Genomic DNA, 144111 nt, shown 5'->3' with positions numbered 1-144111 from the left:
CCCAAACCCCTCTAGGGGAGGACACTCGGAAACCGGGAGCTTCCTTCGAGGTAGGAGGATAGATACCCTTTCGAGTTGGGGGTATTGGACTTCACAACACTGTTCAAATAGAACAGTCTCAAATTCTTTTCTCAAATGCATCTTTTTTCAAACAAAAATAATTGCTTGAAAATGAGCTCATGCACAATAATGTTTTCTTAGCATGTGAAAGACATAATCGGAGATTATTAAAAAGACCCTTCTTATCGCAAATACATATCCTGTTTCAAGAACCCCACTAAGCTGATTAAAATTCAGACTATAGCGATGGGAATAATTTGATAAGAGCCCGGATGTGCGTGACTGTTTAGTACAAAATATACGATAGTTTGAGAAACAGTTAATAGATATTTTTTGTTTTTAAAAGGAATATGGGAATTATTGCATTTGAATATGTCTTGGTTAGAACTTACGAGGTAATTTGTTTTTTTTATAGAAATGCGTGATAGTTTTATAAGCTTTCCTTTATATATCACTAATTTGGTTAATGAAAGAAAATGAAATAGTTTTTAGAAACAAATTTTAAGTTTTTACTCATCAAAAGCTATGCGCCTGAGAAAGTTTACCTTATTTTTGAAAATAGGGATAGAAAACATTATGTATATACTTACAAATTCCGACTGGGTTTCTACATCTGAACTCCTTGGCAATACATGAGTGGGGTCAAGCTCAGGATCTTCTGTAGGCTGAGCTGAGGTATTATATGAAGAAGTCCATCCCCTTCTCATCTTCCTTCCAACTGACATGGATTTAACACTGGGGTCAGAGGACCCCGTCATTAAGAGACTTGTAGCCCGTGATTGTTCCAAGTCATGTGTAATTCTACCAGCAAATTTGATAATTGAGGGTCTTGTGGCTTGCATTCATATACCTTCGCTATATCTTGCTTTCTTTTCAGAAGGGGGTTTATTAAAGATATCTTCTTCCTTTAAAAAAAGACAAAAATTTAGCATGAAAAAAAAATACATTTTGGGTTATTGGAAAATAATTCAGTTTATGTTATGCATTTAAAGTAGTGTAAAACATTTTTTTTTTCAATTAAATAAATATTTATATTTTCCTTTATTATCAAAATAAAATACTCATTGTTACAAATTTAGATTTTTTAGATTGATTTTCAGCTCTTAAACTAAGGTAAGCAGCATAGATTCTAAATTGTTTTGGTTCTTCTTCTAAAGACTATAAGCATCATTAGGCAAGCCCTACTCCCTATCTATGTGCACCATCCGTCCTGTCTGAATATCTTGTAAAAGAAAACTTAAACCGAGCATTTTTTGAATTAAAAACAAAAAATGACAATTAGAATTTTTATCCACGCACTTATCGAAGACGAAAGAAGTCGTAATAGATTCAAAATTGTTTTGGTTCTTCTTCTTCTAAAGACTAAAAGCATAAGTAGGCTACTATGATCTAAAAATATCACTGAAATACATTTTTCAGCAGTACATGGTAGCAAACTATAAGTAAGTAACAAACCGAAACTCTAAAAGGGAAGATTTTGTAACAATTAATACATTAAAAGAATTAACATTTTATTCTAACCCCCAAAGTAGTAATTGAGGCCTAATAACTTTTTCAAAAAAAGACATTAGAATGCTAGTTTATAATGATAAAAATAACCTCGTAAAGGCAGGCTAGCCTGTAAGTAATTCAAAAAGCACCACTAAAAAAAAAGGCTATTGAAACTTTAAGTAATGACGCTTTTGAAAAAATTAATAAATAAAAATAATCAAAATTTTATTCTAACACTAAATTACCGATCGAAAGCTAAGCACTTTTTTCAAAAACATCTCTAAAAAGGCACACTGATCTTGATAAAAATCGCACCGTAAATTTCAGTCTATAAGAGAATTATTTAGAGGTTTTAGCTCCTGAACAATAGGTTTCTAAGTGCATACGTAACCTTAGTTACAGTGTCTGTCTCAAGTAGTCAAAACTTTTTAAAAGAGGTAACCACACAGTGTAAGGAAAGAATTTCTTCCTTAACTTAATGACAAGACAATTTCTTTTTTATTATAATAATGAGAAAATTTTTACTCACCAGAAATTGCTTAGAATTATCCATTTTCTATGTAAATGTTTACAAAAAATGTCTGTACTGTTAAGTTCAATAAACTATTCAGAACTGTTGAACAATCTATTTTGAAACCTGAATATATACAAAAAATAATTGCATAACAACGAAACAAGACATGCTGGTTTTGGTTTATCACTAAAAAAAGACATTGAACTTTAAAATTGCGTAAATCTCCTGACAAAGAAAAGTGTAATGACCAGTAGAAGTAGAATTACCTACCAGAAAAACCAGAAGGAACGTAAAGGCCGCAAATAAAACAGGATGGAGCATAAAGTGGGCAAAGTATAATGTACTACTCTACTTAAAGTCCTTTCTCCTTTCTTTAAACATAAAGCTTTTTCACTAATATTCTTAGCTGCAGTTCTAGTTTTCTTCCCTAATACACCTTCAGCAACTTCACAAATTATTTTTCTAAAACTATTCCAACCATATTCCACATTATCAAATTTTAAACTCTCAACTTTAGTATTTAACTGTTCCTGGAAAGTTTCTCTCAAATTCTCATCCTGGAGTCTACCAACATCATAACTTTCCGGGAGGTAGTTACCCTTCCGATTTTTCAGCTTTAAATTAACCCTTGACAATACTAGATGGTGATCTTTACTTTTAACATCAATAACAGCACTCCTATATACTCTAGTATCTTCTATTGATCCTGTTAGTCTTCGGTTTACAATAACATAATCGACAATGTTTGCTGTCTTACCATCAAGTGAATACCATGTTAGCTAATGAGCAATTTTATGACCAAACACCCTATTGGTTATAACTAGATTGTTATACCTACAAAATTGCAAAAGTCTGTATCCATTACTGTTTTCTTTTCCTACACCAAATTTACCTAGGCTAGCATATCATCTATCCCTATTTCTACCGACCTGGGCGTTAAAATGTCCCAGTAATAACATCATATTTCTACCTGGGACCCTGTCTATTTGCTCCTGTAACTGTAAGTGAAATTCATCTGAGTCACTAGTATCTCCGGCAGTCGGTTCTACAGGGGCATTTACTACTATAACTAATACCATGAACTTTTTTAGTCATAAAATGAGCAATTATTATTCTATTATTAATACTTTCTCACCCTAAACGAGATTTAGCAGCTTCCTTATTCATCATGAGCCCTACTCCCTGTCTATGTACCCCATACTTCCTGCCTGAGTAAACAAATTCTATATTGCCTATTTTCATGCTTCCTACCCCTGGGATTCACGCTGAATTTCACGCTGAATGGCTTGGGGGAGGCCAGGAACATAAAAATGAAATAGTAAAAATTAATTAGTAAAAATTAATTGTTCAGAACACACTCAAGTTCTTGATCCTATGGCAAGATCCAAGAAAGCCAGCCCCACAGCGACAAAGAAAAGTACTCACTGGACCTTGAGAATGACACCCCCGCCCATCCCTCAGGGCAAGTTGTTATGCCCTGTCAAGTTGTAAGTTATACCCTGGGGGCATATAAGGTTTTTACTGAAAGTGTTGTCGTAGAAACTCCAAAAGGGCTCATTTGATTGGAAATTGAAATGGCTAGTGCCATTTTTAGTAGTTGAAAGTGATTGGAGAGTGACTGACGCCCCTCTCACGCCCACCATTTCCCCAAACACATCCAATCAAAATTTTGAGATAGCCATTTTGTTCAACGTAGTTAAAAGCTCTGGAAATAAGGTCTTTTCGGATGATAACCCCCTCAGAGCCCTCAGTGCAACGGTTGTAAGTAGATGCCCTGTGGGCATATAAGGTTTATATAGAAATTTGTTGTAGAAATTTCAAAAAAGGGCTCATTTGATTGGAAATTGAAATTGCCCTTTTTAATAGTTGAAAGTGGGTGGAGACTAATTAACCCCTCTCTCACGCCCACCATTTCCCCCAAAACTTTCAATCAAATCTTAGATATAACCATTGAAATTGCTATTTATAATAGTCGAAAGTGATTGGAAGGCAACTAACACCCCTTCCACACCCACCATTTCCCCAAACACATCCAGTATATTTTTCATTTTACTTTAGTTAAGGGAGTAGTGGAATTAGTATCCAAGTACATAAAAAATAGTCGAAGTATTTTATGAGAGGGATAGAAAAAAAATAGTGTTGAAATATTAATGGCAGATGATAAGGGAAATATAGCCCAATATGTCTTCAAATGAAGATAATGTTGGTTTCACTTGGTCATTGCGTTTTAGTAACTTTGATGTTATAGAATAAGCATAAATGTTATCAAAAATGTTAAAGCAATAATCATAAATCAAGGAGTGACTAAAAAAATCACGGTGTACCTTCTACCAAATACATCGGTTAATACATTATCTTTTAGAGCTAATTAATTTCAGAAAAGTTAAGACAAGCTTTTCAGAGAAAAATGAAGAGCTCCTTAAATCTAAACTGAGCAGAAAAAAGGTCAAATAATCTTCAAAGAGTAAAAATACCACAAATCACCTTCAATAAATAAATGAAACTCAAAACGAACACAATTCCAACAAATAACAGACCAAAATTGTAAAAAAAAGATACAAGATTTTCTAATATTCAAAAAAATTGATCCTTTTATAGAAAAGGTTTTTCAACCTTTTCACCATTGATAGATTTGTTATAGTTTAGCCCTCTACAGGGCTAACCAAAGGCTACAGTTTGGGCTTTGGCTTTAGGTTAGGTGTGGCTTAGCTTTTGGTTACATGTTAGCCAAAAATTTGAAGAGTTTTAAGGTCAAATTTGGGTGAACTTGGGTGAATTTGGACAATTGAATGATGCAGAGATGCCTATACCCGAAATATGCAACTTCGTAACAGGAGAATGTTCTCACCAGTATATTTGAAATTTTGCATAAAAATTTAGTTGTTTCATGAAAATGAAAAAGAATTAACATATTCATTATAAAAATTCATTTTTTTTATTTTACGCCATTTTAAGGAGGCTGAGAGATGGAGCATACATGAGAGGGTTTGTCAACCTTTGGCTAAGGGTTTTTGACCACGTTTAACTCGACAGTACCCTTGTTATACTTCCTGGCCTTTCCACTCTAACAGATGACACCAAAAAGTGCCGTTTTTGGCATTATTTGATACTTTACAATAGAGTTATTAAGAAAATTTTATAAGAGTCACATAGACCCATGAGCAGTAGCTTTGAAACAAGTCATTAAACATCTCTCTATGATCTTGCGGTAGCTTGCTTGCCCCGGCAAAAAAAAGACTAGAAATAAACAATGAGATGAATGCAAACCTTGAAAAGCCATTTTACTCGTTTTCAAGATTTGGCACTAAAAGCCTCAAAATATTCCAATATTCCACGGCAACTGGCCCAATATGATCACCCCTAGGGAGAAAAACACGAGGAAGGAGGCATTAGTGCTACACATGAAAAAAAAATGTGTTTCCTTCTTTTTCAAGGTTGAGGCCTATAAGCCTTCAATTTATAATTTTCGCAAAGGTGCTTGTAATGGTCAATTTTTAATTTCGATTCCCCGCCGTTTTTGAGGAGTTTCAAGTTCTTTTTCAAAATCTTCAAAGCTTGTTTTCGCAACAAACTTTCCGAATTAAGACTCATTTAATAGTTATCAGTCTAATTTGATATATTTTTTCTTTTTGTAATACAATTAGTTTTTCCCGAGAATTTTTTTTTCTCCAGTAAAATCATGGAAATTGGCGATGCATCCATTCATTTTGGGTGCAGTGATATGTATAAGACGTATCACTACTTATAACAAGTGCCAATCTTACTACAAAGGAAGTCATGATCTTATCAGACAAAGAATCCTTTAACAAACAAAGCAGATTAAACTAAAGGAAACCTTAGAAATTCCTAATAAACAGTTTTAAATTTTCACCATTTAGATAAAATCTGTCTTTAGCCTCTAAATCGAACTTCTGCTAATTTTAAAGAAGCAAAAAAAAGTCGAAAAAGTTAAATCAGATAAGGGAGTTACTCTTTTTTGGGGAAAGTACGGTTTCTGTGTTGCAGGGTTTCATTTCTTTTTGACGATGTTTTGGTGTAACACGAATGTAATCTCAATCTCATATCTTCATATTTCGAAACCCTTTCCAGCATTGAAGCCTAGTCAATAGAAGCTTCATCGACATATTAATTATTATTATTATTATTTTTTTTTTTTTGAAAATGGAGAAGGCTTAGAATCCTGCTTGGGGAAATTTACAGCAAAATTGTTATTGATTTTCTTTTTCATTCACGTTCATTGATTAAATAAATATAAAAAAACTTCTTTTTCAACTGAAAGTAAGGACTAAGATTAGAACTTAAAGCGAACACAAATTATTCGGCACATGAAGGGTGCTGGCCCTTCCTCAACTCTCACTTATTTCGCTGAAAAGTCTTGAAGTTCTTTAAAAACACTTCTCATTTAAATTCAACAGCCCTTGCGTTTTAGCAGTCTTTCTTAAATAATTGTAACAAAACGTCAAATTTTAGGGAAAATGGCGAGGATGGAGGAAGGAGCAGCCCCCTTATATAAAAAATAAATTCTGTTCATTTTAAGTTCTAATATTGCTCATTACTTTCAATTGAAAAAACTTGTTGTTTTTATTTGATTTCTGATTGTTTGCAAATCATTCCGAAATAACCTCCGCTCCCCTCCGTAGACAATCCCCCCAGAAGATTTCCTCCCAATGAACTTTTTTATTCTTAGAAATCCCCCCGTAAAAAAATCACCCTCCCCCCTCTGAAAAAATGCCATGTATTTTCCAATAACGAATACACTGTGTAAACAATAAATAAATTGCATAACTTGCAGACCTCCCCCATGCAAAGGGCAAGTTATCCCCCATGCAAAGTGCAAGTTATGTTCTGGCCTTGAGAAGGCTTGGCTTGCAGCTCTGCTCGTGTTAATTTTTTATCGTTTTTAAATCGACTCGGTACACGAGGTGACTGTAAGTCTTTAGACCAGTAGTAACCAAGGTACTATTTTGCTTGCTGCCATAGCAATTTCTATGTTATTCTGGACCTTGTATACACCTTTTCAAAAGGTCAGTCACCTATTACTACGAACGGTACATGCCTTACCAGACGGGTTTCTAAGGCAACACCCACGTTTTGGAACTAGGAGCGAGATTGTGTGATGCAATCTGACTGGTTTCGTTTCACAGGTTCATTAATAGAATGACTAATGTTTTTGAAAAGGGTAATTACTTCTAAGTTCAATAACCAAATTAAACTTCCGTTGGTTAAGAAAGCGTAACGGGTAATTAAAGAATGAGGGATGGGATGTTATAATTAGAAGGGTTTTAAGTTGAAAATTGTGACGTAAAAATGACTCTGTTTGCGAATTTTTTTGCGAAAAGGTATTTGCCTAAAGGTCTTACGATGGTTAAGAATGTGTAACGGGTAATTAAAGTATGAGGAATGGGATTTTATAATTATAATGGTTTAAAGTTGAAAATTGTGATGTAAAAATAACTCTATTTGCGAATTTTTTGCGAAAAGGTATTTTCCTAAAGGTATTGCGCTGGTTAACAAAGCCTCAGGGGTAATTAAAGAATGAGGAATGGGATGCTTGCATCAACAGTACAAAGAATATGCTCAGCTACTTAATAGATTTGACGCCTACAAGAGACATTGGTAAAAGGTATTCAATAGCTTAATTGAAAAGTAACGATAGAATGACATTGTGACTTGACCTAGCTTTACCTCTCCGTGGGGGTCTGTATAATACACAAGTAACGTTTTAAAAGTATTGTCAATTTAAAATAGTATCTACCGTTCCCTTCGTGCCCCCATTTCTGAGGGGCTGGGGAGGGTTGGAGTGGGGGAGGGGGAGTCAATTTTGGAGGTAACACATTCTAAATGAGAAATTGTAAAATACCCGAGACAATGAACAAGTCTCAATATGGCAAGTATTTAGTTAATATAATGCTTGGAAGAGAAATTAAGTTTTGAGGGGGGTGTAAAAATGGTACTTATTTGATATCCCGATAAACATACGACTAGAAATGCCTCAGGAGAAATAGACTATTGCTTCTTTCTGAACTAATCAATATTCCTTGACAAATATTTTTTTATTTTTACTGTAGTGCTATTATTCAAAACATTGCATTGTCTATGCCACATCAAACTAGCGAATAATTATCGTGGCTTTTTAGGTGTTCAATTTTTTTTTTCAGTGTAATTAATAACATAAAGAAATGATTAAATTTAGAATTAGCTAAGATCTATTTTGACTACTCTATTTGAAGTAAGGGGGTGGGAGCAAGTATTTAGTTAAATAAAGCTAGGAGGGGGAAATTAAGTTTTGAGGGAGGTGTAAAAATGCAACTTATTAAATACCCCGGTAAACATCTGACTTGAAATGCTTCAGAAGAAATAGACTATTGCTTCTTTCTGAACTGTCTGGGGAGTGGGCGGGGGCAATTATTTAGTGAAAATAATGCTCAAAAGGGGGAAATGAAGTCTTGAGGGGGGTGTAAAAATGGTACTTATTTAGTATCCCGGTAAACATATGACTAGAAATGCTTCAGGAGAAATAGACTATTGCTTCTTTCTGAACTAATCAATATTCCTTGACAAATATTTTTTTTATTTTTACTGTATTGCTATTATTCAAAACATTGCATTGTCTATGCCACATCAAACTAGCAAATAATTATCGTAGCTTTTTAGGTGTTCAATTTTTTTTCAGTGTAATTAATAACATAAAAAAAATGATGAAATTTATAATTGGACAATATCTTTTTTGATTACTTTATGTGAAGTGATAGCGATTGGGGCAATTATTCACTCAATATAAATCTATTAAGGGGGAACTTAAGTTTTGAGGTGGTAGTAATAATTCTAACTATTTAATAACCCGGTAAACATTTGACTTGAAATGCTTACCAAAGAGTATTTATATTCTTGTCACTTTTCGTTCCCCCAATTTTTCAAAGCGGGTGTTTACAACTAAGGGGGAAACTGGCCCGACCAAAGAGTATTTATATTCTTGTCACTTTTCGTTCCCCCAATTTTTCAAAGCGGGTGTTTACAACTAAGGTGAAACTGGCACAACCAAAGAGTATTTATATTCTTGTCACTTTTCGTTCCCCCAATTTTTCAAAGTGGGTGTTTACAACTAAGAGGAATGGCAGAAGGATGTATTAGCAAAGTTATAGTGGAGGGCGAGTTACTAGCGAAAAACCCGTGTGGATGAGTTGAAATAAAAAAATTTTTTAACAAGAAATTGCTGAAAAGTGTTTTGGGGGAGATGGGTTGATTGGCAGAAGGATGTATTAGCGAAGTTATAGTGGAGAGCTAGTTCCTAGGGAAAAATCTAAGCTAATAAGGTTTTTTGACCGTATACTCTAGTTTTTTTGTAAGAAAATTATGGAAAATACAATTCGTTCGTTCATAGGTGAAACTTAAGTCCAGGTATGGATCGAAAAATAAACTATTTCTGTAGAATCTGAGCTAATAAGGGTTTTTGACCATAAACTCTAGTTTCCTGTAATAAAATTATGGAAAATACAATTTTGTAGTTCATATGTGAAACTGAGGTACATTCTCAGGTTCAAATGTGAAACTTAAGTCCAGTTTTGGAGATTCATAATTAATGAGGACTTATGATTCTAATTCCATATTTTTTTTTCATAAAAACAAACAATTTTTTTTAAACTTCGAAATTATTCAACTTTTTTTTTGTGCGTATCTTAAGATGACAAAATATGCTTACGGCTTTAACAATTGTACTCTGTAATTGGTCAGAGACACAATGTGGTTTACCCACTGGTATTCTATGTCCGGATATCGACACTACCTAGTCTATTGTATGTATTCAATCAGTATTTTTTACGCAGTGGAACTATAAACACATAAGTCATATCTTTTAAAAAAGTGAAGATGGAGCATTTTAATAAAGTGTGTTCACATGTCAATGTTATTGTAGCATTGAATGCTGACAGGGAGAAGTATTTAAACTATGAAACAAGTAAAAATGGTAGCACTATTGGAAATGTATGTGTGCATTGTCATGACAGTAAGGAATTTAATTTCTTTGGAGTACCAAAAAATTCAACTCTTCTTATGGTGGATATGCAAGAGTGAGATATCCAGAGATGATAGCACTCAAAGAAAATGCCAACATAAAAATAATAGTTGATGAAGAGGGACATCTTCTTGCCAGTGCTTGTGGTAACATGCTACCTCTTGTTGCCCCCCATCGTCAACTTTCGGGTATTAGCATTCAACGGAAGATCAAAAGAAGACATGCATACTCTTCTAGTAATATCATAAACCATATCTTGTCGACGTGCCGAAACTGTTACCTTTGTAAAAATAATGTTTTAATAGACAGTGAAATTGCCGGAAAAATAAAAAGGGCATTGGCAGAAAATATCACTAAGGAATATAAAGATGAATCTATGAAAAACAAAGTGCCAGCAAACGTCACTACCATTAATCAAACAATTAATGAACCAAATAGTAGCAAAGATGAAGTGCATATTGAACATGTGGATGACCCCCCATTAGAAATGTGTTCACATGCTAGTGTTATTGTAGCATTGAATGCTGACAAGGAGAAGTATTTGAACTATGAAACAAGAACAAGTGTTAGCACTATCGGAAACGTATGCGTGCGTTGTCATGACACTAAGGAATGAAATTTCTTTGGAGTGCCAAAAAAATTCAATTATACAAATGGTGGATGTGCGATAGTATCATTTCTAGAAAGTTAGTGCTCAAAAAGAATGCCAACATAAAAATAATTGTTGATGAAGAGGGTTATCTTCTTGCTAGTGCTATAGGTAACATGCTACCTATTGATAGAACCTTTCGTCGGCTTTCAGGTATTAGCATTCAAATGAAAGCAAAGAGGAAAAGAAAGGCCTACTCTGCTACTAATATCGTAAACCATATCTTGTCTACGTGCCGAAACTGTTACCTGTGTAAAAATAATGTGATAATAGACAGTGAAATTGCCAGACAAATAAAAAGGGTATTGTCAGAAAATATCACTATGGAATATAAAGATGAAACGATGAAAAACAAAGCACCAGCAAACGTTACTGGCATTGATCAAACAGTCAATGAATCAAATAATACCAAAGACGAAAAGCATATTGAGTCTGTTCATGAGACACCAGTAAAAATTGTGTATGATTCAAAATGGAATAATGATTATTCTACTGATTACGAACTAAGAGAAGACAATAACTACAATATCAAGACAGAACATGGTGAACTATTTTAAGGAACAGATTCAAAATGTCCAAAGTTAATCATTGATATTAATAATGTATCATAATATATTTTTGTATTAATATTCTATATAACATTATTTCATTAAAAATATTACATTGTTATGTGTTCATTATTTTTTAGAGTAAGCTAGCATATCAAGCCTTTAGAATGTCTATTAAAATATCGACGATGTGAGAAAAGGAATTTGTGTACATCTATTGTCAGACACATGGGATAACATTGTTAAAATCTAAGTATCAGAACGAAAAAATTGTAAGTAAGTATGTAAGCAAGTAAGTAAGCAAGTAACGAAGTAAGTAAGTAAGTAACAATCCTTTTCTTTAACTCACCTCTTGTATACACAATACCGAAATTTACAATCACACAGAAACAACCCACACACACACACACACACACACACAGAAAGACGACACACATAACGAAGACACACGCACAGAGACGACACACACAGAGACGACAACACACAGAGAGAAGACACACACACAGAGACGACACGCACACAGAGACACACACACACACACACACACACACAGACGACACACACATAGTGATGACACACTCACAGAGACGACACACACACAGAGAGAAGACACACACACAGAGACGACACACACAGACACAGAGACGATACACACACAGAGATGACACACAGAGAGAGAGAGACTAGACACACACATACACACACAGAAACGACAAACACACATAGAGACGACACACACACACAAAGAGATGACACACACACACACAGATACGAAGAACACAAAGAGACGATAAACGCACAGAGACTACACATACACAAAGACAACAAGCACAGAAACAGACACTCACACAGATAAAACACACACACACACAGACGACACACACATAGCGACGACAAACGCACAGAGACGACACACACACAGAGAAGACACACGCACAGAGACGACACACACACACACACACATAGAGACGACACACACACAGAGAGATGAGACACACACACACACACACATATAAACGACAAACTCACATAGAGACGACACACACACACAAATAGAATACACTCACACACACAGATACGAAACAAACATAGAGACGATACACGCACAGAGAGGACACACACACAAAGACAACAAGCACAGAGACACCACGCACACCGAGACCACACAAACACAAAAACGACACACACAAAGTGACGACACACGCACAGAGACGACACACACAGACAGACTACAACACACAGAGAGAAGACACATGCACAGAGACGACACACACACACAGAGACGACACACACACAGAGATGACACACACACAGAGAGACGAAACACACATAGAGACGACACACGCACAGAGGAGACGACACGCACATAGTGACGACACACGCACAGAGACGACGCACACACACACACACACACACACAGAGACGACACACGCACAGACACGACACACACACACAGACAACACACACAGAGAGACGACACACACACATAGCGATGACACACGCACAGAGACGACACACACACAGAGACGTCACACACACACACAGAAGACACACACACATAGAGGAAACACCCATAGAGACGTGACACGCACAGAGACGATACACACACAGAGACAACACACACACCCCAGAGAGACGAGAAACACACACACAAATGATAAACAAACATAGAGACGACACAGACACAAAGAGACGAGACACACACACAGATACGTAACACACATAGAGACGACACACGCATAGAGACAACACACACACACACACACAGAGAGACAACACCCACACAGAGACGACACACACACACAGAGACGACACACACACACAGAGACGACAAACACACGCACAGACACTACACACACACAGACACCACACACACAGAGACGACACACACACATAGCGATGACACACGCACGGAGACGACACACACACAGAAGACACACCCATAGAGGAAACACACATAGAGACGACACACGCACAGAGACGATACACACACACAGAGACAACACACAAACACACAGAGACGAGACACGCACACAGAAATGATAAACACATATAGAGACGACACACACACAAAGAGACGAGACACACTCACAGATAAGGAGAACACAGACAGACGACAGACTCATAGATACAACACACACACACACACAGAGAGAGACCACACACAAACAGAGACGACACACACACACACACACAGAGACAACACACACACACAGAGACGACAAACTCAAAGTGAGGACTTACACATAGAGACGACACACGCACAGAGATGACAAACACACAGAGACGAGACACATAGAGAGAGAGACGACACACACATACAGAGAGAGACGACAAACACACAGACACAACACACACAAAGAGATCACACATACACACACATACACAGATACGAAACACACAAAGAGACGACACACGCACAGAGACGACAAACATACAGAGAAGACACAAAAACAGAGACGACACACCCCCAGAGATGACACAAACATAGAGAAGAGACACGCACAGACACGATACACAAACAGAGTCATAGTGAGAGAGATATCCAAAAAGTTGGGTTGATCTAGGTTCACTTAGAGTGGCGCGCCACTCTAAGTGAACCTAGATCAACCCAACTTTTTGGATATCTCTCTCACTATGACTCTGTTTGTGTGTCGTGTCTTTGCGTGTCTCGTCTCTATGTGTGTGTCATATCTGTGGGGTGTGTCGTCTCTGTTTTTGTGTCTTCTCTGTATGTTTGTCGTCTCTGTGCGTGTGTCGTCTCTTTGTGTGTTTCGTATCTGTGTATGTGTGTGTATGTGTGATCTCTTTGTGTGTGTTGTCTCTGTGTGTTTGTTGTCTCTGTGTGTGTGTGTGTCGTCTCTCTCTCTATGTGTCTCGTCTCTGTGTGTTTGTCATCTCTGTGCGTGTGTCGTCTCTATGTGTAAGTCCTCACTTTGTGCTTGTCGTCTCTTTGTGTGTGTGTCGTCTCTGTGTGTGTGTGGTTGGTGTGTGTGTGGGTGTGGTCTCTGTCTGTGTGTGTGTGTGTGTGTTGTCTCTATGCGTGTGTCGTCTCTATGTGTGTTTCGTATCTGTGTGTGTGTCTCGTCTCTTTGTGTCTGTGTCGTCTCTATGTGTGTTTATCATTTCTGTGTGTGTGTCTCGTCTCTCTGGGTGTGTGTCTCGTCTCTGTGTGTGTGTGGTCTCAGTGCGTGTGTCATCGCTATGTGTGTGTGTCGTCTCTGTGTGTGTGTTGTCTGTGTGTGTGTCGTGTCTGTGCGTGAGTGTGTCACGTCTGTGTGTGTGTGTGGTGTCTGTGTGTGTGTGTGTCGCCTCAGTTTGTGTGGTGTCTCTCTGTCTGTGTGTGCGTGTGTGTGTGTTGTCTATATTAGTATGTAGTTTCTATGTGTGTTCGGTATCTGTGTGTGTATCTAGTCTCTTTGTGTGTGTGTCATCTCTATGTGTGTTTATCATTTATGTGTGTGTGTCTCGTCCCTCTGGGTGTGTGTATTGTCTCTGTGTGTGTGTATAGTCTCTGTGTGTGTTCCTTCTCTTTGTGTGTTTCCTCTATGTGTGTGTGTCTTCTGTGTGTGTGTGTGTGTGACGTCTCTGTGTTTGTAACGTCTCCGTGCGTGTGTCATCGCTATGTGTGTGTGTCGTCTCTGTGTGTGTGTTGTCTGTGTGTGTGTCGTGTCTGTGCATGTGTCTTCTCTGTGTGTGTGTGTGCGTCGTCTCTGTGCGTGTGTCGTCGCTATGTGTGTGTCGTCTCCTCTGTGCGTGTGTCGTCTCTATGTTTGTGTCGTCTGTGGGTGTGTGTGTTATCTCTGTGTGTGTGTCGTCTGTGTGTGTTTGTCGTCTCTGTGCATGTGTCGTCTCTCGGTGTGTTGTCGTCTCTGTGTGTGTGTCGTCTCTGTGCGTGTGTCGTCACTATGTGTGTGTCGTTTTTGTGTGTGTGTTGTCTTGGTGTGCGTGGTGCCTCTGTGCTTGTTGTCTTTGTGTGTGTGTCCTCTCTGTGCGTGTATTGTCTCTATGTGTGTTTCGTATCTGTGTGTGTGCGTGTCGTCTCTTTGTGTGTGTGTGTCGTCTCTATGTGTGTTTGTCGTTTCTATGTGTGTGTGTCTGTGTCTCGTCTCTCTCTGTTTGTCTCTTCTCTGTGTGTGTTTCGTGTCTATGTGTGTGTGTGTGTGTGTCATCTCTGTGCGTGTGTATTCTCTGTGTGTGTGTCGTTTCTGTGCGTTTGTCGTCGCTATGTGTGTGTCTTTTGTGTGTGTGTGTTGTGTCTCTGTGTGCTTGTCGGTCTATTTGCTTGTTGTCTTTGTGTGTGTGTCCTCTCTGTGCGCGTATCGTCTCTTTGTGTGTTTCGTATATGTGTGTATGTGTGTCTTCTCTTTGTGTGTTGTCGTCTCTATGTGTGTTTGTCGTCTCTGTGTGTGTGTGTGTGTGTGTCTCTACTCTCTCTCTGTGTGTGTCATCTCTGTGTGTGTGTCGTCCCTGTGTGTGTGTCGTCTCTGTGTGTGTGTCTTCTCTCTGTGTGTGTGTTGTCTCTGTGTGCGTGTCGTCTCTGTGCGTGTGTCTTCTCTCTGTGTGTTGTCGTCTCTGTGTGTGTGTGTCGTCTCTGTGAGTGTGTCATTGCTGTGTGTGTCCTCTCTGTTTGTGTGTGTGTGTGTGTGTGTGTGGGTTGTCTCTGTGTGCATGTAAATTTTTTTATTGTGTATCCAAGAGGTGAATTCAAGAAAGAGTTTGTTACTTACTTACTTACTTACTTCCTTACTTACTTACTTACTTGCTTACTTACTTACCTACAATTTTTCATTCTGATACCTAGATTTTGACAATGTTATCCCATGTGTCTGACAATAGATTTACGCAAATTCCTTTTCTTACATCGTTGATGTTTTAATAGACATTCTAAACGCTTGATATGCTAGCTTACTCTAAAAAATAATGAACACATAACAATGTAATATTTTTAATGTAATAATGTTATGTAGAATATTAATACAAAAATATATTATGATACATTATTAATATCAATGATTAACTTTGGACGTTTTGAATCTGTTCCATAAAATAGTTCACCATGTTCTCTCTTGATATTGTAGTTATTGTCTTCTCTTAGTTTGTAATCAGTAGAATAATCATTATTCCATTTTGAATCATACACAATTTTTACTGGTGTCTCATGAACAGGCTCAATATGCTTTTCGCCTTTGGTATTATTTGATTCATTGACTGTTTGATCAATGCCAGTAACGTTTGCTGGTGCTTTGTTTTTCATCGTTTCATCTTTATATTCCATAGTGATATTTTCTGACAATACCCTTTTTATTTTTCTGGCAATTTCACCGTCTATTATCACATTATTTTTACACAGGTAACAGTTTCGGCACGTAGACAAGATATGGTTTACGATATTAGTAGCAGAGTAGGCCTTTCTTTTCCTTTTTGCTTTCATTTGAATGCTAATACCTGAAAGCCGAAAAAATGTTATAGCAATGGGTAAAATGTTTACTACTCCACTAGCTGGCAGATACCAATTTGGATCAATTATTATTTTTATGCAGACATTTTTTTTGAGTCCTACGATATCTGGAAATGATACTTTCGTATAACCACAAGTAGTGTAATTGAATTGTTTTGGTACTCCAAATAAATTTAATTCCATAGTGTCATGACAACGCACGCATACGTTTCCGATAGTGCTACCACTTGTGCTTGTTTTACAGTTCAAATACTTTTCCTTGTCAGCATTCAATGCTACAATAACACTAGCATGTGAACACATTTCTAATGGGGGGTTATCCACATGTTCAATATGCACTTCATCTTTGCTCTTATTTGGTTCATTAATTGTTTGATTAATGGCAGTGACGTTTGCTGGCACTTTGTTTTTCATCGATTCATCGTTATATTCCTTAGTGATATTTTCTGCCAATGCCCTTTTTATTTTTCCGGAAATTTCACTGTCTATTAAAACATTATTTTTACAAAGGTAACAGTTTCGGCACGTTGACAAGATATGGTTTATGATATTACTAGAAGAGTATGCATGTCTTCTTTTGATCTTCCGTTGAATGCTAATACCCGAAAGTTGACGATGGGGGGCAACAAGAGGTAGCATGTTACCACAAGCACTGGCAAGAAGATGTCCCTCTTCATCAACTATTATTTTTATGTTGGCATTCTCTTTTAGTGCTATCATCTCTGGATATCACACTCTTGCATATCCACCCTAACAAGAGTTGAATTTTTTTGATACTTCAAAGAACTTAAATTCCTTACTGTCATGACAATGTACACATATATTTCCAATAGTGCTACCATTTTTACTTGTTTCGTAGTTTAAATACGTCTCCTTGTCAGCATTCTATGCTACAATAACATTGACATGTGAACACACTTTATTAAAATGCTCCATCTTCACTTTTTTAAAAGATATGACTTATTTGTTTATCGTTCTACTGAGTAAAAAATACTGATTTAATACATGCAATAGACTAGGTAGTGTCGATATCCGGACGTAGAATGCCAGTGGGAAAGTCACATTGTGTCGCTGACCAATCACAGAGTACAATTTTTAGAGCCGTAAGCATATTTTGTCATTTTAAGATACATACAAAAAAAAAATAAAGTTGAATAATTTCTAAGTTTAAAAAAGAAAAAATAGTTTGTTTTTATGAAAAACAAATATTGAATTAGAACCATTAGTCCTCATCATTATGAGCATCCAAAACTGGACTTAAGTTTCATATTTAAACCAGAGAATGGACCTAAGTTTCACATTTGAACGAGAGAATTGTATTTTCGATAATTTTCTTACAGGAAACTAGATTTTATGGTCAAAAACCCTTATTAGCTTAGATTCTACAGAAATAATTGATTATTCGATCCATACCTGGACTTAAGTTTCACCTATGAACCAACAAATTGTATTTTCCATAATTTTCTTACAAAAAAACTAGAGTTTACGGTCAAAAACCTTTATTAGCTTAGATTTTATGCTAGCAACTTGCCCTCCACTATAACTTCGCTAATACATCCCTCTGCCAATCAACCCATCTCCCCCAAAACACTTTTCAGCCATTTCTTGTTAAAATTTTTTATTTCAACTTATTCACACGGGTTTATCGCTAGCAACTCGGCCTCCACTATAACTTCGCTAATACATCCTTCTGCCATTCCTCTTAGTTGTAAACACCCACTTTGAAAAATTGGGGGAACGAAAAGTGACAAGAATATAAATACTCTTTGATTGGACCAGTTTTCCCTTAGTTGTAAACAACCGCTTTTAAAAATTGGGGGAACGAAAAGTGACAAGAATATAAATACTCTTTGGTCGGGCCAGTTTCCCCATAGTTTTAAACACCCTCTTTGAAAAATTGGGGGAACGAAAAGTGACAAGAATATAAATACTCTTTGGTAAGCATTTCAAGTCAAATGTTTACCGGGGTATTAAATAAGTAGCATTTTTACACCTCCCTCAAAACTTAATTTGCCCCTTCCTAGCTTTATTTTAACTGTATACTTGCCCCCCCTCCCCCTCACGTCATATAAAGTAGTCAAAATAGAGCTTAGCCAAATATAAATTTCATCAATTTTTTTATGTTATTAATTACACTTAAAAAAAAAATTGAACACCTAAGAAGCTACGATAATTATTCGCTAGTTTGATGTGGCATACACAATGCAATGTTTTGAATAATAGCAAAACAGTAAAAATAAAAAAAAATATTTGTCAAGGAATACTGATTAGTTCAGAAAGAAGCAATAGTATATTTCTCCTGAAGCATTTCTAGTCATATGTTTACCGGGATACTAAATAAGTACCATTTTTACACCCCCCTCAAAACTTAATTTCCCCCTTTTTAGCATTATTTTCAATAAAAAATTGCCCCCACCCCCTCCCCAGACAGTTCAGAAAGAAGCAATAGTATATTTCTCCTGAAGTATTTCAAGTCAGATGTTTACCTGGGTATTAAATAAGTAGCATTTTTACACCTCCCTCAAAACTTAATTTCCCCCTTCCTAGCTTTATTTTCACTGAATACTTGCCCCCACCCCCTCACTTCATATAAAGCAGTCAAAATAGAGCTTAGTCAAATCTAAATTTCATCATTTTTTTATGTTATTAATTACACTGAAAAAAAAAATTGAACACCTAAAAAGCCACGATAATTATTCGCTAGTTTGATGTGGCATAGACAATGCAATGTTTTGAATAATAGCAGTACAGTAAAAATAAAAAAATATTTGTCAAGGAATATTGATTAGTTCAGAAAGAAGCAATAGTCTATTTCTCCTGAAGCATTTCTAGTCGTATGTTTACCGGGATATTAAATAAGTACCATTTTTACACCCCCCTCGAAACTTAATTTCTCTTCCAAGCAATATATTAACTAAATACTTGCCATATTGAGACTTGTTCATTGTCTCGGGTATTTTACGATTTCTCATTTAGAATGTGTTATCTCCAAAATTGACTCCCCCTTCCCCTCTCCTACCCTCCCCTGCCCTTCAGAAATGGGGGAACGAAGGGAAAGTTAGATCCTATTTTAAATTGACAATACTTTTCAAACGTTACTTGTTTATTATACAGACCACATCGGAGAGGTAAAGCTAGGTCAAGTCACAATGTCATTCTATCGTTACTTTTCAATTAAGCTATTGAATACCTTTTACCAACGTCTCTTGTAGGCGTCAAATCTATTAAGTACCTGAGCATATTCTTTGTATTGTTGATGCAAGCATCCCATTCCTCGTTCTTTAATTACCCATGAGGCATTCTTAACCAACGCAATACCTTTATGCAAATACCTTTTCCCAAAAAAAATTCGCAAATAGAGTTATTTTTACGTTACAATTTTCAACTTAAAACCACTCTAATTATAGAATCTCATACCTCATACTTTAATTACCCGTTACGCTTTCTTAAAAAACGCAATACCTTTTCGCAAAAAATTCGCAAATAGAGTTATTTTTACGTCACAATTTTCAACTTAAAACCATTATAATTATAGTATCCCATTCCTCATACTTTAATTACCCGTTACGCTTTCTTAACCATCGGAAGTTTAATTTGGTTATTGAACTTAGAAGTAATTACCCTTTTCAAAAACATTAGTCGTTCTATTAATGAACCCGTGAAATGAAACCAGTCAGATTGCATCACACAATCTCGCTCCTAGTTCCAAAACGTGGGTGTTGCCTTAGAAACCCGTCTGGTAAGGCATGTACCGTTCGTAGTAATAGGTGACTGACCCTTTGAAAAGGTGTATACAAGGTCCAGAATAACATAGAAATTGCTATGGCAGCAAGCAAAATAGTACCTTGGTTACTACTTATACCTTCAGTAAATGTCTGGAGATTTTAAAAGACAAAGTTTTTCTTACGGAAGTAAAGAGCGAAGTTGAAACTTGAAAAAAAAATTATTATTTTGCTGATTACGCAATATGTATCTGCAAACTACCTCAAATAAACTGACTCTTGATGTTTTTTGATATTTGTAGAATACAAAAAAATGCGCTTTACTGAAAACTGAGCTTGCTTGAGTCCTTAGAGAATAATAATTGCGCACTAGAAGTTATCGATATCATGGTAGGTGATATCATGACAGACTATTGAAATTTGAAAGCCTTATAAATTGATCTGGTTTGTTTTGTTTTTTCTGCAGGCTATATATCGAATTTTCAGCTCCTTAGAGAGCATCCTCTTTTTGGAATTGGTTTGGCGTTTTCAATTTTTTTTTTTACTTCCATGCGAAAAACTTTGTTTTTAAATTAATTTGTTAGAAAAGAATGAAGTACATAAATTAAGTCCAGGCTCTTGTAATGAGAAACCAAAATATTTAGAACAAAATAAAATTTTTAAGCCAGAATATGATCACTTCTGTGTTTGAAAGGTCGGAAGACCAAATACAAATCTTATTAGCCTAGTAGATTGTAAAGGTAAAGAAAAACAGGTAATGAATCTGGTACTGGACTTTATAGTAGGCCTACCTACCAGCGGTGCGGATCTCTGTTTGATGGCCCTTCAGCCAGGAAATGGAATGGGAGCTGGGGACCAACCATCCTGTGCTTTCACTCAGCCTTTTTGTTTACCTTCCTCAGATTTCTCCATGTACCCATTTGGAGCTGGTTCGACTCTAGCTATGCTTGCAGATTTGAACCACTGCAAAGGAAGTAAAGTAAGTAAGTATGACGGCACTAGACCCTTAAGGTCCAAACCGGTGGTGCTGATCTCCGATTCGTGGCCCTACAGCCAGGACGTGCAATGGGGGGCTAGGGGCCAGACATCCGATTTGGACCACTGACCCTAGTTCCAAACCAAATAACCGGCGGCACCAGCACAGGACTCGAACCCCTGTCCTCGCGGACAAAGAATTTCAAGTCAAGTGTGCTAACCACTCAACCATTACTGTTCGTAAAACAGGTTGCCAAACAGAGGGTCGTTGGATAGTAGACGGTAAAACAGGGTGAATGTTCAGAATTAGTTTCATGACCAACATTCGTTTCACAAAACCTATTATTTTTTGTTTACCAAGTACCTATAGAGCGTTCATTAGCTGTGCATGCATGAATAAATGGAGAGAACATTAGCTTTCACTTGCTATGTCAATGTATCATCTAGCTCTACTTGGTCACTCGAAACTGTTACTTATACTCAGCTGAAGGATTTTCTCGTTTCATATTTCTATAAGCCGAGCTTGCATGTGTTCTAATGTATTGAGCGCAAGATGTCATCATTTTTCATTTATTGAGACGAGCACAGTCACTGAACGTTATGTAGTTATATGATAAACTAGAAAAAAAAAATTGAATGTCTTTCTACGCGAAAGGAATGTGTCACGATACCAATACCAAAAATTCACCCAACACACATAATGTCAAAAATAAGACCCTAGCGATGATGGGTGTTTTAAAATCGGGCTCATGTGAGTAGTGGCACCGACTAAAAAAAAAACTTTTCTCCTCCCTAGAAAATGAACCAGATAGAAGGCTTAAGATTAAATCTGCAGTACTTGACTACTTGTATGTGAAGCTGTTCATTTGAAGCTCGGCTATTTGCTATGAACTTTAGTCGGGTATGTTGCAAGTTTTTAAAGGTGTATCATCACAATTTAATATTCATCTAGGCTATTGTTATTTTAATAAGCCAATAAACCGATAATCACCATACGAATTTTAATTACAGGCTATAAGAAATAGGTACACACCATGATAACTTGTAGTCACAAGACATAATAATAGCAGGCACTATGAGGTTAGCTAAATGTTTGCTAACTTCTAAATACCTATTGTTTGCGACGATGAGCCGAAATAATGTCAAACATGGTTACACAAGGGAGTGTAGCAAAACTTAAAATTCCATGCCATAAACTTGTATTTATAGTCGGACGTTTACAGACGTTTCCCGCCCGAACATAATCAGAGTCTTGTGAAAAAGCTGACAAGTTACGTCAACATTTAACAAAAGAAATAAGATTAGATGAGGGATTCGAGTAGGATTAGACGATGAGTATATCTTCTTCTTTTTTAGCAGAGGTTAAGCATTTAGAAGCCAACACAGCAGATGTGTTGAATGAATTAAAACGGTACTATTGCATTATGCGGGCCTCTCGGGTTAACTACTATAGAGTAGGCAATGATAAAACCTGTTTTTGACATGTTTACCGCTATAGACTAGGCAATGATAGCATGGTTTTCATCGCGTATACGATATTAAACTGTGATTTTGGGGGGTTTAGGGGTGAGGGGGAGGGTACCTACGTTAGGTTAGGTTATGTATTTGATATATGCTATGGTTTAACCCCACCTCCCCCCTAATGTGCAAATATATAGTCCAAATTTATTTCTAAACTATTATATATTCATCCTATTTTATTTTATTTCATTAGTATTAACCAAACTTGATTTTTTAGAAAGGCCCGCATAATGCAAGAGTACCATTAAAACTGACTAGACTGTTCTACTTCCTTTAAGTTTGGATTTTTTCGAAAAAACGGTAAAGCCAAAATGACTTTAGGCACTTCCTTGTTAGCTAGTACACACTCAAGAATTGAAGTTCGGTTAATCACGATGAAATATACAAAAATATGATGAAAATAAAATAGTTCAGTCACAAAATTATGGAAACTACAACAAAGAATTATGGAGGGGGCCGCCCAGACCGCGTTATATTAAATACGGAACCTATAGTAACCTAAACAAAATACCAATTAAATAATTAATTAAAATATAGCTACAATGTAGTTTTCCACCGAGCCAAAGCTAATTGTCTGGTATACAGACCGTGAAAACCGGTTATTGTTTGATCTTCGCGATACAAATTTCTTGTGTGTCTACTAGCCAACAAGGAAGTACCGGACTTTCTATCAGTAAACTGGAAATCTGGACTTATTCTTCCCGATTGATCATACATTGCTAAGAAAATTGGAGGTCAAAAGTCACCACCAAAAAACGGTGTGTACTTGAAAACTGGGAATTTTAGTTTACCTCTCCCTCTTAAAAAAGAGAAAAATCCAGCTGAGAAACCTTGGATAATGTGTTTTGTTTCTGATAGTGAAGGAATTTGCAGTGCTAAAAAGAGCACCATTATAAACATTAAATTACAACCCTGATTTCATTCTTAAGATACTTATCGACTTCCTACATGAAGGCCTTTAATTTAATTTAATTGCGGAAGGTATTTCGCTGGCGGTCAAATATCACTAATTTACTGGAAAATTTTAGTGAAGATTTCTGTTCAGATTTCATAGGTGAAGATTCCTGCAGCAATTGCTGCAAACTAATAAAAAGTGAATCACGGCCAGTAGTAACCAAAATTTTTAAATGTGTCAAAAAAAAAACAGCCCTCGAAAAAAATTGCTATTGAAGCCAGTTGAGGAGTAGTAACTAATATTTAGGCTAATCCTAATACTATCCTATCCTATCACCTAATCCTATCAGCCAAAAGTTTTTTAGTACTTTAAAAAGGCTTCTTATTCCAATTAACTGGTTCTTGTGTTGAAGGAGTCGTTCTTAAAGAATTGGGAAGCTTTAGTGTAAAGAGTGATATACTGAGGAGGGGCCAGCTCCCTTTGTGTGTAATACTTTATATTCTTTTAAATTTATAATGTCGCTCCTTACTTTCAGTTGAAAAATACTTGTTTTATTATTTTATATCAGATCGTTTCTCAAATAATACCGGGATATTTGTCTCCCTCCTCCAGAGTAAATTCCACCCCCACCCCCACTCAAAATTCCTCCATGTAAGATTCCTCCTGAGTAAAATCCCCCCGGCACAATGCCATCCTTGCTGAAAATTCCGCTTGAAAAATTCTCTTTACTTTCATTTGAAAAAAAAACTTTTTTATTTAATTTCTTATGGTTTTTCTAATCATACGGAAAATCTCCTCTCCGTGTAAAAATTTTCCTTGACCCCCCCCCTCCCGCTAACGAAAATTTTGTCCCTCGGAAAATTCTCCATGAAGAATTTCTGCCACGGAGCCCCCCGGAATAATCTCCCAAAACAATTCCCACCCCACTGAAAATTTCCCCTCGACAACTCAACCGGAACATATCCACATGTAAAATTAAGTCATCAAAGAGAAAGTAAGACAAAAAAGAGAATTTCACCTAGGAGTTCTGGAAAGTTTCCCCCTTTTAAAAATTCACCCCAAAAACATTCCTCTCCACGAAAAATTCTCCCCGTAGTAAATCCCCTCCCACCACAGAAAATTCCCCCGCGAAAAATGTCTGCATACTTCCCAATAACGAATACTATAAGTAAACCATGGACAAATTTCATAACTGACAGCTTTTTTCTCTCTCCAGGTGATGTGAGGGGACATGTCATCCACAGAGGCATAGTTAGTGGGCTCTTTAGCTATGATGAACAAAATGGCTATCTTAAAATTTTGGTCGGATTACTTTGGCGGAAAAAGAATAGTTGCCCTTCGATCTTTTTGGTCACTTAAAAAGAGTACTAGAACTTTTCCGTTGGAAGGAGCTCCCCAAGAGCTGTTCACCAAGAGCTGTTTGAAAAATTTATTGTAACATAAACTTTGACTTTCAAACTTATAAACAAAATTTACAAATTAAATCTACTTTAAATTAAATTTTAGTAAAATTAAATTTACTTATAAACAAATTTATTAGCATTTTGAACAAGAGCTTGAGACGTCTCGAAATAGTGAAAACTGCACAGTTGGAATCAATATGGTCGTACACTCAATACTGGAAAATTGCAGCTCCCCACCTTAAAAAACAAGGAACTTCACTCTTTTGCTTAGGTAGTACTGATGTCTCTTTTTTCTCACTGATAGTCACATCGAACACGTGGAATCGCAACATCTTTTGAACGCAATATTCGTTTGTTTGAACGAAAATCGCAATATCTAGTGCTCTTTTCAAGTGACAAAAGGGATCAGGGCCGCGGCAAATTGGTATTTTCTGTCATTTTGTGACCCGATGAGGGTCAAATTAACAAGAATTTCAAACTCTAAGATAGCCAATTAATTTTTATCGACTAGAAGCATAAACAGAAATTGATACCCCGCATCTTGAAAATGGCTGTAGACCCTACAGCCATTTTTTAAGATATACAATATTCCGTGAATGTCGCAGAACTTATCGTGTTATTCATAAATTGCCAACTGAAAAAGTGGACACAGGGCTTATTTGAATGGAAGTCACAATATTTAATACCCAATACCCCAGTTCTTACCCAGAAAGGCTCGAAATGCTGGGAAATACAATTTTTAAAAGCACCATCAAAGCCTCTGTTTGTAAAAAAGAAACGTTATTTGATGTCACTACTATACCTCTTTTGGTGGATATTGTTGCAATTGTGGAATGAAAGAACCTTATTCCAAAGTTTTAACCAGCTACTGTAGATTTCATCGAAGGACTTTATCAAACCCTCTACTCTTTAAAGCTAAAAAAATGGCTTTGGTGAGGACACTCACAATTTAGAAGTGCTATTCAAAACGATCAATCGATTATTCAAGGTATAAAACCCTATACAGGATGTTTCGAGTCCTTCAACTGGAAAAAGATGGGGTTTCCCAGAGGTTTCTACCAATAGCGTTTTCCTGGGGTTTCTATCAATGGTGTTTTCTTTTCTACGGTATGATGGCAATGTTGCAGTGACTTCCGTGTTCTTCTGGTCTTTCTTTTTTGATTACTTTGATACGCTAATGCATAATCTCTAATTCTGAACCGTGTAGCAGCTGAGATTGAACCCCTGGTCCATATTACCTACCGGTGTAGGACACTTCTTTGATCTCTAAAGACCATTGCCAAGATTTTAAGACCAGTTGTAGATCTAGGGGAGGCACTGGATCACGTGCCCTATCAGAAGGTGGCACTAACTTTAGTGGTGGAGGAGCAGAAACCCCAATGGGGGAGTTTCATTTTCTTTTGTGGGCGCCCTAAAAAAAAATATACCTTTTGAATCTGCTCTTGCCCTAGACCACATGACTCCCAGGGCCTAGTTTTGGAAAACTGATTGTGCAGACCATAGTCTAAAAAAGATCTTGAGCACAACAAGACAAAACACCATTCTACTAACTAAAGACACTCTACTAACAAATTCTACTCTACTAAAGACAAAACACCATTAAAGTTTTATAAAAACTTTAAAAAGTATAATTTCAATAACTTGTTGCCTTTGCCTAGAAGGCCTTCGAATTGCGATCTTCAAAATCAAAAATACATTGATAAAATTGCAATTTTTGTCCTTTTTTGTATTTAGCGACTTCAAAACCCTTAGATACCAATTTTGAAGGAAATCAAATATTAAATTTAAAAAATGTGTACTTACCGTATTCAGTTTCGAATGGCCCTCTGAGCAATTAGGACAACCTTTTGAATGGTTACTGGACGGTCACTAGTCGAAAGAGGTTTCACATGTAAGCAAATCATAAGGCAAACCAAAATTTTTGCATGATCTTGATTTCAACAAAGCGCAACATTTCTACTAATATTTGTTTACAAAGCGTCATTTTTTAAAATGGGCTAATTGAATAATTTGGGGGTGTATGTGTTTAAAAGAGGCGTTCTTACTGTGCCTCCAATTATTAGGATTGAAAATCATGTCTCACAATTTTCACCAGGTGCTCATTTTGTTGTGTAGGAGACAAGTCGTCGTAAAGGTTTGTGGGTTTCTCTTGTCAGTTTCGCAACTTAAAAAGGGTACTAGATCTCAGAACTTGTGACCGACTGAATTCTTCTCCAGCTTTCTAGGATCACCTATTCTACATGATGTGGTGAGAAAAACAATTACATGGCAGGTGTCACTGCTCTACAAATTAGTGCTTTTGCGCTGATTATGACAAGGATTATAGTGCACTTAGCATTGGTTCTAGGCTACCCCAGCGGGTATGATACTTCTCATCGAGGCTATAAGAAAACCAAGAAAAATGGTGTCATTTGGCTCTCTATTGCTCAACAGCTTTCAGAGGAGGGTTACACTGATGTATTTATTTGAAAACTTAGCCTTAAAACGTAGCGTTTTCTGGGCCATCGTTCGAAAAATTACGGGCTGATTTCCGCAATGTATAAATGAAACATTAATTGCGAACCAAAAAAAAAATTCCTTTCTTTGAAGAGTGTGGATAATTTTGAAAACTGATGTTCGAAAATTGTGAACAACTAGAAATATAAAGAAAAATGTTTTTTTAACTAATTGGAATTATCCTTATTTTCATTAAAATAATTAACTCCCTTAAGATCCTTCAGGCAGCTACGCAGCCCCTCCTCCTTTCGGACGGGTTCTCATGATAAACAAAGCTTTTCTCATCATTAATTATTTCTCCATAAATTTTATATTCGTCTTATCTATTGAAAAATCCGTTAGTTTGCTATTTGTTTTCATTCCTGGGGAAAGGGTGGAAGACTACTCTTACTATTCAGCCTTTGAATCCCTGGTTATTTTTCCATACTCTTCTTCTTTCACAAATTTATCGTAATATCTCTGGTTTAGGACAATGTAGTGGTGACGCAACTCACTGTAGTAACTCAAAATATTATAAAACCCATTAAAAACGAGTGAAAAATTGCTTTTAATTTTTTCTTTTAAAGCTAATAGTTTGCAGTTGGCTAACAAAAAGTTGTTTTTCACTGTCTTTTTAACTATTACTTCTACCATCCCTGGAGTTCCCTTGATTACTCAGAATTTTTCCGGACCAAAATCTGGCTCTCCGAAATCCCCTCAAAACTTGACGTTAATAAAAATTAATGATCTGTCTTTTTTGTATTTAGGAACGTTAATTTTGGAGCAGACTTTAAAGAGCCAAATTTGCTCTTTTCTTCGCGTGCTGACTCTGAAGGAATGGCTCTCGAGGATCTTTATCCTTTATCCTTTTAATTTGCTCTAGGCGAAATCCAAGGAAACTCCAAAAAAATCGGGTGATAGCGGAAGCAGTGATTGATGCACATCTACAAACAAATTTTTGATATGAGCATATTTACATTTTATTTGTGTGAATGAACTATGAAGCGCTATTCTATTTGGCGTTTTACAGACAAAAATGCAGACATTTACGTTGATGTAATCAGGTGACGATATGCAGTTCATACTCCATTTGCCAAAAGATATGATTTGTGTAGCCTAATAGAATTGTATGAGAAAATTAGTAAAAATAAATGCTTCTAGAATCAAATGAAATATACTCACTGGTATAATAGGTATACTTACAGATTGAGTATATTTGTTATAGAGTGGTCGGGTATAAGTTTCATATTAAGTTCCACTTCATATAGTGAGATTAGTTATTTCAAAGGCCTTGGATTCATATCATATTCAAACTTCAAATTATATTTAGGTAAACAAAAAGGTTAATGATATTCGTGTCCTTCAATTGTCTTAATTATTAAATTTAATACGGTTTTCTTATGATTTGATTAGATTTATGGACCTGTGGCATTGCTGCCTTAGAAATTACTTTATGGGGCTTAAGTGAGTAAACTGGTGCTGTATGGCTTAATTGCTTATGCAGCGGTGTGAAGGACATTTTTTTTTCTTAAATAAGCAATGGAACAAGAAACTGCAAAAAAACCTGGGCACAATACTTTTTTTCTAATTATAAATAGGTTTCAATTTCAAGGTGCTTAGATTGAAGCCTGCCTGAAAGGTGCTCCAAACATAGTTTGTTTCTCTAATTTTTTTTTTTTTTTTTAACCTTAAGCATGACGAAGAACAAAATAAAAAGTAAATTAACTGTTGTATTTTTGAACTCTGGAGTCTAGGTACTATCATAGTGTCTCTGGTTGTTAACAATGAATGAATTATACTTTATTTAGAAACGAACTTTCACAGCATTAAACTGCCGAATTCGTCTTTTTCTTGTTAATCTAAACGTTAAATCTAAACGTTATTTTTCTTAGGAGCCTTAAAGGGAAATTTCACTGAGGGCATTTTGCATCTATCATAGCAAGATGTTGTCTGATGCTGCATCCATGCATCTATCTCTTAAAATTTTGACAACTAAAAAATTAGAAAGTAATTGAGCTTTTGGGCAAAACATATTTCACCTAGGGTCATGTTGTTTTTTTTTTAAGTGACCAGATTCAAGATATGATAATTTGAAAGCAGAAAAATTATGTATGATTCAAAACTATACCTTAAATTATCTTAAATCGCACTTGCCAGCGATAAGGAAAAGTCCTGTGAACGCCGGTCACTAATGATGACTACTTCTTCGAGTAGTTTCCCAATTGCTGAGGTAATACTAATGGGTCGAAAGTTGTTAGCTTCATTTCTATTGCCCCCTTTGTGTACAAGTGTGATGTAAGCATTCTTCCAATCTTGCGGAATATATTTAGTACTAAGAGAGTTTTGGAAAAGTAGAGTGAAAGGATGCGACAACCTTGCATACGTCTCGTGTAGTAGCCGGAGGGGTACTCCACCTGGTCCTGTAGATTTATTTGGGCTAATCTTCTTCAATCGGGTTTCTACTTCAGATTTGGTTATATTAATGGACGCCTTGCCATTTGAAATTTCATACCTTGGGGGATCTGGAATTGGAGTATTATCAGGGACAGCAACTACCAAAATGAAGTTCTTAATATAGTTTTACCACCTAACAATTTACTTCAACAAATCTAGTGTACATAAATATGTTCATATAGCAATACCACATAAAACAGTGTACCATGGTAAACGCTATTGATCCGCTAATGAATTCACAGGAAAATGTTCTTGTCCATTTTGTATGGAGTAGGTATGCCAGTATAAATGCGACCACCAGTTCAAGATCTCTAAAAGTTGAGAGAACCTTTTTTCTCTTTTTTACTCGGTATTACAATAGGAAGAATGCACTACCAGTCAAACATTTTCTTTGGGTTGGTATCCAAAATCAGTGGCGGCAATTGGGTCGATAGAACAGGTCAGGAACTGCCTCTAAATTCCATCCCCCCCGCCCCCGAACGCTAGATGTTGTAAAATACCTTCCTGGGGTAGAATAACAGTTTACCTTGTTTGTCTCCCTGAAATTTCTTCATTTATATTCTTCCTTTTCAGTCTCTACCTCAGTTGATAATTATGACACAACACACTTTAAAAACTAGCATTTAAGTTTCCGAATTCTAAAAACCAGGGGTATTTTTCAGAAAAGTTTTGTATACAAGCAAGTCATTTACGTCTTCTTTTTTATAAGAAAAATACAATTATTGTTTTGGACCTAAAATACTCTCCATGAAAATTTTTTTTCTTTATTTTACGTTGGAAACCTTTTGAACTCCAGCCACTTTGAAGAAGTCGTTTTTGTATCTTACATTTTAAGCTTAAAACTTCTTTTATGATATCAATGAAAGAAACCTCGCTCGCGACACATGTAGAAATTAGCAAAATATAAAATGAAGATAGATGACACTGATGTAGCATGTTAAAATGAGTTCTACAAAAATCAAAGTCATTTTGTAAAGCGAAATAAGTCAAAAGAAAAAAAAAAGAGTATAAGCAGAAACCTTTTATTGAAAAGAAACCATCGATAGTCTTCTGTTTTAAAATAAAACCTGGCATAACTATTTAAAATTTTTTAAGAAGACTTGACTTAAGACAAGACGAAGAGTCCAAAAATGTAAACGTTAGTTGCATTATTTGGCATCAGCATCTTTAGGATAGTTGACTCGTAATACACTTCTTCATTTGAGATATTGGTATAAATGTATGACCACGCCAGGTCACAAGGAGACATGCTAAGAAAACAATTCTTACTTCATAATATGCAAAATTTTCTTAACATGTCTCCTTATGACCTGGTGTGGTCATACATTTATATCGAGATATCTTTGTCTCGTTTTAAGTTTTAATGGTACTCATAACTATTCGCTGAAAAGCCGTGTTTTGCAACCAAAACCGTGTCTTAAAAAAGAACAAACAAAAATGAAACACTAGCAACGTTTTCACTGATAAATTTTGCAGTGTTTTCAAATAAAGATGCTTCGCTGATCAAAAATGTGTCACTAAGTCCGAAAACAGGATATATTTTTTTGAAAGTCTTTAAGAAATTTTCCTAACGAACTTTACGTTACTAACGAATGTTTACGATGTGTTTACTTCGTATTTAAATATGTCGAAGCTCAATCACCAGTTTTGGAGCTGGCATCTCAAAACTAGGGAAAAAATTTGAAATGATAGATAATAATCTTTTATCGATTCACTTTTATCTTAATATCGATATATTAAGATATCTAATATAGTTTATATAGATAATATATAATCTAATATATATATATAAGATATCTAAGATATCTAATCTTTTATCGATAAATCACCCCAAAACGGTGGTATAATATTCTGTAAAATTGCTCTTGTTTGTGACACGTTTGAGAACCCAAGAATATTTTTTTGAGAACTTGCAGCTGTAGTTGGTATTGCTTTTTTTTAAGGTCAGAGTGAACCAACATGATAGAATATAGGAAAAGACTCTTATGAACAAAAATATGAGCCGTGGTGCATTCTCTAAGTAACAAATGAGATGATATTTCCGCAAGGTGATTTTTTCGGCTTTTTTGTGCCATGAAATAGAAATGTTGTCCCGAAGAGGGAAAATTACTACCAAGCAAACATAAACAATCTGCTTTTTCAGTTTGGTGTGCCACAAACCGAGAATTCTCCTTTGCATAATTTTTCAGTATGTAAAAAAATAAAACATATCAGCCATAGTACACACTACAAAAGAGCAGAATAAATACATTTGAAACAATAAAATATACTAGCACCAATGTCTTTTGTTTTTCTGTTTCGTATTACATTCTTCTTTTTTTTTACTACTCATACTTTTTTTTCCTGAATATAAAAGTCATTTGCCTGAAGATGATATTCCTTCTTTTCGGAAAAAAAAAACAACAAACAATTATAAAATATTTATAGACTTGGGTAAAAAAGGAGTGTTTTCTCTTATTCGTTACGTAAATTATATGATATTTAAGAGAAATTTTATATTTATGAAGGATTGGACCCAGGGGAGCATTTTTTTAACTTTAGTAAGGATGGTTGATCTGAACGTCCTTTCGAATGCGTGCCTGAATTCGTGACCTATTTTTTTTTTCTTTTTAGGGATTACAGAGGTTGTAATGAAACATCAAACAGTTCGTGGTAACGAACTGTAAGTAAGGAGCGACCCGGCTCAATGGTAACCGAAACTCTAAAAAACCGGAATTTTGGTACCAATAGATACATCAAAATAATCATATTTTAATTTTGATTTAAAATATATAAATTTCATCAAGTTTGATCTTACACATCAGAAGTTACGCGCCTGAGAAAATTGGGCTGGTTTTTGAAAAAAGGGGAAAGACCCCCTAAAAATTATAGAACCTTAATAAAACTCACACCATCATATTCAGCGTATCAGAAAACTCTACTGTAGAGGTTTCAAGCTCCTATCTACAAAAATGTGGAATTTTGCATTTTTTGCCAGAAGAAAGATCACGGGTGCGTTTTTATTTTTTTGTTTGTTTGTTTGTTTTGTTTTTTTTTTACCAGGGGTAATCGTATTGACCCAGTGGTCCTAGAATATCTTAGGAGGGCTCATTGGAACGGAAATTAAAAATTCTAGTGCCCTTTTTAAGTGACCAAAAAAAATGGAGGGCAACTAGGCCCCCTCCCACGCTCATTTTTTTCTCAAAGTCACCCAATTAAAATTTTGAGATAGCCATTTTGTTCAGCATAGTCCAAAATCCATTAAATATGTTTTTTACGATGACTTAATCCCCCACAGTTCCCAGGGGAAGGGCTGCAAGTTATGAACTTTGCCCATTGCTTACATATTGTATTGGTTATTGGGAAGTATACAGACATTTTCAGGAAGAATTTTTTTCTGGTGGGGGGGGGGGGACTGGAGGAGGGGGTTTCGGGAAAATCTTTCCGTGGAGGATGTTTCTTTGGGGTAAGGGACATTTCTATGAAGGGGGAGCCGGATTTCCAAGCATTATTTAAAAAACGATGAGAAATAAAATTAAAAAAAACAAGTTTTTTCAACTAAAAGTAAGAAGCAACATTATAACTTAAAACGAACATAAATTATTACGTATATAAGGGGGTTCTCCCCCAAGTCAATACCTCGCTCTTTACGCTACATTTTTTTTTAGTGCTTTCAAAAGAACTATCTATTCTAATTAAACGGCCTTTGTGATTCAGGGGTTTGTGAATTTTTTTTTTTTTTTTACTTTTATCGTAAAGAGGGTGGTATTGACTAAGGGAAGAACCCCATCATATACGTAATAACAAATACGTAAGAAAAAAAAAACAATAAAAAAAACAAGCGATACGGCTCAATAGTAATCGAAACTTTTAAAAACGGAACTTTGATGTCAATAAGTGTGGTTTTGTCAACCATTGTTGATGTCAACAATGGGCTTATAATGCTGATTCTAAATATATGAATTTTATTAAGTTTAGTATTACTCATCAAAGGCTACGAGCCTGAGAAAATTTACCTGATTTTTTAAAGAGGGGGGAAATATCACCTAAAAGTGAAAGAATTTTAATGAAAATCACACCGTCAGATTCAGCGTTATCATTCATAATTTAGAGCTTAATTTTACAAGTATACGACCAGCCAAGCATTCTATGCCCTTTTAAAATTCTAAAAAACAAACTTTCTTCGAGATTGATGCCCAATAGTTTTTTTTTGTTTTGTTTATAGCCTACCGTTAATGATAATTGCTGTGGTTGAACAAAAGAACAAGTAGTGCTACTCAGCACGGTGAATAAATATGCAAATATACGTACTTCCAAACAAATCTCAGCTAATCAAGTTTGGTGTTGGGAACAGCGAAGTCTCAATGAGATGCACATGTACTCCGTCAATTTCATCTACAATAAATCTGCTCTAAACTCAAAGGCTGGATTTCACAGTGCTGTTGTTGACAGGACGGAAATTGCTACCTTACATAGGGAGGAACCATTTTATGACATTTTTGAACTGCTGAATTATCCGACTTACCTAAAAGGGGCGGCTTTGATAACTACTTATCAAAAATTGATTTGTTGTTGATCTACGTTCTCTGCCCTATTTTGTATCTATTTGGGCTATATACGTTTTTTGCTGGCTATTGTACATAAGCGGCGATCTAGAAGCTAATAATGGACTATTTTTTGGAACACTGAATCCATAATACAATATACCCTTGTGAAATCTAGCTCGTTATAATGTGTAAACTAATAAGGAATAGTGCTCATCTATCATATTCCGAGGAACGGTAAGTGTCCTTGGGGCTTTAACAACAATTTCGAAGAATATATTTGTGGAAAAAAAGAAAACAAGTATACACTCCACTATGAATTATATTTTTTAATTCAATCATCAACTGCGTAAATGAAATGCATCCAGAAGCACAAATATCTTGAGGAGGAACAGAGAGCTGTTTTCTCTTGGTATATATTGAAATTAACCCAAATTATGCCAAAAGGCCCAATAATACTAGTTTTATGCGCTCAATAACTCCGATTAAATATTAATGTTTACACAGACGTGATTGCACTAGCTTTTCTTAAAGTATTTTGCCGCTTTCATGAACAGAATAATTGAAGATATTTCGAGTACTTACCACCATTCCCCTTCCCAAATCTCAAAATATTGCTATTTCCCCATATTTCCTATACATTGCGCATAATTTGCTTGTTTTTGTGTTTTCCCCCTCGAAATGTTTTATCTCGATGATTCCGCGTCCAAAGATGCTTTAAGGAGTTTGCATGACCGTGTTGTTAAACACTTCCTTTATTGCTGGTTTAAGCTCATTGAACTCTACCAAGTTTGCTAATGTTAGAAAACACAGAAACTAATTGAATGATGTTAACTCTTGTTAGCTTCGGTTAAAATTTACAGACGTCTGTTTATGGTAAGAACCTGGCACAATCTTATATAGGACTAAATTTCCAACTGAACTAAACTTGAAGGTAAAATCTAAAGACTCCTGATACAAGTAAAGTAACCACTTTAAAGTGACCATATTTAAAAGGAAGTGAAATGGCTCCCGAGGTTCAATGAATTGATGTCCGACCTTATGTAAAGATTTATACAGACTTATATTAAATTTAAATTAAAAAAAAACTTTTTTTTTCAACTGAAAGTAAGGAGTAATATTAAAACTTAAAACGAACAGAAATTATTGAGTATAAAAGGGAGGATGCACCTCCTCAGAACCTCGCTCTTTACGCTAAAGTTTTTCGGCTCTTTTAAAAAAGATACTTATTGTTCTAATGAAACGTCCCTTGTGTTTTATGAGTCGATTTTAAAGAACTGGGACAAAAATTAATCTTTAGCGTAAATACTGAGGTATTGAGGAGGGACAACCCCCTCATATACTTGATAATTTCTGTTTGTATTAATTTTTAATGTTACTCTTTACTTTCAGTTGAAAAAACTTTTTTTTTATTTAATTTCTGATCGTTTTTTAAATAAGCCCAGGAAATCTAGCTCCGCCTCCACGAAAAGATCCCCTCCCCGCAGAAATATCCTCTGGATAACTCAATCCTGGTAAAAATTTACCCCGGACGATTATCCTTAACATATCCACGTGTAAAATGGAGTCGGTAAAGAGAAAGTAAGACATATAAAGAAAATACGTAAAGGAATTCTGGCAAATTCCCCCAGTATAAAGTTTTCCCTGAAAAGTTCACCCCTTGGAAGCCCCCTCTCCATGGAAAGTTCTCCCCGTGCAAAATCCCACAGCAGGAAATTTTCCCTCCCCTCCCCACCTTAAAAATGTGTAAATACTTTCCAATAACAATTCCTATACGTTAAGAATGGGCAAATTTTATAAGTTAAAGACCTTTCCCCAGGGGCATTGGGGGGCCATGTTATCTCCAAAAACATAGTTATTGGGCCTTTTAGCTATGCTGAACAAAATAGCTATCTTAAAACTTTGATCTGACAATTTTGGGAAAAAAGTGGCGTGGGAGGGAGCCTAGTTGCCCTCCAATTTTGTTGGTCACTTAAAAGGGCACTAGAACTTTTAATTTCTGTTAGAATGAGTCCTCTCCTGACGTTCTGGGCCCATCGGGTCGATACGATCACCCCTGAAAAAAAACAAAAAAAAACAGATAAACAAGCATCCGTGATCTTTCTTCTGGCAAAAAAAAATACAAAATTCCACATTTTTGCTGATAGGAGCTTGAAACCTCTACAGTAAGGTTTTATCCCGGACATAATTTGAGAATGTGATCCTCTTGGAGGTCATTTCCCATTTAAGGGGTGTTTCCCTCTTTTTCGAAAATCAGGCAAATTCTCTCAGGCTCGTAACCTTTGATGAGTAAGATTAAACTTAATGAAACTTATATATTTGAAATCAGCATAAAAATATGATTCTGTTGATATATCTATTGGTATCAAAATTCAGTTTTTTAGAGTTTCGGTTACTACTGAGCCAGGTCGCTCCTTAGTTACATTTCGTTACCGCGAACTGTTTGATGAAGATGTACAGAAACGTAGGTAGTTGAACAATTCACTTGTGTGTACTGTTCTAAGCTTTACTCTCTCTGTCCTTATCTCTCTCTTTCGTTCTTTCTTTCTCTCTCTCTCTACCTCCCCCCCCCTCTCTCTCTCTCTCTCTCTCTCTCTCCCTCTCCCTCTCTCTCTTTCTCTCACATATATAAAAAAATATGTGATCGTAAATTGCGTTCTTTATTATACACAGTATCTAAGGTTGTTCTGCTAATCCTAACAAGAAGATAAAACAGTAAAAGTAAAATGACAATATCTATTTCATTAATATGGTGGTTAATATTTGTAAGAAACACTTTCTTTTGTTGAAGTTCATGTGAAAGTTTTGAACATCTCAGCTTCTTTGTATTTACTGCAGTTTCATAAGATCTGCTTTAAAATATGCTTTACTTGAGTAGGCTCCACATGGGTGTAATTTCAGATTTTCGATTGGGGGAGGGGGCAAGAGGGAGTCTACATCCAAGGGATTCGTGGGTATGGAATACTCTTTAGGGAGAGGGCGGATTTTTTTTTTTTTGGGGGGGGGGTATTTCCAAGAAACTTTGTGAAAGATACAAGCCAAAAACAAATACCAAATGATGAAAATGTAAAGGTGGAGTGGGGCTGACCTAAGTCTTCAATAGCATATTTTTCTTCAAGCAGTAACAAAGAAAAGTTACTATTTAGTAAAGATGCTATTCGATTACTTTCAAAAACATTACAAAATGTTTTACATATTTACTGTACACTTGCACATCAAACAAACATAAAATTAAGTTGGCAGTTCGGCCTCCATGTCCGTCCGGTGGTTGAGGCTCACCGGCCACGGATTTTCAGCAAGCGGCGTGCATGGTGTGTATTTATTCTTGTACACTTACTTTACCTTATCAATCTTGAAACAAAACTATAGCTATCTTAGTTTTTTTCCTATCGACGTCAATTTTTTAAAAAGTTAATTTAAAATGGCCCTCATAACCTAGTCCAATTTTGTGTTTAAAAAAAAGAAGAAAATTGGCGACACATCAACCAGTTTTTCACCATTTATCTCTCCTAGGTTTACTTAATAAATTAAGACATTTCCAAATTATTAGGGGGAATTTCTCCCCTCCCCCCCCACCACCCGAAATGGCGCCAATGAGCCTCCAATTTACATAACTAGCTACTGGTCAGTGTAACAGGCTAGAAAAGATTCAGAAAAGGCTCTAATCAATATACTCGTCACCTTGATACATAACGCTGATTTTCTTTGTATATAGTAAAATGGAATTACTGAAGCAAAGAAGGTAGAAGAAGAGCGCATGATTCGGGAAACAGTGTTTGACTAATTTTAAACATTGTAATATTCTGCGTTTAATTTTGAGCCAATTTGAAATAGTTCGCTATAATAATTATAATAGTAATGTTAATAGTAACAGTTTTAATTGTTAGAACTAATTTTAAATAGTAATATTAATAGTAATAACAGTTAGAATATATTTTTTCTTCCATTTTTCGTGACTTTTGTCTGTTTGTTTCTTTAGTTATTGTATCTGGCCATCAGCCGAACTTTCTCGCTGCCCGGGATGTTATTTGGATGCTAGTTTGAAAATCAAAGAGTTTTACATGCAAAAATAAATATAGTTTGGTAGGTACCAAGGACTAGGTTGTTTTCTTTTTTTGTGCATTTTTTTCCTATTATTTTTTCAAAGAATATACCAAAAAATATATTTTCAATGAAAATAATTTTTTTTTCAAACTCCAAAGGAAATTTTGGCTTCAATTGGTACATCTGTGTCAAAGTCGCCCCTGCACGCGTGCCTGAGTGTAAAGTAGTTTCAATAAGCTAATATAAGACCATTTTCATACTTAGGTTGCGAGTGTTGTTCCTAATGGTTTCACCTGGGAAGCATAGAAAGTAGCTATTATTCCCTTAAGACTACATCTTTATTACCAGAAGAGGGAAATTTGAATCTTACCTCGTCTGAATAAGAAAATCTCTGAGCTCCTGTTTTGGATTCGTATAAAGCAAAAGACGAACGCAGATACAGTGAAAGTAACATAGATCAAACAGTTCGTGGTTACGAATTGTAAGTAAGGAGCGACCCAGCTCAATAGCAACCGAAAGTCTAAAAAACGGAATTTGGATACCAATAGATAAATCAAAAGAATCATTTTTATGCTGATTTCAAATATACAAGTTTCATCAAGTTTAGTCTTACCCATTAAAAAATTAGGTGCCTGAGAAAAATTGCCCTATTTTCAAAAAGGAGGAAACATCACCTAAAAGTCATAGAACCTTAATGAAAATCACACCATCAGATTCAGCGTATCGAAAAACCCTACTGTAAATGTTTCAAGCTTTTATCTGCAAAAATGTAGAATTTTGTATTTTTTGCAAGAAGAAAGATCACGGATGCATCTTTATTTGTTTGTTTGTTTGTTTTGTTTTTTTTTCCCCAGGGGTGGTTGTATCGACCCAGTGGTCCTATAATATCGCGGGGGGGGGGGGCTCATTCGAAGGGCAAGTAAAAGTTATAGTGCCGTTTTGAAGTGACCAAAAAACAGAGGGCAACTAGGCCCCCTTCAACGCTCATTTTTTCCCAAAGCCACCCGATCAAAATTTTGAGATGGCTATTTTTTTTCACCATGGCCGAAAATATATAATAGCTATGTCTTTGAGGATGAGCTAATCCCCCACAGTCCCCGTGGGAAGGGCTGCAAGTTATGAACTTTGCCCAATGTTTACATATAGTATTGGTTATTGGGAAGTATACAGACGTTTTCAGGGGGGATTTTTTTCTGGTAGTGGGGGGGGGGGATTCAGGGGCTATATGGAAGGATCTTTCCATGGAGAAGTTTTCATGGGGGGAGGGACATTGATATGAAGGAAGCGCCGGATTTTCAAGCATTATTTAAAAAAACGATCAGAAATTAAATAAGAAAAACTATTTTTTCAACTGAAAGTAAGGAGCAACATCTAAACTTAAAACAAACAGAAACTATTGCGTATATGAGGGGGTTCACCCCCCTAGTCAATATCACGCTCTTTAAGCTAAAGTTATTTTTAGTACTTTCATAAGAGCTATTTATTCTAATTAAACAGCCTTTGTGATTAAGGGGTAATTCTTAAAGAATTGGAACAAATTCGATCTTTAGCGTAAAGAGTGAAGTATTGACTAGGGGGCGAACCCTCTAATATACGTAATAAAAATATACGAATATTGAAGTTTGTTACGTAAGTTAATACATAAGATACGTATATTTATTACTAATAAAACGTTCGTAAATAAATCTAAAAGTTCTAGTGCCCTTTTTAAGTAACCGAAAATTATACGGCAGCTAGGCCCCCTCCCCTGCCCCTTTTTTCTCAAAATCATCCGATCAAAAATTCGAGAAATCCATTTAGCCAAGAAATAGTAAAATTAAAATGCAAATTAGTTTAATTATGTATGTACGATGAGCCAAAATCAAAACCTGCATTTATTCGAAAACATTCAGAAATTAAATTTAAAAAAGAAGTTTTTTTTAACTGAAAGTAAGAAGCGACATTAAAACTTAAAACGAAGAGAAATTATTCCGTATGTGAAAGGGGCTGTCCCCTCCCCAAGGCCTCGCTCTTTGCGATAAAGTTTGACTCTTTCTCACAACTCTATTTTTTAAAACAACAAAAAAAAATAGTGTAAAGAGTGAGGTGTTGAGGAAGGGACAGCCCCTTTCATATGCAGAATAATTTCTGTTCGTTTCAAGTTTAATGTCGCTCTTTACTTTCAGTTACAAAAAACTTTTTTTTTTTATTTAATTTGACACTAAAGACTTATGGAAAAAATTGTTACCAAGCATTTAAGAATTAGTAGTTTTCCAAGATTTCAGTTTGTACTGTAGAATGTTTTAACGAATTCACCCCAAAATAGTGTTTGCCATTATGCTCTGATGGCACGGGCCTTAGTAGCAATGCTTGAAGCCCAATATTATACCTTGATGGGTAAGCTCACCTTCTTTCTCTAAGACCGCTTCTGAGTGACCCTGGAAAATTTTCTAGGCGAGCCTCAAGACATGAGCTTCCAGGGATATCCTGTAATCCATTTTGCTGAAGTATTTCAACAGAGTTTGCAATCGTTCTTCATAGTCTTCGGACTTTTAGTTGTTCTAGCCTTTAGCCACCAAACCACTATTTCTAGCTGATTTTTCTTTCTTACTGAGCTTTTTTAGAAATCCTTGGTCCCTCTTGAGATCCTTTAGCTGTAGACCCACAAAACATTGGGCGCAGATGTTTGCCTCTGACAGCATAGGGTGCAGTTTCAAAGGTAGAAGAAAAAAAAATTATAGAAGGAGACATTCTGAAATTTTGTCTGAAGCCTTGACAAATTGCTTAGTGAGTCAAAATTAATATATAACAAGTAAGTAAGTATAGTATGATGGTAATAGACCCTCAAGGTCTAAACTGGCGGTGCTGATCTCTGTTTCGTGGCCTTTCAGCCTGGAAGTGCAATGGGGGGCTAGGGGTCAGCCATTATGTGCTTTCACACACCCTTCCTGCTTACCTTCACCAGATTTCTCTAGGTACCCATTTAGACCCGGGTTGACTCTAGTTGAGCTTACCGAGTCACGCCACTGACCCAGGCCAAGCCAGGAATCGAACCCGGGCCCATCGAACGAAGGATTTCGAAACCAGCATGTTGTAAAGGCATTAAAATCTATTGGGTGTCTACCATTAGTCTCTACTTGATATTATATCATTCCATTGACAACTTGATCCCCCGGGGCTAGTTTTTTAGTGCACTCTTGTGTCACATCTGTCCCTCAAGATAACAAGGAAACTGGGTAAATACCCCTTGAGATATATTAGAAATCCTATCAATCTCAAGTCTCTGATGACTTTCTTTCCATTCTCAATGTACTTCTGTAAACCTAGCAATGGATGCCGTAGCCAAACTTTTTGATGTAAACTAAATGAGCTATTGGAGGAGATCTAGCTTTATTATGAAGAAGCACTGCTTTTAGTCTTCTGGATAAACTGTCACTGTCAATGAGGAGGCATCCCCCATTCAGACCAATGGCGGTTTAACTTATGAAAATACTTCGTAACACCTCCTCTGGTCTAACATCTACACACTTTCATCTAATATATTCTACTGCTTAGACTTAAACATTAAGAGTTCAGGAATGTGCTTACCAGCTGTTACTAACCAATTGTTGTGTTTACACTTTTTTTAGATTTCGAGCTAAAACAGAAAAAAAAATCATATAAAAGCTACAATCTAATCCTCTTTCATTGAGTGATAAGAATAGATGGTACTGGTGCATTACACGGGACCACCGCTATAGTATCAAGGAAACCAGTCACGAAACCCGTCAACCGGGCTATTTGCAAGAGACCGCTATAGATAAATGATTGCAAAGCCGTGGTTTCTCAATGATTTACAATATTTAAACGATTGTTTTTTGGGGTTTAGGGGGGAAAAGGTTCCCTAAGTTAGGTTGGGTTACGTATTTAATATATGCTATGCTTTACACCCCCACCCCACCCCCTAATGTGCAAATATGTAGCCCAAATTTGTTTCTAACCTATTATATATTCATCCTATTTTATTTCATTAGTATTAACCAAACATGACTTCTTCGCAGTGCCTGCCTAATGCACGAGTACCAAATAGATATGACTTGTTTTGAAAAAACAAAGGAAAAAAAACAAAACAAAAAGGAAACTTTTAAATGTCTTGAGAATGAAACTACACACAGGAAAAAGAATTAGAGGACGTCAAACGTGCTAACTTAACGCGAACCGGATAAACCTAAACCTACAAAATCATTGTCTCGTTTACAAAAACAAAGGGCTGGAGGGATAGAATTGATTATTTATACTTTGCAAGGCCGTATCCAGGGGGGGGGGGTGGTTACCCGGTTTGAACCACCCCCCCCCCGAAATTTTTGACCGACTCGAAAATAAGTCAAAAATTAGTAAAACCTAGGTAAAACTCAGTAAAATTAGTCCAAAACTGAGTCAAAAATTAGCAAAACCCCCCCTGAACAAAAATCCTGGATACGGTCCTGATACTTTGGACCCATAAAAATTCGAAAATAAAAATTATTACCAAGAAACTGAAAAACATGTCCTTTTTACATAGTATTATTGTTCTATTACTAATGCCCATGAGCCCCATGTGCCTAAAACAAGCCCTAGAATAAACATAAAAAAAGTAATAAGAATATACTTGGGAATTATTTCTGAAAAATTGAAATATTTTCCTACTATTTATAGAAATATAAAACAGAAATAGAACATAGAAATTGATGATGCCACCCCTTTAAATACGGTGACCTAGACAGCTACTTATTCCATCTATGTATTGCCGCTGGTGAAACCGCTGGTCTTTCTCTGTTCAAAGTCCATCCCCAAGAAAATTCTTGGAAAAATACGATAACTCATACAAAGCAAGAATAACTTAACCTGAAAATATTTTTGGTACTTGTCTGTTAAACTGTAAGATCTAACAATAACCGGTTTCCCTTCTTTGGATTGGTATGGTTTGCTTATTATGAGTGAGAAAACAGCGATGTATGTAAATTTGTATAAAATATTTAATTTATTGCGGTGGTTAGGGGTTAGGTTGGGTCAGGTATTTAATATAATGCGTTCTGTGCGGCCTGCTTTCCACAATTCTTTGTCGTAGCTTCCATAATTTTTTTTTTAAAGTATTATTTTATCATCATATTTTAGTAGATTTCATTAGGATTTACCTAACTTCATTTATTGAGTGCGTTCCGTTCAACAGACAAGTACAATACCTTTTTTTCTGCCTTGTCCATATAACATTTTTTTATTCATTTGATCCTTCTATGCTGTTCTAGTAACGGCACACAATCTTCATTTTCAAGCTATTATATCACTATTTTTTAGCAAAAATATGGTGTTGAGCCTCAAAACTGAAATGCCAATAGGGGATTTAGCACGATTTCAATAGTTACAAATTGATTAAAACCAACAAACTGGAGATCTAAATTTGAATTACAACCGCATCTTTGGTGAGGCATAATAAATATGACTGGACTACTTAATGCACAAACGTTTATCAAAGACATTCATCAATACTCTGGTCTACTAAAAAGTAGGAATATTGATTATGAGAATAGCCATTCTTTTTATTAACGTTTTTTATTTTGGCAAATCCTTTTCCTGTTGTTTTGGTGTCTTATTTTTACTCTTGTTCTCGGGATGGTCATTAGAACTTTACATTTGAGTCAGAATAGGCGGTCCCACAATTGTTCCCGACTAGCCTAAAGGGAGGAAAAATCTCTAGGCTCAAGAAGTTGATTATTATTCGGTAGTAGCCTCTTAAACTCTGAGTAGAGATGGTGAATTTATTTGGATATGTGTTGGTGTGTGCTATTGGCATGGTGGCTAGCATGAGTATTAACGGTCAACATGACCTGGGATCACCTTTGAGAGTAGCTCAATGTAGAGCACATTGTTTAGCAAAGGTAAAGTTTTAAATAGAAATTTCTGGTTGCTTTGAAAACATTTTCGCATCCAAGGGGAGGGAAGAATTCTGGGGCTGGCTAGGCTATATATATATATTTTAAGAAAAGATGGGCATGGGTCTAGGAAGAGAAGATTGTCAACCTTAGATTCCTAATAGATATAAATATCTGATCCCTCAGACCCCTTTAGTCCTCAGTTTTGTAGATTATGAATAGCCTAGACATTTGCTTCAGAAATAAAAAAAAGCTTTATTGAAGGTCCTATCCTTATGTTGCACACCAGATAAGTACATTGGAGCCCTGGAGGGATTAGTGGTATGTTAGAGAATAATATTGCTGCGGTTAAGGTCGGAACTGAGGTTAGTAGTTGGATCAGTGTAGTACCAGAAAGCAGGGTTGCGTTCTATTCCTCTTGCAGGTTATGTTGACGAAGTTTGTCGTAAGGAACAAGGTAAAGACAGTGGCGGTTGTAGGCCTGGGCAGGGCAGCTACCCCCCTTGTTTTTCTGACATTATATTTATTTTATACTTTTACACTCCTATGATACACCTTGCCCCCCCCCTCCCATATGAGGAGGCCAAAAACTACTGCTGAGTAAAGGCTATAAGAGAATTGGCTATGACGTCAAATGAAAAGCTTAAACTCCTAAAAGTGGATTATACAGATGACTCGGGTGTTCAAGATAAAGATTTTAGTGAAAGGAAGGAACTCTGGAGGTTATTGTGAGTTCAAATATGATAATGTATTTTAAAATTAAGATTAAAAAACTGTCACTTAGGCTAGGAATAAATGAGGGCTAAGAGGTGATGTCAGGTAACGAGAAAATTGATCAAGCGTTTAGGGTTACTTATCTTCGTAGCATTCTTAGTAAAGATGACGGCTTCAGTCAGGGTCGTATCCAGGATTTTTTTTTTTTGGGGGGGGGCATAAAAAAGCTTTAAAAAAATGCATAATTTTTTTTTTATATTAATTTTGTTACGTTTTTACGTGTCGGACAAACATTTCAGAGGGGGGGGGGTTCAACCCCCTAACCCCCCTGGATACGGCCTTAGCTGCAGTGAAGATGTAAGAAGTAGAATAGCAAAGGTCCAGGGGGTCTTTTCGCAGTTGAAGAAAGTTCGGAAAAATAGGAAGATAATTCTGTGAACTTAGTTTAAAATATGGGTAGTTAGGGTAATGACAGTGGTCAAATATGGCTGTTAAACGTGGGTGCTTCTAAGGTAGAGGAAGAGGAAGATTTATTTAATATTTCCCAGCGAAATGATCTATGGATAAATTTAGGTAGGCTACTCGTTTGAGTTATCGTATATTAAACAATGAGCTCTACGAAAAATACGGTTCTTTCCCACTTTCTAGGGCTATAATGAAAAGACTGAGATGGCTAGGCCAAGTCTTGCGGATCAAGGATGACAAATTGTCCTTTCTGACCATCCTTCCGGGCCCAAAGGAAATGCAGGACGTCCTTGAATGGGATAGGAAGAATTCTTATGAATGCATTTAAAGAAAACAGGAACCTTTATAGGATGGGATAAAAAGTGAAGCTTTGTTTTGATAGAGGTGGTAGAACTCGTAGAAGATTTCGCACAGCACTGTTAATCTTAAGCGGCTTGGTGCTGCGGTAAGTTATAATAGTAATATTCTCGGTGTGTTACAATACAATATATACTACAGTGCGTAAACAGGATAGTGAGTAAGAAGCCTTGCTGTAACCAGGGGTGTCGTTTGGGACGGGTAAGGGGGGGAGTTGCCCCCCCAGTAATGCGGAGAAAAAATTATTATATAGATCATGCTCCTTGAATATTTGAAAGTAGACCCCTCTTGCCCCCCCCCCAATAAAAATGTTGTAGATTCTCCCCTGGCTGCAACGATTTTACAAACAACTATACGAAAAATCTCAAGGTTTTGATAGTGAACTTTGATATTAATTTATACAGAAGTGGGTAATCTTGGTCCAAGAGTTCTTTTCTGAACCTAACACTTTAATAACAAAGCAGTAATACTATTCAATTCCCCCACTAACCATAGTAGTAACTACCGTGGTAATGCCCACCCATCCCCCCTCTAGCTCTAGACTAAATACAAAAAGTTGCTGATCTATTGTTTTTTTTTTTTTGGAATTGGCATTACAAATTGGCTGTTCATGAAAAATAAGTGCAAAAAATATTGTTAAAGACGAAACTTTGCTGGAAACTGTCTTTTATTTGATATGGTATTTAAAAGGAACGTATGTTAAATTACAATACGGTTTATCGCTTAATGATTTCGCTTGATTTGGGTATATAGTACGTAAAATTTTGTTTGGTACTGGTGTACTAAATGGTTCACACGAAAAAAGTCAAATTTGGTTAATGCTAATAAAAAAAAATAAAATAGGATGCATTTATAATAGTTTAGAAACAAATTTGGGCTATATATTTGCACATTAGGGGGTGGGTGTGTGTGTAAAGCATAGCATATATTAAATGCATAACTTAACCTAACCTCGGTACCTTTCCCCCTAACCCCCCCCCCCCCCCAAAAAAAAGCAACTGTTTAAATATTGTAAATTCAATGAGAAACCACGCTTTGCGATCAATCTATATAGCAATTATCCGCTTTACGGGTCTCCATGTCTGCATTCCTTGGACAGTCTATAGCGCTGTGTACAAATTAGTGCAACATTACATTTTGTTTGGTAGCCGTTTGTGTTGTGGTCTACAACTCAAACGGCAACCAAACACAGCTTACTTAGGAAAAATGTGAAATATGTCGTTTTGCGTGCGCATGAGGTTACATCAGTGCTCATTTAGTAATTATCGTACTAGACAAATATCAGATATTCACCCAACCAAAAGGCCACCAGAACTCCAATTTTCCAGTGCTTCCTGTCTCCATAAATCATTCGTACCGTAGCTTCTTCCTCAATAATGCCAATTCAATAAAATCTTCAGGATAGATATGTCTTTAATTTCAAAAATGAAGATGCTAGAAGAGCCATGTTCTTTGAGGAAAGAATTGATTTCCGGGGGTGAATGGTCAATTGCTTTTCCAATTAACGGCAGTGGTACGTAAATAGAAGGGATTCTGAAGCTTCGATTTGATCCTATTCCTATGTCCATTTTGGAAGATGAATATACTACACGAAGATGTGGGTGGTATTTGGGGTGGTTTGCTTTGTATTGTGTTTTACTTAGTAGGGAAATTGTTGGTGGAAAGGCTGCAAGGGTTGAGAGCTTAGAAGAAGTGAATATTTATAGAGATGGTATTTTGGTTGGGTTAAGTTATCTTAGGTATTTAATATATTGCGTTCTCTGCGGCCCCCCCCCTGCCATAATTCTTTGATGTTCTTTCCAGTTTTTTGTTTCTGAAGTAATGTATTTTCATCAAATTTTGGTATATTTCATTAGGATTAACCTAACTTCTCGGGTGCGTGCTGAATAATTCACAAGTTCCAATTGTAATATTCGAATATTAGTTGCTACTTGATCTAAAAAGCATGAAAGGTAAAAAAAAACATCCTGTGCACATTAAAGAAATTGGTCAAGGGAATGTCTTTCGATTTAAGACCTTCGAGTATCCTACAAGATACAAGCATGTCGATTACAACGTTTTCTTTTTTTCTAAATATCAGCACTTGGGATTTCCCTTCCATCATCGGCAGTAATCGTCTTCTTCTTCTGTATCGTAGGGTTGGCGGCAGAGAATTGACAAAGCTGGTCAAAAGTTCATTGTTTCTTGTGTCGTCATTTCAAACTGCTGTTTTGAACATTTTTCAAAATATTGCTATAAAATAGCTCAAATTTAAGACCGTAATTGAACTTAATTCTATTAGGGTACTTTCATTTATTTGTTGGTCTGAAAAAATAATTACTTGGTTAAATTCAAAATAATCAAACAGCCTGCAGCAGAGATAATTTTCTGCGGGAAGCGCATGGAAACGAGCACTTCCCTCTTGATTTGATTAAGTTTAATTAGCGAAAATCCTCGCAGACGATTGTAACAGAATTTGCAACCTAGGCCCGAAGACAGGTTTCAGAAGAAATTTATACCATTGCTGGACAGAAACATAGTTCTGCAACCAGTCAGTTTTCCTCTAAATTATGTCTCAAAAAGATATTTTGGGCGAAGGTGCTACATAAGTGAGATTAAAATGCACTTCAATTGGATAGTAATAGCCTACTTAGGTTATGTCTTCTCCGACCCTAGGAGCTGGTGTATATTAGTAGAGCGGCTAAGTTCAGTTGTAGTAGGTTAATGCCATTGTAGCTCTTGGTATTGCCGCATTTAGCCTCTGTCAATCGACATTAGCCTCTGCTCAGACTTTGAAATTTGAAGTCCTCGATTGGAAACCGAGAGGTTCCCTCGGCGAAAATCTTCGTATTAATTTTTTAGGTGGGAGAGCCCTTCGTGAAGATATACCCATAAAAGTAAAACAACTCTCGATATAGACATTTCTGAAAAGGGATTCATTTGTTATTTCGATTCTTTAATGATGTCATAGCATTCTTTTATGTTCACCAGTTTCCACTCTGCTGGTTCTGTTTCCTTATCAATATCTATCGCAGAATTTATGTGGCTTTTAGGGTTTGATGAAAGCGATACTTGAATGATCTTGCTGAATGGTATCATGAGGGGTTGTTGAGATGGGCTCCGCCGATTGCAAACATTGGGGTTTAGGATTTATTTTGTCTTAGTACTGTCGAGACAGTGTACCTTTAGATTATTGTCTAAGGATCACCGTCTGTCTAAAGAACATGCAAACTTAGGGTGATTAAGGATCATATGAATACCTCCTAGTCAAAAACTTGTAGGTAGATCTGATTCGGGAAAGTCAGTTATATTTTCTGATCGGTAATAAGGTATCAACTGGTATGCATGTAGTAATTTATTTAGAAATGCCATTATTTAGAGGGACAGGTGCCAAATTTGAAGAAAAACATATAGGCCTACATAAAGGGGAATATTTTAAGTTTTTTAGTGACCCCTTTTACGTTTTTAGAGTATGATGCCGGAAGTAGTTTGCTGTTTGGCTCGAATATATATGTGTCTTTGCATTTCCATGTACTTTAACATAAACTGCGGCACCAATTTCTACCAGTCTTGGGTGGGGGGGGCATCCTCTCTGTGAACTGGTATCATGCCTAACATGATTCTTTAGCCTTCATAATTCCAGTGAAAGTTTTCTTGCCAGATTCTAGTGGTAAGAATTCCAAAGAGTAATATTTCAGTGGTTCTAAGAATGCCGCTAAAGGATGGCTTCATTCTGTAATTTCCGTTTACATCTTCTTATTCCCTAGTAATGAGTAAGGTCAGAGAGATTGTTGGTGTCAGTCATGCGAAACGATTAAAGGGGTGACATTTATAATAAGACTGAAATTCATATAGATCATTTGAATGAAATATTAATGCAGTTCCTTGGAAAGATCTGTCATTAGGAAAGGATATACGCATGGAAGTAATGACATCTGCTACAGCTGCAGGGGCTGATAAACTGAAATAGAAGTATTTGGACAATATAGTCTTTGAAATTTCAAGAAGAAACGTTATCATCCTGAATTTTCGGAAGATTTTTCCGTAAATCACTTAAAAATTAATAATTAATCAAATTTTTCTAAGGTGTCGTACTATCAAGCTAAATTTGACGGTTGAAATGTTTAACTATATTAGTTCAGTGTTAATTCAATCAGGCGTGTCAGACTATCAAAAATCGAAATAAAGCCCCTGCAATATTTGTTTTTAAACTTTGTACCATCTTGCGTTAATTACAAATAATGTATCGATTTATTAAATTTCAAGATGTCTCCTTTTTTTGTTTATCAGTATCAGAAATACAATATTTACCATTTTTCCCTTTGCTAATGTGAAAAAGTAACTTGCTAAAATTACAAAAGTTTTTTTTTTTTTTAAGAGGAGACATAGTTTGATTTTCGGCATCCAACCTGCACATAAATTTATTCCGGGCCGGGCCGAACTGGAGAGACCACTGCACAAGGCCTATAGTCTCCCTAGAATTACTGAATTATGTCACACAGTTTTCCTGATCTAATAAAAAAAGGTCAGGCAGAAGAAGACACTGGCGGATCCAGGAGGGACCCCGGCCCCTAAGATTTTTTCTGGCGCCCTCTTATCCTGTTTTTTTCTTTTTTTAACGCTTTTTAAGAATAAATATGTCAATTTGTTCAATTATTGGCACCTTTCTCACATTGGCCCCCCCCCCCTAAGGTTTTGCTCATTGGCGCCCTTGTCACATTGGGCCTTCCCCAAGATTTTGCACTAGATCCGCCTCTGGAAGAAGAAGCAATAACAATCGCTCTTTGTGTACAACAAAAAAGACCTATAAAATCTGCAATTTAAGAAATTGATTGCGTAATAATATATGTATTTTATAAATGACCATTAGATGTTTCGCTCATCTATTTCAACCTACAAATTTACGAATTCGCGCAGATGACGGCAAGATTGCAATATTCCTTCAAGCATTTCCCTATGTGAAAGAGAGGGGGGTTGCAAACCTTGGTATGCCTGCCATGCATGTATAAGTTTTGTGATCTCTTGATAGGACTATTGTATGATCAGGCAAAAGTAGACACGATAACGATCGCTATTTGTGTTCGGCAATAAAAACTGCTGTAAAATTTATAATTCATAGCCCAACCCACTGCTATTGGAATCCATATTGTTTGTTGTCAAAATAGATTTTCCGCTTTTAGCCTGAAAAGGTTGTATTCACCTCACTTGTTTGTAAAATATGCTTAGTTGGGGTCACAGCATTTTCTTGTTTTATTGGTCTATGGTTGATACTGCATGTCTGCCATTAATAAATAAATAAATATATATATATATATATATATATATATATATATATATATATATATATATATATATATATATATATATATATATATATATATATATATATATATATATATAATGTTTTAGAGGTAATTACTTGGCCAGAAAAAAAAGAAAAAAAGAGAGATAGAGAAGAAGAAGAAGAAAAAGACTGTCATGCTAATGCAGCAATTGAGAGAAATGTTCAATTGAACGAGGTTTTGACCTTTCTCATCTATCCAACTACGCAGGACCAAACAGTATAACCGAACCATCGACCAAATCAAAATGTCCAAATCCATGCAAAATCGTCATCAATAAATGTAAGTCGCTAAATATATATATATATATATATATATATATATATATATATATATATATATATATATATATATATATATATATATATATATATATATAATATATATATATATATATATATATATATATATATATATATATATATATATATATATATATAAAGTATTTGGACAGCGTGAAGTTAGAAAACAATTTTTACTTCGTAATATGTAGAAGGATTGTAATTATCATGTTTTGCGTGCAGATCCGCTTTACTTTACCCTCACCCCCCTAATGTGCAAATATATAGCCCAAATTATAAGTCCAATGCATTCTGTCATTCGTCCCTTGTCTTTGTGACAAGTCCCTTGTCACTCTGTAAGATACACTCTGTCACCCGTCCCTTGTCTTTGTGGCTATAAAACGGGTTTTCTCAAATCTTAGAGTGTAATTCTTGAGTGTGCTCCGTTTAATTAATAAGTACCTATATATATATATATATATATATATATATATATATATATATATATATATATATATATATATATATATATATATATATATATATATATATATATATATATATATATATATATATATATATATATATATATATATATATATATATATATATATATATATATATATAGGTACTTGTTAATTAAATTTGCGTGTCGTAATACGGGATTGCTGGAATATTTGAAGCGAAAAAAGGTGTTATTGCCATTAAGAAAATAATGGGATAACCTATCGGGCCATTTTTACGAATTTTTGGTCCTTTACTATTATACGTAGTTCATTTATCCTAATTCAAACGACTATTTATTTTCTTTGTATTTAATACAAGATTGAAATTTATTGGGTAAATGTTACTAACCTGCGACTAAATAAGATTTTAGCTACTGGTTCTTCCTACTAATGTATCTTGCTCCATTGTTCCTTACCACTACATTACAGCGACTAATGTTGATTTACTGCAGAGGCTGTTCAGAAAGTAACTGCAATTTGGTAATTTAACAGCACAAATATAATGACCAATGAGAGATGATCTGATCAATTTTGTTAAAAAAATATTACCATGACCAAGGCCGTACCCAGGATTTTTTTTCGGAAGGGGTTTTACTCAAAGATTTTTTTTCGGGGGGGGGGGGGTTACAAAAAAAAACAAAAACGCATACAAAATTTGTTTATATTCATTTTTGTTACGTTTTACTAGTCAAAAAACATTTCGGGGGGTAACATTTCGTACCCCTCTGGGTACGGCCTTGACCATGACATTCTTTCTTTTCTTAATACCACTCACCTTTCGAAATATTATTAAACATGAAAAAAAGTGATTCTAACCTTTTCAGTAGCACACTATAACAACTTTTCAGTTCCTGTGTGTGCCATAATCGTCATGCTATTCACACAGTCTTTCTCGCTGCACTATTCAGCTAGTGTCAAACCCACTCACAATTGTTTTTACTTTATTTTCAAATTTTATGGCAAATTTACAGGTTTGTTAAGCGAATAAACAGGGTAGCTACGATCGCTGCAGAGACAAATGTAGGTCTGTTGGAACTTATATAAACAACCCTGTCAAAATATAAATATCGCCACCTTATTAATTTTGACAGAAGGATGTATCAAAATAAATACAATTACCATAGGTAACGAGGTCTTAATTCAAGACTCTCATATACTGTATTATAATGAAATAGAATTTACTGTTTATGAAGCTTTAGAAAATAAGGCCTGGAAAGTCAGACTATCTCGAGCCTTTAGTTTAATTTTAATTTCATATCTTTCTCCCTATCAGAAAAATATAAGTTGATAATGAAATTCTCTACTAAAAAAAGTTGTTTAAAAAACAACAAAGGCGCATCCAGGATTTTTCTTCGGGGATCAGGGGTTACTAAAAAAATTTCTAAATTATTAAACATTTTTTTATATGCAATTTTGTTACGTTTTCACAGACGGGACAAAAATTTCAGGAGGGGGGATTCAACCCCGTAAACCCTTCGTCCTGGATGCAGGCTTGAAAAACAATCAACTACCAGCTGTTCTCCCGTCACATTTTTAATAGTACCGTGACGCTCATTTTTTGTATTTTCTTTTGTTTTTAATTCTTTAATTTGACACTGGTATCTCAGTCCGGTTGTAAGACAGAGTCGCGTAATCCCGGTCTTAAAGAATCATGACTCGGCAATATATTTTTATCACAGAGGGATGACAGTTTTACAGAAAAAGCTATGAGTAATAACGGTTATTATTGTAATTGTAATTGCAAAGACCTTGATATGTAAAGGTTCTTTACATTTCTGAAGTCACTACTGAGAGGCTCGCTCTGTCACCGTTTTATAAATATAGTATTGTATACAACACAGGTAAGGCCGTATCCTGGGGAAATACGGCTCAAACCCCCCTCCAAAATTTTTGTCCGGCTCGTACAATGTTATAAAACGCATATAATTTTTCTTGCCGTTTTATTTTTTTTACCCCCCCCCCCTCCCCGAAAAAATCCTAGATAAAGCATTGAAAACAAGACAATTAACCGATACCCTGTGGTATTCACAAATTTATTCCAAGGTGAAAATACTGGCTTTGTGTATTTACAAAAAACATACTAATTTTGGAAAACCATACTGGCTCAGTGCTATCCTATGAAGAAAAATGGAAATTGTGAAGGCTCTAAGTTAAACGGAGGGTTCGCCGGTTCGCCGTTCTAGTTTTTTTGATGGTTTTCTTTTAATGGTGAAAAAGACACTTATCTTAAATACATGCATTACAGAAAGTTTGAATTTATTACCTAAAAGAAATGTATATTCTAAATACTATTCGGTGGGTCCCCCTTCTCAGTGATATTTTCAAATGTGCATCGTTTTTAACTCGTAACTATTTTGATTTCTATTTAATTAATACAAGTTTTACATAGAATACCACCAGAAAAAATACTTTTTTCTTACCAATCTCACTAGCTAAAGAAAGAACATTGACTGATTAATGCAGTCTGAAAATCGATTTTTTTTTAACCAAGGGTTTAGAATCATGTTTGGGGTACTGGAGAAAGGTAATTGCACAGCCTTAACCCCCCCCCCCCCCCAACAAAAAACAACAAGATTTTGACTATTGTCCCCATACTTTCTTTATTGTTCATATAATTTTCTTTATTGATGTTTTTTTTAAATCTGCCCACCTCCCACTGAAGTAAATATTATATTGATACGAAAAAAAGGTGTCTGGGGCACTTCTTACCTAGATTATGGAATAGAATTTGTTTCCTTTTTTAAAATTGGCTCAAGGAAAAATTTTGCTTACGTGCATACTAACAAAGCATGTCAATGGAGAACACAGAGAATACCACTTGGCTGAAAGTATTAGGAATGTGCCAAATAGGTTTAAGTCATGCAGGCCCTGAGCAAGGACCAAGAGATCTTACCATGAAGGTCTGAGCAAAGTGGGCTTGTAGGCCTAGATATCCGCAAAACCCTATCCGTTTGATATATTCTTCCCAAATTCTAAAGGAAAGGAGGTTTTTTATACCGACCTTAGGGGTGTACTTACCTCTGTATGTGCAAATATTTACCCACAAAAAAAAATCTTTTTAATTATTGCCTTTTTTGATTTGTACTGTCAATTTTTATAAACGCATTTTCAAAACATATTTTTGGTAGAGAAATGCTTTAACATACACCAAAATCAGCACTGAGCACTGTGGCTTGTCCACAGTAGCCTTTGAAATAACGCATTGCCAGCAGCCTGTAGTCATTAGTTTGATTTCTTAAGCCAGTTTCCACGATTTAAATTAAATACTGCAGTCAAGTTTGACTACTAAATCAAACCGAATGTCTTTGAAATAGAACATTAAAAACACTAATGATCCTTATACTTCCATTTCTCTAATTAAGGAAATAATTATCGGGCACGTCAACCACAAATAGTTAAATACAGTAAAATGCCCACCCATGAAGTCAACCAGCCCAATAATTTATCCATAGATGACTCTAATATCGGCTTATCTCCTCCGGAGCTGGAGTGCTATTTTATTTTTACTCAAAATCCAATTTACTTAGATTAGGTTCATTTTTTTCGTGAGGAAGAAAAGAAATGGTTTAGTTTATCTCGACCTCCATGTGTGGAACTTACGTGGCGGAATTGGTTGAATCAAACGGCTCATTAAAGAGAAGGTGTACTTTTAAAAGATTTTAGTTAAGGAAGAAAGATCTTTTTAGTGGTGCGGATGCGGGTGAACCTGAAAGATTCCGAGATAAATTCTGTTAAGAATTAAGCCAATATATATTTTTTTGCCTTTGGTTTGGCCACCAATCTGTTAAATCTGTGGTCAAATTATTCGTACCAAACGTCTTATTAAAGAGAATGTCAAGTATTTCTTTAAGATAAAGCGATGAGCATGAATCCGCAAACACCTCAGACAAAAAAATAAATAAAAAATATAAACCTAAGTTTTACTTATTTTACTGCCGTATTTAGATTAGCTCGATACTACCAAAGTCCTGGGGATTTCAGTCCTGAGCTTGGGATCTTGCAAAAAGTATGTGTATTAAACATGACCATATAAAATATATCAATGGAACCCATTATTATTATTTAACGTATCAGATTTTTTACGAATATTGGCATTGTTCCCAAGTGAATTGTGTGATGTTTTTAATTCATAGCCAGCACTGGGTACAACTATTAATGATAACTCCAATAAGATAATTAACTTTAATAAGCAACTACCTTAAGCTTTTAAATCCCTTTTGATAATCGACCCTGTTATGTTGATTGGCGATGTCTCTAAGTCGCTAGAGCTCACCTTCCTGGTTTGTTTTTACTAAAAAGCACGCCATTAGCTATCATATGCTATTAAACCGTGTAAAATTGTGGTTCTTCAAAACTCATTTGTAGTAAGGAATGTGTTTTGATCTCGGAGGGCCAAACTAAATTTAAATAAACGGCTAGACTCATTTAAACAAAGAATATCAAGTAAAGAAAAAACAAGGAATTGTGGAAAACTTAAATATTGTTGAATAGCTACGAAATATAGTTGTTTGTTTTTAAAGTAGCACCTCTTAACGCAACATGAATAGAATGAGTGTCCTTGAAAATCGTCTGAGGATCTTTTTAGGAAAACATCGAGAAAAAAAGAAATTTTAAAATGAAGTACGTTTGTGTGTCAAAATACCGAGCATTTCATCTATTAATGTGCTTTCCACGTATATCTTATTGGAATGGCATTATTGAACATATTTAAAAGGCTATATTCTTTTCTTTTCTTTTTTACATAAACCTACAATTTTCGGTTATAGTAAAAAGTTGTATTGCCAAGATTTAGCTAGCTGTTTTTATTCATCTTTCACTTTTAACTCATTGTTTACAAGCGTTTCCCGCATAGGCTGATGAGATACACTGTGTATTATGTTTCATTTTCAATTCACTAATTCTAATTTTACATCGCAAATTGAGCAAAATTAGCACATACTGTATTTCCAAAAATAAACTATCACAAAGTTACGTGTCAAAACTGGAACATCACAGATACATCACATAAGATCAAGTCAAAATCCTAAAACCTTAATTTAACATACAAATTAAGAAGACAAAGATGAATATGACACAAAATAAGAGACGAAGCCGGAGGAGGGGTTTTTGTTTCTTATACCCTTAAAAATGTTTCGGGAAGGGGGGGATGAAACTTAGTTGATGTCTTTGAGTCTTAGTCAAGACTTGTTTCAGTCTGGGGCAGAAGGTCTAACATTTCTTGGAAGGCGGCAGTGGTGGATCCAGGGGTGCCCCCCTAACGTAGTCTGAAGTAGTGTAATTTACTTAATTAACGCAAGATTGCGTTAATTAAACTTGCTCCTAACGCTCCTAAGTTTATCGGATCAACCTATTTTGCGCCCCCTTCCCCCCAAAAAACTGGATCCCCCCTGGAAGGGGGTTTCTTTGGGGAATATTTTGCTCAAGGAATGTTTGTCGGGCACGGGATTCTCAGTTGCCCTACTCAATAATTGGAGACACAAGTAACCCCTTCCTAGTTCTCTGTCGCTGATAGTTGAAAAAATAAAATTCAGTTTAACTAGTTTGACGTTTTGACTTGCAGCTGAGGTTCGACAACTATCCTTCAAGAGAGAATGATATTTTGTTATCGTTTCCATTCCCATTCTATTTGTGCATCTTTAACAAACACTTCACTCTTAGACTAATCAGATTAGGGTAGGCCTAATCAATATATGGTGAAATGTCGTGCCTAAGTAGCGGTATCTTCGAATTTCCGGAGCCATGTCCAAAAATAAGTTCTTGTGCTTCTGACGGTCCTCTATTTTGCCTTATACAGTGGGGAAATTCAGAAAGACCTATTTTCCTCCATTTTTGGATTCCCTACTCGCCCCTGAGTGCATTTAAAATTTCTATCTTTCTAAGTTTCTATCTTCCAGAGATTCCCAAAGAAATTATTATATGCTTACTAATTGATTCATCTAAGGCAAAAAAAAAAAATAATGTATTAATGCTTTACGTTTCAGTCACACGAAAAGCACAGATTTTAAGTGCCAGTTATGCCCTTTCTTTGTGCTATGAATATTACTCTTATAATGGAAGCTGTTTTTCCTGTCAAGCAAGATAATTGCAGCATGGGTTGTAACTTCATTTTTGGACAGGAGCAGTTTTTCACAAGTTGTCAACACTTTATCAATAAGCTTTTGGCTGTCCGTATAGATTTCTAATGATAATTCAGGTTTGATTGGGTCTTTCATTCCAAGTCCTTTATCTACTTGTAAAATCACAGTCTATAGTTCAGTTCCTATTCGTTCTGTCATTGAGATAGTATCATTTCAAGTTTTCAGTCGTTGATAGATGTCGATATTTTTCAATTTAATTAGTTTGACGTTTCGACTTGCAACTGAGGTTCGACGATTATGTCCCCTGGTGTCGCCGCAAGTGAGGCCTTTAATTTCTTTTGTCTCGACGGTCATTCAGTCTTTTTTTTAACTCTTGACATGTATTTTTATCTTCTTCTGTCTTTCATCATTTTTAATTGAATTGTACGATTGATTTTCTTGCCTCGATTTTCGACTTTTTGAATTTTTTCAAGAATAGAAAAAATTAATAGGAGCTGTTTTTTTATGAAATATTTAATTTTTCATATTTGAGCGGAATTCTTGTCTCAAATTTTTCCATCATTAACAAATACACAACTTATTCGGGCTTTGACCTACCCAGGGTATCGTATTTAGTATATCTTTAGGCAATTTTAACTAAAATCCTAGTCTCATTTAAGCAATACTGCTGCTACTACTATTAACTGACTACAGTGATCTTCCGCAATCTGTCATCTATCATCTGCAGAACGTGTCCTAGCCATCTCAACTTTCGCCCAATAGCCCCAGAAAGTGGGATCGAACCACATTTTTCTTCTAGCTTAATATTAAAGATACAGAGTCAGACGGGTACCCAAAAGAATCCGTAGGCAATTTCTCTGGAAAACATCTAGCAATTCCTCCCCCGTCTTTTTAAAGTCTGTGATTTGAGGCTATTTCTCGGGAGGAGTGGGGCAAAACAATTCCAAAACTTGTTTTACTGGTTTTAGCGCCTGCGTATAGGAGTCTGCTCACTGGGTAACTTAGGTTTAAATCCGAATTAAGTTTACAAGTGACCAGAGAAGCACGAGAAAGGGACGAATGTGCTAAATGCTGTATATCTATGACCATGTCTGCAAACATTGGTTTAAGGGAGTCCCCCCGCAGAAGACTGGTTCGAAGGCTTCTGAACTATTTGAAAAATGTGTCTTAAGAAAGCTATTTTTAACTCTCCTTTACCCTTCCCGGAAAAATCATCCGACCAACCTCCCTTCCCAGGTATGGTTCTAGGGAGGAGGGGGTACTTGCTCTGGGTGCAGATATTTTACGGGCTAAAAATTTCAAAGCAATAATCTATCGATTATAATCATTTTGTAATTTTGAATTTTATTTTTATTAAAATAAAGTAGAGGGCACAGTTGACAGTAATTATAAGCAAATTAAATCTGAAATAATCATTTTTCCCATAAGCAAGTAAACCGAATTTATTTAATTTTAATGTTTTTTAGTGATAATTTTAAATCAGTTTTTGTTAATAAATGAAAATTGTGTTAAAATTTGACCTGAAAGTTTTCGGGAGACATGGGGAGGGGGACCAATCAAGATTTTGCCCTGGGCGCAAAAGAGACAAGAACTGTCACTGTCCCTTCACTCAAAGGATTAAACCTATTTTTTTGCCCATACTTTTAATATTAGTTTCCTTAGACCAAATGGGACTGGAAAATCTACCAAAATTGATAATCAAGCATAAAAGATGTGTTTCATGTATTTCATGTCTTTTCTTTTATTCTTGTTTCTCACTTGCGAATTTGCGCTTTTTACATATCACAACCAAAGCTTGTCGTTTATTCAGATAACTAGTATGGTAGATATTTTCAATTTGTTACTTTTTTCCTCTCTTGAAAACCCAGTTTTTACATACTCTATATCCTAAAGACGTCTATGCCACTCTTTAATTATTTTGTCAGTGTGAAAGGCACGATGTCATTTCTTTAAATTTGGCTTTTTTCTTATGCTTTCTCAGGCATGCCATTTGACCTCTTGTCAAAATTTTCTGTTTCCTCCAAAAAAAATGCAGAAGTAGGACACCGACTTTTACCTTCTCATTGCCAGCCATTCATTTCTCCCAAGAAATTTGACAAATACCTTATAAATATTCGGGATCTCTTGGCATACTGTCATGCTGTTTCCTGACAGTGAATAATTTGCTTTGGAATTTTGAATGGTGCTTTGTTTCGTCAACAATTTTTTCTAAAAGTTCATCCATTTCTAGAAATTTGGAGTTATGTGACATAATGCTTATAGATTTTAATCCTTGGATGGATTTTAGTGTTAGTATAAACGTTTCTTGTTCTGAAAGTTTTTTTTTTGTTCGCGGGTACCTGCGTGTTGCTCTAACGGCGTCCGCTTCTTGTTTAGGGTCGGAACTGAGATGAAGATACTTTAGATTACACTGATTTTAAGACAATTTCCTTATTACTATATTTAAACAAAATATTTAAATATTATGGTCTTGTGCCTGCCGGGACTTTCAAATTAAGCTAAAGAGCAGAGTTGATTGAGTAAATCTTTCCTTATAGTAAGCTTACTATCTTATTATTATTATGTCATTTTTTTCTCCAGTGTCCTCACAATTTTAAAGTTTACTCCCTCCCACTGAATTTTATTTTGTGCCAGGAGATGGGTACTATTCATAACGCACACGTCGTGACTGTTAGCCTTGATGGTGCTATGAACTGTGACTAATTTGTCACTTTGGCCCATAACAACAAAGAAAACAAGAAGTCAACTTGTTTTTGGTTTCACTTGCTCACTATTAGACCTGTTATTAATTTCACCCTCTTAAATAAAAACAAGCTATAAATCTTCAGTCAATTGTAAAAAGAATCCCCTGAAAAATAGGACAGCAAAATAGAAATAAGCTAGTGCAGTTTATCTCGTGAGACTTTCTGGAGGAAGATAAGGTGAAGATTGCTCTTTTACCAACTTTCGAGAAAGCTTGGTTTTTGTGATAAGCCTTTGCTTAATGGGAAGCGTATGGAAGCCCAGTCTTCCCGTTTCATAACATTCCCTGCAAAATAGTGGATTTGGGATAAACAACTTCCTAAGGATGTTGGTTTTTCCTCAATAAAGTTGTTGTTTCGCCTTTTTTATTAATTTGAAATTAATACTAAGGGGACAAAATGAAACGGTAAGTACGCTGATATTGTTATTCCAGGTCAGTTATTGTTTTATATGGTGACCAGATTAGGTTGAGTATGAAAAAGGAAATCTTACACCTTCAAGAACCTCTTCAATCGATTCAGTAGTTGTAACCAGAAATAACGTCCCTTTTCCAAACTCTGCAAAGATGTAAGGAATATGTTATGAGATGTTCGTAAAGAACTGATCGCACCCCCCCCCTATTTCACGACGCATTCACTGTTAAATAATGGTATCACTATAGAAACGACGGTACTTGTATATTATACCGCCAACACTCAATAAGTGAAGTTAGGTTAGTCCTAATAAAAAATACCAAACACGATGCAAATACTTTAGAAACAAATTTGGGCTATGTATTTGCACATTGGGGGGGGGGGTAACCTAACCCCCCTAATTTGCAAATATATAGCCCAAATAATGTAATTCTAATGTATTCTGTCACCCGCCACTTGTTTTCCACCGACCGTAAGGTAATTGTTTCTTAATACAGACAGATAAAACCGGTTTGTTCTCGAGTTTACACAGCGTAAACTTGAGTGTTGGCGGTATAATACGTAAGTACCAAAACGACTCAACTTTTGAAAGGGCTTAAGGACAGACGTAATTAAAATTTATATGGGCTTCTACGTTATTATTTTACCTCATGTTTTGCCCAGACTACCCCGCTTTAAAAAGATGTTTGCTTATCATCAGTTTTGTAAGTGATTTAAATAGTCATAAAAGCATCTTGAATTGAATTTGTTAACTATCGAGGAATAAATATTGATTTCACTAACCATTTCGAAAATTGTTTAAAACCTATGCTGGCTTTTGATCTACTAAAGAGTCGAGGAAGTAGTTTTATTCTCTGTTAAAATTCTTTGTAAAAGAGTATTTAGAGAGTCTTATTTACAGAATGAGGAAACTCCAATGTGTTTTCAAGTTCCTGTTTTTCTCTTAAAACAAGGTCATTTCTATTCAAAACACTTTTATAAACTTTCCCTTCTACCTCACTTCAGCTGCTATTCTCAAGACATATCGTTTAATCATTAACATAAAAGGTCTTTTCCAGTCTTTGATAATTAGGGCACATATGTTTGTCTGATGCAAAGTCGATTAAGTTCAGCGGATCATTTAACCTTTTCTTTGGCTCCCAAGTCACTACGCGAAGCTTTAGCAAAGGTTAGGTCCCTTATATTTACGTCGGAAATGATACACTAAAAGATTCTTTGTTAAACAAAGATAATGGTTCTTAATATGTCTAAAACAATTATTGTTTTTTAACAGAAATACATATCGGTAGGTGGGGGGGGGAGGTCCTTGGCCCTGATAAAATTTTTGATTGGTCTTGAAATTACCTATAATGTTTTAGTTGTTAACCCCCCCCCCTTTTCTGAAATGCAGTTTTCCCCGAAGAACAATTGCTTTATATTTAGCTGTACACCAGTAAATTGCATAAGGTCTCATTTCCAACATATTGGGCTTTCTTATTACATTCTTTCTTTCGTTTTTTTCTCAGTTTATTGTCTAAACAATCATTTTAACCTGAGACAGTATTTCAGATAGTAAGTGAATCAGTAGCGTGGGCTATATGTTGTAAGCAGTATGAAAACCTTTGGTTCTTATCAAAGAAAATATCACATAAAAAAACAAGAAAAAGAGACGAGACGGACAGAAAAAAGGTTGAGACGAACTCTAGGAAAGCAAACTCAGAAATTAAATCTTTAATAGACTAGTCATAGGCTACGGTTTGAGGTAGAACGAATTGCAAAGCTCAGTGTTTTTTTGCACAAAGATGATCAGAAAGATCTGTAGAATAGCCTATCAAAGTCTGCAAAACCCGAAACAGGGTAATCCCCCGAAATCACCCTTAAAGGCCCGAATTTTAGCCAAAAAATATATAAATAAATGCTTTGGCTGTGAAAGGAGTTTTAAGGGCCTTTTGCTATGTAATCGAACCTACTTAGAACGAATATCAGCTTTAAAGTTGTTGTTTCACCCACAAACACATAAAAGCCCAATTTCATGGAAACAGCTAAAAATTTACTTTTCTTCAAAAATGTTTTGGAATGTAATTTTATAGCTTATCTTACCCCCAGAATTACACAAAAGTTGGGCATGTAAGTCCTTACGACCTTAAATTTATGTAGTAAAACTACTTAGATAGCCCAAAATTGAGCCAAAAGTCCAAGAACATATTTTCTTCTAAAAACAAAGAAGTGTTTCCCACTATACAGCACTCGTAAGATGAGGAAATTAAGCGCAAACAGTCTTGGAATCTAATTCAAACAAACAACCAGCCTTTAGATCTTCTCGAAAAACAATAGTGTGATTTAGCCGTCGTGTTGGTCACCTGTAGTTCAGAAATAATATTTTAAAAGAAAGCAGTACTTTGTATATGACTGGTAAAAGCTCACAAAAATCTCATAAAAAGTAATAAACAGGTTTGAATAAAACTGATTGATGTCACTCGTCTTGGTTTTGCTGATCCCTAACAACGTTCGTGCAGTTCTGTCTAAGCATTCTGAACAGGCAGGAGTATAAATGGTATAGAGCTGCTGACGATGTGGGTGGAAGTGGTTCAGAGCTGACAAAGTATATCAAGCATCAACGTACAATTTGCTGACAAAAAGCCCATGTCGCAGGAAAAGAACGTTTCGCTCTTTTTAATCTTTTAAAGGCTGAGTAGCGCCTGCTCTCCAGCCTTAACTAGTTCATATTTCGACGCTGTGTCTTGGTTGAACTTATAACAGCTTTATGAAAACGCTTGTCACGTTTCGCAAGCGTGAACCAGATCGATTTAATGAGACCTTGCAATCTTGATCTAGTAACACAATTAAGGAAGGCATACAAGAACAGAAAGTCAGCTGCAGCGTCACCGTTGCTCACTTTTTCAAGAAGAAAATCTAGAAGGTGGAAACTTGATATCACAGCCAGAGAACCCTTTTGTCCTTTTTCAATTAGCGAAGTCCTTGATGAAATGTCCACGGCTATTTCAGTCAAAGACAACATCTGTATTTTGAAATGCTCTCTTAAATAAGCCACATAGCCCTATAAGATACCTATTCTTGCCATGGTGTCCTGTACAGCAACCAGTAGTGTCTATTGAGAGGTGTGGCATGTGTCCCCTAGATCTCTACCCCCCCCCCCCCCAGATTTTGAAAAATTATCTTTTTTGGGATATTTTCATTGAAAATGCCAATTTTAGGTCGTAAGGACTTCCGTGCCTAAATTATGCATAGGTACTCTTGCATTATGCGGGCCTCTCGGGTTAACTACTATAGAGTAGGCAATGATCCTTTTTCAATTAGCGAAGTCCTTGATGAAATGTCCACGGCTATTTCAGTCAAAGACAACATCTGTATTTTGAAATGCTCTCTTAAATAAGCCACATAGCCCTATAAGATACCTATTCTTGCCATGGTGTCCTGTACAGCAACCAGTAGTGTCTATTGAGAGGAGTGGCATGTGTCCCCTCTATTTCTACCCCCCCCCCCCCAGATTTTGAAAAATTATCTTTTTTGGGATATTTTCATTGAAAATGCCAATTTTAGGTCGTAAGGACTTCCGTGCCTAAATTATGCATAGGTACTCTTGCATTATGCGGGCCTCTCGGGTTAACTACTATAGAGTAGGCAATGATCCTTTTTCAATTAGCGAAGTCCTTGATGAAATGTCCACGGCTATTTCAGTCAAAGACAAGATCTGTATTTTGAAATGCTCTCTTAAATAAGCCACATAGCCCTATAAGATACCTATTCTTGCCATGGTGTCCTGTACAGCAACCAGTAGTGTCTATTGAGAGGAGTGGCATGTGTCCCCTAGATTTCTAGCCCCCCCCCCAGATTTTGAAAAATTATCTTTTTTGGGATATTTTCATTGAAAATGCCAATTTTAGGTCGTAAGGACTTCCGTGCCTAAATTATGCATTGGTACTCTTGCATTATGCGGGCCTCTCGGGTTAACTACTATAGAGTAGGCAATGATCCTTTTTCAATTAGCGAAGTCCTTGATGAAATGTCCACGGCTATTTCAGTCAAAGACAAGATCTGTATTTTGAAATGCTCTCTTAAATAAGCCACATAGCCCTATAAGATACCTATTCTTGCCATGGTGTCCTGTACAGCAACCAGTAGTGTCTATTGAGAGGAGTGGCATATGTCCCCTAGATTTCTAGCCCCCCCCCCAGATTTTGAAAAATTATCTTTTTGGGGATATTTTCATTGAAAATGCCAATTTTAAGGTCGTAAGGACTTCCGTGCCTAAATTATGCATATGTACCCTTGCATTATGCGGGCCTCTCGGGTTAACTACTATAGAGTAGGCAATGATAAAACCCGTTTTTGACATGTTTACCGCTGTGGACTAGGCAATAATAAGGTGCTTTTCATTGCGTATACGGTATTAAACTGTGGTTTTTTGGGGTTTAGGGGGGGGAGGTACCTAGGTTAGGCTACGTATTTAATATATGCTATGCTTTACCCCCACCCCCTAATGTGCAAATATATAGCCCAAATTTGTTTCTAAACTATTAAATATTCATCCTAATTTATTTCAATAGCATTAACCAAAGTTGAATTTTTAGAAAGGCCCGCATAATGCAAGAGTACCTATGCACATTTCAGCAGGTAAAATAAGGTATAAAAGGATATTTCAGGACATTTTTGATGAAAAATAAAGTTTGAGCCTTTTCTTGGAAATATATGGATGTATTTCTTGGGTGAAGGTGACGTCTAAAGCAAATTTAAAGCTGATATTCGTTCTCAGTTGGTACGAATACATGGTAAAAGACCCTTAAAAATCCCTTCAAATCCAAAGTATTTATCTTTTATTTTTTGGCTAAAATTCAGGCATTTAAGTGTGATTTTGGGGCATTTCTCGGCTTTGGCTTTTCGCAAACTTTTAGTATGTTATTGTCCATTTCTAAATATTTTGGTGTAAAAATTATTTGTGTTGTGATTTGTTCCGTGTGTGACTATTTTTTCACGTAGAATGACTAGCCTACAAGATATAGCCAAAATGAAAAGCTTATTAGACGCCAATCTCGGTTCTTTAAATCGCACATATTCTTACCTCTATAAAACTGTTCTATTCGACTCAAAGTAGCGTTGGGTATTTTCAAATTGCACCCATACCCGAGCAGGTGTGCTTCTTCCTGTCTGATTAAGATTATTTAATAGCAGCCTACTGTTTCGTAAATCTTAATGATGGCAAACCCTCTTCCTGCTTACTTCAAATTTTTCTGAACCTTTTAACAAAGTATCGGCGAAATTAGTGTTGGGGACCGCACGTTAAGCTGTTCGTAATTATATTATTTTGGTATTATAAATAACCCAGTAGAAGCACAACGAATGCATCTTACACGGAAGATACTAAAAAAAAAGAAGTCTTGGGAAGAAAAAAGAGATGGCGTAAAATTTTGTAGACGCTCAACCAGTCAACCAATTTGTTTTTTATTACCCCTCCCCCACCTTAAAAAAGTCTCACGTGTGTTTCTATCCTCTGATGAGCCGTGTTTGATGACAATTGCATTCATTCGTTTTCATTTCCTATTTCATTTTGCTGTTTGCTACGAAGTTGCTTACTCTCTTGTGCTGTATTTCAGTTTAAGTTTATTACTACTTCCACACTTATTCACAATCTGCCCGATTCTATGCATATTCAATTGATTTTTGCATATTTCTCCTTGATATGAAGCAGTTAGGACCTTCCTGGAAACAAGGGGGTAGGTAAGGGTGACTCCTTTCCCCCGTGAATGTTTTAAAGGATCCTCAGAAAGATTATGAGAAAGATGCACTTTCACGTTCGACCCCTACCCCCGACTTCTCAAAAAAAATTCTGCCCTCTCGCCATTCTGAAGATTAACATATGTTCACCTATGATGTAAGGTACTGCCTCCATTAAATTAAATATCTATCGCTGAATTTTTCAAGAAATTTCTAGAGTTTTCTTCTTGTAGTACCTATTCATAAAAAACAACGACTAATCTTTTTTTGTGATAATCATTATTTTTATTTGCTACTATGTAAATTTTTGTCGGATTATGAAAATTACCTCGTAATACCTAAGGCATTCTATGGGCATCTTTTAGTAATTTATTTTGTGTTCTGTGCTTTTCTTACATCAAATCGTGGACTCAAATAATTTAATGATGGACGTTGTTCAGTTCCGAGATATTTTGTACCTATCATGCTATTGATGTCAATTAAGGGCGTGTTTAGAGACTCCTAAAGTTGAAATACAGCTTAGGACCATGCAGAATCAAACTTTCTGTAGACCATTCCTTGAAAATTACTTTTCAGAAAGGCAAAGTATTCCTTCTAAAAAATCAAAGACATTTTTTCAAAGAACTTCTAAAACATAGTTTCGGAAGGAGAAATCTTCTTTGCAAAAAAAAAAAAAAATAGCTATCAAAGTAAACAAGAAAGTATAGCCAATTGAATTGAGAACCTTTGAAGTGGTTTTCATATTCTCTTCCGAAAGACTTTTAAGGAAGCAAAAGAAAGCTCTGTACCGAAATGCCTTGCGCTATATAGATGAATTTTAGGGTGCTTTCTGAAATAAATGAAACATATGATGTACAGTATTTTTGGTACTTGTGCATTATATCTAACCCACTGCTATACACGAAAGAAGTCAAGTTTGGTTAATGCTAATGGAATAAAATAAAATAGGATGAAAAAATAAGAGTTTAGAAACAAATTTGGGCTATATATTTGCACATTAGGGGTGGGGTGGAGGTGGGGGGTAAAGTATATCATATATTAAATACGTAACCTAACTTAGGTACCTTTCCCCCTTAAACCCTCAAAAACGCTTTGCCATCCATTTACCTAGCAAATACCCGTTTGTCTGGTTTCCTTGGACAGTCTGTAGCGATGGGTTAGATATAATGCACAAGTGCCGTATTTTTTTATTTTAAAAGGAAATAGATAATAGCCTAAATGATGTACTACTTTGCGTTTTATTCAGTTAATGTATAGAGTTTTGGTTCTTGTGCACACATTTTTGTTGAGGGTTTAAAAGTGAGGTTTTTGATTGCATTTTTGTTATAGTACGTCTGGGGGAACAAAAGGAAATGAAGAGGAGATAAAAGTAGGGTAAGAGATTCCATTTCTACAAGGCCCCCGTACCAAACAGGTTTTTCTGGTAGGTATTCTATTCTAGAGGTCATTACATCTTTGCTAAGAGATTTACATAATACCGGTCCTATAGCTAATACTTCTACGACGCTGATTAAGGACAAGTTTTTCTGACGTACAGACAGGTTTTTTTTTTTTGTTTAGCATTTGCAGAAAACGGGTAATTATTATAAACCAGTATTTTAAAACGGCGAGAAGTGATTAGCGCGCGAAAGGGTTTCTTTTGTAATTTCAAATGTGAAAGCACAGGGATGCCAAAGAAAAGGAACACGCTGAAATTACGTTTAGCGATTATTTGGGCGAAACTGTTTCAGTCATTTTATGGAATTACTTTGGCGAAACAGTTAGAGACATTTCAAAAGATGATTTAAAAGATGATTTTGGAAGAGAATTTGAGGGTAAAACCCTGTGGTCGTTATAATACACAAGTTGTATTTTAACAGTGTCGTGAGGTCCCCAACCCCGACCCCAAAGAGTTCCAATCCCCCTACCCCAACCCCAAAGGGTTCCAATCCCCCGACCTCCACCCCGAAGGAAGCCCCCGGTCCTCAAGGGTCCCCTCAAGCTACCAAAGGGCCCCCGCACCCCCAAAGGCCCCCGGTCTCCAAAGGGCCACCGGACCCCCAAAGGCCCGCCCCCGGTCCTCAAAGATCCCCAAGCTTCCCAATGGGTCCCTGGAACTCCCAAAGGCCCTCCCCGGGCCCCCAAAGGCTCTCCCCCCGGGCGCCCAAGGCCCTCCCCCCCTCTCCCAAGGTCCTCCGGACTCCCAAAGGACCACCCAGCCCTCAAGGGCCCCCGGTTGTTTGTACATGTGTGTACATGAGCTTTACAGGGTTTGAGAGACTCAGTTGCCTAATTCCGTGTGGTTTTCCTTTACTTGGTGGTCATTAAAAACGAAATTTTTGTGTTAAATCAGTAGTTTTTGTATCTTTTAAAAGAGCTTTAAGGGGATTGAGAGACTCAGTTGCCGAATTCCGTGTGATTTTTCTTTACTTGGTGGTCATTAAAAACAAAATTTTTTTAGTTTAAAAAATGCTAGGAGGACTTGAGTTTTGTGAGTAGGGTGAAAAATGGTGCTTATTCAATATCCTGGTAAACATTATACCTCATTCTTTTTTTTCTAACTTAACTTCTAGGAATAGGACTTCATTCCATCGGCTAAATTAGTTTATTCATCTATAACGGTGAACAAAAAAGACTATTAATTCTCCATATTCTTCTGGTCTTTCTCCCATTCCCCCTTCTCTCTTCTTCTTTTGATTGCATCAGTGAATTTCAAGAAGTTTATCCGATATTGGAATGCAGTTTTTAGAATGTGCCATTGAAGATGTATTGCTTGTGGAACTTATTTTTAGCCTCAGGTTCTTTACAGGGCTTCTGTCTTCTTCATTACCATCTATCTTTCCTTTTTCAACCGACCACTTCGTTTCCGTAGCCTCAAAGTTTCTAAGTTTTCTTTTCAGCTTTTGCTGGGTTTTCCGGGTTTTCTTTTCTACTTGTCCTATAAGTGTCTCATCTTTCATGTCAAGTGAAATTTTCTTCTTTGGTTCGTTCATTTCGCACTTGGAATGAAAGTCCACTTCGTCATAACGAGGATGTAAAGATCCTGATGCCTTCAGATCACAGGACTTTAACTCACTTTCTGTTAGTTTGCTTATCACTAATCTAGAGGACTTCAATTGTCTCCGAATTCCAGGTATTTCAGCGATACACTTTTTGGACATTTTCCAAAATCAAAACCAAATGGCTTTATTTTCTTCTTTTTTTGACTGCTTTTAATTTGTACTTTACTTTTAGGCTTTGGTTACGGCTTACACACACACACACACAAACACACATATAGACACACTCACACACACGCTCACACACACCCACACACACGCCCTCACACACTCTCACTCTCACAATCCCAAACCCTAACACTATCACACTAACACACCAACTACAAAACCCAAAATAAACCACAAAAAAACACAAAAAAAAAAAACCAAACACAAACCAACAAAAAAAAACACAAAAAACAAACAAAAACAAAACAAAAATACCAACAAAAACAAACAAAAACACAAAAAAAAAAACAAAAACACAAACAAAAAAATACACACAAACACAAACACACACACACACACACACACACTTGTGTGTGTGTGTCGTGTGTCTGTGTGTGTGTCGTCTCTGTGTGTGTCGTCTCTCTGTGTGTCGTCTCTGTGTGTTTGTCGTCTCTGTGCGTGTGTCGTCTCTATGTGTAAGTCGTCTCTTTGTGTGTGTCTTCTCTGCGTGTTTGTCCTCTCTATGTGTGTGTGTCGTCTCTGTGTGTGTGTCGTCCCTGTGCGTGTGTCGTCCCTATGTGTGTGTCGTCTGTGTGTGTGTGTGTGTCGTCTCTATGTGTGTGTCGTCTCTTTGTGTTTTTTGTCTCTGTGTGTTTGTTGTCTCTATGTGTGTGTTGTATCTGTGTTTGTATCATCTCTGTGCGTGTCTAGTCTGTTTGTGTGTGTCGTCTCTGTGTTTGTCTCATCTCTGTGTGTGTGTTTGTGTGTGTGTGTGTGTGTGTGTTTGTGTCTTTGTGTGTGTGTGTTTGTGTGTTTGTGTCTTTGTGTGTTTGTGTGTTTGTGTGTTTGTGAGTGTATTTTTGTGTGTGTGTGTGTTTGTTTGTTTGTTTTTGTTTGTGTGTGTGTTTGTGTTTGTGTGTGTGTGTGTGTGTGTGTAAGCCGTTACCAAAGCCTAAAAGTAAAGTACAAATTAAAAGCAGTCAAAAAAAGAAGAAAATAAAGCCATTTGGTTTTGATTTTGGAAAATGTCCAAAAAGTGTATCGCTGAAATACCTGGAATTCGGAGACAATTGAAGTCCTCTACAGTAGTGATAAACAAACTAACAGAAAGTGAGTTAAAGTCCTGTGCTCTGCTGGCATCAGGATCTTTACATCCTCGTTATGACGAATTGGACTTTCATTCCAAGTGTGAAATAAGCAAACCAAAGAAGGAAATTCCACTTGATATGAAAGATGAAGCACTTATAGGAAAAGTAGAAAAGAAAACCCGGAAAACCCAGCAAAAGCTGAAAAGAAAACTTATAAACTCTGAGACTACGGAAACGAAGTGGTCGGTTGAAAAAGGAAAGATAGATGGTAATGAAGAAGACAGAAGCCCTGTAAAGAACCTGAGGCTAAAAATAAGTTCCACAAGCGATACATCTTCAATGGCACATTCTAAAAACTGCATTCCAATATCGGATAAACCTTGAAATTCACTGATGCAATCAGAAGAAGAAGAGAGAAGGAGGACTGGGCGCATGACCAGAAGAATATGGAGAATTAATAGTCTTTTTTGTTCACTGTTATAGATGAATAAACTAATTTAGCCGATGGAATGAAGTCCTATTCCTAGAAGTTAAGTTAGAATAAAAAGAATGAGGTATAATGTTTACCAGGATATTGAATAAGCACCATTTTTCACCCTACTCACAAAACTCAAGTCCTCCTAGCATTTTTTAAACTAAAAAAATTTCGTTTTTAATGACCACCAAGTAAAGAAAAACCACCCGGAATCCGGCAACTGAGTCTCTCAATCCCCTTAAAGCTCTTTTAAAAGATACAAAAACTACTGATTTAACACAAAAATTTCGTTTTTAATGACCACCAAGTAAAGGAAAACCACACGGAATTAGGCAACTGAGTCTCTCAAACCCTGTAAAGCTCATGTACACACATGTACAAACATCCGGGGGGCCCTTGAGGGCTGGGTGGTCCTTTGGGAGTCCGGAGGACCTTTGGAGACTGGGGGAGGGCCTTTGGAGCCCTGGGGGAGAGCCTTTGGGGGCCGGGGGAGGGCCTTTGGGGATCCAGGGACCCATTGGGAAGCTTGGAAATCTTTGAGGCCCGGGGGAGGGCCTTTGGGGGGCCGGTGGACCTTTGGAGACCGGGGGGCCTTTGGGGGTTCGGGGGCCCTTTGGTAGCTTGAGGGGACCCTTGAGGACCGGGGGCTTCCTTCGGGGTTGAGGTAGGGGGATTGGAACCCTTTGGGGTTGGAGTAGGGGGGATCGGAACCCTTTGGGGTCGGGGTAGGGGACCTCACGACACTGTTAAAATACAACTTGTGTATTATAACGACCACAGAGTTTTACCCTCAAATTCTCTTCTAAAATCATCTTTTAAATCATATTTTGGAATGTCTCTAATTAGTTTGCCGAAATAATTCACTATAATGACTGAAACAGTTTCGCCCAAACAATCGCTAAACGTAATTTCAGCGTGTTCCTTTTGTTTGGCATCCCTGTGCTTTCACATTTGAAATTACAAAAGAAACCCTTTCGCGCGCTAATCACTTCTCGCCGTTTTAAAATACTGGTTTATCATAATTACCCCTTTTTTGCAAATGCTAAACAAAAAAAAAACCTGTCTGTACGTCAGAAAAACTTGTCCTTAATCAGCGTCGTAGAAGTATTAGCTATAGGACCGGTATTATGTAAATCTCTTAGCAAAGATGTAATGACCTCTAGAATAGAATACCTACCAGAAAAACCTGTTTGGTACGGGGGCCTTGTAGAAATGGAATCTCTTACCCTACTTATAAAGAGAAAAATTTGGGCAGGCAAGACAGATAAGAAAAAGTATCACAGATTTTAATCGAAAAGAAATCATATTTTTCTTTTCTTTATCTAAATTTCCCTTACAAAACTACGTTTGTAGGTTCTCCGGATATGTCAGAACTAGAACCTCAGGGTTTCCTTCACTTCTCATTTTTAGTATAAAGACTTCGAAAATAAGACTCATGTCTATACCAAAAACCCTGTTTTTGAAAATCAGTATTTTCATGATGTGATCTATCGTTACTAACCAAGATTTTTTGGTACTAGTGCATTAGATGGTCACTTCTATATACTAATGAACGTGCTAATGAAAGACGAAACCCGCCAAACTGGTTATTTCTCAATAGCGGTCTCTTGAAATAGAATGCAAAGAGTAGTTTTCATTGCGTTTACGATATCTAAACTGTTGTTTTTTGGGGTTAGGGGGGCGGGGAAGGTACCAAGGTTAGGTTATTTATTTAATTTTTTCTAGGCTTTACCACCCCCCCCCCTGATGTGCAAATATATAGCCCAAATTTGTTTCTAAACTATTATATATTCATCCTATTTTATTTTATTTCATTAGCATTAACCAAACTTGACTGTTTAGAAGTGACCATCTAATGCACCAGTACCGATTTTTTTGTCGTAATTTTAAAGCATTCCTTAGAGACGTATGGTATTTTAATTTGGAAACAAGGTCAATTGACGCTATAAACTCCCTCCTAAGTAGATTTACTCCTAAATACAAAAAGTGCATTCCAATCAATTTAAAGCTTTAGCTAAAGACCATTTTAATATTGACATCACTTCAAAAATTTCTGAGGCTACACTGCCTTTTAATTTATAAATAAAATGAACAAATTGAAAGGCAACATTTACAAATTCGAATTAAAACAATAAACCAAGTAGATTGAATAGATTTAATGGTTCAGTTTTTTGAATCGAATGACTATTTTTGGGATTCATCATTTTATATAGTTCAATTTAGTTCGAAGTTTTACCCGTAATAAAGTACAAAAAAAAAACATTTTAAAACTAAAAAAAGTAAAAGTAAAAAATACATTTTACTTAGGGATTGATCAAATTTTTCTGCATTAATACTTGTCCCATATTTATACTAAAAAGAGTACCCCTGAATAAGTGGTACGTACGGTGATTTTTTTGGGAGAGGGTAGAGGAGCATACCTACCAAACTTGAGCAAGTGCCTGCAACCACATTCATTGTGTATTCTAGTACTGTGTTTAAGTCTTATGGGCTTTAATATCAATATTTTCTAATCCATCCCAAACATTGTATGGTTTACAGTAACTATACCCGTTCGAATTATGCAAATTTCTATCAAATCTTTTTAGTCGTGATTCCGAATACAATTGCCAATCTGACGAATTCGTTTTTAATTACCACCCATATATTTATACCCTTTCTTCTATTAAATTCTCAGGAAGAGGGTATAATTATAGCTGATGGCTGAGAAATAAATGGGTTTTTCTTTGCTTTTGAAAATTTGTTCTTTGGTAATTAATATACACTGTCCAATTAATGTCACTTTTTTAGATCATAACATTTTGTAATAATTCAATCGAGTTTTATGCTCTATACCGTTTGAAATTTCCAATAAAAAGCCAATAAAGACATTTTATTTTATTTATGCCTAATTGAAACATTTTAAAGACGCGGATCCTAAGATTTTTTTCCCCAAGACTTTTGGGTACAGTTGTATGTTATTTGCGGTAGAATTATAGCGAAGTGCATGCTGCGACAATTAAACCGCCTTCTTGGTTCCTTTTTCTATTGTCATCACAACATCGGATTACAAGGGTGTATGTGTGTGCAATTTGCAAGATTGATAATAACAAGATAAAGTAATAGTCTTTATGAATACGTGTGCCTTTATGAATACTTATTTTGGAGTTTAGCAAAAACCAATTTCTTGCACATTTTTAACTGCAGGTATCGCATTAAGCTATTTAATTTTATGTTATATATCTCGGAAATCTATAGACTAAGATAAAGTCTAAGTTCTGAAAACAAGGTCAAATTTTAAAAAGAAGAAATTATACACAGATGCGTTTATAAAGAAAGAAAAACGAGCATAAATGGGGTTTTTAAAGGCCAAATGAAAATACTGAAAAAAAAAAACAACGAAGCGAATATTTCGAGAGGAAAAACGCCTCTCTTCTTCAGCGCAAAACGAAATAATGTATCCAAGGAAAGTACCGAAGAAAAAAAAACAACAAAAAACAAACGCGGAAAGTCAATGTGAAAAGAACCAAAAAAACCAAAGAAAAAGCCAAAAATTTAAAAGATGAATGAAATTCAATAAAAGCCAAAAATTATACGAATTAAAACCAAATACCTAACAACCATAAAAGCGAGTTATTCGCCAATACCCGCGATTTGCACAAAATCCAAAAAATTATGAACTGCCATCGACGGATACTAGCGAACAACAGTTGTTCGCTAGTATCCGTCGATGGCAGTATATATATATATATATATATATATATATATATATATATATATATATATATATATATATATATATATATATATATATATATATATATATATATATATATATATATATATATATATATATATATATATATATATATATATATATATATATTTACACTGAGGTAATCAAAATTGCTGGCACTTCCAGGAACTCTTATCGTTATACTTTTAACAGTCAATCTGTTTTCGTTAATTCTTTTCTCTAGGCTAATCTAAATTATTATCGTGATTTTCTTCTTTCTTTTATGTCAAAGTTTTAACAAATGAAAACCAAACCATTCAAAATAATTGTCCTTTTCAATAAAGTGTAAATGACAGTCAGCCGTCTGAAGGGTTTGAGAATGAAGGAGGATTACCCCAATCTTATTTGCAGTAGTTCTTATTTGAAAACCTTGATTGGCTTTGTGGTATTATTTTGTTACAACACACTGCTCGATCGCTTTCTGGTTTTTAGAAGGCATAGTGGTGTGATAATTCTACTTTTATTTGTGGTGATTTATGTTCGTTATAATTTTGAATTAATTAATCATTTTTATTTCCTTTTTTTAAGATGCATCTACTTATTCGTAACAGTACCTCTTATCTTGACGTTATTTTGATTTCTATTTGTTCTAGGTTTTATTCATTGATAGTAATTTCTGCTCGTTTTAAGTTCGAATAATTGTCTGGCTTTATTTCTGCTCATTTTAGGTTTAAATATTGCAATTTACTTTTCTTTGAAGAACTTTTTTTTTAACTTGACCGTCAGAGAGGGGAGATGCGGCAATGTTATTCTCTTAAGGGATGTCTCATTCGGAAGCCTTGGAAGTAGTCAGCAAATATTGTCTCAATTCCATAAAGTTTGTGAAAATGACACTTTTGTGACCTAGCTAGTGGCTACAAATTACAACCTTCGACAAATTCATTTTATATCCCAACTGTATATTTGGCTTTCAATACCGTCCTACATCCTTTCAGAAATAGGATTTGGGATGGCTTTCTCAATAGCCTGTAATACTCTGCTCTCTTTTTTCCTGGCGGAAGAACGGAAAGCTAATAAACATCAGATTAATTGGTATCCCGATTTCCGATTCCCATTCTGTGAGACCTATCAACAAACAATTCCCGAAATGTTTTGTTATTTGTCATTTCTCTTTCTCTCCAGTTTTTACCCGCAACCGTTAATTAATGGCCGCATTAGTAATAATGGTTCTGGTTTTCTTACTCTCTATGGAAGCTGATTATGAAACCATCTTCATTTTTTAGAAGAAGTATATTTATAGTTTAGTTACGGGAGTAATTTAATTGGACCTTAGATGAGCATAGGCATGTTCTCACCATCCTACCAAAACAGTCTTTGTTAGCAACAGCTTTTTTACATGCTAATGCTTTTTTGCAAACCAAAATAAAATTGTAGCTAATAGTTAACTGGGGAAAATCCAAAAAAGATGTAAAAACGGTCGAAAAATTAAACAACAATTCACCTGTTTGTTTTTTTAATTTAAAAGAATACCCCCCACCCAATATGATGTTTTGGTTAGGAAGTGGGGAGAGGAGGTAGACCGATTAAAAAAAAAGGTCAAAAATAGCCGAGGCACTATGAATATGTAAAAATTTGGGGATTCTGCGAATGAAGCGTTGTTCATGAGATATCAGGTTCTGGGGATGGAGGCCCCTGGTTCGAGTACATGCTTAATAATCGAAGGTCCTTTTGAAAAGCCAAGGGCTATATAACTGTCTGCAGGTACAGAAACAGGAGGGAGTCTTGGGTGTCAGACCTACTGAAACATCGTGTTTCCCCCCAAAATCTAGGCCTGGAATGAATTCCTGCGTGCGTGACTGCTTGTTTGTTGCAGGTATCCATCCAACGTTTGTTTAAAATTGTAAGTCTTATTTCTGTTCAAAGTGTCTCGTCCCTGTCCCAACTTTGATATTAATATTACTTTGCAAGCTGAAGTTGCAGATTCCCACAACTGATAAGAGGATAAACAATCATATACAGTATAACAAAAACGGACATATAATCTTATAGATGTTGGATTTATATACAGGGTTTACTTACTCCAAAGCATACATAATTCAATTTCCGTGTAACTAAAAAAAGCAATAATAAAGTATTCCATGCTTCTGCAAGTCAAATAAATACTATCGTATAAGGTAAAATGGCATGTTTTATAAGATATGTTAAGATAAACGCTTCTTTGCCATAGAGAAGAAATGCTGTTATTACGCTGAAGTATAATTCATCAGTTTTAGCGTCCTTTATTTTATGACACACCTTTTCACTGTGTGACTGAAGCAAGATGACATACGTTTTCAAAGGAGGAATATAAATTAGGATTCGTTTGAGTTAGAGGCGAACCGAAGATGAAAAGCTGGGACGTATACCAGCCATGGGCATTTAAAGTAGATTTAATAAAAATGGTATACAGGCTCCTTTTTATATGAAAATGGTAGTACTTATGCATTAGCTGGTACCCACGCGATATATTGTGCTAAAGGAAACTAGTCAAACGGGTATCTGTCAATAGAGAACTGGATCGCAAACCGTGGTTTGTCATTGTGTTTACAATATTTAAACTATTGGTTTTTGGGGTTTAGGGGGGAAAGAGTACCTAGGTTAGGTTAGGTTACGTATTTAATATATGTTATGTTTCCCCCCCCCCCTAATGTGCAAATATATAGCGCAAATTTGTTTCTAAACTTATATTTTCATCAAACTTCGTTTTATTTCGTTAGCATTAACCAAACTTGACTTCTCGCGTGGGTACCAGCTAATGCATAAGTACCAAAATGGTTTAAATAGTCTAAGAATTTTTCTTTGGCCTTATTATGGCTCAAATTTGTATTGTATTAGTCCATTTTACAATCAACATTTGCCATTTCCTTCTTCCTCAATCACAAGGCGGTAATTTATTTTGGAGGACCGGAATTTCTGCGGGGGAATAGCCTGAATTTGATCAAACTGGGAAAAACATAGACAAGAAGAACCACACATACCATGATTTTAAATGAGTAAGGGTATGAATACCTCCCCCCTCGTGTAAATGCCCGGTTCACCTACTATTGTGATTAACGAAGGTTGAATTGGAAAAGGTATAGCCAAATAGATAGATTCTTAATCATGCCGAAAGCTTCTCTTTATGATCCATGATACAAATCAAAATTAATGATAATTAGTTTATTACTGTAAAGATTCAGTTGGAAGATAGAGGAAAATATTGTCAACATAAAAACAGCTAATAATTTTCAAACTTGTCACATGTACTTTAACTCGTCCTTTAACTAAAAACTAATTAACTAAATGTAAATTTAAAATAAAAATAACCAAATTAACTAAGTATAAATAACCAAATATGTGACAAGTATATTTGCTAGTGCGACAAGCTTGATAAAACTTACCGTATTTTGGTATTGATAAAATAAATAAATATAAAATCAACTAAAAACTAAAGATTTTTATTCACAAGTGCAGAGCAAATTCAAAACTCAATACTGAGATTAATGAGATTAATTCAAAACTAAAACTAACAAAAATTACCACAACTAAGGGCGGTGTTGCAACCCCAAAGGCCCCCCCCCCCCCCAACCCAAAATGTCCTTGTGCCATTTGCGCTATACAGAACTAAATATATTGCGTATTCTGAAAGCTTTTTTAGCGAGTTGATCGTTGATAAGAATGGATTTAAAAGGCAGAAAACAGTGAAAAAAGGTAATTTAAAATAGTTTTAGCTGTCAAAAATGTTTTATTTCGGTAAATTTTGACCACAATTAACTTGGATTTTACCACAAATCCTAATGGAGTTTCATTTACAATTACTAAAATTGTATGAATAACTTAACTTGAAAATTTGTCTTGGCGAACGGTTTTCTATACATTTCTACACGATTTTTTACGGCTGATATGCCGCCTGTGTGAATGTTGTTACTGGTACTAAAATATTTATTAACTCTTCTTATGCTTGACAATAGTGTTTAATGCTTTTACCGGCGATTTTTATTCAAGACATTCAAAAATGTCTTCTGGTAGAACAAATGAAGATTATACTAATTCCCAAATGCAGCATCTAAAGGTCAACTGTTTCAAATTAAGAACTTTCTTTTGGTTCCTCAGTAGAAGAGGAATGTGAGAGTCCCATATAGGTCTTGAAGTTGGAATTTGTGGCAAATGTTTTCATCAAACTAAATATATTGCTTATTCTGAAAGCTTTTTTAGCCAGTTAGCTGTCGAAAATGTTTTATTTCGGTAAATTTTTACCAACAAGTTGGATTTTACCACAAATCCCAATGGAGTTTCATTTACAATTACTGAAAACTACATGAATAACTTAACTTGAAAATTTGTCTTGGCGAACGATTTTCTATACATTTGAAAGGGAAGGATTTAAAAAGGAAGTAACCATTTATGTACATTTATTGCTTATGATACTAGTAAAACTAAATCAATTTCTACAAAGATGCTGATATAAAAAAAGAGCTCATGGAAGTTTGGGAATTTTAAGGAAGTCATGTCAAAATCATGGAAGTTTAAGATTACATTAGAAAAAGTATAGTTTTAAAAGTGCATTTTGTGTGTTTTGGGTATTAATTAAAGCGTCATTTTGACATTATTTAGTGGTTTTTGTCTTATAAAGGCTATTCTGTGACCTGAATAATTTTTAATGATTGAAATTTGATGACTTAAATATCCCCTCAATGATTTTAAGTAAAATGAGGTAGAAAATTTCTGTTTTTGCCAAATCGGAGAACACTGCTATGGACTTCGTAGTTCTACTGTTCCTTACAGCCACAAAGATTGAAAATATATATGAATGACTGATTGAAAGTAGGGGTAATACCAACCTCAAGTTCGTTATCACAACCCTAGAAGTCGTTAATTACCCGCTTTTATGAAAACCCAACACTCTTTGTGAAACACGTGCTTGATGGGTCGTGATTTGAATATTGGCATCAGATTTTTTACCATCTCTAGTGGTATTTGAAAACCATCTGTAAAATATTTACTTACTGTTTTGATTTAAAACGGCCACACTACGATTTTTGCTATTTTATAATGAAATATTTATTCCTTTTGGATGATTTTAAATTAAAAGAACATTTGGAACGTTTATTCCTTAAACACCCCCTTATATATTCTGAGTTGAAAGAGTCACAATATGTCTACATGGACAAAGGTGGAGGTGCCCTTATCTGAAAATGTACGAAGTCAAGAGTCCCATTTTAGGCTATCTGCATATATTTTGAATATCATTGCATGCCTCAGGTCTCAGCTAGGTGTAGAAGATCTACCATTAACGAAGTATGTACTTAACATGTTTTGATTTCCGACTTTTATAGTGTAACATTGTCTTAGATATGTAATTAGCAAGTTAAGAAGTTTCTTAAGTACCAGCTATGGCGAAAATCGAACGTCATTTTGATGTTTTTAGTGTTCTTTGTGTGTTGTGATCACGGAAATTAGGATTACGATCTCAGTGATAACGACTAAAATATAATCATCTCAGGCCATTCCCCGACTAATCCCTTGATGATAATGAGTTGAAAGAGGTTGAATGTAATGTTCCAAAAATGAACCTAGGTGAGAGCAGGGATTGTTTGTGGTGGCAAGGGTTCACAGCCTCCCTTTTTAGGCCTGTAATCATATAGATTGCAAGTCATCGCATGACTCTGATTTCAAGGAGGTGTAAAATGTCCACCATTTGTGAAATATGTGTGTAAGGTTTTTTGCTTTCGGCGGTCTATGTAGCAATATTAATCTCGGAATTTTGCAATGAAAGAGCTTAGAAATCTTTACAGACCAAAGCTGCTAGAAATCAACCGTCACTTGTGAATATATACCATCCCCAAATAATCCCTGTGTGATCATCAGTCAAAAGAGGTATATGATGTGAATACGTGTGTAGTCTATTGAGTGAATAGAGAGACGGGCCCCAGGAACCTACTGAAGGCCCTCAAATCATATAAGTTGAAATTATATGCATGACTGATTTGAAACGAAGTAGGACTTATCCGTCATTTGGGAAATATGTTGAAAGTACTTGCAGCCCAAATAAAATCATCAAGACTTCCCTAATCACTATTTACGTAAATATCTTAGGCACAACATTTCGAGGGGCTCATTCCTGCCAAAATATACAATATATTTTTGCTGCAAAACACCGATGTTTGCCCCGAGGTATGTTTTGGGATATTTTATTGCTGTAATTACGTGTCTGCTCATTTTATTCAGGTTAATGAAATTTTTACTGATATATTAAATCAAAGTATGGGAATTCTCAGTTTAATGGGCTTTTTATAAGACAGCAAGTAAATACCGGCAAATCCTATTGGTTGATCCAAACTTGTTCCAGGATATCTTTAAAAAATGACAGTGCGACAAATTCATCCTGGATGGCGTTTGATGTTTTTCTAAAAGTACAGATTGCGACGTTTGACAGGCCCGGGAATTAATTACGCCCCGATGTTTCTGGCGTCTTGTTTTCTTTTCAAAACGTCGGACTTGCGTTGGCATTCCGAATTTCTTTTGAGCGTTGAAAGCCGATTTGTTCATCTGGAAAATTTGCCAGGAGATATAAAATATACTGCGACTCTAGATAGGTTTATATCTGCTGGAAAATGTTATCACAGAGTTGACAGATTTATATTGCCGGTTATGTCTTCATCTTGTATTAAATGAGGTTATGTGAGGTTAGGTTTCGAATGTTTAAAAATAATCTATTGGAAAGTAAATGAAAAAAAATTGACTGCCTAGGAGTATTCAGCATTGGAATAAAAGGTACAAACTCACTATCTTCAAAAAAAAATCATTCGTTTATTATTACGTATGCTTGTTAAAATATGTTTCTTAATTATGTTTTGTTGTTAATTTTATCGACAGTCTTTAGCCAAAATGTATTTGACGATCTAGAAAGTTGGATTGGAGTGCCTCTGATATACAGTGACTGATGAAATATACTTTTAACCAGAGTTTAATTTAAACTTTATCTTTTAAATCTTTCGCTCAAGTGTCATTTATTTCGACAAACCATGAAACATGAGATAAATTTGGAGTTTTCCCAGTTACTTAGCTAGGTTAAATAGGAACACACCACTCGATGGGTCTTCTTATTCTTTTCCAGATATGCTAATCGCTTGCTTCACAAATTTCATTTTAGCCTTGTGAAGTAATCCTTAAAGTGACTTCTCGTCCCTCATTAATTGTCAACAGATGATGGTTACCAAAATTTCTGAAAACTACTTCAAAACAATCATAAATACTTGCTTATATCAATTTTAAAGCGCAACCCCCACTCCCCCCCCGATGCATAAACATACAGTCCACTATAAATATTCACACTATTTTTAGGATTGACTCCAGTGGCGGATCCAGTTTTTTTTAGGGGAGGGGGCGCAAAATAGGTTGATCCGATGAACTTGCGTTAGGAGCAAGTTTAATTAACGCAAACTTGCGTTAGGCTAATTGAGTAAACTACACTACTTTTGACTACGTTAGGGGGGGGGCCCTCGCCCCCTGGATCCGCCAATGATTGACCCCCCCCCCCTCAATTGATTAGTGTTCGTCGTAAAATAATAAAGAAGAAAGAGTCGTGCTATTGAAAAATATAGTTTTAATACATAGAATAGACTGTATAGTTATCCATCATGAGGAGGAGGAAGTAGTGTGAAGCAATACAATTAGAGAATGGGGAAAATTTTATGGTTGTTTTAAGGCAATTTTCAGGAAAATCCCCAGGAGTGCAGCGCGGCTGGATTTGGAAACCTATGTAGTGGCGGATCCAGGGGGGCGAGGTTGCGCCCCCTAACATAGTTTAAAGTAGTTTAATTTACTCAATTAACGCAAGTTTGCGTTAATTAAACTTGCTCCTGGGTTCAACATATTTTGCGCCCCCCCCCCCCCTAAAATACCCTGGATCCGTCCCTGAACCTATGCTTTTATCAGTCTCCTATATGTTCGCTTTTATATCCTCTTTTTGCTAAATCTTGCAGGTTTTTATAGACAATAAACTTGACAGAAATTGTTCAATTCCTCAGTCTTGTTTTTCTCCATTCCTTTTATATAGTATCATGAAAACCGATGAAAACACAATGAAAAATCAGATTCATTGGTCCTGAGAATATCGTTATAATTTTATTGATCAATTTCAAGGAAGAATTACTTGGCCTGTAAGTGATCTTGGACATTAAGCGTGTAGAATAATAATTCGAAAATTAAAATGAATCCCACATTAGACGTAAATTAGACGTAAATTTGCACAGCTCTGTGCTAAAGAATCGAAGATAGCTCGCTGCGAATCTTCTGAATTCCAGGGAGGAATCTTTAGGGAGAAATCATCTTTATTTTAAAGAGCTGGTGCTGTCAAAAATTATATTTTGTATTGTGGAAGTCAATTACTGAAGCTGGTGTTTTTTAAGAGCGTTCGTTGTGTTCGAACGTTGGTTCGTTTCAGCAACAGATATGAAAAATTGTCTAAAAATTACGGACTTGAGTCTTTAAAAAACCCAAGGAATTGTCGGATTGTGGGAGCATAATCGACTTTGAGATTTGTGTGCGTGTCTCCCTTAAACTTATGGCCATCAAAAGAAATAAACCAAATTACAAATGTATTGGCTTGACTCGTGAACTCTTCGCTTGGAATAATTGTAATGAGTTGTATCTGGTTATTCATTGGCTGAGGTGCACATAGGTCACATCCAAAGAGAAGCCCCTTTCTTTACATTTTGTCAGAGTTAAAGATGTAAAAGTTTAAGTCCCCCCTCCCCCGAAAAAGGTTATCTATGAAGTTCAAACTTGATTACCTAGTCGCTAGACAAAGCAGGGAAGAACTAACAAAAGTGTAAAAGTAGTATATTTTTTAATGAAACTTGTCTGAACGAAATCTTTACAGTGAGAAATCTTCGCTTGCCTTCAGGCGTAAAATATATATATATATATATATATATATATATATATATATATATATATATATATATATATATATATATATATATATATATATATATATATATATATATATATATATATATATATATATATATATATATATATATATATATATATATATATATATATATATATATATATATATATATATATATATATATATATATATATATATATATATATATATATATATATATATATATATATATATATATATATATATATATATATATATATATATATATATACTATTAGAAACTTACTGACGCTTACTTAAGGTTAGGTAGTTGCATGTTAGGGGACGTCTCAGCTAACCATTGTGCAAAGTCGCTCGATTGTTTCAAGACAGTGATTGACTGGGAGTTGCTGATATTACCAATTATATAAAGCAAAATGGATGTTTATTTTGGAAGGCTGCTGTAACTCCTCCATGAATAGGGACTACATTAGATTAGTTTAAAGATATTTCGGTACTGTTTTACTTAATGGTATCCTACACACCGCTATAGACTCTATCAAGGAAACTAGTCAAACGGGAGAGACAGATACCCGGTTATAATGGTTTATGAAACAAATTTGTGTTGTATATTTGCACATTAGTGGGTGGGTGGGGGGGGTAAAGCATAGTATATATTAAATACGTAACCTAACATGACCTAACCTAACTTAGGTACCTTTTCCCCCCTCTAAACTCCAAAAAACAACAGTTTAAATATTGTTAACTCAATGAGAAACCAGAGTTTGCGATCAATTTAGATAGCAATTACCCGCTTTACGGGTCTCCATGTCTGCATTGCTATAGAGTCTATAACGGTGTATACCATTAAGTAAAACAGTACCGATATTTCACTATATAGTCCCGCATGAAAAAAAAAGGTTTATGTAAACTGATCTGCTTTATGCCTTTACATGCGATTGTTTTACATTGTTCATCTTTAAGGTATATTCGGCTACCTGCAGCCTAATCCATGCAAATCTATTCATGTCCTAGCCCCTGTATAGAAAATTAAATCCCTTCAAAGGGACAACCGAAGGGTTTTTAGGGTTTTTGCAATCTGTCGGCTTGAAACCATAATTAATATTGACAAATGGTAATTGGCTGGGCTGACAGGACGTAAGGTCTTTTTTATGTTTGGAAAAATTCTCTGTAGGGGATTAAAGAGATGCACACTAGACACACTTGCGGTTAAATGCTCACAGAGTCGTACCAATAGAGGCGGAACCGCGGAAAGGTAACGTACAGTTGTAGCGATAATTTCAATTTTATAATTCATGTTGATGATTTTATATATAATATAGATGATGAATTGATTCATGACAGGGAGTATAAAGTTAAGAAAGGTTGCTGACTAGGCCCGTATGCAGGGTTTAGTTTCGAGGGGGGGCACGACTTTGACGAAAAAGACAAAACTAGTCACAATTGGAATGTATATATTATAGGAAAAACTATAAAATCTTGAAATTTTTGTTCGTGGGAGGGAGCACAAGCATAAGTTTCTATGCTTTCCAACCCTATGAGCCTGTATTTGGCTTGTAAACAAATAAAGTCGTTATGGAAAGAACTAAAAAAATAAGAAAAATGGAACTTTTCCGTCAAAGGTCTACCACCAATACCGGTATGCATAGACTTATCTGAATACCAGGTTGCTTCGGTCCCTCACACTTAACCGTCGTGATTATTCTTATGGTAGCAAATGAATGTAATGTCAGGTTAGGTTTTTTTTTTTAATCCTTGAGATTAAATGTAGGTGTCTTTTTTATGTTTACTATTTACTAATTAAATTAACTATTTCCAGAACTAGAATGTTAGTGATAGTCAGTTAACTGGTTTAAAAGTAAAAAAGAAAATAAAAAAAATAATGGTGCTCCTTTACCGGAAAAGTTCCAAAAAAGCTGACGATTGACAAATAATTTAAATTTGTGCGCGATTGATAAATAATTAAAATAATTTAACTAACAAATAAATAAATAATTTAGCAATAGAAGTTGCAAAAGATAGGATTGTCTAAATCAGAAATTGCAAAGAATCTGATAATTATTATGCGTAAAGCGTCCCATTCACTGGCTGTTTTATTGTCAATATTTTTCTTTTTTTTAAATAATAACCGTTCAGGTTTTAAAACCACTTTAGGATACACTTCAGTTTGAAAATAAGTTTAAGTCTATTGGTGGCCATATTTGTAACGAGTTACTGTAATGCTACTAGTGCATGTACCCTGTTAATGAACAAAAATGACCATTTTGATTATGTTAGCAGACAATTGAATCAAAAATGCTTTCCATGCATAAGAAAAGAATAACAGCCTCAAGAGAGAATCTCACAGTTAAGGGGAATCTTGACTTGACTTAAGGCTCCTGCCGAGGGTTCGGCTTTGGGAACGATGAGACCAGGCGCCTCCAGGTTGACCTATCGCTTGCCAGGCTCGCAGCTTCTTCCACCGGGATGTGGGCTTGGGCGAGGAAGTCATCGGCCTTGTTAAGGGGAATCAACCTTGTAATATTCGAATGATTTTTTGGCATTTACGAAACACATTATGTTAAACGGATCACATTCAAGAATTACGCTGTGTAAGATCTAACAATAATCGGTTTGCCTCATCGGAATCGGTTATGATTTGCTTATTTTGAATGAGAAAAATTACGATTTAGCTATATTTTACTTAAATATATAATATACAGAGGTGGTTAGGATAGCTTGGGTAAGGTATTTAATATAAATGCGTTCTGCGCGGCCTGCTTTCCACAATTCTTTGTCGTAGTTTCCATAATTTTGTTTCTAAAGTATTAGATTATCATCATGTTTTGGTATATTTCATTAGGATTAACCTAACTTCACTTCTTGGGTATGTGTTTCGTTTAACAGACAAGTACCGAGGAATCAACGTTGTAATATTTGAATGAATTTTCGGCTTACCAGCTTAAGCCTTTGATGATAAGAAAACATTTTTTCTGATTAAGAAACACTGTCGAGGCCTGTGATTTGTTATAATCTATTTCTTTCATATACTGTAATTGAGGAATTCCAGCATCGCTGGATTCGTAGATTTCTTGACGTATTTACTAATATATTTTTTCAGCGAGAATCAAGATGCTTTCAGAAGTTTCACACTTCTCCCACAAAAGGCTTCATGCTTTTATTTACCAAGAAGCCTTCCTTTCAAATGTCTCAGGAAAGGCTTCTTACTAGAAAACTTTTCTGAAATTAAATCTAATTTTGTAGACGAGTGAAAACAAGGAAGAAGTGTAAGGCAGATTTGGAAGCTAACTCAAACTGCATTTGGTAGAATATATTTTGATAAAATGATTCATCATTAGATCCCTATCATTAACTGGTTAAAACTTATTAACCGTAAGGCAATAGCGCATCCAAGATTGTGAGTTTGCACGATTGCAAGGTTGTGCATGGGGGGTATTAAAATTTTCATTTATATGTATTCTTGTTACGTTCTTACGATTCAAGCAAAATGTCAGGATGGGAGGGGTTGAAACCCTCTAGACCCCCCCCCTCGTTTTCGTGCCAGGTTTGGACCATTAAAACACATGAACATCGAAATTAGTGGAATTCATATGTAAAACGTCCAACTTTTTTAAGTTGTAGATTAGCTTTTATTAGTAAGGTAGAGAAGTTGTCTTTTAATTCCTGATTCGGGAATCTCTTTATTTGTTTTGTTAGAGATGAAGCAAACAAATGTATAGATCGAAATGTAAAAAGTATTGACACAAAAACTAAAGCTTGAAAATTGTTGTCCATTTAGGTGCAACTCCCACGTTTGTATGAGAAAACATCTCAGCGTCCATTAAAATGTATGATGATAAATTTTAGACTTCCAGGTATCTTTTGAGGAGGGGAACATGGATATAGCTAGAGGGACTAGGCTAGGCAATGTTTGTACTCTCTAGAAAACTCATTGGTTCCTAGAAAACCTCCTCAAAGGGAGTGTAAAGTTACGTTCTGACTGAAGACGGTCTGAGCCAAAATCCCCGCCCACGTCCTTCAGGGAGCATTTTAAATATTTACGAAGGTTTTCAAACTTTGAAAAATTGCATGAGCTGTTAATTTTCCCAAATCGTTATTGGGTTACTGTTTTGTTTCTTCTGTGCAATAAGACCAATCCAAAAGGTTGTAGGAAGTAAGTTAATAGAAATAATATTGTAGATTTAATCAAGTTATATTAACTGCCTCGTTGGAGTGCCACAACGCAAAATTCTCTCTGAATGTTATATTCCTGTTTTTGTTTAGTGGTGTTTTGAACTTTTTTTTTTTTTTGTTTTTTTTTGTCGATCCGAGGTTTGGGCACAGTTTCTTTCTATAAACTCCAGAATGCACTAATAATACTAAAAAAAGATTAACTTGTCCAGAATTTTAAAGTTAAACCGAGTCAGTGGGGAAGTAAAGCCGATAGCCGAATACAAACTTTTGACTCATAGTCTCATAAACTTATAGACTCATAAACTTCAGGTTTTTTTTTATATACTCTTCAGAACTAAAAAATTGATTTAATTATGTTCAATTGAATTTTGTCCTTCAGCTTGATCATTCTAGTGTTTTAACAGATTTCACTATAATAATTGAATTTTCAGTTTTACTTTTCCAACGAAATTCCTCTAATAGATCTTTCATTCCTTCTGTCTGGCTTTTATTCGTTCTTTCGTTCAGCATCATTTATGAGGACCAAAGCGTGACCTTTATGCTTAGAAATCTTTTCAAAACACGAGGCAACCCCGTAGTGCTTTTGACACGGCGTGGGGTAGACACTAAGAGACTACCGGTCGCATTACCGATTTGCTATGGCTACCCAAGTCTCGCCAAATTTACCTTCTGGGATATAATGATGCCGGTTGTACAAAGGACAGGTATCTAATGGAGCTGCTACTAAGGGACTAATAATATGTATTTATATTAAGTACACCTCTCATAGTAAGAAAACCTGATTGAAGGGGCGTAGCCTGAATCCCTTTTCGGAGAAATCCAACTTATCCGAGGAAGGAGTACTTAACTAGGGAACGACCAATATATAGCCATTATAATATTAGAATATTCATATTAATGTTGTGGCAGAAAATTAATAAAAAAAAATTGTATGTGCTAAACAGATTTCAACTCGTTGTTGACAACATAAATTTCCTGTAAGCATATATGTTTTTGTATTTATTTTCTTTTTATTTGATACAGAAGTGCTTAGCGCTAAGACCTATCTGCACAAGGCGTTCTATGAACCTTAAAATCTGCTTTAATATTGAAGGGAAACGGGTTCTAAATCTAGAGACAAATTTTCAGATATTTTCTCTTGTCCCCTTCCCCCGTTTCCAATAATTTTACTCAAGCCCGTCCCCAGGGTCATTCTTCTGGCCGTCTCACTGTTTGATTGCAATCATAAAAGTGGCATATACCATTGTCACGCAACTGCAAGTAATATAATTGAAGACCTAGTTGACATATTTGAAGGCCACTTATTGATTTTTATTTAATGTTTTTTATTAAGTTAAATTTCTAGGATCAGTGAATATGGTATTCAGTGCCATTGTAAACTCCATCCAAATCATAAACCTTTAGAAACTGGGAAATGCTTTACCCCACGATTTGTCATAATCATGGAAGCGCAAATAGCCCATACGTGATTTTACCTTTGGATCAGGGGCGGATCTAGAGCAAAATCTTGGGGGAGGCACAATGTGACAAGGGCGCCAATAAGCAAAATCGGTGGGGGGGGAGCAATGTTGCAAAGGTGCCAATAATTGACCAAACTGACAAATTCATTCTAATAAAGAGTAAAAAAAGAATAAAAAACAAAGAATGAGGGTGCCAGAAAAATATTTGGGGCGGGGGTAGGGTCCCCCAACCCCCTGGATCCGCCATTGCTTGGGATGGCTGACATTAAATAGAATCTTGAGGTAAAATCAGAGCGGATCCTTCCAAAGTAAAATCAGGAATTTTGGTTAAATATAGGAAACTGGAAATATAGTAGTATAAAAATTCAAATGGATTCTAAAATTTAATATAGGACCAAATAATTGTTAATAATATTAATTGTGGCTATGGTTTTGTCTTTAATGCTAAACAGTATATCGATTTAATGATGCAACTAGCCCCTGACAGTGAATAACACCTTTAGAAGATTGCTGTTATAAAATAATGCCTTTGTTGTCCAATAAATTGCTATCTATGTTATTGTCCCTTTTTAATTTGGTTTCTTCTTCGAAATTTATTTGCCATAATACTGCGTAATTTGTTTAATTTTACAATACTCTATAATGTTAATTAAATCTTACTTTCGCTGTTAAAAATTAAATTCTATTTTATATTTATGTTTTCAATTTTGTGTCCTTATATTGATTACAAAATCGTGCAGAAGAAATTAATTTCTATTTTTAAAATGCAGCTATTTAACATTTATAGCTTTATATAACACAGTGCATGAAATTGCAGTTCTAATTTTTAAAGGGCATCTTTCTTATTATGCACGATAGGCTTAACGTTTCATTTCAAAGCCGGGCTTTCAGACGAGTTTATACTCCGTTTTTACTCATCTCAGAACCGAGGAGCATCGGACACTCACTTTCCATTAAAGCTGCAATTCTTAAAGAATGGGTAACTTGCATAATTGTAAGCTACCCATATTCTTTGACCGCAGTGTTATTGTCAAAGTTGATCGAGCAATGGACTAAAACTGGCAGAATCAATATCAGTAAAATCATGATTAGAGAAAAATTGAGGGGTTGCTCTCTCTCAGAAATCATTTGTACCAGGTGATGCGTGGCGGAACTATATCAAACATTTTGGCGAGTATGCCAAGCGTTTTGGGGACTATGCCAGGCTTGACGAAACTTCCAAGCGTTTTGGGGAGTGTGCCAAGCGTTTTGGGGACTATGGCAAGCGTGGAGGAAATGTTCCAAGCGTGGCAGAACTGTGTGGCACACTTGGCATTCTGAGAAGGTGTATACGAGGAGGTGGCAAGTTTTTGCCTTTTGAGAGAAATAACCTGAAATCGGAATAAAACGCATAAGTGGTGTTCAATTGCGTGTATAGTTAGATTACCGTGTCTAGGCACGTGTTTTTGCACACATAAATGACCAGGTAGTTCCTGTCCACATGTAAATTCGGAGCTCGGCTGTGACAAGTTTTAGCTTAGCATCAAGTTCTATGATCTAGAACTCTGTGTCTATAATTCTAAGGGTACTGTGCTAAAATCCGGGACACATGTGAGAAGTGAAGTTTGGTTAATGCTTATGAAATAGACAAAATATGATGATAATATCATGGGTACCCATAAGCTGAATTCCAGGGGGGGGGCAAACCTTGTCTAATTGGCACTTTTAATGCTATATAAGAGAAATCTCAGAACAAAAATATAAAAATAAGGCAGCATCATTCAGCCAGGGGGGGCGGGAGCCCCTCCCTGCCCCCCCATATGGGCGCCCATGGATAATATTATAGTTTATGAACAAATTTGGGCTGTATATTTGCACATTAGGGTGAGTGGATGGGTGGGGGTAAAGCATAGTATATATTAAATACGTAACATAACCGAACTTAACCAAGCTACCTTATAGTCCCCCTAAACCCCAGAAAACTAAAGTTTAAATCTTTGTCACGAGGTGAGCAATATCTCACTATGCAGCGGAAACCTGTTAATCAATAGCTGCTTTGAGATTTCGATACGGTCTTTCTTTTGTGTGTCCGGGATTTTAGCACAGTACGATTCTAAGTTCTTCCTATCAGGAAGCTTATGTTTTCACGGTGTTTATCATTGATGCTAATTAATTGTGTCCACATGTATTTCTGGCTAGACATGGAAGTCTAGCTACAACAAAATGTGAAAGCCGCTCAACGGAACAAATCCCTACATAAGAAATTCCACGATACCAGAAAAAAAATTTGTCTCAGGTCATAGTGATATCGAAAGAGTTTTGACGATTTTTTCAAAAACACCTGAAAAGGAGGATGATATCAAAAGAATATTTCGTTAAAACTTACTTTTTGGGAAATCGCTAAATTATGAAAATCGAACTTAGTCCCAACTTGAAATTGAAGTAATTGTAGCCCAACTTGAAATTGTAGCCCAAATTTAACATTGTTGATAATTTTCCTCCTTATCGTACTGCTGGGACGATACTTTTGATTGCATTAAAGTTTCTGGGTAAACAATAACGCAAGGGCAGGGAACTTGGGCCTAAACCTCTCGTCCTCACTGAATCCAAAAAAAAACAAAAAAAAACGCTTCATCCCAATATTTTTTGGACAATTTGCATATTTTAGTTTTATTACTCCACCCTCAACCTGCCATATACTCCTATTTGAGGATAGATGGATAGGGACTATCTCACCCTTGCCTGTGCTTGAAGTCTTAATGAGTCCCTAAAAAAGAATACTGTCACAGAGAGTTGATTGTCTTTCTAAAGTGGCTCAAATATATTTTCTATATATATCTCTCTCCCTTGTCTTGTCTTCTCTTTGGATACAATAGACGCTAGTCTATTTATCAGTGACTATAGTCAATAGTTCTTGGGTAGGTTTAGGGAAAGGGGTTGAAACTTTCTGTGATTTAGGTATTAGGCATTCAAAACTCCTGGATATATAATAGATCCATGCTTAGTCCAATGAAGCATATTGGATTCCATTCGACGGATAAGACCTTTCCAATTTTCTCACCTTTGCCTCCTGTTGTTTCCTTCCTTCCTTACAAAATCTGCTGACAGGACCTAACATAAGACATTTCTAAAATGTCAAAATTAGCTACCGGGCTTTTGTGAATTTCACTATTCGCACGACTGCCCCTATTCAAACCAGTTCAAGTAGAAATCTTTACGAGTGCTACCTAAGTCCCATTGTAAATGATATGATAGGCAGAGGTGCCCCTTTGCTATTGTTGCTTATTTTTGTGGATTCTTGAGAAATTCCAAGATGCTTGTCTTGTACCAAGTTTATTGAAGTGAGAGGGTTCTTATTTGACTAAAATCACCTTATATGACATGTGTGAACTTGTGTATTTGAATTTACTGACATACGAACTTAAGTGTTCCGTACTTTAATTGAATTATTGTCGATAGTTCAGCTCATTAGTAATATACCATCATTATATCTAACCGGTCCAAGGCTCATGGGTATTTCAAAGGTGTTTCGAAACATGACTGTTTGTAGAACACAAATAGTTCCTAACCTAACAAGAAATTTTTAGTAGAAGATACAGCTATTAATACTGGATGGTCTGTATGGGCATTGAACAACTCTCAAGACATCTGGTGTTAAGTTGCTCCCCTCGCCCATTGTGGTATTAGACATAGACGGAAGAAAGGAGTACATGGGTTGTGCTTTCAGAAGGATGCTCTGTTTTTGGAAGACCTGTTGGGTCGTAAGCTCTTTGAAGGTCATCATGGAGGGGCGTGTTTGTTGCCTTATGCGTGAGTCTTTATGCTACACGGTAAAAAATCCGTTCGTACTTTTACGCTAAATTATGGTGCAACAAGTGGGCCTTATGCTAAAAAAGCGTACTTTTACTAACGGACGCTAATTCAGGGTGTTTCAGTCAGAGGGTTAAAAATAAGGTATTCTAGCGTACATTGTGACTGATTTAACGTAATGGGCGGACCCACTGTATTTGTTACAGCCAATCCCTGTGATCCTGAAATTACAATTTTTCACCATAAAATAACCCTTTTCTGTTTCGAAACTACAGCCATTTAGCGTAATTTTTCGTTAGTTTGATGTGATAGGCGTGGCCTTCTAGTTTCATTTCTACCTATCAAAGAAGCCTCCGCGTCTTGATTTTTGGACGGACAATTACGCTCCTTTAGCGTAAATGGATAATGATTAGCCGTTAGGGGTGCGGCAATCCACACAAATTTATAGGGGAGGGGGGGGGGGTCTGCAAGTTACTGGTTAGAGTCCGAACATAAGGATTTTTTTGGAGGATGGATATACCTGATTGAAATTTTGAATTGAAGCTTTTGGAATTTTATTAATCACAAAATTAATTTACTGCAACTAATATTCAAACCAGCATTATTGTTCAACAATTGTTAAAAATAGTCTATAATCTAACAGTTGCATTACAATTAAATCGTTTCCAATAGCAAATAGGTTGTCAAACGACTGGAAAACAGTAGTTTGACACGTGTACCGCAATTGAATCCTAATGTATTGAACAAAAAAAACAGCTTTTTCAACTGAAAGTAAGGAGCAACATTAAAACTTGAAACGAACCAACATTATTATCTATATGATGGGGTTCGCCCCTTAGTCAATACCTAGCTCTTTACGCTTAATTTCGAATTCCAATTCTTTAAGAATGACCCTTGAAGCACAAAGGCCGTTTAATTAAAATAGATAGCTCTTTTGAAAGTACTAAAACAAAGTTTAGCGTAAAGAACGAGGTATTGACTAGGGGGAAACCTCCTCATATACGTAATAATTTCTGATCGTTTTAAGTTTTAATGTTGCTTATTACTTTTAGTTGAAAAAACTTGTTTTTTTAGCTTAATATCTGGCCGTTTTTTAAGTAATACTTGGAAACCCGGCGCTCCGTTCATGTAAATATCTCGTCTCCAATGAGAAGATTGTCCCACGTAATTCCCTGCCCCCGACCCCCCCTGATAAAAAAAAATCCCCCTGGAAACGTCTGGATACCTCCAAATAATAAATACGATATGTTAACAATGGGCTAAGTTCATAACTTGCAGCCCTCCCCTCAGGGGATTTGGGGGATTAAGTCGTCTTTAAAGACTTAGTTATTAAATTTTTGACAATGCTGAACCAAATTTTTATTTCAAAATCTTGATCGGGTGACTGAGAGAAAAAAAGCATAGGGGTTTCTAGTTGCCCTCCAGTTTCTTAGTAATATAAAAAGGAACTATAATTTTTAATTTCCTTTCAAATGAGCCCTATCACGTTATACTCTAGTACCACTGTATCAATACGATAACCAATGGAAAGAAAAAAAAACAAAAAAACAAAACAAATAAACACGCCACCGGGTTTTTTTTTGGCGAGAAAAAAAAAATTACAAATTTTTTCTGATATAAGCTTAAAACCTCTAAAGAACAGTTTTATGATACATTGGTTCTGTTGGTGTAATTCTATTAAGATTTTATCACTTTTAGGGGGTGTTTCCCCCTTTTTTCGAAAACACGGCGAACTTTTTCACGCTCTTAACTTATATATTTGAGATCAGCAAAAAAAACAATTATTTTGATGTATTTATTGGTATAAAAATTTCATTTTTTAGAGTTTCAGTGACTATTCTGCCGGGTCGCTCCTTACTTACAGTTCGTCACCATGAACTGTTTGAAAGGCTAGATTTAAACCCAGATCCAGATTTCAGGGGAAAATATCAAGTCAAATGGCAGTAGAAAAAAGTGCGAAAAGACCTTGATCCATCGTACCATACAAAGCTTAAATTCAACGGGAAACTTGCCAAGCGAAACCTCTATTATGTCCAGCGCAGTTGCTCCTGCCCAGTATACTAAAAACTGCATACGGAAACCAACTACATGACGAGAAAAAAGCATAAACGGTCTTGACGTATCACTTTTGACTAATTGGTATCAACTTAAAAACACGACCATCAGACCAAACACTACGGAAAAAGACAAACGAATCCAATTATTTCTTTATGATTCAATATCAATATATAACTCAATATAATCAATATCAAAAATATTTGCCTAAGAAATTACAATAAAAACAAGAAAAATTATTTTTAAGTTTGCCTAAAAATACTCTGACTCTTGCTTGAAGTTGAGCTTTCTTCACTGGTTCCATCTTGGCAACTTAACTGCAAAGATTGTTCGCATGGCTGCTACATTCAAGAAGGGTTTTTTGCAACAGAAAGTCATTATTCAGCGGGAGAATAATATCATTATGTATAGTATTCAGGCTAGGTCGAGCTGTTATTAACAAAATCTCCAGCAACGGCATTAGCGAAGACAGGATGTTATTTTCGGAGGAAGACCTAGAATATAAGAGAGGGATGACTCCTTAGTTATATCAAATAAAAGCGATTTAAAATTATTGTAGGCCATGTTAGGTTTAGCGATATGGAGGTAGAGCAATTCGCAAAATTAGTCCAGCCGAGTTCAAGGAGGCCAGGAAATACATACATAATAGACACAAGAAGATAGTTCAATTTCTCTGAAGTCTTGTGCAGGAGTAAAGAAAGAGTGGAATGAGGATTTTTATTTTAAGCTGGGACTTATGAATGATTTGTCCAAATTTTGGGGAGTTATGGTCTTGTTACAAGCAAAGGATTGCATGCTCGAAGCAAAAGTTACAACTTGCAAAATTTGATGGAATCTATAACTCATCAATAATATATGAAAAAAAAGCTTGCTTCTTTACGAAAACAGTCAAACTTCGAAGTGAAAGCCCATCTTGTGGCTATTAGAAGATTCAGAATTTCAGTTTTAAGTTTTAACGTCGGTTTAAGTTTTAATGTTGCTCCTTACTTTAAGTAAAAATAAAAATCGTTTTTTAGTTAAACCAACATAAAAAAAGTCAAAGATACCTCAAAAAGTTTCATTTTCCTACATATTCAGGAAATACAAAGAACTTAATATTTTGCCAAAATTTACCATGAGATAACCCGCATCGCACTTACCCTTAGTAGCTAAATGCAAGTTGATAGATTTTTTTGTTTAAGTCGCCAGTTCAGTTAAATCATTCCAAAATATAATAAAAAGTTCCTGAAAATCAAACATGCAACGGAAGAATTGACAAATAAAATATAAAGCATTCTCACTAATGATTTCAATTCAAGTGATATTATAAATAAAATAAAACAAAAAAATGTATCAAGGCTATTTGCAAGTTAAGGCTATTTCACTTAAGCATTTATTTACCCTTTGAAAAGAGCTCCTCATAATACTTGGCTGAAATAATCCTCTTCTGTTGCTGATATTCCAATTTGATGGACTCTACTAACAAAGAATCCATTTTGAATAAACACTCCCAGATAAGGCCACAAACGATCTTGAACTATGCAAATATCAAACGAAGATGGGATAATTGTAAAATAGAGCGATGATGTCTTTGGGATGGATGCTCTGCTTACCGATATGTACATCTATTACACCTAGAAGTAGACAGCAGTTAGAGCAAGACGTAGATGGCACAGTAACCTTTCAAATTGAACAAGAAAGCATTGCTTCCCGAAACATCCAAAAGATTAAGGCGTTCTGAAATTCAAAGTAATTAACACAGATAACCAGAAAAAAGAAAAAATTCCTATCCCCCCCACTCCCCCTAATGTGCAAATATATAGCCCAAATTTGTTTCTAAACTATTATATAGTCATCCTATTTTATTTTATTTCATTAGCATTAACCAAACTTGACTTTTTAGAAAGGCCCATCTAATGCGAAAGTACCTTATTATTATTTCACAAATTTAAGATTCACCAGTTTAAATTTTACTCACTGTTGATTTTTCTAATCATTTATTTTAACTAAGCTTTCTTTTCCAGTTTGTTAAACAAGGGAAGCTGGATGATACGTGTCTCCAAGACCCTGATTGTTTTATGGTGAGTTTCCATTGTTATCTACTGAGCTAAAAAGTCAAAATTGTAGATACACTATAGTATCCAAAACTAAGAAAACTAAATCTTAATTTGGTATTGAGTAATGGTAAGCCTATTTTCAAAAATATAAACCCAAAAATACTATGCTTTCGAAGGTATTTAACTCAATACTGGTTCAATTATTGCTTCAAAATGCTATGCCCGTTTTACTACAGGATTTTAGCACAACCATACAAAAGTCTTTGTATTTTTCATAAAGAATAGAGAGAGAAAGAAGTTACTGACATGACAAAGCGATGGTTACAATTTGACTTTCCTGTCTCGTATCTCTTTCTCTCCAATGTGCATATCATTGCGGGGAATTTGTTGCGAAATGGGTGACATAATTGTGCAAGCTATTTTTCTGCTGCCTCAGATTTACTACTGTGAAGAATATTAGCTCAAGATTTTGGGCCCCTGATATGGTGGGGTGGATTGATATTTGCTCGTTCCAAATTGTAAGACATAAAACTCCCAAGAAGATGCAAAGATTCTGAACCTTTAAACCTAATGGATCTAACTAGGTTCTATCACTGTAAAATATACAGAAAATGGGCTGACAGTCAAAGAAGGGCTAAGAAAATTGAGAAAATTTAGTTTTCAAGGGCTGCACTTCCCCTCTTGCGTACATGCCTGGTGTATTCTATATCGGCGGGTCCCTGTTTCTAATCATTTCGGTGGATAATGGTGTCTGGCAAGCCACCATAGCCTAGTCCTTTGACACCTATCAAGAATTTAGGAAGCCGAGGGTTCGACTCTGGTGAATATATATATATTTTTTTTTTTTGCAAATATCCACTATTGCAGTACAAAACTTTTGAATTTGGACTGCCAAACCACAAGAACAACATTTAAACTACCTGAATCCACAAGTGGATCGGTCCATTGTAGTAGAATACGTATATGGCTTCGCGAACGTGATACGGGGCAAGACAAGTGGATTGGTTTGGGAAACGCAGAAGTGGGGTGTCAGTTTTCAGATGGCATTGAGAAAACCACCGTCGACGAGAATTTGATACAATAGTGAATTATTCCAAAGATAAAAAGTTACTAATTAACTATTAACTACCCATCATAGGCTTTCCGAGGTTTCTTACAAAGCCGATGAACCTATTTCGTACTTCTAGAGTTAGTTCCTCATTCACGCCACTCTTTCCTTCTTTTTTATCTGTTAAGAGATTTCCGGAGTAAATTTATACCTTTAATCCCGACCGGAGGGGTTCGGGGATGGAGTTCTCGCACTGTTAACTAAATGAGGTCGCGGATGGAGTTTTGAAATATCAAGGGGCACAGGATCCTTGTATTTAGATACATAAAGCTTCTATTTGAATTTTTGAGGTTAATTGATAAATATAACTTGTTTCTGAGTACATAGGTTGAGGTTGCAAAATAATTACTTAAATTTGACAAATTTAAACAGCTATATTCAATCAATCAATATCTTTATTGCCCAAAAAACACAAGGGTTCAATATGGAGTAGATGAAGACAAAAAAAAAAAAAAAAAAAAACAACAAAAAACAAAAGAAAGAAGAACACACTCACAAAGAAAACTATACTACCGAGAACAGATTCAAATATTTCTACTAACACATTGCAGGAGGGGGGCTGTTTGTCCTAACAAATATAGTAAAACCGCAACCACGACGCTGCTCAGCCGCGGTTAGTGGCTCAGTTAACCCGTAGGCTGACACTAGTCTTTTGTTTCTTGCCCATAGGGTATACACAAGAGATATTTCGCAAAACGAAAACATACGGATCTAATAGTATTTTTATCAGTTACCGTAAACATATTCCGAAATGGAGTCAATGCGAGGACATGAGGCATGGCAAAAGCGTTGTAGACACGGGCTTAAAAAGTGTTGCAGACATATTGGGATTAAAACACTTTAGGCGAAGAATGGAAGGCTCCAGTGGTCTATGGGAAGCGACCGAAGACCGATAAAGCTGGCGAAGTATGTTTTTTGTCTGCTAATATATATACAATATATAATAGGCTATATAGTCTATGTAATTTCATATCCTATGATGTAAAGTGTGTACCTTGAGGTGTGGAATCAGTGCCAAAAGAAGATACATTTGTATTAAGATAGGAAGAAGAGATATAATACACCCAGAAACCTTCCAAGAACCTTCGACGTATAAAATTATGTCGAAGTAAACTAAAGCACGACAAAATTGGGATATCTGGTCCTAAAAACGAGTTTTAACTCGACTTCCGTCCTAGACAGTGGGGTTATTCCTCCAAAAGTTTCGTCTAAGTGCACTTTCCTAATGTACATTGGCTTATTTGTAAGCTGATCGGTCCATCATAAGACATTGCAGATCATACCCTATGCAACAAGATCACTGCAGTTCAATTGGAAATTGATATCTCTTATCATTCTAAAGAAATCGTGTATTTTTTGTTTCAAGCGCCAAGATTGAATTTCAAAGTTGAATCTTGGCGTAGAAACTGAGGTTACTCGGATTACAGAATTACTTACTAGTTGCCAAAACGAACCAAAATATCTAATAGAAAGAAATCAATTATTTCACTGACAATAGTCGTTTTCGTCAAACTAGGTTGAGTAGTAAGGTTGACCAGTAAAAAGAAAAATGAGGGAAAGTATTTGAAAGGTGACTGAAGATAAGCATATGACCAAATCTACCAACAGGGGAAGTTGAAAGACCTTGGCCTAGACTTCCAAGAAACCTAATCAGAAGTCGGATCAAATTAGATTCATAGAAGGAGAAGAATCTAAAGAACAGTATAGACTGCTGATCATTTACGTTTCTCGTCAGCTCAGTGCATAATCCATAGCCAAATATGTCTATGTGGCGTTAACTGCTCTGTTGGGACTATCTAATTATCTAATGGGTTGACACTTATTTAACTACTTCTTGACAGAAATGTAGAAAGAATTGTTTTCAAGTCCTTGAAAAAGCGGGAACCCAATGATTTAAACACAAATCCTCCCAATGAGGTGCTGAAACTCAAGGTCTCAAGCTCGTTACATAAGCAAGGTCATATTTTATGGGAAGGGGGAGGAGGGTAAGCCTGTAGTTGAAAAGAAGCAAAAAACTTACACCGAAAATTTATAAGACATCATAGGACAAATCGAAAAAAAATCTTGATATGCGGGTAAAAAGGGGGATTATGGAGCCCCTCCCCCTGTGTATGTACTTGTCTTGGACAAATATGAAAAAAGGTGAAAATTGTGCGTTCTTATTCATCAAACTACGCTTTTTGTATTATCAGTATCCCATATGATATAATAAATTTAACCCTGGGAAATGCTTAGTATCATTGCTTTTAGTAGCCTACTGCTGAAAGAAAAAGAAAATGATCTACTTAGGAATAGACACAGGGTACAAGGACTTCCCTTCTAACATCAGTCTAAAATTTGTCTAAAAGTCTAAAATCAGTCTCTTTCGTCAAATATTTGACACAAAACACACCTTCTTTGGATACTCAGCACCTCTCTCCAGCAAAAAAAGCCTCGGGTTTACCCCTGTAGTTTGAATCGCATATTATCTCAAGCAGTATTAATAAAAGACTATTAGTTGAAAATTAGGCAAAAAAACAAGTTTTTCGATCTGGTTTTGTTAGCCTACCTTGCATCCCAATTAGTAATTATGTATTCTCAGCATGGGGTTTCTAATTACTTGAAGACGAAATGCGGCTTTCATTTGTTAACCTTTTCCTGTGTCTTTTATAATAATAGAAAATTTAGAAAATTACACCGTAATTAATGTGAGTCTCCAACCCACTCACATTAAATCCTCTGAGAAGAAGTATCATTTAAGTTAATTTTTGTTTGAGGGCTATTTTTAGGCAGTTATATTTAAAGAAAGCAATTTGGCACCCCTAACGGCTTAAATTATGTCGTCTCTGTTCGCTAAGCCATTTTGAGCTTAAAAATTTACTGCACAGCATGGCAAGTACTTTTGAATACAAAGTATTATTAGGTTATTAATTAAGTTAGAGGTCTCAGTTAAATCCATTGCAGCTTAGCCATGTTTGAAAATATTTAGTATAAGATTGTATCCTTAGCACGTACACATACTGCGAACCTTTGGGCCCATTCCTTCTTCTCCCCAGATTTTATGGTTTTCCTGTAATTTCTTATGCCTTCAATGTAAACTGTTTTTTTTTTTTTTTGTCCCCTCGTTATGCTAACCCCGCTACGAAACAAATTTTGCACACGTGCCTGTAACTCAGGTAGCCTACTGGTCATTTTTTTCCTTATATAATTGTAGTCACGACTCAGTTGAGTGACCCCTCCTTCCTCCCCTCAGTAAGCGAACGTTAGAAAACTAAAAAACTTGGACAATTCATAAATATGTATTTATGCTATTTTTTATGGAGTTTTTATGAAACAGACAATTATGTTTTACTTGGAATAATGTCATTTGAGATTTATATTTAGAAAAAAAAGAAAAAAAAATCCCTTTTAAACCCTCGGTGATTGGTAGAAATACTTGAAATTCTTATTCTTTTTTCAGTGTTGGGAGAACTGCGCTGTTCTGCAAGACAGTTTTCCGTTTTGGAGCATGATGTGTAACCAACCTCGACTCTGTGTAAGTATTTTGGGCACTGTTGTATTATCTGTAACACACGCGCGATACTGTACAGCGAACATGCTAAAGAAACTGTTCAAACAGGTTTCTTTCAAGGGACAATTCCTATGCTGAGGATTGCAAACAGTGATTTACGGTATCACTGCGTTTACAATGTTTAAACTTTTGTTTTTGGGGGTTTAGGGGCAAAAAAAGGTATCTAGGTTAGGTTAGGTTCCGTATTTAATGTATGCTATGCTTTGTCCTCCACCCCCCTGATGTGAAAATATATAGCTGAAATTCGTTTCTAAACTATTATATTTTTATCCTATTTTGTTTTATTTCATTAGCATCAACCAAACTTCACTTCTCGCGCGTGTTACAGATAATACAACAGTACCTAATTATGTTAGTTGCAAACTTCATTTTGAGGTGAACTTTCGTAGCTTTATAATAACCTTTTTAATAATAAAAAGGTTTATAATAACCTTTTTAATAATAAATAGGTTTATAATAACCTTTTTAATAATAGAAAGGTTTATAATAACCTTTTGCAGGTTTATATTAGGTTTATAACTTTACAAAAAGATCAAAACTAAAAAATTGGAGATTATGCATTCAAATTATATTAATTCCAGGCATGCTGACCTATAAAAAATTTCGTTTTTTTTTCTTTTTCTATCAAGATACAAAAAATGAGATACAAGTTAAACTTGTACTAAAGAACTAGAATCAAAATATTTTAGGAAAATTTCTTCGGTTTTAGTTATTGTTTTTGCAAACCATTACAAGTGAACTACTGTATTTTAAAAGCATAAGGCTTACTTCTGTTAGATTTTTCGTGTTAATTATAATGCAATAACAAGGGTATGCTCTTTATTTCTTTAATTCAAATCTTAATCTGACAGTAAAATCAAAGTTTGCTAATATCGAGACTTAGCTAGCGATGATTCGAGCCAATCAGATTTTTCGTAGAATTTTTTGATTGGCTTAACAGTTGTACGACAATTTTGATTGGCTTTAAATTAGTGCTAGGTAATCTTTGGTATTAGTAAAATCTCATTCTGAATAGAGCATATCGATAACTACAAAGCGATGTACATCTATAATATAAAAAAGAATAGCCTATGGCACGTATACCTGATATTTTCGTACAATATATATGACTGGCTTCAGAGCCTGTCCAACAAAACAAAAAAAATAAAAAATTGGCGCGCATACTCTCTTGCGAGGTTGGGAAATCTATATATTCCGACTGATGGTAGGCTGTATTGTTGTAAATAATTCTCTTCAGGTACCCGGTGTGTAGCCTCACTCGTTTCTTTTCAGAATATTTCGACATAATAGCTTAAATCCGGGTCGTTGTTTTCAGAGGTGAGGATATACCGGAAGAAAAAATCTAATATTTCAGCTCCTGTCTGAAACAGAAGCGAAACAAATTCTTAAAACTTTGAACATTTTTTTTTTATATTGGCTGTGTGAAGTCTGGTTGCCAAAGGGAAATTCAACTTCTGTCAGAACATAGTAATAGTATAGTGGTAAGATCAGGCAAAAGAGTTTATGGGTATTATATAAACACCAATTTACGCTATTTTAAGCTACCTCCTTCCATCTTTTCTTCATGCCAAAAAATTCCGTACTTCAAATATTGTACTGATCATTGACAGAATATCTAGCTTGCATTGTCTTTGCTATACGGAATTTCAGCATCATTTTCGGAATTTCAAGTTTTTAGGCCCTGGTACATCGATTTCCAAGCCTTTAAAAAAGAGCAATGGAACGGCCAGTTTGTAAAAACAGCCATGCATCACAGAATCGGTCACATTTGACATTGCAAACATAAATTAAAATATCCTTGGATGGTTTGTAACAATCCCCATCATATTTGTCTCTTTTTTATTATGTTCCTTCAGCAAAGAAACAAAACTACGTAAATGTAAAAGGAAATAGACCGGATAAAACGGTAAGCTGGACTTCTCTTCTGCTAAAAGAAAACGAACAGTAATGTTTTCCCAGGCCATGTAATCGTTTTTGCAGCCTGGAACGCGTTTTTTTTTCAGTCTGACCTTATCAATAGAATGTACGTATCAGAATGTGTATTTGAGGCAAAATCCATTTATTGCTTGACACGCAAACATTGCGTATTTCGTTTATATATTTTTTAGTCCTCAATCCATTTTATTTGTGGGACTATCTGTGATTATCTTTATCTGTGATTAAGCTAAAAGTATTGAGCTTGAGCAAATCGCTGGGAAGTCCAGTCGCTGGATTTCAGTAGGAGCTCAGAATAGAGGTCAGAACATTCGCTTTAACAAAGTTGAAAACTCTCACAAAATGCTGCTAAAAGTTCGTTCTATAAATCTCATATTAAATTTTGAAAAAATGAGTTTTTCAACTGAAAGTAAGGAGCAACATTAAACCTTAAGATGAAAAGAAATTATTACGTACATGAGCGGGTTCGCCCTGTCGTTAATACCTCACTCTTTGCGCTAAAGTGCGAATTTTGTTCCAATCTTTTAAAAATAACCCCTGAATCACAAAGGCCGTTTAATTACAATAAATAGGTCTTTTTAAAGCACTAAAAATTTTAGTGTAAAGAGTGATGTATTAACGATGGGGCGAACCCCCCTCATATAGGCCTACGTAATAATTTCTGTTCGTTTTAAGTTTTATGTTGCTCCTGACTTTCAGTTGAACAAACTTCTTTTTTTATGTTTAATTTCTGATGGTTTAAAAAAAATAATGCTGGTTAATCCGGTGCCACCTATGGAAAATCTTTCCCCACTGTAAAATTTTCTTCCCCCGTGAAAAACTCATCCATGGAAAGATCCTCAACTTAACCCCCTCCCCCGAAGTCCCACCCAAGAAAAAAATCCACCCTGAAAACGCCTGTATACTTCCCAATAACCAATACCATACCTAAACAATGGGCAAAGTTTATAACTTGAAGCCCGTCTCCCGGGGACTGTGGGGGATTAAGTCATCCCCAAAGACATAGTTATTAGATTGGTCGACTATGTTGAACAAAATGGCTATCCAAAAATTTTGATCTGGTGACTTAGGGAAAAAAGGAATGTGGGAGGGGGCCTAGTTGCCCTTCAATTTTTGCGGTCAGTTAAAAAGGACACTTGAACTTTTAATTTCCGTTCGAATGAGCCCTCTGGCAATATTCTAAGACCACTGGGTCAATACGATCAACCCTGAAAAAAAACAACCAATAATCATGCATCTGTGATCTTTCTTCTGGAAAACAAATTACAAAATTCCACATTTTTGCAGGTAAAAGCTTGAAACCTCTACAGTAGGGTACTCTGATACGCTATGTACAGGTTATACAGTAGGGTTCTCTGACTGGCTAAAGAGCCTCTCCGAAGACGGACATAAAAAAAAAAGAAAAAAAAGCAATGACCTTTTTTCTGGGGACCGGTGAAAAACATTTTGCCCATCCCGAAAATATAGTTCCCTTCCCCTCCCTGTCCTTCCAAGAAAAAGCTTTTCCTGAAAGTCACAAATTGATCTCCCGGCCGTGAAAGAGAACAGGGTATATTCTCTTGTGATGATCGGAAAGCGTCTGGAGCCGGATTCTTGTCGTACTCGGAGAAATACTGTCTTCATGATTGGCCATGTATTACCGACCGTGGCGGCAAATTACGAAATTCCCAATTGACGCCACTGGTTACAGACACTTTCCACTTATATAATTAAGATTGTCTTTGTTTTTCAGTTTCCAGGATGTCAAGAGGCGTGTGCCTTTCATCGGAATAATCCTCTAGATGCTGCACAAAAAGACCCAGTAATACCAACTATGGGGGAGCCAGCTATTAAACTAACAGGAGACCTTGCCGAATGGCCAAAGAAAGACAAAAAGAAAATTGTGTACGTCCTAATTCAAAAAGAAAGTCCGGATATCTGGCACCAGCTTGCGCAAGTATGGCTAAAAACTATATGTAACTTTTTTGAATGTTTTGTTGAAGTTAATGTTCACTGGAAGTTTAATTTGGCCCTTTTTTCTGACCTCATTTTTAAAATTATTCGGCACAAGTCCTAGTGATTTATGATACTTTGTCAAAAAAGGGTTGAATTTACTGACTTTTATCAGAAACACCCCAGCAGGGACGCCACTATATGGGGATTAATCCTCATATTTTAACATTCCTTCCAGCAGTTTTCTTGAGAGAGATAATCCTGATGAGCTTTGCCTTGAAAAGTAGTTATGAATATTAAGCTCTGCTAAGCAAGAGGCTCAAGCAGGCACGCAGGATTTTTTTTCAGGGGGAGGGGAGCTTAAAAAAACATGGAATTAAACGAGAAATGTATAAAATGCTGCGAGAAATCGTGACAGTTTCGTTAGGGATCACGAAGTTTGGAATCTCTTTATAAAGTGAGCTAATTATACAACAAGTCTTCGTCAGCATATAAACTATAAATTGACGTGTATTACTGTTAATGATATTCATTATTGCAATATCTTAAACTTACAGGAAAAATATCAATTATACAAGTAATAATACTGATTTTGTTTTTTTTTATTACTGTTAAACTTAAAGAAACATAAAGACCAGGGAGTGCATAAATATGCTTATGTGCCAAAAGGAGTGTTAATGTCTTAGGTGTAAGTATGGTAATAAGTCAAATAAAATAAAATATAGATACTATGCCTAGCCTGTTCAGTCAAAGGGTGGCAAAAAAGCGATTACAAATCTTTTAATTTAATTTCTAGTTAGGTATAGTATTCTAATTAAGAAAAATTATAAAATAAATAATGTGGACCAATATTTTCAAAGGTACTCTATTCCAGAAGCGTCACTAGCCTGAATGTTTGGGGCGTGGGGGACAACGGATTTTACTGACTGGCCGGTCAGTTTTACCGGTTGAATTGGGTAACATTGCTATTAAATTACTTCATTTTTTGATTTTTTACCGACAGAGGCTGATCTTTTTTTATTTATTTTACGTCATACGTTCCCATCAGCCCCAATTACCTAAAAAAAAAAGATTAAAGCCAGTAAAATAGTGGTGCTCTGCGCTTCTATTTTACCAACTCATTTTTTTCATTGACTAACTGAAAACATTGGAGGGACATCCCCCCTATCCCCCATACGTGACGCCCCTGCTATATCTCCCCAAGCTGAAAGTTTTGTGAAAATCGGTCATTCGTCGACAAAAATTACAAACTTTGAACTTTGATAATTCAGTTATTTCCAATATTTCTGTAAGCATACTAAAAAATGGAACTTATTTGTATGTTGTTACAATATATTTTCTTTAAATGGGAAAATGTGCCCAGCTAGAAGATGTTAACTTGAATTTTTTTAAACACATTAAACCATTGAACTGAGTGGAAAAATAACAAAATAGTGTAAATGTATATTTTTTGCTAAAACACAGCTCAATATTTTGTTCAAGTTACATAAAGTCTTGATGATCCACTTTTCATTTGAATTCTGAATTTTATTGTGTTTTACAAAACAGTCAAAAAGTAGAAATCTTGGAATATTTAAAATTATGTCAATGTAAATTATTGCTGTATTTATTCCTAATCTTCATCCAGTCACCATCCCTTATAAAATACAACCACTAAAACGTTTTTGTACGAATTTGGAAGATTAGAGATCGCTACTGTACTGTACTTAAGCTTATTTGTGCTTTTTTTTTGTACATGGCCTTTATATGGCTTTAAATACACTTCTCTAATCTTGAAAATATGTAGTTACTTGGTAAATCAAGAAACCGGCTTGGTGAAACGAGTATAAGTCATAATTGTAATACCGAATTTGTGTTTATTTCGAAAATAAAAAATGCCTATACTATTAAAAAAAAAAAGAAAAAAAAAACATATCCAAATTATGACGCCGAAAGTTCCATTGATGCGACAATTCTGGTTGTTTTTGAATTAATCGTATTTCAACTAGAGCAATTCATTTCTTGAGCAAAAAAGGAAAGCGTTTAGTTCTGTTCCTGGGTGTTATTGAGGATTCAAATGTACTCTTGAATAGTTTCCATTAATAACCCTATCCAGTTCATAATTATAGAAGGCCTGTAGGAGAAATGCGAATATTTGGCAAACAACTAGTCAAAATGTCGGTGTGGAATATGATGGATGATAAATTGTACTTTGGAATGTGAAGTAAAGGTTATAATCCTGTGAAATAAAGCTACTGTACGCAGCAGTAATGCATATTTTAAAAACTATTTTTGAATTTCATGCTTATTTAAGAAACGATTAGTAGAAAGTATATTATGGAGGGCTGAAATCGTTTATGTGTGGTAAGAATAAAATGTCAAAATTGAACGTAAGATAAATTAAAAGTGTTGTGAAAATATTAAGTTATCATAGCTATGTCAAGGTATTATGATGCCATGCAACAACCAATGTCTGTTAAGTGATGATACTAAGGGGTACGAATTCATGAAAATATAGGTGGCGGGGTACAAATTTTCTTGAATTTGTTTTTTAGGAAGATACAAAGATGTATTTTTAAAAATCCGGGACGGGATTTGTTTTGTTCGATTTTGTTCGACTTTTTGAACGAAAATATCGAAAACAGGCATTCTTCAAAATCTGCCCAGCCCTAATTGGTTCCCCCTGATGAAGGTTATTTTTTTTTGGGGGGGGGGGCGTGGTTTTTATTTATTACTGAGCAGCTTTTTGATCGAGAATAAGATTTTTTGTTGGGTACTTGAAATGTACCCTTTATTTGCTGCAAAACCTGAGTTTGTCCTTTCAGTCAGTAACATATAGATAGATAATATATTTAGCACAAATTGAATATATATATATATATATATATATATATATATATATATATATATATATATATATATATATATATATATATATATATCTGTATACATATATATTATAGGCCTACATGTGTTATGTGGCACAGAGTTTATTCAAGTAAAGTTAGAAACTACCCGATTTATTCTTCCTTCACTGATTATAAGTTCCATTCACTTATTATGTTGTAATTATACTAAATATAATTAATATTGCAACAAAATAGAGATTCGAAGTGTTTTTAGATCTAAGAAATATACAATATAGAATATAGCTAATCAATATATAGGAAGAATCATAAAGATTAATCCTAATTGTGACTTGCTCGAATACTTAATGGCCTGTCAGACAGAAAGAAACGCAGTCAGTGTGAGATTACATTTGATTTTCACATTAGGAAATCTAATTCACAAAAAAATTGATAAAATTAACAAGGCAATCTCCGAAAGCTTACGTTAGCTTGGATGTACCACACTCACTCTTAATACCAAAAACATAAAGTATCTTTTAAAACATATACGAGAAAATAATGAACTTATGTAAAGAAAAATAGAAAAAGATACCAAGAAGAATATAATTACAAACAGAAAACAAAGCAAGAAATAATGCAAATTTTCCTAAAAAAGCTCAAAACAGGTCAGAAATAAATCACTGAAAAGAAAAGAGGTCGGCGACGTGACGGGAAGGGTAGGACTAAATAAATTACAAGCATTAGTTTATAACATGATTTACTGAGTAAAAAACTACCTAGGCTTTGTATAGCCGAGGAGAAAATTCAGATTTATGATCTGTGCCTCTAATGTGCCTAACATGCCTTCTTGCGCAACCCCTTATCTAGAACTCAGAAGCAAAAAATACTTTATATAAAACGAGGTTGAGGTCGATTACTCTAAAGAGCCGCATTAAATTTCCAAAGTATTACATACATCCATTTGCTACTATTACTCTTGTCTAGCTGAGTAATTAATTCTACAAGAGAAGCCATAATTTCAGGCCGGGAAAAGCTGTTAGTAAATCATATTTGTTGTGGTCATGGCTATCAAATTCTTAGCCATTAAAGTGATTTTAAACAATGGTTCAGAGATCTTTTTTCTGTTGAATAGATAAACCGGTCCAAGAGAGTAATTTAGCAAATTATCAAAATAATATTTGTAAGTATGACCTCGTAGAATCCTCCAAGCTAAATTACAGTATATACTTAGAACTGCAATTAGCTACATATTTAATAGTTTTGATTCTGCCTTTGTTATGGCGTTCTGCTTTTATTATTTAGGTCTCGCAAAAAAAAAGATAAAATAATTTGTACTTCAATTTCTAATATGTACTATTAGTTTTATGTTCATCGTCATAAAAGTTTAGAAGAGTTAAGGCGTTGTAATGGGTAGTCTGTAGACTCTTTCTAAAAAAGGAAGAAACAGATCTGTTAGGTGCAAGTGGCTTTTAAATAAAAAAAAAAAAAAATACGATGAAACACAACTGCTGGAGCTATTTGATTTGATACAAGCTATTAAAAAGAGGTACCCAATAATAATTTTTTAATAAGCAACGTCTCTTCTACTTCCGTCCCCAAAGCTTAACTTGGACAGAGAGTCTAGGAAAATACAGGTAGAGTATAGATATTCGTGTAGCAGGAAAGGGGAGGAGTTCCCCAATAAGGACAAAGGGAGGGGCCATCCCCCAGCCTATAATGGCTCTGAAGAATCCCCACTTGAAAAATTGAAAACGGCTGTCTAACATTGATATGTTTTTTGTTTTGTTTTAGGCCCCTTCCCCCATCTCAAGAAAATTGTCTGAGTCTCGAACCACTGAACCTTACCCACTAAGAGTCTAACCTATGTGAAGCCATGGTTGGGATTTCTAAGATCAGGCTCAAGCAGTAATGGTCACATGTTTCATCTAGCTGCAAACAACCGAGAATAATAAAACATCAAATAACCTTTTTCTTCAGCCTAAGAAATATTACAAATAATAATAAATTAAAAAAAAGGTATCCTAGGATTATCATCGACAAATCATTGTGTCTTGAAACTTTCCAGAATATCGTCAGACAGGCATTTTCTCTAATTGGAAACTTTGAGAGAAGAACGTCACTCAGATTTTTTTTTTTGCTTTCAAAATTCCTTTTCTTCTTCTGACGAAGGATGTCACTGTATATTAGTCTTCTTCAAAAGAGAGCTGTATGTTTGACGATGATGTTAAGAAAGCCTATTTTATCCCTAAAGTAATATTACCGAAAAAAACCGAGGAGATGTAACAAACTTTTTTAGTATTTATGTAAAATAGTCATTGATTTAATAAAAATGCCATAAAGAATTGTCTTTATTTAGCCTTATTTATGGGAATAAGATTGGATGACAGAAACGTTTAAAAATGGGTTTTTGTGTTTCAGGTTATTTTTATCTGTTTTTTTATTATTATTATTATTTTTTTTTTATTATATTTTTTTAGTCTATTTAATCTACTCAATTAATTTAGTTTATTTATTCTATTTTTCCCTATAGTTTTATTTTATCTGTTTTCTTTTCTTCTCCTTTTGCTCTTCTGTCTGTGAGTAAGTGATCTTTTAAAATTTTATCTTGTTTTTCATCTCTGAGTATGTAACTCATTTGTCTTCCCCCTTCTTTTCAGGCCAATGAGCTTTTGGGGGAATAATAACATATATCATTGTATGTGTATTTAATGAAGAATAAATCTTATCTTATCTTAGGCATAACTGAACTATAAAAGATATTAACTTTAAAAAAAAAATTAAACAGGTTAAATTGCCAGGATAGTTTCAATAAATATCTTAGAAGGGAGAAAGAGGAAAGCAGAGTATCCTAGACTAGGTAGGAGTGGGAAGAGGTCATAAAAAATAAGCTAATACATTGGAAGCTTTAGAGAGGATGGGACGGACTTATACCTCTACAAATGGGGGAATGGATTAGAGGAACTCTCTCCCGAAATCTATTCGAATAGTCCTCCAAGGAACTTGAAAAAATATGTATCTTGTAGTGTGTAAGGCTCAAGGCCGTATCCAGGGGGGGGGGGGTTACCCGGCTTGAACCCCCCCCCCTGAAATTTTTTTACAGAGTCGAAAATAAGTCGAAAATTAGTAAAACATAGGTAAAAATCAGTAAAATTAGTCGAAAACTGAGTAAAAAATTAGTACCCCCCCCCCGAAAAAAATCCTGGATCCGCCCTTGGTAAGGCTACAAGATGAAAATTTCTTCACTCCTGAAATTTTGACTGTTTATACCCATTTTGTTTTGACTGTCTTGGCTCTAGGTGGCTTGAAACGCCGGCGAGTATGTAATAATAATTTCGAAACCCCTGTGGATTAAGGATTTAAGATGAAAAAAAAGGAGTAAACAACCGGAAATGAATTCCAAGACATTGCAAGGTTTTATAGTTTTTTGTCACTGACCCTTTCCCTCCAGTAGTCAAACAGTGAGCAATGCTAAATGTGAAACCCGTCAACCGTATCGAAATTGACAATAGACAGGTGTGTATGGAGCTTAAAAACTGCCAAATGGAGTTTAGTCGGCGGATCAGTGTCGGAAATAAAACTGGGGGGTCTATTATTTGAGTTCAGAGGGGAAATAAGTAACAATACAGAATAGTAGAGTAAATACCCTTCTTAGTGCCAGATTAGTTCGAATTAGAGCCATTTGCTACGTTAAATAGTCTTCCGAATCACAAACCTTGGTTCCTATTTATTAGTATTTATTATCCTATTTTGGAACTTGAACGTTTTTGCATAAAGAAACCGGATTGTATACTCTTATAATATTTAAAATGTATCTACCGTTGGCTATGATAGGGTGCAAGTTGGCTGTGGTAACTATAGGCATTTTTATTTGTAACTTTAGGGTGGGCACGGTGGGGGGGGAGTTTTTTTATTTGCACTTAAAAATGAATTAAACTAATCGAGCCAGATACGTGAAAATTTATTTAGAGTAATTTTGGAAAATAGCAATGAACAAAGGCTATAAAAAATCCAAAAAATACAAACCTCAAAAACGAAACCGAAAATGCAAGGTAATGATAACAAATTTATATATATTTGCTAACATACCTGTCTACGGAAGAGGGGGGCACGGGGAATAATAAAGTGCTTTATTACTATTATTGCGTGAAACGACGTCCCTGCTTTATGGATGAGTAATTAATAATAATAATAAATGTATGTGTTTCAACGGATTCCCTATTACCTTGCTTCTATTTCTTGCAGACCACGGAAGAAAGGTTTATCCTTCCACCAAAGTCATCCCATAATCTTCGAATCTTAGTGGTTGGCCGTGAAGGGTTTCTTGGGTATTACCGGCCTGAAGAAAAGGAGCTACGAAGTGCGACAGTCCCAAGTCGACCAAATCACTGGAGCCTCAAAGAGGTATTCTATGAACATTTTCTATAAACTCCTTTGAAAAGACATTGCTATTCTGAAGAGGCTAGAAATTGCCCCTTTGTTCGTTTTGAAACCTTTTACTCTTGTTGAAAGATCTAAAGCCAAACTGACATCGCGAAACTCAGAAAAAAAAAAACGAAAAGGCAAAACATTGGACTAACACACTAGCAATTTCAGGAACATCTTTTAGAGCGTCAAATTCTGTCGAAAGACCTTAAAAAACTCCTGAAACTCTTGTTTCTGCTTTTGTTGGACATCTTTTAACGTCCCAGGCCATTTTGTTCAGATCAAAGTTAAGAAGGAAAACATTTTTTAAAGACTATAAATTAATAAGGATTTAGACAAGTTATATTGTGATTTAAGTTTATGGAAATATAAAAAAATGAACCATGTGATAAGACGATTGACGCAGCTAAAATAAAAAAAACCACTTGTGAAAGAATTAAGGAAATAGGATAACAAAAATTGCAACCTATCCAAGTTGAAAGGATTGTTTCACAATTGAATAATAACAAAGTTGGTATAACAAAGGCATAAAACAAAGTTGGTTTTCTTCGTTTTGCTGTTTATTAAATAGATGTATAAATTTAATTACTTGCTCGATTGGACCGGAGTAATCCAATTGTATTCGGTTTATATATTACATATTTGTTTTGTTTGGCTTTTATTTTTTTGTATTCTTCTGTTTTTTAAGCCAGTGATTTTATTTTTAAAGCTCGTATTTCATTGTTTTTTTTTCCGTTCGCTCTTGGGATAATTATTTGTTTATAGAAATTAAATATTCACTATGTATTTTTCTTTCTTATATTTCATGTGAAATCCACTAGGTACCTGCTAATTAAACGGAACACGCTCAAGATTTACGCTCTGTAAGAACCGATAAAAACCGATTTTCTTTCAGTATTTCACTATGTAGTTGGTGATAATCAGCTTAGCGTGAGAGAAAAACTACAATGCAGATATTATTTTAATTAAATATTTTAGTTGGTATTTTAATTAGGTTAGAAACCACTTAATATAATGCGTTCTGGAAGGCCTGCTTTCCATAATTCCCTGTTGTAGTTTCCATAATTTTGTTACTAAAGTATTTTCATCATATTTAGGTATATTTCATTAGGATTAACCTAACTTCTTTTCTTTGGGGTATTCCGTATAATTAACAAGTACCATCCACTAATTAGGCATTGGATTGAACGCTGTTTCTTACCATCCACCTTTTTAAGCCCCCTCCCTCAAAGGAATTCATACAACAGTCGTGCATACCAACTGAAAGGAAATTATGGATAATTTTTTTCAACATGGAGCATAGAATTTCTGACAAAAAATGAGTCAAATGATTATCTAGCAACAAGACAAGAGCTCTTAAGACAAAACAATACAAAAGCTACTTAGGATAAAAAAAAGCTCTTGAAGAAAATCGGCTCTCCCTTGCCTCACTCCACTCATAGTTGTTCCTTGGAGACATAAGACAATACTTAGACGAAAATCTTTGATATTCTAGTTTAGACTTCACCGGTCAGTTTTTAAGTGCTCTTTAGGGATGTTTACCAACCTGCCTCAAGATTAGCTCGAAATATATTTTGGTAGGTAAAATTAATCTTTCTTTCCTCGATTTGTTTTTTGAAATAAGGAATTGACTAATCCAGTCATGTACAAATGTATTTTGGAAAAGAGCCTCATATTTATTGTTTGATGACGGCTTGCACTTTCGTGTGCAAGTCATTAAGTGACTTGCTTAAATTAATATAATCTGAATTAATATAATTATATTTTAAAAGTAATATAAATATAAATTAAAATAATTTATATTAAAATAATTATTATAAATTATAAATATTTATAATTCGTTCTTGATTTTTAATGGTACTAAATTGCATTTCCATAGTTAAGAATGTATATTACTATTCATTGATAACACGGCTGGTGAGACCAGTCAGTTGCTTTGTAAATACGTCTGTCATCTTATATAGATTTTATTTCCTTCCCTCCGGATCAAATTTCTAATCGATAAGAAATTTGCAATGTTTAAGAATAGAAAAAAGTCCGTATAGAATTTGCCAACCTCTTAGTCTTTTCTCTTTAAACTCGATAATGACGGGGCAGCAGTATTGAATGCAGTGGTATTTTAATGTTAAGGCAGTGGTAACACTAAATTATAGATGATACGTTTTGAGCAAAAACTTAGATTCATGGCCTGGGATAATTTTCAATTAGAGTGTTTCTTGTTCACTTCTTTGGAATCAAAGCTTTTAGTTTAAAGAGAATGTAAAATTGTGCGAAAATAGAAGTACGATTACTGCTATGATCTTTCCATACTTGCCAATTTTAGCGCATGCAAACAACACTAGTCAGCAAGTCGTAACATCTGCTCTGGATTTCTCGTAACAAGGTTGCAATAGATAATACAATTTTGCACTATTTGTCAGGGGCGTCGTTTGGGGTTGCCAAGGGGGGCAGTCCCCCCCCCAATAAAAATTCTGAAGATTTGCCCCTGCTGTTTGTTATTTATTAAAACAAGGCAATTACGGAGGAACCTATTCAGCAGGGGACCCTACAAATTTGAAAAAAAAACGAATTAAATGGAAAACATAGGCGACGAAGAATCATATAATTATGCGAAGAATTGTATAAACTTTGATGTTTCTCTTTGTTTTGTGGGTACTGGTGCGTTATATGGACACTTTTATATATTGTACATGGAAACCAGTCACGAAAAACCCGTCGAAAAGGCTATTCTCAAGAGACCGCTATACATAATTGACAGCAAAGCCATGGTTTCTCAGTGATTTACAATAATTAAAAGATTGGGTACTTAAGCATTAGATGGTCACTTTTATATATTGTGTAAGAAAACCAGTCACTAAAAACCCGCCAGACGGGTTAACTGCAAGAGACTGCTTTAGAGAAATGCATTGCAAAGCGTGGTTTTCATTGCGTTTACGATATTTAAACTGTTGTTTTTTGGGGTTTAGAGAGGGGGGGGGGGGTAAAGGTACCTAAGGTTAAGTTAGGTTACGTATTTAATATATGCTATACTTTACCCCTTATCCCCCCTAATGCGCAAATATATAGCCCAAATTTGTTTGTAAACTATTATATATTCATCCTATTTTATTTTATTCCATTAGCATTCACCAAACTTGACTTCTTTAGCAGTATATAGAAGTGACCATCTAATGCTTAAGTACTAACAATTACATTTTTGGGTTTAAGGGGGAAAAGGTACCTAGGTTAGGTTAAGTTAGGTTAGGTTACGTATTTAATATATACTATACTTTACCCCCATCCCCACCCCCTAATGTGCAAATATATAGCCCAAATTTGTTTATAAGCTATTATATATTCATCCTATTTTACTTTATTTCACTAGCATTAACCAAACTTGACTTTTTAGAAGTGTCCATATAATGGACTAGTACCGTTTTGTGTGTGTTTTTTTGGGATGGGGGTAAGGGCCTGAAGGGATACTTACGTGTTATAGTGACCACACCAAAGAAGTGAAATTAGGTTAGTCCTAATGAAATATACCAAGATATGATGAAAATATAAAAATTTAGTAACAAAACTATAGAAACTACAACAGAGTTATGGAATGCAGGCCGCCCAGAACGCATTATATTAAATACCTAACCAACTCTATATATTAAATGATTAATTAAAATATACCTCTATAGTAGTTTATCTCACTGAGACTAAGCTAATTATCTCCGAATGCAGACAGAGAAAGAGGTTTTACTCAGATCAAAACTTCAGTGTGGTCGCTATAACACGTAACCACCCCTGAAGGCTCTGGCTACTTACCTCACTGAAACTGACGTTTTTGTTTATAATATATTGTTAGTAGGCTAACTGTCATAACTAAGTTATTTATCGCTAATCTTAATCAGTTGATATTGATATCATTCACTATGACATAATTCTTTTCTTGGGGAGTGGGCCGGGCGGAGCAAACCAGAAGACATGAAAAAAGGAAAATATAAATCTTAGGGAAAAAACTGATGCGAAATTACGAGAAAATTGTAAAAATCTTGAATTTCCCAATTGTACGGGCCTGACTGCATATAAATTTGTAGGTCGAGAGTTATATTTAATTAACCTCAGTTGAACCCTATTGGGAAATGCGCCTTTGAAAAATGCTCGTTTATGTTGAAAATATACGAAAAATCTCTTCTAAATTTAACTCTTTCGTTTGGGGACACAGAGGGTAAATGTTGCCTCCCTTCATTTTATGTATGGTTTTGTCCCAATTCGACTGAGTTTTGCTCTATAATTTTCCTGTACTTTGTAACCTTATTATGAGAATATCGTGGGATATTTTTGCCAACAAAGTCTGGAACTCCTTTTTTCAAGTGTTCGTTAGGCTTCTTCTTCCAAAAGTACTGAAGCAATTCTTGACACCTGCTTATAAAATTTGATCATTTTCAAACTTTAATGACTTAAAAATATAGAAAGTCGGAAAGGTTAATTTTTTTTCGGATTTTCTAAAGTTTGGAAGTTTTGAAGATGCATCGTTGAAAAGTCGGGTCTAAGTGTTACAGATATCTCTAATTTTAGACTGGCTGGCATAGATAGGGGCCTGATTATATTGATGTCATAGATAACTTCTCCTGTATTTTTTTTTTCGGGGGGGGGGGTCCAATTAATAGAAGGGAACATTCTTGGTTATCAATCCTGTTATTTTATCCATTGAAGGGCTGTCTGTGCAGATATTAGTGTTATGTACGGAATAATTCCGCCTGCGGATAAGGTAGGAAATGAGGTTAGCAGCTGGTTTAGTATTAAATCAGAACTTAAGCAGGGTTGTGTTTTACCCCCCTTTATATGGATCATGTTGATCTACTTCGTCTTAAGGAGCACAGGAAAGGCAATGGGATACCACAGAATCAAATGGGGAGGAAAAACTCTCCTGGACTTAGATTATGCTGATGATTTGAGCATCCTAGATGAAAGTTTGAGCAAAATGAATGAACTTTTAGAGGTTTTGCAAGTTCAGGGGCTAGAATAGGTTTGAAAATTAATGTTAATAAGACTAAGCCACTAAGGCTAGGAATAAGTGAAGATGAAAAGGTGCCGTTGGGTAATGAAAAGATTGACCAGGTGGGTAGCTTCACTTACCTTGGTAGTATTATTAGTAAAGACGGTGGGAGCAGTAAAGATGTTAAAATTAGAATAGCCAAGGCTCAGAGTGTTTTTTCACAGTTAAAAATAGCTTGGAAGAATAGGAAGATAAGTCTACAGACCAAGATTAGATTATTGCAAGGTACTGTGATGATGTTGGTCAAATATGGCTCTGAAGCATGGGCGCTCCGAAAAGCGGATGAAGATTTACTAGATGTTTTCCAGAGAAATTGCCTACAGATTGTTCTGGGTACCTGTCTGACTGACCGTATTTCAAACTATAGGCTATACGAAAAATGTGGTTCAATTCCGCTTTCTAGGGCTATAATGAAAGAAAGGTTGAGATGGCTAGGGCATGTTCTGCGGATGAAGGATGACATATTGCCGAAGATTGTCCTTTTTAGGCAACCGTCTAGGGCTAAACGGAAAGCAGATCCTCGTCTGGGGTGGAAGAATGTCACAAAGAAAGATTTAAAGGAAATGGGAACTTCCTGGGAGGGTGTAAAGAGTAAGGCTTTTAATATATTGGGATGGAGGAGAGCGTGCGTAGCTGTGTTAGCCTCAGTCGGCTTCGTGCTGTGGTGAGCTGTTAGTAGTAGGCTAGCAGTATGCAGTAGTAGTATGTTGCCTGACCCAGCAGTTGTATCTCTACATGATGTTTCAAGTGGAATCTAGCTTGTTCACCAAATTTACACCACATATATTGGATAATGTCTTTCATTTTAAGTTTTAAAATCGCAATTTACTTTTATTTAAAAGATTCATTTTATTTTTGATCAGGAATATTTTAAATATGAAGGAGATTCCATCCTCCCCTTCTCGTTCCTTACGCTAGATTTAATTTCTGTATAACAACTCTCCGAGAATAAGAGCATAATTTATATTTTACACGATGAAATAGGATTTTTCTAAATATGAGGCAGACTCCTATCCCTATCAAACATCCACTCTGCGCTAAAGGTCAACTTTTTATTCGAAAGCTTTGGTGATCAAAACCTACCATTTCCCGGCAAAAAGACGGTTTCCAACATTAGAGGGAGCTGCCATTGTCTCAGCACCTATATTACACGATTTTTCCAAATACATCCCTCCAAATGTAGGGAGGCTAGGGGGGAGTCTCTCCCTCTTCCTCTCTATTCTTTCGCTACTTACCTTAGTTTAAAGTAAATTTTATACTTATTATTGAAAAACTGAGAAAAAAATATGCGCCACTACAACAGAATCCCACACAAGGCCGTATCCAGGGGGAGGAGTTACGGGGATCGACCCCCCCCCCCACAAAAAATTGGTGTATGACTCGTAAAAACGTAGCAAAAATTGATATAAACAAATATCACGTGTTTTTTAAGCTTTTTCGTACCCTCCATTCGAAAAAAACCCTCCCCCGAACAAAAATCCTGGATATGCCCTTGATCACACAGCCAGATCTTTGCCTCAGGTTCATCTGTCATGATAGTTCACTTGCAAAATGGATGTATTTTAACTGATTCATTGGAAAACCCGTCCGTTTAGGGAAAAATTGAGTTGCGAGGAATTGAAGCTGCTGACTCAGTTTTCGTCAAAATTAATTATAATAGCTACGCTTAATAAGTTTACCACTGTTTTCTTCCCCTGATTTTTATGACTACATAAGCGAATGAACCTCCGAAATTGTCCTTTAATTGTTTATTATTACCACTGCCCACTGTTCATTTTAGTCGAGATCCTTAACTAGGCTGTCCAGCCTTAACTATAAATATGATATTTCAGGTTAGTTTGATTCATCAAAGAGTATTGGTTATCGCAGAGGTGGCATGGCCAGCACAGCGTACAGGGGAAAAACGTATTAAAAACACAGAGAATGAAGAAGACGCAGATTATTTGGTCACATGGGAGGTTGATGGAGGCGGTTTGAAAGGTCATCTGTATACTGATGCAACCTCAGTTACTCTTTCGCTTTGGCCTGAAACAGTTTATCATATCCAAGTGAGTTGACGACTTTTTAATGACAATTAGTTGATGTTATCAATATAGTTTATTACCTGCATATATCTGGGATAGAAAATTTTCTCAGATCCCCTTAAGACCCCCTTGTAAACCGAAATCTGGAATAAAATAAGCAGGGGGGTTTTCATTTAGGATTTCAGTTTGATAACATATCAGCGTGAATGCGAATAAGTTTGCTTTCCAATTGACACACTTTGATTTTGTCGAAACTAATCGCATATCTAGAACGGCTATTTACACAAGGATATATTCTAATTAACTTCTACTTCGACGTTATAGAATTTTGGGGGATTTCAAGCTCAATGATTTTTTTCAAATGTAAAACAATATGTAAATGGTAGATTATACGAAAAATCACGCAAGGTCTAGCCTTATTTGTTTTGATTTCATTGAATTGTACACATGTCGAAATTCAGCACAAAATAGTATACCGACGTCTTTTGGTATTATCTGAAAAACTTCTCGGCCCAAGCTACAGACCACGAAAATAGCTTCCTGGGCTTGATTTTTTACTCGCTCTTTAGTATAATATTCAAAATACTCTCTTAGGAATCTCTTAGAAATTGCACAATAACAACGTAGCAAAAATATAAGAAACACGACTTTATTTTTATAAGACGGAAATGCAAAGGTGGTTTAGATCACAGCGATTGAAATATTGGTAGAGACAATAACATCAGTGAATAATACAAGAATATTGTCTTATTCATATCCTTTTAAATCTTTATGCAATCAGGGATTTTGGTAACAAATTTACACATAATAAAACCCATTTGAGACTGGACAGGATACTGAATTTATAAACAAAATAGATTTATGGGATCGATGTAACCAATAAAAATTATCTTCGATTTAGCAGGTAGGCTAATTTCTAGTTATTCTGATTCTCTTGCTGTTTTTGCTTCGTTAGCTCGGTCAGAAATTGTTCATTCCTGACCTTTCTACAAGGTAGGACTAACTGATTTTTTCACATAATTATGTGTTAGCGAAATAAAAATCTTTCATATTTGCGATTATAAGAAGCTGTTTGTAGACAGAAGCCGAATAATCCTAATTTTTCTACATATGATATCTTCCAGTTATAGCTAGAGAGGCATAAAGTCCCAAGTTTAATTATTTTATTTTAGAAGTTCCTTAACAGGTTTTGCCTGCTTATTAAACCTCTACAATGCTGAAAAGAAAAGGCTCTTTCTTGATTTATTGTTGTTTTTACATGCAAAATAAGGTGTTTTACTTAGTTTTAGGTCTTATTTTAACTTACGTGATATCACGTTTAAATCATGTGGTTTTGGTCATTCTTTTTTTATAAATTTTACATTTTATTGTAAGCTTCTTTGCTGTATTCACAAAAACATCTCACCCCTTGCAAGTAAGAGGGGGTAAAGCTCACCTTTACAGCGCCCCCCCCCCGAGCCTTAATTTTTGTATTGTAGTTTATTGTATCGGATTAAGGACGCTTCTTGCCTACTAAGGACATTGCGTTGATCCTGCGATGTGTTGTAACAGCTGGGTTTGACCCTTGGGTCTCGTATTACCAAGGTGAGAACAAACCCCCTGTACCGGGTTCGTGATTCGGTTTCTTGGTTCTTCAGTTTTTCATCACTGCAATGCGACTGGAACTTCAATCTTCTTTCTCAGGAGGATAGTCCCATAGCCACTGTACTGCAGTAACTAAACCTTAATTTTTGTATGCGATCCTTTTGATAACCTTCAAAATACACTGCAATTGGTACTTATCTCTTATAGCCACCACACTCCAGAAGTGAAGTTAGATTAATCCTAATGAAATGTACCTAGGTGTAATGAAGATAAAGTACTTTAGCAACAAAATTATGGAAACTACTACAGAGAATTATGGAAATCAGGCCCCCCAGAACGCATTATATTAAATAGTTTCTAACATAACTTAACCTAACCTAACCAAAATACCAACTAAAATGTTTAATTAAAGTATACCTCTCTCTCACGCTAAGCTGATTATCACCGACTACATACTGAAATACAGAAAGAAACCGGTTCTGCTCAGACCAATATCTTAGAGTGTGGTGGCTTTAAGAGATAAGTACCCTGTATATTATATATTCAAAATAATTTTATTTGTTGGAGGTTTAACTGGATTGAATGCTTTCTGCGTATTTGATATCTTTTTTTATGCATTCTTTTCAAGTTACATTCTCTTGTGATTATCGCCAGAAAATTATTTTCTCAATCTTACATAAAGTGATTTATTTATACCTAATGAAGATGAACGTCCATTTTTGACAGGATGATAATCTAAATGACGCGGCCAAATAGTATGCATACGTTCCATCAGACGGTGAAAAAAGAAGACCTGAAACCATTCTACCTTCGCTACTTCTTATCAATTAAGTTAAATCAGAATAATTAATTTTTTTCTATTAGTTAGAGACACGCAGGAATAAGTGATTAAGTTCATTAAATAGTTTGGTTCTAGATTGAGTTTTTACCATTGTTCAGTCAACCATATGCTTTATTAATTTCTGCTACTGTTTCAACTGCCTATTACTCTTGTCTCAGATTTGAATTGAAAAGAAATGACACGCATAACATCTGGTTTACGGTTTTGCTCTGCTTTCAAATAGATGTTCCTCAAGACGTCTTTGAATTGGATTTAAAGGTATTTTCGTATCGTTCTTCGTCTGTAGCACATACCGATGGCTCAAAAAATAAGGAAACTGCGAAGAAGCTTTTTGCATAAGCTCGGAAATTCAATGTTTCAATAGAAGATCTAAGGCACTTTTTCACTGACGGCTGGATTGTAGATTTTTAAGTTTTATGGGTGATTGAATTACAAATTCTGATTTCATTAATAATCTGAAAATCTGGTTCGTGTTTGGATTTTCGCATTGACAATCTATCTGTCTATCTGCTGAACAAAGACTATCAAAGTAGATTGCCAGGTAATGCAAAGTCAAATTTTTTTTAAATGGAGTTTTTTTTTATTCGGTCAAATTAAGACACCTCATAGGTAATTATTTAAAAAAATGCGGATAATAATTATTAATAAGGATAAAACAAGTTTTAACCTCCAATAATCCAGATGATACCTTCTAAGAATTTTAGAGTTAGTTTCAAGAAATTAATTATATGAGTTATAGCCATATATAGCAAATGGAGATGTTGACCATCAGAGAAGTAATATTACAGTCAGACAAAACAATTGCAGTCACATCAGCACTTACATCCCTAGGCTTGCGATGCGATAGCTGACCTCGCCGCGTCTTATCAATATTATTTGAAAAAAAACTACGTTTTCTAAAGAGTTAAAGAGGCTGAGTCACAAGTTCGAACCTTAAAACGTACAGGGATTAGGAGGTGCAGTTGGGGGGATGCCGCCCCCCAAACCCCTGCTTCTGTATATGAAAGGGGCTGTGCCCTCCTCAACGCCTCGCTCTTTACGCTAAAGTTTGACTTTCTCACAACTCTTTTTTTTTAAACACTAAAAACTTTATCGTAAAGAGCGAGGCGTTGAGGAGGGCACAGCCCCTTTCACATATGGAAGCTGGGGTTTTGGGGGCGGCAGCCCCCCAACAGTAACACCAAAAACCTGTAAGGTTTTATGTTCTAAAATTTGACTCAGACACTTTAAATATTTAGAAAAAATATTTTTTTTAAAATAATTTCTGCATGTTTTTGTAGAGTTTATTACTTATTTAACTCTTTAGAAAACGTAGTTTTTTTTCAAATAATGTTATCAAAGCAGTGGAGACTTACCTGTAACCTGAAGGCCGACTGTGATATTCTTCTGGAGACGCCTGTTAAGCCGAAGGATTTAATAGATTGTATTTAAAAAATAAACTTAGTTTCTTTTTTAAAATTCAAATTAATTATAAACTCCATGCATCGCTCTTTACGCTTAAATTTTTATTGTTTAAAAAAAAGACTTGTGAGAAAGTCAAACTTTAGCGTAAAGAGCGAGGCGTTGGGGAGGGCACAGCCCCTTTCATATACGGAAGCGGGGGTTTGGGGGGCGGCAGCCCCCCAACTGCACCTCCTAATCCCTGTACGTTTTAAGGTTCGACCTTGTAACTCAGCCTCTTTAACTCTTTAGAAAACGTAGTTTTTTTCAAATAATTTAAAAAACAAACTGAGTTTCTTTTTTAAACTTTAAATTCAGTATATAAAAAATTTCCTCTGACGGGGAATCGAACCCGGGCCTTCCGCCTGCCAGTCAGGAGTATCGACCACTGTACCAAAGACACACAATTGTTCTTGTATTTTTAGTCTGTGTAATCTATTTTTGACGCAAGTAAATTCCCACAAAACTTGATATTTGGTTTTTGGAAAACAGGGAAGGAGTGATCGGATTGAGCTGAAATTTCGAGAATAAGCTCCCAGGCCCCAGGAAAACTTATCGCCCGATGTTGCCCGATCGGACAACGTTAAAGGGGGGCTGTGGTGGGAAAATTTAACATGGGCTCTTATAGGAAAACGAGGTTTTTCGTAAATGTAAATTCGGGGGATAATGAGTCCTCATTCACCCGGATCCGTTGCCAACTGTGGCCTGTAGGCGTGGCTAATAAAAAAAAGAGAAATGAACATTAAGTGGCTATATCTGGTTTTTGGAAAACAGAGAAGGAGTGATCGGATTGAGTTTCGAGGATAAGCTCCCAGGCCTTAGTAAAGCTAAGCCTATATATTTAAACCGAATCGGACACCATTAACGGGGGGATGTGGTGGCAGGGTCGAAACTTCCGGCCAAGTTTACCGCATGAAAGTCGGAGGAGGATGAAATTTTGCACGTTTCTTAGTTTGAGCTTGGGCTACAAAATGCGATCACCGCCGTCTCTCTGCGACCTCTAGGACTGGAAATCGCTTAACATTGTGGTGGGTCGCCTCTTTAAAGAGGCACAAGTGTGCCTCCTTGATTAGAATGTATCTATAGGTTAGTTGCTACCAGGCTAGAGTCTCAGGAAGTTCAGGTTTGGGAAACTGAGAAGGCCGCCTCGCCGTCCCCGGGGCTAAATATGGAGGTCAAGGAGAACTGGGGCGAATAAGTTTATCTAAAAATGGGATTAAGTCCGGAAGATTTAAAATGGATAATCTCTATAAGGGGGAATTGAATGCCTCTCTGAGAACGAAAGAAATATTTAGACAGGACTATATTGAGAGATGGTCCTTAAAGTTGCCATATGTATCATATATGGAGAGATGGATGAGTCTTTGTATCCCTTTTTAGGGAAATGTAATGAATCGCGGATGTAAATATTTGGTAGGGAGATTGGATTTTGGAAATTTTGAAAGTAGGGGCTATTTCGATGCAAAAAATGTTGGAAAGTTTGTCGGGGTAGGAGGGAATTTTCTTGAATAGTAAGTTCTAGATGTTTTGCCAGTTTGTGTTTTGATGTTGTATGTTTTGCTTGTTTGTTGTGTATCACGGTGACCCAATAGGGCTATTTTGTGAATAAATCTATTTATCAATCTATGAGATCCCGCTACACCGAAACATTCGAGGGATTCAGGCGATGACCTTAATGTATAACGAACTTTGCGAGACCCTTGAAATGAAAGTGCAGCCTCGAACCAAGTTGTTTCTCAAGACCTCTGGCTTGGAATCTTCCCCCTACAAATCGTCAGAGCAAGTTGTATTTCTCTATGTTGGTCTTTTTATTTTGTCTAAAGATAGCACAAGGAGCGAAATCTTCTAAGCTGAATGAATGCATTTACACAAAACTGTCCGTAATACCACATTGAAAATCTTTTAAAGTATAATTTCAACAATCCTAAGAGTCCTTTAATTGGCGTTTTTCGGGCAAGAATGTTTCATTAACCCTACCTCAAAGTCATAGCTCTGGTAAAATTCAGAAATTATTTTGTGCATACTTTTGGTGCACAGATAAGGCCGAATTGGTCTTCGTTAGTGTTAACCCGTCCGTACTTCTCCTATTTAAAGTGTCCTTTGAATGAGTGTCCAGAGTTTTTAAGAGCCCGAACACAATTAGCAGCCATATTTAGCCACATACATCATTTTATTTGAGTTGGCAAACAAGTAGTGAAATACAAAATAATTTCGATGTAAAACTGAGGATCGGCCTCGGGCTCGGCGCCTCTCCAACATCAAAATTTTCCCGAATTTCTGGGCACTTCTTATTCAAATTATCAATAAAATATGCTATTGTCATTCCCCGCCCTGAAAAAAAAATATGCGTAAGTCCCTGCTCCGAGGATTTGCTCATTTCACGCCCTTCAGTAAAAGTTTTTATTTTTGAAAAGTTGAATTGTTTCTCTATATGTCGTATATGTAATGCAAGTTTCGTTTATTTTGTAATCGCTCGATCTGAAATTTTGCGTCAGGAGGACGACATGTTGAACCCTTGATGCTGAAACACCAGATGACGAGAAGGCAGTTAGTATGCAGTTTATATGAATACTATTTTTATAATTTTTTCAATTATTTTTACTTGTTTTTTGACAAGCATCGTTTCATCCCATTATTTGTCAACAACGGAGGAAAAAAATCACACAGTCACACAATCCTATGTGATTAGATCCAAAATTGCGCTGCTTATTCAGCAGGTTTCTACCTTTCAGTCCAGCTGGTATGACTCAGGTATTTTTCTAATTTGACTCGTCTCTGTGTTTTGATGACAAGTTAAATAGTTAAAACAACAATATGAAATCTGAGAGACTAGGATAGTCTTTCATAAAGCAAATAGCCTAAATAGTTAAACAAACACTACCAAACCAAAAAGGCAAGGATAGTTCTATCTTAGGCAAATATTTCTCTTGACCATGTCTTATATAAATAGCTGACTTGTGCTAAGTAGCTCTTGCTTTGCGATACTGCTAATACTGTTCTGCTTAAACAGAATACAGGTAGGTTAAGAATGACCTTGATATGTTTTTCTAAACTGATGAGATTAGCGACTTTATGAATTTTCTGGCAAAAAAAGGCATCATATAGCTTTCATGTGCAGATCTACTAACTAAACACCCGTGAACGGTATTAAAAAATCAATGAAAGAAATAGGCTTGAAAATAAATCCAAGCAACAGTCAATCTACACCTATTAGCCTCTCATTGAAATTAACTATCCAAATTGATGGTGTCCAATTTTTACATTTTTTAGATTTAAACACCTGATTCTCTCTTATTTTGTAGGTTGTTGACAAGGTGACGCTCTAAAAAATAATATTGACAAAAATGTAAATACAAGACCGAAAAAACTTGCCATTGAGTTTTATTTCTTTTTAGAAGCTATTTTGAAGTTCAGTCAAAATTTACCTATGTAGCCTACATTCACCAAACTTAGACATACAATCAAACACCTAAAACACTGGATGTTTTACCACGAGATGATTGGCTCACTAATTTGAAAACCAATAATGTATTTCCTCTTTGAATCTCCTCTGTAGTTTTTATTGTGTACTTAATTAATTTAGCTTCCGAACTGATTTGGTTGGCTAAAGAAATCTGAATCTTTGAACGTCTACGACTGTTTACTAGTTACATGTATTAAACGGTAATGGGGATGAAGGATAATGAAAGTCTGCTATCTCAGTAGTTTTGTGAATCTGGGTGTTGATCTCAGATTTAGCCAGGTGTAAGTCGTTTGGAATCGAAAGTCGCAATCTCTATTTTGCCCTAAACAGTTCAGGTTATTACGAATTCTTCTGTTAGTGCAGTTGCAGAAGAGTATAAAAATGAAGGTTTGCCCTAAGTTAGGCTTGGTTTTGAATCCAGACGCTTCTGGCTAAAAAAAGGAAGTAACCTCTTTTGAGTTTCTTTTTTAAATTTGTCCAATTTTTTTATTATTATTATTTCTTTTGACTCTCTGTAAAAAAAAAAGTTAATTCATGCGAAGAATGGAATTCTCAAGATAAATATTTGTGTTAATTAAAAAAAACTGTATACCAGTTATATATGCAATAACTTATTTCGGGGAGAATTGGCCACACACCCTTAAAAAGAAAAGTCCGTAAACTGTATTCGAAAATAACAGAAGTTATAGGTCATAAAAGTCTGATACTTATTGGGGAGGGGGATATAGACCCAGAGACCCTCTTTTCTTACGTATGAGCCTTCTGTAAGTGAATAACTCTTTCGACTGGACTGGGTCATCCGATTTTTTTCCTACCAGAGCCTAGTTGACGAGTTTATAGTCGGGCCACTAAAAAAGGCTATTATTTGGAGTTTCGTCGGCACTGGGAATTACCTTCCCCCGGGGCGAATCTCCAGCATGTTTATTGGGGGGGGCAAGAGGGGTCCATATCTGGATAGTCAAAGGGCATGGGATATATAATATTTTTTTTCTCTACATTATTGGAGGGGGAATTGCCCCTCTTGCTACCCCCAAACGCCGTACCTGGCCTTCCCTGCTGTGTTGTTTTTTGCAAAAATCACCGAATCATATTTTTCATGAGGAGGTACAACTGTTACTTGACAAAACAGTCGAAATTACTAGGAAAAGCAATAATTCTAAATAAAAAGAAGAAGGAAAAATTCAGAGAATTAAGTATTCTTTTTTTCATTAGTCTTCAGAACAAAGCGAGAGATCTGTTTTCAAAATTAATAGAGTCGAACTTAAAACGGAGTCTTGACTATTAGGCATTTAATTAATTTGTTTCAATGTGTCCAAGTTTGATTAACACATTTAATGGCAAAGAGCAATACAAATTATTCAGGGTATCCCTAAATCAGATATAATGCAATCCCAATTAACGTTAATTCAAATCAATGGTATTTTTATCAATCCATAAAAAAAATGTTAAATATTTGTCGAATTCTTATTTGCTGAAACTCAATATTGCTTTAATTACTTTTTTAGATTCTTTTTCGGTTGTTGCTTAATTAAGTTTTTCATTTGTTATGACAGTGCCGTAAAGACTTTCATATCTAGTTCTTAGATACCATCTTCATGTGTAATGTTCAATTTTTTCCTTGAATTTAATGGCAAATATTTTTTATAAAAATGGCAAGATAACAGTTAATATAACGCTTTTTAACCTATGGATGCAAGTTAAGACGTTGAAATTATCTTTCTTTTTTAGGTTGAACTTGTCAATAGCTTAGTAAATCAACAAGAGCGCAGTGAATCACTTACAATCGACACACATAAGGCACCCTTGGTTACATCCGACGAGCGGGTAGCCCCAGCCGCACCTCTAGTAAACAAATTAGAAAGTACTGAAGATGGCTCTCGGGTACAAGCGACGATTGTTTTAACAACAGTGGCGGGAATATGTTTAATTATTTTCATGATAATCGTAGCCACGTTCTTACGAAGAAGGAAACTTCAAAGCAGAAGTGAAATGGGATCCAGCAGTGACCTTCGAAGCGATTTTGACTCAACGGAATCCAAATATTGTCCAGGTATATATTAAAAAATTAACAGTAATTATCAAATGTCTTGGTCCGTGTGTGCACATCTCGTATACAGAAAAATAGCAACTATTCATGAGAAGGAAAACAATAATTTTAAGACTTAGTTTTGATTATAAATACAAATGATCTATAGAAAAAAGAGAGAATTTCTTTCATAAATACATCATTTAACGATCGTTAGAAAATGTACGGTTGTAAGAAATTTTTCATCCTACATATACAAGCACTTCTTAGTTTTATTTCTCAAAAATTTCATTTCCTCTTCATAAGCTAATTCAAGTTTTTATAAATAGGAAAATGGAGACTCTTAAATGAGAAGTTTTTATTCATATACTGTGTACTTGATTGAATTGGATTTACACTGCGTATTCTTCTCCCTGTGTCCGTTTCTCACGAGCCTTATCTGATTTTTAGGAGATAAAAAAATTAATCATGGGAATGGGTTGTTTTGTATTCTATGAAGCTATTTTTATATAATTTTTTCCCCTTTCTCTATAGGGGTCAGTAAAACTAGGAATGTTGTTTTCTCACAAACGGTTTGAGTTCTATATTCCCTCTGCAATTTTTAATGTTATTTTTCTGCTCTCCTACGTTTTAGGGTTCTATCCATCTATCGAATTACGTTGCTGAAATTCGGTGCACGTGGTTTTTTTGATTAAAAATAGATTGAAACTTGGTTGAAGAACACTGAAAAAAGGACAATTTTTCTGCTTTTAGGTAAATTAAGATCCTTAACCCCAAAAAGAGTTAGTAATATAGCTAAAGCTAACTGCGGAACAGGAGAAACGTATTACCGCCTTTAAAAATAACTGTCTTCGCCGTATCTTAACGATCAGCTGGAGAGACCATGTCAGCAACGACGAGATCCGTGCTCGCACATGCCAACCAGACATCGCCTCCGTTGTGAGCCGACGAAGATGGCGGTTCCTTGGACATATCCTCAGTATGCCCGACCATACTTCCTTAAATGCTTCTCCACTGGCAACAAGAAGGCATCGGTCACCGATAAATACCAAAGAACACGCTCCGTAGAAATTAACGTGGCAGAACAGCCCTCCAGACGGATCTCATCCCAGAGTGGGGGGTCATCTACGCAGCGGCCCACTTGGGGGAAGATTTGAGTCTACTAACTGTGTGAGTAGTCCTGTGTGTCTTTGAAAGCACTGAATGAACTAAGGCCTAGGGAAAATTATAGTGCTGGCTCAGTGAATGGAGTGGTCTAAGACCGATATTTTGTGACTTTGATATTATGACATAGTGTGGGCAATCAAAATTACGTTGACCATATGAACAAAGTTTTTGCCCAAAAGATTGATAACTTCGTTATTTTTTCTTGTCCAGAATTTTTAGAGACACACCTAAGCTTGGAATTGAATTGCATCTTACTGTAATAAGACTTAAGAAGTTTTCAGTGAAGCTTTAAATCTTTTGTGATTTGCCCATTTCCTTCCTGGAGTGGTTCCCCCTAATTTTATATTTTTTTCCATTTCCTTTATCTGTTTTCTCATTTCAAGATTTTTCTAGTCGCATATCAGATTGCTAAGATATCTTCGCTCAGTTTCCATCTGTCAGATCTTTTTTCGTCTTATTTTCCTAACGAATTTAGAAGGGTAAATTTGTCTACTATTTTTTCTTTTAAGTTCCATGTTGAATATTTAATTTGCAGTAGACCGTGCCTCCAACTAAAGAAGCTCATTTTCTTGAGTTTATTCTTGCTTAAAAATAAGCTAAAATGAGAACTATTCTCAGCCTTAGAATTCTAGTGGGTGAAATCAAGAAATCCCTCTTGGAATTTTTTTTTTATAAAAGTCCCCTTCCTTTCCTTTAGGAAACCTCAGAGAATACGTATTAGCATCCCACTTGTGTAGAAAATCGGCAGTTTCGATGGCTCTAAACCAGATATACTTGCGAATAAAAATTGGTTCTTTAACCGAAATAAAAACTAATTGCTTTGTGACTCTAAGCAGAGCCAGTTTTTTTGAATAGCTTGAGCGAGTAAATCAGAAAAGGGAAAGATAAAACAGGGTAAAATTAGGCCTCCTGGGTACGGCCTTGCTGACAACTCTGTTTGCATTATAGTATAATAATTGAGTAAGGAGTAACACATTCATTTTAGTTTTCCTTATTTCAATTTCTACTTTTGTCAAAATCTCTTACTCCTTGTACTACTTCTTCTTCCCAGACTTAATACCAAAAATGCAAACTATTTAAATTTTGATTTGAATTGTTGAGCGCACCGAATCGCGCTTTTGTCAGAATGGTTTGGTCTATCCATTTTTTCCTAATTTTGTTTTTACAAGGGTATTATTTTAATATTAATTTGAACTAAAATACAATCATACGGCATTTGAAAGTATTCTAATTCAGATATGAAACCTGCATATTGTATTATCTTTTTTTAACTTCTGTTTTGACAGCGTCTTGTGGGAATCAATCCCTTTTGTTCTTTTTACCTGATCCAATGCACCAAAGGAATTATAAAGCTTATAGATTTGAATGTTTACTGTGAAAATGCAGATAAGCGTTTTCCGTTTTTGCCTTTTATGTTATTTCGGGGTATGTTCTGGGAAAGACATGCCAAATTAAAGGGGCAAGTGAACCAGTCCCTTCCTTAGCCATCCAAAATCAAAACAATGTCCCTTTTGTAACGGGTTTTGAATTATATACACTGTATCTGACCTTTGCTTCTGCTGTACTGATTAGTGATTTCTGAAAAATTTCTATATATCTCTGTTTTTATGAATATTTGTTTAAAACGAATTTTTTGCTATTATTTTGAACGCAACGTCGGCACTACTAGTTTGTGTGTGCAACTCGTTTGGTTTGGAACTACGAAGTCCTTTAACAAATAGGACATTGATGAGTGCCATATTTAGTTTATTTATATAAAATTTTGTAATTTGTGATTTTTGGTAACAAGTTTCATCATTCAAACGTTTTGGTATAAACAAATGGCGGAAAATGCGCTGCGAGAATGGCGGAACCAGTGTATATTGTTGTAATTTTGTAACATTTTGATGTTGGGAATTCGATAACAGTGAAATTATAGAGAAAGTAGTCTATTTTCGTTGAGGAGCCTAACGTTTGTGCATGTAAATCATCCATATGTTCAACATCAGAGCCCTCTTTTATAGGTGTGGGAAAATTTGGTAGCGGAAGGATAGCTGATTTACACAATCTTATTTTCGATATGAATATGACAATCTGAACAGCAAATTCTGCTTTCTGATAAACATGCTTCATTTTCTAATTTTCGTAAATTCGCGCTAGTAGAGTTCAGTTCGTCCTTTTCAAAGGCATTAACATCACGTGGAAGAGAATCCGTTTCTTGGTGCTTTGAATAGCCCACTTTAAAAGCTTTGCTATCTTCAGAGAAGGGTTGTTCTTTCAGAACAATTTATGTAAGGATCCCCTACTTTTTCTAAGAGAATAAATAGTGCTTAGAAAATCAGGGCTTATTGTTCTTTATTTCAGCTCTTATTGCATTCATTTATCAAGTGGTATATTATCCTTTCAAAACGATGACCGCTTTCCGTGAGCTTATAGCCTCTACATAGAAAAAGTGGGACGGTATATTACTAACCTACATGAGGGACCTATACAGTGGGGTAGGGCATGGGGGTACCCCCTGGAATACCGTGATGTTGTAATTGTTTCCACATTCACATTTAATTCCATATCTTAATTGGTTTGTTTGTGATTGTTTCGACGCAATTCTGCCCTCCATTATACGGCCCTACCAACATAAATTCCTATTGCACGATCCTGACCTGTACGGGTAGGGGGTAAGGACCAATAGTACCCCCCCACCCTGACTGCAGGTGGGTGTCTTAACATCCTGAGGCATAATCTAAAAACGCAATGCTGCGATATTACACAAGTTTTTATGAAGTGGTGCAAATCGAATATATACTTTTACAAATACAACAGGATCGTTGCAAAAAGATATAACTTTAGCTAAAGTATGATAAATGTTCGCTTTATGTGTGTCATTTGAAGAATTGACGGACATTTTCAGTTAGTAGTTTCATTGATGAAGAATTTGCTAGCATTGCAGATCTAGCAAATTAAGTTCTATAATACAGAATTGTAAAGTAATAACAAACCCAGTGCCATGATACCACTACTACTACTGCGAACAGCTCACTGCATCACCATGCCACCTGGAGCCAACACAACTGCGCACACTTCCCCTCCACTCCAATATATTCAAAGCTCTGGCCGTGTAGTTCCAGTTCTCATTTGACTACTTTTTTATATCACGGCATCTTATAAAATGTGTTTTGTGGTAGCATGAGCACATAAAAACCAAGTGCACATAAAAAAGCACATAAAAACCAAAATCTTCTGTTCTTCCGAACAGAAGAGCGGCGAAAACAGACACAGCTTCTCCACCAGTTACATTTTTTTTTCTTTGAAAAGACGAGAACCTTTTCGGATCCCTTTAGCTGTTTCTTTTGCCTTGACACTTAACGTGTAATCTTTTGAATTACACCATGTTATAAAAGTCGAGATCACTGTAAAAACCATGGTAATAAAACAGTTGCTCTTCTGAGGTGCGGTTGAATGCATATCTTTCCTACCTATATTTGTATTTATGGCTTCACGGGGTAATTCAATTTAATTTTAAAAATAGCTTTTATTATCCTCTGTTTGACATTTGACAAGCTTGTGGTATTTAGTAAAGTCAAACTCGGCTATTTCAATGTATATTGTTTTATTATTATTATTAAAAGTCGCAATTCGTTTAGTAGTGATTCATCATAGCTCCTTGACCTCTGAGGATAGTTCTCCTTAGGCTTATTCCTTTGCCACCAAACTCTATTTACGGTTCTTCCTTTAGCACCTCTCGCAAAAGCCTATCTTGTTCGACAGGGTGATTAAGAAGTAAAGTCGTGAACATTGAAGGGTCTGTCAAAAGTAGAGGCACTTCACGTTAGCCGTATTATCAGTATCAATTCAGCAAGTTGCTTATATAAAGAGATAGCATATAGTCGTGATAGAGCCAATTGCCACTGTTCCCCTTCCAGTAGCCACTGTTCCCCTTAGCTCAATAGTGCTTTTGGGACTCGATATTGTCACCTCTGATTCTAATGCATCGGCTAGTGGCAGATTTCAGAGTGTTATTTGTGATCGGGCTTACGAACCTGAATTGACGGTCCACCTGACATTTGCGACAAGCAGAAGCTGCCAGATCAGCATATTGAGGAGACAAGAATTGGCTGACACAAAAACCGAAACCAGGCTACTCTAGGAAAGTGTTCCAGGATAGTGGTTTTAGTGCCAAATTCAAATTGTTACATTCAGGACTTTAAATAACTTACAAGTTTCATTGTCTTTTTTGTTTTGTAAATCAATAACTTCATGAGATGAATAGTTTTTTTTTAAAACCTTTCAGTCATAACCGTGGCAGAATTATTCATGCCACTTTACAAAAATAAGTTGACTTGGACACTGGAAGCATGACCACTTTTCAAATGTCTTGCTTTCTCAGTTGATATTCAGGAAATTTTTCTGTAGTCGAATGCTTTAGTCTACTCGCAACTGGCACTTCTTGTCGGCGTTGCCCCCCTGTAAATTCCCTTTCGATCGCTGAAATCTTTTGATGTCAAAGATAAAAAGTCTCGTTTAAGATTTATTATTATACTCTCATTTTCAATACTTCTTATTTTTGAACTCTGCGCTCATGCACGATAAGCAGGTAATGCTTTTGATTTGGTCAGATTTCATAGCAGTATTGTTTCTCGGCTTTGCACTAAATTTTTGAGTTCGTGTCAATTACATTGCCTGTGATAAAAGTCTTAAGTCTTGTTTTAAGTTTAATTTTATGGCCTTTTTTAAGGGTACTATTTTATAGCACCCTTTCCATTGCTTCCATTTGCATTTCCATTGCTACGCTTGAATTTAATAGCTTGATTAAATTGTTATGGTATAAAACATGTCTCCAGACATTTTCGGTGTTTTGTTTTGTATGTAATCAACAAGAGCAAAATAAGTACTGCAAGGAAACCTTGTAGAATCATCGATAAGTGTGACTAATACATTTTCAGAATATGAATCATGGGTACTTGTGCACTATCTGATACCCACCGCTATAACTGTATCAAGGAAATGAGACACGAAACCTGCCAAACGGGTATTCGCAATAGAGAAATGGAATGCAAAGCGTGGTTTTCATTGCGTTTACGATTTTTAAATTGTAATTTTTTGGGGTTTAGGGGGGGGGGGGAAGGTACATAGGTTAAATTAGTTGACGTATTTAATATATGCTATGCTTTACCCCCCACCCCTAATGTGCAAATGTATAGCCCAAATTTGTTTCTAAACTATTATATATTCATCCTATTGTATTTTATTTTAATAACATTAATCAAAATTGACTGCTTTTATGGGTACCATATTATGCACAAGTACCGAATTATGTTATTCGAAGCGTACTTCTTTCACAACACTTAAAGATATAAGGTTGCTATTTTCCTTTTCTCTTCTTTCATGTATACTGGGTCATATCTTGGATACCTTTGGCAAACTTAATTTTAGAGAATGGATCGATCATTGATCACAGTTTTTATGGTACTCGGTATATATGGTAATGTTAGTTTTTAATATTTTAAGTTGATTTGACTATCATATTTTTTTTTCAGAAATTGTTTGTGCCCGTTCATTGTTACCAATAGTCGTCCCAGCTTTACCAACAGCTCTGTCTTTGCCAAACTCCGACAACTTGCCCAAGACATGATGAGTTGAAAAGTCCTAGCAATGTGATATTAAATATGTACATTTGCGTGTAAAATTCATTTTGTGTATAGTTCATGTTTTGATCTCATAATGTTATAACAACTTTCTTGTTACTGTTTCTGTGTTTTCTCTTTTCTGTACATTTGTAAAGTTAAGTTTGTAATTTATTGAAGTGAAATGCTGGTGTTTTTTACTTGCATGTCCTTATTTGCGCTTACTAAGCTGTGAAACCTGAAATTTATACATCTTATAAAAGTTTTCATGTGAAGAATAGAGAAATAAACTTAACTATGGTAACCATGCAAGCGCTTGAGGATGATAAGAATACATATTTTCTCTTGAACGTTTGTCCAGTTGAGAAATAGCTCGTAATAAATTTTCTGATATTTGCATGATAGACTTCATCCTAAGGGACAACGTACCTGCATATAGGGGAGGGTACTTACGTATTATATCGACCACGCTGTTGGTCTTGATCTGTTGCAAAACTGGTTTCTCTGTGTGCACTCGGAGATAATTAGTTTAACCTAAGTGAGATAAACTAATATGCAGGTATATTTTCATTAAATATTTAATATATAGAATTGGTTAGGGTAGGTATTTCATATAATGCGTTCTGGGCGGCCTGCTTTCCACAATTTTCTGTTGTGGTTTCCATAATTTTGTTACTAAAATGTTATGTTTTCATCATATTTTGGTGTATTTCATTATCATTAACCTAACTTCACGTCTTGAGCGTGGTCGATATAATACGTAAGCACCTAGGGGAGTATTCAGGAATATATTCAGGACGGGGGGGAGAGAGGTTGGCTTTTACCAGAATATACCATCAACTGTCCTCTTTTTCTGTAATGTGCTAAAACCTTTAAGTAAAGTAATTCACATGTTTTTCGTCATTATAAGGGTTTGGGCCCGTTTCCCGAAATTCGCCCCCTCCACAACACACATTTCTGTGCAAGTATCCAAGGAGTATAGCTGGAATGGCCCCCTTCCCAAGTAATCATCTAAGACGCTCCTTTGAGTACTTTGATGTAGCGTATACTAAAATGTGGGGCAATTTGAGCCTAAAAACTATACCTTTTTATTATTTTAGACCTTCCATGATAATTATATAGTCTCCTAGAATTTTGGTGATGTTTTTCTATGAGACCTAACCGCATCTTGTTTGCCTCTGTTTGAAACATGGCTTCTATGTTTCTCAAATACTCTCCCCTTCCCCCATTTTTTGGAGGGCAAAACTAACGTCTTTAATCATTTATACCACTCTTATCGAACTTCTGAAAACCTTGTTATGTGTAAAGGCTTTTACCAGAATCTCTAATGCTAAACTTTCTAAGAGTATAGGTCTCCAGAAATTTTTGCGTAATGAAAACTTAGCTTTTCATATAAACTATTTTAACTGTTCAATTCATACCCTTTCTGTCGTTTGAAAATATATTGATAAGAAAAGGGATACTCTTGTTAGGGTTTTACGAATGTTCTTGTATTATTCATTTGCGTAATAATTTGACTATCAATTATTCAATTGCTGGGATTTTGAATTTCTGTCTTATAAAAGCGAGCTTTTGTTTTTAGATTTTCTTGCGCTATTATTTTTTAATTTCTAAGAAATGTTGAAGAAATTAGTATAATTCCTAACACAATTGAAAAAATCGACGTCCAGTCCTCTATTTTTAATTGATTCGGATCAAACATTTCGGGAAAAGTATATTCTCATGCGGAGTGTTTTTTTTTTTTTTTAAGTACTTTGAATATTTTTATTCGTGTCTTCTGGCAACCATACAAACTGATTCTATCATCTTCTTTATTTCTACAGTTCCTTTTAACGAATATTGATTTTAAAAGCCTTGTTAATGTTAATGGAAATCCACGGCGTCGATTAGAGTGTGGGAGTATTTGCCCCCAAGATTTTGAAAAATACCTTTTTTGGGAGGTATGTTCAATGAAAAAAAATTCTTTTTTCAGCATTTTCATTGAAAAAATTTAAAAAAAAGAGAAATTGCTCCCCTCTAGACATTGAAAAACACCTTTTGCCCCCTCCCGTAAACTTTCATGAATTGACGCCACTGTTCACTATTCAAAAAACGAAAAATTTTCTTTGAAGAGACTAATGGCGAAGTTTAAGCTTATAAAACAAAGACAAGAAGAAGATAATCATTTTCTTACAGAAAAAGTAATCGGGAAAATTCTCGCTCAATGTCACATATTGACGTTAATAAAATGATTGATAAAGTCTTGCTAGAATGTATTACTGTTTAAATTATATTGAATCAAGCACAGACTCTGGAACGCAGCTTCTGAGTAGGGGTTGGGGTGGGCAAAGTCGTCTAAACAGGGAAACACATGCTGATTCTAGGAAACAATTTGGAATACTTCGGAAATTGGGAGGAGAAAGGAGGTATGAGCTTCAATGTTTTCCCTGTGTATGTCCTGGTCTCATACCTTTGACTTTAACCGGAGAAGGGGGGGGGGGTCAAAACTATTTGAAATTTAAATTATTTTAATATATTATTCATAATTCGTTTCATGATGGTTTTATGAACATTGTTCATGATGATCTAAAAATTGTTTATAGACTATTATGCAGTCTAATATAAAACATCTAGTTCCTCAAATGTCAACATTCTTTTGTGTAAAGCTCTCCATGACTTAACATTAACTGTGCTAATGAGTGTTGTTGCTAATGAGTTGTGTACATTTCTATTGTTAATAAAATGATTTTTCAATTTATATTTTTGTCAGATTTTACTCCACAACCGATAGCAAGGATAATGGTTTCTGATGGAATTGCCAACGCCAAAGATGGAACTTTTCTCTTTTTTTCTTTTTTTGTAACAGAAAAGAGATGGACTAGACACATTGAAGAAAGAATAGAATAGATCATTATTGCCGTGAAGGGTAAAGATGAAGAAAAGTAGAAACTGTACCCACATGTTTTTATGCTCTACAATAATATTGCAGTAACATGTTCTACAATAATATTGTAGAAGGAAATAGTGTGACAATTTCCTGTTATTTCCTTTATTGGTAGGTTTAAAGCACAATGATTGTCCTGCAAAATAGTATTAAATATAGTTTTAGAAATTGACAAGAAAGAAAAGAATATATTTGGCAATGCTTGGCAACAAAAAACACCGAGCTCTGTTAAGCTTGCACATTGAGTTTTGCTCTCCGTCGGCTAGTCTTAATTTTGATGTAACTATATTGGATTAAAAAAAATTTATCCTAAACTAGCTGGAAATCGCCTCTACGTCTTCGGACAACCTCAGTCCTGTTATAGAAACGCAATCGCACTTGTCTGCCATGTTTCCCCATTATTATATCAGCAACTCTTCTCCCACAACTGTGGCACGTTTGGTCTTACTTGGACTCTCCAGCTTCTAGCCGAAGTTGTATATTACAGGGTACCAAAATGTCAAATTCTAACTGGCTCCGTTCACCAAAAAAAAATATAGAAAAGGACCTGTTAACTGCCAAAATAAGCTGAATGAATTGTGACTACAGAAAGAAAAATGATTGCACTTCTTCACTTCACCTAAGCGGCTACTTTTTGTGTTGAGAACTCTTGATTGGGCATTTCCACGCTGCTGTTTAGGAGTGAGACAGAAATCGGTGTCCATGCCACCTTACATCAAACTGTTAATGTTTATAATATGTCGCCACGTAATGGTCAAGCTCCTCTTCGTCACTGGTCAGGAACTTCAATGCCCTCGTACCCAGATTGTGAAAGCCACAAGTAGAATCCTGCCAAACGTTTTGGTGTGGATTTGAATGGTACCTCAATTCAGAAACACGTCACATCAAAGGAGGAACTCATAAGGGAGCGCGAGGACTTTTTTTTTTAATTACTCGCCTTTTTAAGGGGTATTTACCCCTATTTTGGAAAATTAGGTAAACCTCCTCGGACTCGTAGCTTTTGGTGGGTGGACTTAATCTTAATAAATTGTATGCATTTTTATATATTTGAAATTAGCATAAAAGGGTAATTCTTTTGATGTATTGACTTATATATAAAACTCCCTTTTGTAGAGTTTTGTTTACTATTAGACCGCCTCGCTCCTTGCTTACAGGTTGTTTCAACGGAGGTTTGACAAGCATACAAAAAAAAAAAAAAAAACTATGTCTTTACCGTGAGACGTAAAGAGAAAAACTTTTCAAAACTGGATAAGATTCATCACAATTTTAATGGGAACTTCTTACTGTATAAAAATCGATACTTGCTTGGTAGAATACCTTCAGATACCCACTGTAAAATGTCACACAGTTTTTTTCAGAGATAGAGATATAGAGAAAGAGATATTTATTTCGAGAAATTACTATCACAAGACCTGAAGGGCCGAATTCGAATTTCGAAGTCCATGAAAAAACAAACAAGCAAGAAAATCATAACAAAAGCACAACAACTAAAAAATTGGCAACCAATGCAAAAAAATAAAAATAAATAAGTAATTAAATATCGGAATGCTATATGATTCCTTTGTCACTTATATTAAAAGCTGCAAAATGGCAACTAGTTAAAAAGACAAAAACTGATAAAACTGAAAAAATAAATAATATACACATTAACAAATGTTTAAAAAAAACATAAAAAGGAGATAGGGAACAAAAAAAAAAGAGTATGAAGAAAAACGAGCAGTTTCTTTTATTATATGAAAGAAAAGACAAAATTTAAGTACAAATTAACCACTATTTATTATATCATTAAAAAAAGGGATAAAAGAGTTCTTATACCACGAAGTAGTAGAGAGAATGGGAAATAATGTGGGAATAGGCTTTTGCATAGTTTACGGCTGACGATTTGTGTCAGGTACAAAATGAAAAGTGAAAGGGTTCGCTTTAAAGGGGTCCAAAACCGCAAATTTATCGAAATGGAGGAGAAAATTTACTCTTAGTTTCTTGAGAGTCTCTAGTTTTCAAATATTTAATAGATGCGCATACGGTATCTTGCTCTCTTTAAAAATAATTCTTAGAGCTCTCTTTTGGACATTTTAAATTTTTTTTGAAATTGATTTGAGAGGTCAGGATGCCACACAGGACAAGCATACTCTAATATGGGACGCACAAACGAAATGTATACTTGTAGTAAATGTGATTGCGTGCAACTAAATTTATTTAAAAGTTTAAGGAGGGAAAGCGAGGAGTTTGCTTGTCGTTGGATATTATTTATATGGGCATCCCATTTCAAATTGGAAGAAATTGTAACACCAAGGAGTTTAAGAGATGTGACAGAGGTTTCAGGAGGAATGGGAGGAAGAAAACGGGGAGAGGATTTAAGGAAAGTTACTGAGACTGTTGCGGATTTAGAAGGGTTAACTGTCATGTCAAGGGAAGAGGCCTCACAGGCAATATCTTGGAGTATGCCCATTGGGTTGCTAAATATCTTTTTATGGCATATCTCTAAAAGTGTCAAGTCGTCCACAAATTTCCACCTATTATCATAAAGGGTTGAAAAGGTGCTGATCATAAGAGAAAAAAGGAGAGGTCCTAGAATAGTTTCGTGAGGAGTGCCATTAAATATGGGAAGATGATTTGAGAAGCACTTTAGATATTCAACTGCTTGAGATCTATTAGAGAGAAAAGAGGCAACGAGCTTAACAAGGAAAGTTTCAATGTGTAATTCATTTATAAGTTTATCTATGAGTAAATTGTGGTTAATCAAATCGAAAGCTTTTTGAAGATCAATAGAAATTAGATTAAGCCAAGTGTTAGGTTTTTCAAGTAATTTAGAGCTGATAGTATACAAATATAGCGTGTTATTATTTATGATTGTGACTTATCTTTATTTCTTTAGCATAGGAAGCAAACTGTGATTGCCGCATTATAGTGTCGGCACAATGTATAAAAATGAAGCATTAGCCGTGACTTCAATGTCTGAGGACTAGGGAAGTTACTCACTAGTTTGACGCTCGAATCCAGCTCGGATCAAAATAAATTACCTCAAATAGACATAACTAGGACTCCAGCTCTTACTTTACTGCTGAATGTTACTAAGACTTGACCTTTCTTTTTTGGTAGACGTCCTGATGACATTAATTTAGGGACCCCTCCTCTTCCCCTAACATAGGAGGATTATGCCGTGACACTGAAAATGCCCCACTAGGATGCTTACTCTTGCTTCTGACAAACTTTGATTTATATCTGGTTAATTTGAAAAAAACAAAAGTTTTTTCTGAGGGAAGTAAAGAGCGAAGTTGAAACTTAAAATGAAAAAAATAATCATTGCTTCACAGCTTATCTAACATATATCGCTGAAACTAATGCAAATAGACCAACTGGTGATATTTCCCTATGTTTGTCTGATTATAGAAAACTAGTGCTTTACTGAAAACACAAAACAATATAGGATGTTTGGTACAGTAAAAGCAAACGGATTAAGGATACTTTCTACAGTATGAAAATAAAGCATTTTAGAATTTTTGCTTAATTCTTTCCCTTTAATTTGGTATCACTTCTGCACATTGAGCGCAGTTCAAAAATCGGCTCTCGTTTCGGTTCTGAAAAGGACATTTCATGATTATTTTGTAGACAAGTCCTAAGTAAAGCCATCTTGATATAGGACTATAGACTAGCTTTATAATCTGTATGATGACTTGAAATTATCCGTTGTATAGAGAGAAATCAACAGATTTCAGGAATTCATGTTATGGTTTATTTGTAATTCTGGAATGTAATTGCAATTCTGTAAGCTAACTTGTAAAGGAGTGAAATTCTTCTATACAAAGTTTTTGACCATGCTGGTTCCAATTATTTTATTTTCATTTCGATTTGACACCATTTCTGAGGGGTTTCAGGCTTTTTCTCGAAATCACCGTAATTTGTTTTCGTAATAAACTTTTACTTTCAAGACTGTCCGAAATAGTAGTTACCATTCCTGAATCAGTGCCAAATGGTAATTGTTCTTCATTAGGCAGGTTTTTTTCAAAATGTGTTTTTCAACTTTTGGTTACTTTGGGCTGTGGTTCGCTCTTTACTAGATTGCAGCTACTGCTGCAACCATGATAAACCGTTTTCATAAATGTTCTGGTGAAAGTCTTGAAAGTTAC

At 35.6% G+C, this 144111-nt stretch overlaps 1 protein-coding gene across 1 annotated transcript; it reads left to right on the top strand.

Annotated features, from left to right (window-relative positions):
• Positions 1-44485: 44485 nt before the first annotated feature.
• On the top strand, positions 44486-139792 carry LOC148950422 (uncharacterized). The gene is made up of 8 exons (XM_089092397.1): positions 44486-44619; positions 98080-98136; positions 102660-102734; positions 106438-106641; positions 113708-113866; positions 120749-120964; positions 129997-130318; positions 136975-139792. The coding sequence occupies exons 1-8, from the start codon at positions 44491-44493 to the stop codon at positions 137067-137069; spliced, it is 1257 nt and encodes a 418-aa protein (XP_088948523.1). The 5' UTR covers positions 44486-44490; the 3' UTR covers positions 137070-139792.
• Positions 139793-144111: the final 4319 nt, after the last annotated feature.

Source organism: Artemia sp. Qi Xiang Cuo, chromosome 7 (genome assembly GCF_049724085.1).
Source record: "Artemia sp. Qi Xiang Cuo chromosome 7, ASM4972408v1, whole genome shotgun sequence".
Lineage (NCBI taxonomy): Eukaryota > Metazoa > Arthropoda > Branchiopoda > Anostraca > Artemiidae > Artemia > Artemia sp. Qi Xiang Cuo.
The sequence above is the reverse complement of the archived record's forward strand: the minus strand, read 5'-3'. Positions and strand labels throughout refer to the sequence as shown.

Bases quoted from the DNA above. Each gene is read 5' to 3' on its own strand.
- LOC148950422 (XM_089092397.1), top strand. From the start codon at position 44,491: ATGGTGAATTTATTTGGATATGTGTTGGTGTGTGCTATTGGCATGGTG. The intron at 44,620-98,079 runs GTAAAGTTTTAA...TTTCTTTTCCAG, and splicing joins GAGCACATTGTTTAGCAAAG to TTTGTTAAACAAGGGAAGCT. The intron at 98,137-102,659 runs GTGAGTTTCCAT...TTCTTTTTTCAG, and splicing joins AAGACCCTGATTGTTTTATG to TGTTGGGAGAACTGCGCTGT.